The 128,671-nt window shown below is 34.7% G+C and overlaps 4 protein-coding genes across 9 annotated transcripts; 2 read left to right on the forward strand and 2 right to left on the reverse strand.

Annotated features, from left to right (window-relative positions):
* Nucleotides 1-2,858: 2,858 nt before the first annotated feature.
* On the reverse strand, nucleotides 2,859-4,751 carry LOC131159480 (adenine/guanine permease AZG2). The gene has a single exon (XM_058114428.1). The coding sequence runs from the start codon at nucleotides 4,732-4,734 to the stop codon at nucleotides 3,112-3,114; it is 1,623 nt and encodes a 540-aa protein (XP_057970411.1). The 5' UTR covers nucleotides 4,735-4,751; the 3' UTR covers nucleotides 2,859-3,111.
* Nucleotides 4,752-47,847: 43,096 nt separating this feature from the next.
* LOC131159489 (sphingolipid delta(4)-desaturase DES1-like) lies at nucleotides 47,848-50,610 on the forward strand. The gene is made up of 2 exons (XM_058114441.1): nucleotides 47,848-48,160; nucleotides 49,525-50,610. Exons 1-2 carry the CDS (start codon nucleotides 48,005-48,007, stop codon nucleotides 50,353-50,355), a joined length of 987 nt encoding a protein of 328 aa, XP_057970424.1. The 5' UTR covers nucleotides 47,848-48,004; the 3' UTR covers nucleotides 50,356-50,610.
* An 8,279-nt stretch (nucleotides 50,611-58,889) lies between these two features.
* LOC131159487 (uncharacterized) lies at nucleotides 58,890-67,586 on the forward strand. Of its 5 annotated transcripts, none has more exons than XR_009137806.1 (11): nucleotides 58,890-59,040; nucleotides 59,432-59,549; nucleotides 59,668-59,853; nucleotides 61,076-61,205; nucleotides 61,361-61,441; nucleotides 61,568-61,767; nucleotides 62,341-62,436; nucleotides 62,565-62,658; nucleotides 62,821-62,937; nucleotides 66,886-67,162; nucleotides 67,268-67,586. XR_009137806.1 is itself a non-coding variant. In XM_058114436.1 (10 exons), the coding sequence occupies exons 2-10, from the start codon at nucleotides 59,436-59,438 to the stop codon at nucleotides 66,987-66,989; spliced, it is 1,122 nt and encodes a 373-aa protein (XP_057970419.1). In that variant the 5' UTR covers nucleotides 58,890-59,040; nucleotides 59,432-59,435; the 3' UTR covers nucleotides 66,990-67,586. The 5 variants fall into 5 exon arrangements, 3 of the variants coding, with proteins under 3 accessions (XP_057970419.1, XP_057970420.1, XP_057970421.1); XR_009137807.1 differs by having other exon boundaries at nucleotides 58,890-59,036; XM_058114436.1 differs by having other exon boundaries at nucleotides 66,886-67,586.
* Nucleotides 67,587-71,191: 3,605 nt separating this feature from the next.
* Nucleotides 71,192-120,380, reverse strand: LOC131159477 (uncharacterized). 2 transcript variants are annotated; one of them, XM_058114415.1, is made up of 20 exons: nucleotides 120,215-120,380; nucleotides 112,781-112,867; nucleotides 112,599-112,667; nucleotides 112,364-112,496; nucleotides 112,197-112,243; nucleotides 112,012-112,098; nucleotides 111,355-111,416; nucleotides 109,743-109,785; nucleotides 109,557-109,637; nucleotides 102,623-102,745; nucleotides 89,825-89,930; nucleotides 80,941-81,004; nucleotides 80,563-80,605; nucleotides 79,700-79,966; nucleotides 79,459-79,620; nucleotides 78,443-78,574; nucleotides 78,081-78,230; nucleotides 77,760-77,846; nucleotides 71,626-71,694; nucleotides 71,192-71,533 (listed from the first exon to the last, which is right to left on the reverse strand). In XM_058114415.1, the coding sequence occupies exons 1-20, from the start codon at nucleotides 120,344-120,346 to the stop codon at nucleotides 71,429-71,431; spliced, it is 2,049 nt and encodes a 682-aa protein (XP_057970398.1). In that variant the 5' UTR covers nucleotides 120,347-120,380; the 3' UTR covers nucleotides 71,192-71,428. The 2 variants fall into 2 exon arrangements, with proteins under 2 accessions (XP_057970398.1, XP_057970399.1); XM_058114416.1 differs by lacking the exon at nucleotides 111,355-111,416 and having other exon boundaries at nucleotides 112,028-112,098; nucleotides 120,215-120,373.
* Nucleotides 120,381-128,671: the final 8,291 nt, after the last annotated feature.

Raw genomic sequence — 128,671 nt, forward strand, 5'->3', positions numbered from 1 at the left:
AATCATGATAGGGAAGACATATGATTGAAGATATAAGCCATACTTCATGTCATATAGAAGAGAATATACATTAGCTATGGCAGGTTCAATCACTAGTCTTTAGCATAAACTATCAATAAGAACCCATAGCCCACTGAATGCAAACTTAATCTTTACTGCCCCACAGACTGCAGTCTGATATTAAAAACTCAAAATGTGCAATCACAATACTTAAAAAACTCAAAATTTCCTCCTGCATCACAAAGTATATGTTGCATTGAAATAAAAAATAATAATGTTAATTTCTCAACTCAAGATTGGATATTGTCATCTATTAATAGCATACTATATGCCAAAATTGCAACAAATGTTACTTAGAAGACACTCAACAATTTTGTAAGCGCCAAAAAATACATGTTGCATTGAAAATCTAACATTCTTACCTTCTCAACTGCTTTGAAAATGCCTTTGAAGTCCTGCTTTGGGTGGTTAAGGGCATTATATAGAGTCAAGAAGGGCAATGCATCCTAAAAGTGCTCCTGAAATAGTCACATGAGCAGCTAAATGAACACCTATTCGTCAGAAAACAAATGGACTGCCTAGGAAAAGTTCCAAAGTGTGACCTACTTAAAATTTAGTGTTTTTTTTCTTCTCCATTTTTCATATGATAGTGGTAGAGTGTCATTGAGCTAAAGTTTAGAATGTTTTTGTGTAATTTGTGTTTCTCCTGATCATTAATTTTGGGAGGGTTGTGTGTACATGGAAAATGTTTAAAATATCTTTTAAAAAATTTAAACTAAAAAAAAAAAAAGGAAAACCACAATGGCTCCATTTTAGGAGGTATTTCAGATTACTAATATTACTGATTTGGCTTTTTACTCGAGCATATTACTTGTTCTTATTTGAGTTATTATGAAAATGCCAGTTATTTGAGTTGTAAGTCGCATTAGTCATGAACGAAGTCATCCCAAACATTCCTTTAAACTTTAGATGGCTTGTTTAGCTTTTTCTTGATTCATTTGGGAACTTTCAATGTAGATGTAGATTAGGTCTAGGCTTTAGATGGCTTCCATTGTGTGGTTATGTCCATTGAAATTATTGAATTCGTAAGGGAATTTGTGCATTGTTTGATGCATTTTTGAAAGAGTTACTTTTCTTTTCTTTTTTGCCCTTTTTGATATAAAAGGTAAGCTTTATTAAGCTAAATGGAAGTCTTTAAAACATTATGGGCACAAGCTATTGACATCCCAATATACAAAAGGAAATACCATTTAAGGTTGGCATGGTTTGGTTAACCAAACTAAACTCCCGAAACATTAATCAAACCGGTTAACCGGTTTTAGACCAATATTCAATGGCTAACCGAACCGAACTATTGGATTTAATTTAAAAATTTTAGAGCACTACAAATTAATATTTTTTTTATAATAATCAACACGTAATTTTAATATATTCACAAAATCATCATTAAAATTTAAGCATTGATCTTAGAGCAATGCAATTGTTTTTTTTAATTTAAATTGTTAAAATTGCATAGAAGATTATACATAATATGTATTATTATATATTTATAATATATTGATTTGGTTTATATAACCATTGTTATTGAATGGGCTAAACCGAAACCAAACCGATAATTGAAAAATTTTAAAAATTTCAAATTGAAATCGAGTTAAAAAAATGGTTTATTGATTTTTTTTTCTTTTTCTTTTTTCTTGCCAACTGTTATGTTATGTCATTACATAACGGTTTTTTGGGCTCTTGATACCGTTACACACCACGAAATCAGTGGGAAGAAAAATAACTATCGTAGCGGTCGTTACGGACCACGACCGTTATTTAAAGGCCACTACGGCCGTTATGTAACCGCTGCTAGATTGATACGCCAAAAAAAATTATTAATTTCTCACTTTTTCTTCTTACTTTTATCCCCCCTCCACCCTTTCATAAATCATTCTCAATCTACTAAGTGGTGAAAGGGGAAAAAGATTATAATGAGGATGATAATGATACAAAAAGCATTAATTAACAATTTGAAAATACTAATTTGTAAAGAAAATATTTTATTTTGATAATATTAGAAATTTGATATTTATGTTCTATATTTTTCAACGTCAACCTTCTTTTCTTTTCTATTTATTGTATATTTTTATTATTCATATGTCTTACATGTCTAATAAATTAATGAAGTGTATGATGTATTTTGTTTTATTAATTAATTTAGCACACATAAGAATTTATCGCGCATAAAAACAATGAGAAAGTACAAATATACACATACGTAATTTGTCTATCAATGGTGGTTTAAAACAAATGTTTAACTTCTTACCTTTATCAAACAACTTTAGTTCAATCCAAAATACACAAACTCTTTTTTAAGAAGGATTAAAAACTTGAAAGATGCAAATATACTAATATGCATAAGATTGTGTTAATTTGAAAAAAATTTGCGGCCATTATACCTACTTCCCATTATATAATATCCGCTATTCTCGTTTCCCATTACACCCCTTACCGTTACATTATACTACCCCTACCACGATTTAAAACACAATTCCACATGACAAATTTTCCCTCCCCCGTTTGACTTACTGATGGTTTGACAGCATTTCAAGGTAAATTTTCCTCGTGGAGGAACACCCATACCCCACATTCCACAAACTCTTCCAAACCAGTGGACCCCATATGAGTTTCTGAGGACTTACCTCTCACATTACCTACTGCACATGTTAGGTATGAGTATGACAGCAATGGCTGATGATGACATCCCTGCTTTTAGATCAACTATAAGGACATCAAAGTTGTTATGCTTTGTTAATTTCTGAGAAACTGTTTTGAACTTTGCCTTATTTTGCACAGTTTCAAGTTCAAAGCCCCAATTCTGCATAACGAAATCTAGCATAAGCTATTAAACAATGCACTCAATACCCAACTTGGAGCTGATGAGATCATAAACATAGGTCTATCTATGTCTATATCTAATATCCATAATATTTCCTGACATAAAATCTACAAACAAAAGCATCACCTACCCAGAAAAAAAAGGGAAAAAAAAAATCAGCCATCATATTAAAAGGCTTTCAAAATCACATACTATATATTACATTTAGCTACTACGCTAGGCCACTATTATTATATTAATTCAGTGGCTGTGTCTGCACCAGAGGTAGCAGACACTTGGTTTTGTTCCTTGATGACCATCCTTCTCATCTCAATCGACCACCTTATCCTCTCCTTAATGAAGTCATACAAGCTAAGAGCAATGTACAGCCCTATCCCACCAATAATCCCATTTGTTATAGAATAGGTGAGTGGCATAAGAAGTATGGTCACAAAAGCAGGGACTGCTGCCTTCATATTTTCCCACTCTATGTCCTTCACCACCTTCATCATCAACACCCCCACCATGACCAGTGATGGGCCTGTGGCCCATGGCGGAACACTGGCCAACAGGGGAACTATAAACAAGGACAAGAAGAAGTACACCCCAACAATCACGGCAGTCAACCCTGTTCGACCCCCCTCCCTGATCCCGGCTGAGGACTCGACGTACGTTGCGATCGGGGACACCCCTAGGGCGGCTCCCACCACCGTGGCCCCGGCATCAACCATGTACGCCGTGTATTCCCCCTCAAAACTCCCCTGATCATCTAGGAACCCTCCCATCTCGGCCATGGTGTACAACGTTCCTGTGGTGGCAAGCACATCAACATACAGTAGGGTCACCAGGGCAACCCAAACCTCACTCCTGTTGAAATGGGTGAAGCTGATTGCACCAGCTGTGGACTTGATGTGGTGGAAATCTACCACTTTCTTGAAGTAATTGTAATTTTCATCACCAAGTGGGGTGTTGGGAAAATATGTAACAGAAGTGTTCCTAATCCAAGAAATCAGTGTCACGAATAGAATACCATAAATCATGCTTCCCTTGACGTTCTTCATCAGCCCATAAGACATTACTAGGAAGCCGACAAAGCCCAACCAGAATGTCGGGCTCCTCATTTTCCCGCTGGTACACGCGCCGGTCACCGGGTCAGTTTTGGTACACGCAGCGAGTGTCAGCAGCGTGGACGTGTCGGGGCCCACTAGGCCAACACCCTGGTGGGCCTGAAGGCCCACAAACGCAATGAAGAGCCCAATTCCTGCTGCGCAAGCAAGCCGAACCGGGCCGGGGATGAGCCGAGCAAGCTTTGCTCGAAGTCCAAAAGCTGCTATTAGGAGAAACGCACAGCCCTCGATCAGGACCACGGCGAGGGCGGTTTGGTACGACATGGGACCGGTTCCGTGGAAGCCCACCAAGTCGTAGGCCAGGTAAGCGTTGGAGCCCATTCCGGGAGCCAGGCCCAAAGGAAGGTTGGCCAAAATTCCCATGGCAAAAGACCCGATCATGGAGGACAAAGCTGTGGCTACAATGAGGTCACTCTTGGTCTTATCTAAGCACTTTTGGTAGCCGGGGTTGGGCTTGAGCACGCAGTCCGGGCTGCCAGGAGGGGAGCAGTCGGAGGCAGAGCACGTGCCGCCGGAATCGGTGAGGATGGTGGCGTTGACGGTGATTATGTAAGCCATGGTGAGGAAGGTGGCGGTGCCGGCCCGGAGTTCCTTTGTGAAGCAGCTCTTTCGGGCTTCTAGCTTGAAGAACTTGCCCACCACGCTTTTGGACACGGCGTCATTTATGGCCTTCTCCATCCTGGCCCATGTCCCTGCTAGTTTTGTGCAACACCCAGTTCCAACTCTTGCACAGAACTCACCCCCCATCTCTCTCTCTCTCTCTCTCTCAGAGTTTTGGGGGCATCTTCTGGGATTTATAGGGACAAACGTGAGTGTTTTCCACGCGGGATAGGTGAATACTAAATTGAAGAATAAAATAAAAAGTGTCTCTTTTGGAAAATGTCTGTATAAATATGAATATGTGTATATGGGCAAGTCTGCTTTTTCCTTTTTCTTTTCTTTTTTTAAAAAAAAAAAAAATTAAGAGAGACCCTACAGTTACTTGCTGGTGACTCACCTTCGTACACTTGGCGATGGCAAAGGATGCAAGTGTTTTTGAATAGTGAGGAAAAAATTAAAATTTTTAATAACAAAGGAAATAGAACTTGAAAGACAATACCATCACCCACTGTTTAAGATAGACTGTTAATGTTTTGATAGTAGCTAGCTAGGTAATAGCTTTTAAATAGAAAACAAGGGAGATAATTGTTTTCGTTTTCTAAAATATAGCTCTATCATTAGGGACCATTTGTTAGTTGCAAATTTGTAATTTTGTTCTTTTTATTTTACTATTTATTAATTATTTATGTCCCTTAAATTAAGGAATGGAAGTAGTCGAACAAATTTACTAAGAATCCCAAAAATAGGGTCTTGGTCATTTTCCAACCAAACACAAGTGCAGGTCTCATGTGAGTAGAGTCTATCCTACTCCTACATGCTTGAGGATTTTGTGTTCGACATCCTATCATTTCTTTTACATAAATACAAGTGTAAACATAAATATAAGTGTATATACACACACACACTTGTATATATATATGTATATGTGTATAATATATACACACACATATCTGAGTTTGACTCTTCATAATACATGACTAAGCAATAGCTAGATAACAGCTGGCTTAGAAATGAAGGTCATCTTCATCACTCAGTACTCATATGCTGATTGTATTTAAGCACCCATTAAATGCTTGCATTTAAATAAATATTAATCTGGTTGAATATATCAAATGTTAATATGGATTCGATTTTGATTGTGTATTAAATGTTGCTTATATTAAATGTTAGTATATATTAAATAGTATTTATATTTAATGTTGCTTGTGGTTTAGGTTATAGTATTAATTTTATTTTTAGAATAATTTTTCTTTTCACGTATTTATTTTATTGAGTGTCATTTTCCATTTTAATTCTTATTTTTTATAAAAAATTTCCATGCTACTATATGATAAAATTTAAATAGTTATTGTCATGTTCGATCCCATATGTAATGTTAATGTTATTTATATTGTATATATTATACAAATTTTATTTACATGGCTAAGTGTCAAAAAGCAACAAAAGTATTTCTATATAATAAGAACCTTCATGATAATGTTCATTAAAAATGAATAAAATTCACTCATTACAAGGGTTTGCAACTAATAGTTAGTTAAAGTTTTTAAGCCCCTTCCGTCTCTAATAAGATCATGCTAGTTGGTTTGGGCTAGTACCATTGTTCTCGAATTGATTTTATTATTTTGACCACATCTGCATGTGGTGAATTTCTTCTTAACTAGAACTAGGCTTAAAAGTACCTAAGAAACTTTACCTAAACTGCCTCTAAATTTTAGTTACTTTTGTCGTTTCTCCCTCTCCTTCCCACATGAGACGTCGGGGAGTGCAATAATAAAAATAAAGTACTAATGTAATTGTTAAAGTTGTAAATATAATTTCATCCTAGTTTGTTTATCTGCCTTAGTATCTCACATAATGTCTGATGAAAAACTAGTTGATACTCTTGATACTAATCAGTTGATACCAAGTGATACTGGTCAATACCGAAAAACGCCATAGTTATAAATTCTTTCTTATTTATTTGTATTTTTGAAACTTTAAAATGAAAACGATAATCTGATATGGTACACATAAATAAAAAATTGGAGTGTATGCTGATAAGATATTTAATATCATGAGAAATACATATATGCTCTTCCCCAAAAACAGGGTGTTTATTCTTTTTTTGTTTTTTTCTGCTTTGTTTTGTTTTTGTTTCAGTGTTTGTTTTGCTTTGTTTTTCTTTTTTAATTTTAATTTTTAATGTTTGAATGGGTTGGCATCCCTTCGTTGTCTGTGGAGCTTGGACTCCCTAAATGACGGGAATGAATCATGATGACAGACTGTGTCTTAGATCCTCACCATCCAAACATTAAAAAAAACCAAATCTGCATATTCAGTGTGCTTGGACTGTGTATGCAGAAAATCCTCATTCCTCACATTCTTGAACTCAATTTTACCAAAAGATTTAAACCCCACCTTATGAAAAATAAGGGGGGAAATGGAGAATACAGGTTATAGGTGTATTCAACGATATGGGTTTGGCTTTTCCTGCAAAATATAAATATGGTGAGAAATCTATACCCGAATCTTTGAATGATTTACATTTTCTTTTTTGTTCATGTGCTGCTCTGGATTATTCACGGGTTGAAATGAATCTACCTGAGTGGGTGAGGGAATTAAGCATGTTCATGAATCATGACATTGGTTGAATTTATACGTGGTGGGTGGGTCCTTATGAAATATAAACCCACAAAGTTTAAGTTAGTGTACCTCATGGTGTACTAATTACCGAAAAAGAAAAAAAAAAGCTCTCTCTCTCTCTCTCTCTCTCTCTCTCTCTCTCTCAAACCTTTTGATTTCAATGAGTGCACTCAAATTTCCCATGAGTTGACATAGCATCTATGATTTTTCTTCTAGTTTAGGTGACATTATTTGTTTCCTGTTTTGGTTTTGACATTTTGATAATTATGTCATTTTATCATATTTTCAGTTTATTCGATCGTGGCATGTGTGAACACTAGTTTAAGTCAATAATTCAATTAATGCTTTTATTTGTATTATAATAACGATTCCAAAATCAAATGCCTAGCAAGATATGATCAGTTTAATTTTTGGAAAATATGACGAGCATAGCTACTATATCTGATTGAACAATGTGGTTATTGAAATGAAAATTGCTCGAGAAGCATATCAAGTGTAAATGATCCTCTCTCTCTTAAATATATATATATATATATATATATATATATATAAACCTTTTTTTTTTTTTTCTGTGAATTTGGATACAAATCTGAAAGCTCTCAATCCCTCTTCTTCCTGTTATTTTCGATCTTTCACCACGTTCCTTGATCACATACGGGTGAAGCGGCCAAGGTTGTTGATTCCCAGCAAAACACCATCACCATATACCAACCACCACTATTAGTTTCTAGCTGCTACTGCAGTCTGTACTGTGCTTCCTTTGAATTCTTAACCTAACCAGGCTTTCTTTATTCTAACCTAGAGACAAATTACAGTGTATTGGAGAATTCTACATTGCCCAATCTATGAAGTGAGATTTTTTTGACACCTTAAAATGGACACCTAAGGCATGTACCTGGCTATGCTGGGCTAGGTTGTACTCTACACAGAGGTACACTTCAAGCGTACCATTGTTGGTTGGGGTACTCAAACAATGTTAGTGCTCCCATATCTATAGACAAGCTTGGTGTATTGATTAAGCATGCTTCTTCTTTATTTACACCTATTCCTTTATTTATTTATTTATTTTTGTCCATTAAAAGTCCACATCGGATCTGGACTATACAAAGGGAGATGACCTAACTCCTATTTCATATCTCTTTCAACTCGTTTCAGAATTCAAAGTTGAGACTTTCAAGAAATCCTAAGAAATAACTCATTCCCTATCTCAAAATTCTTTTTCTTCTACTTTTAGACTTGAATTCAAAACTTTTAATTATAGAACTTTCTCATATTTACACAACTAGCCTAGGAGAGCCTCATGTGCTTGTATGTAATTTTCTTTTCCTCCTCACTTTCATTTGAAGTCTTTTAATTTGAGTTTTGATTCATAGACCCTTTTGACCTTGATGAGTAACCGGAAGATTTTTCATGAAGGGCAAGTCGCCGAGGCTCAAAGGGCAGCGCACTTAAGGGATTTGAGGGGGCAAAGCTCTCCTGCAATACGGTATGGAATCTCGAACCACAACATAGCGTGTTCATTATATCATTATATGAGGGTATTTTAAAATTTCACATGAAAACGATATAAGCATATGTTTATAACAAAGGGCTGAAATCCTAAAATAATTTTTGTTGTCATGATAATGCAGACTTCACTAAGTTTTATGACTACAGCATATCGTCGAATCAGATAAAATATTATATATTTTTTTAGGTGCACATCACAATTTTTACTAAAATTTCTGGCATAATCCATTGGATTCTTTCTAGACAAACATAAAAAGTCATAGTACATACTACATAGGGTGAATGCATACTGGCACAAGCAGCAGAAAATAGATTAGGGGAATCAGTATACATTTTTTAAAAAATTTCCCTAAATAATACCTTTTTTTTTTGTTTTGTTTTGGGTGCGCATTTATTGGGCCTTGAGCTTGGTATATTCCCTAGCTTTTTATGAGCTTGAGGTGGATTGGACTTAGTAATTATTCGTTTTATTTATTTATTTATTTATTTTTCTGTACATTTTTTTAAAAAAAATGAAAAAAAAAAATAAAGCTTTTACTTTTTTGTTATTTATTTATTTAGCTTTAGCAGAACAGAAGGAATGTTTCAGCCAGCTTTTTTCTTTTTGGTCCCAAACATGGTCTTATTCTTGCCTGATTTCCAAATTCCAATGTGCCGCAGCCACTTGCTTTGGTGTGATTGTACGGATAAAGCAATTATATTTTATATTTTATATATATATACATATATATATATATATAAAGTTATGAACACACATTATATGTATTTTATAGAATTAATTTTTTAAAAATTTGTAGAAATTATGTAAATAATGAGTTATGGACATATGGGTAAGTTTAAAAATATATATATATTAATTTACCCAAGCATTCATTGTTCGATAATTTTATTTTAAATTTAATAAAAAAATTTATGGAAAAAAAACATTCATGGGCATGTGAAAAAATAAATTGAAAAATGTCATGATTTTTTTTAAAAAATTAACAATATAAATATTGGAGCAATTCTTAATTTATAAATTGAGTTGAATGCAAAAGATTAATAAACCCGGCTAAAATCCTTAATTTGCGAGGTTTATCCTAAAATACATGTCAATATATTCTTTTTCCCACTTTAAACAAGAGAGGATTAACCCTAACCCATGGACATCGACATGGAATTTTGAAAATTCAAATGAAAAAGATGATTAATTAAACTATATATTCTCCTTCCGATTGAATCCTGAGGTGTTAAAGACTGGATAATTAATTACAGAAATGATATTCATGCAGTCCCACTTTGATTCGTTCAATAACTTTGGTTCTTTCTCGTTACTTGTAAGATCCTCATGTCTCAATAGATTAGAAATTAGGGTCGGCAGTTTATGAAATTGTAAATTAATTAATTTTTGAATTCCTTTTCATTGTCTGGATTATAATAAATTAAATTAAAGGATATATTATTTAAGATATATATATATATATAGAGAGAGAGAGAGAGAGAGAGAGAGAGAGAGAGAGATAGAGAGATAGAGAGAGAGAGAGAGCTGCAGTCACGCGTGCTGGGAGGATAACTTGCAATTGGGTTATAAATTGGGGTGTGTTGCATGCATGGTATGCCTTTATGGGGACATTTACCCACGTAATCGTAGGAAGAAATATTATTTATTAAGTATGATATACTATTTATTTTGTACTCAAATAATTGGTATAGGCATGTACCAATATTCAATTGCTGAATAAAATAAAAATTTAGGCAGGCTAATACGAGTAGAATCTCTTTGATGTGATGTTCAAATGGTGCTTTGGAGAGAGAAGCTACAAGAGAAAATCATGTCATATTAGGATTTTGACGATCATTCTTTGATGCATGGGTCCATAGAAGATCTTAAGAATCAATAATGTTGAGAGAGTTAGAATTTGAAAGAGAATCTGTGAAAGGAAATTATATTGGATTTAGGGTTTTGGTGATGGCTTTAATTGTCTAGTTTAGTAGAAGATTGTAGGAATTATAAATGCTGAGATAGTTAGAATTAGAGAGAGAACCTGCAAAAGAAAATCATAGTGGATTAAGGTTTTGGCGCTAGGTCAATCGAAGATCTTAAGAATTATAAATACTGAGACAATTAGAACTTGGGAGAGAGTCTACCAAAGAAAATTATACTTGCTTTGGGTTTTGGTGATGACTCTTTAATGCCTTTGATAGACTTTCATCCCTTTTTTGTTTGATGTTCATTGCACTTTTTTTTATATAGGATTGTCTTCGGAGCCTACTCCTTTAGAATTCTTCATTTAGATAAATAAAGCATCTCAGATTCAACTCCTTTACTATGCACAAATGCATTATGTATAATATTGGTTAATTCTACGGTCATGGTTCCTCTTCTATTTTTTACCTTTTTCCCTTTTTTCTCTCAAAATCATTGATCCAAAAAAGGCCCAAGGGGTAGGTTCTGAATTTTGTGCTCTCACCCCACTAAAACAAAAATCATTTCATCCCCTTAGGAAAAATAATTTCATCAATTAGTCGATACCTAAAACAAGCTAGTTAATATTGTTCGAGAGGTCTTGTGCAATTATTAAATGAAGATTGTGTGTGCATGGCACTGATTCAAGCAACTATATGCCTTTCACACACAATTCAGAGTGAGCGATCATGTTCAAAGGATGAAAATATTGTTGTAACTGGAAACAGGAGACACAGTTGGAGACTGAGCTGGCATTTTTTGCAAGCTGTGCAAGCAGCCATTTATTTCCATTATCTCAATGATTGTAACCTTCAAAATTTCTAATTTATTGTATTAAATTGTGTTTAATTATCAGCTCTATAAATAGAGCTCTATGGAGAATTGTAAGATGTACAAGAGAGGTAGTAAGAGAGGCATAGAAAGCAGAGAGAAGAAAGAGAGGAGGAAGAGAGTGAGAGAGTTGTATTTTTCCAACGAATAGTGAATTTGTGGTGTGCTCCATGGACGTAGGTCGATATTGATCAAACCACGTTAAATTTCTGGTGTCATATTTTTCTCACAATGAGGCCACCATCACATGTACCTCGTTGAGACAAAGAGAACCGTGCAAACTGGGGCTAGAAAGGAGCTCAGATGAAGCCTCATGCACCACCATGCACCTCGCTAGGGCAGGACGCTTCGCCACGCACCAGTCACGTGCCAGTGACCTGCTGCTCATGCGCCCCATGCGTTGCCATGCGTCTTCCTCGCTCGGACCACCTCAACCCGACCCGGGAAAAACCCGACTTAGACCGGATCAACTCGAGAACCGGTCCCCGATCTAGACCCGAGCACCACACATAGTAGTTAGAGGCGTGAGGCGAGCCGAGGCGCAAAGGGTCTATGAAGTCGAGGCGCGAGGCGAAGGTGCGCGCCTCATGAAGGTGAGGCGCACAATTATTAAAATGGTGTAAAATGTCTATTTGGGGTAATTGATATATGAACATATGAATATCTAGTAATATTAGAATTTAAAATGCCAAAAAATTCAATTACAAAATTGAAAATTTAGCCCAAAAGCATCAACAATTCAACATAGTTCAACATCAAAAGAAAAGAGTACAAATCAAAAAATAGTAGCTAAATTTCAATAAAATAAATAAATATTATGTATTAATTATAATTTATAAACTCACATTAATTAAACTAAATATTACAAATTAAGAAATAGTAGCTAAATTTCAGCAAAAAAGAATAAATATTATGTATTAGTTATAATTTATAAACTTGCATTAATTAAACTAAATATTTAATTATTAATTACATATAAAGAAGAAGAGGAAAAAGAGTAGCCAAATTTCAATAAAAAGAATAAATATTATGTATTAGTTATAATTTATAAACTTACATTAATTAAACTTAATATAACAAATTTAAAAACAGTAGGTAAATTTCAGTAAAAAAAATAAATATTATGTATTAGTTATAATTTATAAGCTTAGATTAATTAAAGAAAATATTTAATTTATAAGCTTACATATAAAGAAGAAGAAAAAAAGAAGCAACAGGCAGCAGGCAGCAATCAGTAGGAAGAAGAAGAAGAAGAAGAACTCGCGAGGGCTCCTGCTAGTTGGAAACGAAGTCGCGAAGGGTCGTGCTCTTTCAAAATGTCGAAGACGAACTCACGATCCTGGTTCGAAGCTCGAAGACGAAGTAGCGAAGGCTTCTGGCTGGTTCAAAGGCTCGCAGATGAGCTTACGTTGCTAGTTCGACGGATCACGAAGGCTCCTGCTGGTTCGAATGTGCAAAACGAACTCACGAAGGGCTTCGAAGGGCTGAGAGGGGTTAGGGCTATGTTCGTTTGAGTCGAATAAGGGCTACGGGTCTGGCTGTGGCTATTTCTTTACTTTAAATGACTAAAAATTCACAAGGCGTGACTCACTGCACCTATCGCCCCAGTGCGGCTCGTCTCGCCTAGCGTCACCTCTTGCAGGTTGCCTCGCCTCACCTGGTTTGAGGCGCAAGCCTCTTCACTTCACTGCGCCTTACGCCTACGGGCGTGCTTTTAACTACTATGGCGCCATGTAATTCAGCCACGTTAGCGGCACTAAGTCAGCCGCCACATCAGCAAGTGGACCCCGCACTGCCACGACATGCAAGTGGACTCCACTGCCACATTAGCGTGCCACGTCAGCTTAGTTGACCAAGTTTGACTTGAACTTTGACTAAGCTTTTTGAAGTCGTTTTGGGTTCATTTTTCGAGCGACTTGAATCATTTCTAAGGTTTTCGATTGTTTTGGATCCAATCGTGCTATCCATTTGAGCTAATTCTATCTTTAGATTATCAAATTTAGATGTCAAACAAAAAGAACTCAAAAATCAAAATGTTCAATGACAACAATTTTGGTTTCTGGAAGATGCAGATAAAAGATTATTTGTTTGGAAAGGAATTACACTTACCATTGAAGGGTAAGCCAGTATCTATGAACAAGGACGAGTGGGAGTTGCTTGATCGAAAAGCTTTTAGAGCTATCAGAATGACGTTGTCAAAGTCTGTGGCATTCAATATCAAGCATATATCATTCAACAAGTCTCTGATGAATGCGCTCTCTAATGTGTACGAGCAGCCTTCAGCCACAAATAAGGTACATTTCATGAAAGGATTATTTACTATGAGCATGTCTGCAAGTGAAAGTTTGAGCAGACATTTGAATAATTTCAACGAGTTGTTGGATTAACTTGCCTCAGTTGGGATTCCATAATGAGATTCGTGCCCTACTGATTCTCAGTCAGTTGTCCGAAAGTTGGAATGGTGTTGTTACTGCAATCAATAGCTCCGCAAGAAAATCGAAGCTTGTATACGATGAGGTCGTCGACATGATTTTGACCAAGGAAATCAGAATGCAGTCAAACCATGACTTCACTTTGAGTTCATCCTTGAACATGGAAAGTCGAGGCAGAGGAAACAGGCATGGACGATCAAACAATCGCGGCAGATCTAGACTCAGGTGGTCTAAATCCAGAAATTCCAGAGGTTCTCAGGACACAGGTTCCTAGAGCACAAAAGTTATTGAGTGCTGGAACTGTGGAAAAACTGGTCATTACAAGAACCAGTGCAGAAGTTAGAAGAAAGAATATGAAACGAGGGCAAAGACAGAAGTCAATGTTGCTTCAGAAAATGATGATTTGTTGGTCTGCTCTTTGGAGAGCAAAAGAGAGTCTTAGGTGTTAGACTCTAGAGTTTCATTCCATGCCACTTGCAGTAGAGATTGCCTATAGGAGTATACATCAAGTAATTTCGATAAAGTATATCTGGACATTGTTCAACCTTGCGACATTGCCGGTAAAGGGACAGTGAAGATCAAAATGAATGGGTCAATATGAAAACTAAGAGATGTTAGGTACATTCCAGACCTAAGGAAGAATTTGATCTCAATCAATCAATTGGCAGATGAAAGGTATAACACATCTTTCATTGGTGATGAATGAAAGATTTCGAAGGGTGCATTGACAATTGCTCGAGGTAAGAAAAGTGGTACTCTTTATGTAACTCTTGATGCATGCATGTCTATTATAGTTGCTACAGGAAATGATGATAGCAACTTATGGCATCAACGACTCGGACACCTGAGTGAGAAGGGACTCAGGGTAATGCACTCAAATGGTAAGTTGAGTGATTTACAGTCGGTGAAGATTGACACATGTGAGGATTGCATATTTTGGAAACAGAAGAGAGTCAGTTTCCAGACAAACATCACCTTGAAGAAGGAGAGACTTGAATTAGTCCATTCAGATGTATGGGGACCAACAACCATTTCGTCCATAGGTGGAAAGCATTATTTCGTCACGTTTATCAATGATCATTCACGGAATGTATGGGTTTACTTCCTGAAGTATAAAGCTGATGTTTTTTATGATTTTAAAATTTGGAAAGCGATGGTAGAAAACGAAACTGGTTTGAAAATCAAAAAGTTGAGAACAGATAACAGTGGAGATTATGTTAACACTGAGTTATGGAAATTCTGCTATAAGCATGGTATCAGAATGGAAAGAATTGCGCCAGGTACGCTTCAACACAACGGCGTAGCCGAGCGGATGAACAAAACGTTGATAGAAAAAGTCAGAAGCATGCGTGGTCAGGCTTGCCAAAGATGTTTTGGGCAGAAGCAGTCAACACAGTAGCTTATTTGATTAATAGAAGTCCATCAGTACCATTGGACTATAGTCTACCAGAAGAAGTTTGGAGTAACGAAGAGGTAAGACTTTCACATTTAAAAGTTTTTGGTTGTGTTGTATATGTACATACCAATGATTATGTCAAGAATAAGCTAGATCCGAAATCCTGGAAATGCACTTTCATTGGTTATGGTGGAGATGAATATGGATATCACATTTGGGATGATAAAAACAAAAAAGTAATCAGGAGCAGAGATGTGATTTTTGATAAAAATGTGATGTACAAAGATAGACACACAACAGAATCTACAGAGTTTGAAACGACCTTTGTAGATGTGGATAATGTTTTAGAAGGTGTAAGGACACGTCAGCAGAACACCGAGAATCCTCAAGCAGAGGAACATGTGGAGCAGATTGTTACACCACCACCTCCTACTCTAGCACTGGAGCTTAGGAGATCTTCTCGGTAGCACGTACCAAACAAGAGGTATGTAAACCATTTACTTCTTATAGATGAAGGAGAATTTGAATGCTATGTTGAAGCATGTCAGACAGGAGATGCGAGCAAGTGGGAACTTGCAATGAAAGACGAGATGAAGTCTCTTAACTCCAACAAAACATGGGAACTAGCTGAGTTGCCCAATGGTAAGAAGGTTCTTCACAACAAGTGGGTGTATAGAATCAAAGAGGAGCATGATGGCTCCAGGAGGCACAAGGCTCGGTTGGTAGTTAAAGGCTTTGAGCAGAAGGAAAGAATTGACTACACCGACATCTTTGCACCAGTTGTGAAGTTGACAACCATTAGATCTGTTATGAGTATTGTTGCCTTAGAGGGCTTACATCTTGAGCAGTTGGACGTGAAGACGGCTTTTCTTCACGGTGATCTTGATGAGGAAATTTATATGCAACATCCAGAAGGTTTCTCAGTAAAAGGTAAAGAGAATCTTGTATGCAAATTGAAAAAGAGTTTGTATGGTCTCAAACAAGCTCTTAGACAGTGGTACAAGAAATTCAACAACTGTATGTAGAGGAATAATTTTCAGAAGTTGAATGTCGACCATTGCTGCTACTTCAAAAGGTATCGTGCTAGTTATATTATTCTACTGTTATATGTTGATGATATGCTAGTCGTAGGATCAGATATAGAAAAGATTAGAAAATTGAAACAACAATTGTCAGAGGAATTTGATATGAAAGACTTGGGTCCTGCAAAATAGATTCTTAGGATGCGAATCTCTAGAGAGAAGTAACAAGGAACGTTGCAGTTATCTCAATTAGATTACATCAGCCGTGTTTTACAGAAGTTCAACATGAGCAGTGCCAATGCTGTAAATACACTATTGGCAGGTCATTTCCGTCTTTCAAAGGATCAGTTGCCCTAGACAGATGAAGAGAGGGATTTCATGGCTAAGGTTCCATACGCCTCAGTCGTTAGAAGTCTAATGTATGCTATGGTTAATACCAGACCAGATATTGGCCAAGTGGTGGGAGCTGTCAGCAGGTATATGTCAAATCCAGGGAAGACACACTGGGAAACAGTGAAGTGGATTTTGAGATATTTACGTGACACTATTGATGTAACACCCTGACCCCGAGGGGCCTGGGATATTAACTTTTTACTACTAATTTACAGCGGAAACAAAATAAACTCAATTATTATTAAACCAGAGCACTAATTATCCATATTACAATCATTTATTTCGAAAGAAGAAAAATTACACAAACATAAATATCTGAAACCATACTAATATTTCTAATCAATCTTTATTTTTCTAATCCCCACTTGCATGCTTGCTAAGCCTGATTTCCGACATGTCCTTTAGAGTTATCTGAAATAAAATATGATTGGGGTAAGACAATGCTCAGTAAGTAAATAAGATTATTATAAGTGTGTGGCCAAAATGAACTTTTAAAGAATTTCGTAAAATAATATTTAATACTATAACTTTAAGACTGCTTTTACAATAAATATAAATTTAAAAATTTCTGCATAAAACTTTTGTCATCAATTTCAATAGTAAAATTTTATAATCATATACTATAACTGTTAAATTAAACTTTTAACTTTAAAACTATAAAAATATTTAATGATAAACATACATATACTTTTCCTTATACATTTTCTTTAAATCGTCATTTAAGTACCAGAATGATCCTTTTCACGTAAACTTACACTTTTCCTTTAAATCATCAGTAACTTTGTACACGTAATTAAATATGTATAAACATATATTATAAAAACCACCCTTAGGCCCATTTGCCGTAAGTCATGTTTACTCCCATGATTGGGTCGTGTGGTCCGAAAACTGGACTTAGCTGGCTGGCCGACCAAACTAAATAAACGTACATAAACTTTAAGTAAGATTTTCCTTATTAAGTCCTGATCCGGAACCAGGTGTACACTTAGGAGAAATCCACTAACATAAATAACCATTCTGTAAACAGTGTGGGTGCACTCTGATCCGTATAAACTTTAAGCTGCGGTACCAAGTATCTGTAACTTTGAACTTTCATTGCCATGAGGGGTTTTAAAATCATCTTATTATAATTTATGCAATTTAAAATAATATCGTAAAAATATCATCTTTACTCATATTTTCATAAAAAATGCAACGTAAAAATAAACTCATGCCACACAATTTTTGTGTTAAAAATATATAAAATTTTTTTTTGAATAGAAAGAAATACTGAAAATTTATCCGAGAGGATTAGAACATTTCTTAACCCAAAAATATATGTAAATATATTAAAGATAGAACTTGTATAATTAAATATGCGTAAAAATAAACTCATGGAAATTTTGTGGAACTAATTAACATAATTGAAATTTACTTAAAAAATAACCTCGGGTATAAATTTTAAATAAAAAAAAAAAACTAACATAATCAAAATTTACTTACCTTCTTTCTTACGAACACTGTAACCATCTCTAAGAAATGAGATCGGAAAGAGTGGGTGATTAAGAATTTATTCAAAAATTCTCTCTCCACCACAAATTCTTTCACTCACTAATCCTTCTCTTCCTTGAAAAATTGTTGTGAAAAATGAAGGTTGAGAGCTCCCTATTTATAGAAAAATTTTAGGGAAGAAATGAAATTTATAAAAGTGTGGGGAGATGAGTGAAATTATAATTTTTTTAAAATTAAAGAATGGGCAAGGGATGAGCAAGGTATGAGTTGAGTATGAGATGGGAATGGTGGCATGTGGGAGTGCTTGCCATCATTCCCATTAAATAAATTTTTAATTAATCACTTACCTAATTAATTAGTCAATTAGTTAATTAATTATTTTATTATTTTATTATTTTTCTTAATCATTATTATCATTATTATTATCATTGTTTTTACTTTTAAACTATTTTTAGTATTTATTTATTTTATTATTTATTTTTGAACAAAAATTAAATTTGAATTTTGAAAACTCATGTGGACCCCACATGGTCTTGTGGGCCCCACACAACTTCGAGACCCGAATGGATACTACGTAATTCGAATAACCCTCATACAATTTTATGCGTCCTACATAACTTTGAGACTCGTGTAAACCTCTACATGACTTCGGGACTCATGTGGGCCCCACACAGTCTTGTGGGCCCCGCATATGATACTTATATTATTATTATTTTATTATATATTTCTACAAATTATATCAGTCAAAACATTATTTTATGTACTTATTTACGTATATAAACAGTGTCTTATGGTTCCGGGACTCATGTGAACCCCACATAGTCTTATGGGTCCCACATATGATACCTATATAATTATCATCTTATTATGTATTTTTACAAATTATGTCTGTCAAAATACTATTTTATGTATATATACTTATTTACGTGTACAAACAGTGTCTATCCTGTTTATCCTATGAAATTCCATTTTGACTAGGCCGACCTCCAAAGAGCGATTAAGCCGCAATGGTCTCTGAGCATTTGCTTAGAAAAGGTCTTTGTTAGGCATCAAATATGGAATCAAGGATCCTATAGAAAAACACTTTAGTATTGATATTAAATCAATGACCATTTTTATTATTTTATTATTATTGTGCTTTAATCATATATATATATATATATATATATATATATATATATATATATATTTTTGGGTCATCACAATTGATAAGTGCCTATGTTTCGGCAAAAGTGATCAGAAAATCCGAGGATTTGTATATGCTAATTTTGCAGGTGAAATTGATCATCGCAGAAGCATCACCGGGTACATATTCACTGTTGGTACAACAACTGTTAGTTGGATGTCACAGATACAGAAGATTATTGTTTTATCCACTACAGAAGCTGAATATGTAGCAGTGACAGATACCAGTAAAGAGATGATTTGACTTCAAGGTTTGTTAACGGAGTTTGGATTAAAGCAAGAGAGGAATGTTTTGTATAGTGACAGTTAGAGTGTGATTCATCTGGCAAATAACTCAGCATTTCATTCAAGAACTAAGCATATTAGATTGCGTTACCACTTCGTCAGATCTCTGATAGAGGACGGTGTGTTGATACTTGAAAAAATCTAAGGTAGCAGAAATTCGGCAAATATGTTAACTAAAATGGTGACTACAAAGAAGCCGAAGTTGTGTTCAACTTCAGTTGGCCTTCATGCCTGAAGACATATTTTGAGCACATCATTTATTCATGATACTGGTTGTCTCCATCTCCAAGTGGGAGATTGTTGTAGCTGGAGACAGGAAACACAGCTGGAGCATAAGCTAGAAACGCGTTTTTTGCAAGCTGTGCAAGCTGCCATTTATCTCCATGATTGTAACCTTCCAAATTTCTAATTTATTGTATTAAATTGTGTTTAATTATCAGCTCTATAAATAGAGAGCTATGGAGAATTGTAAGATGTACAAGAGAGGCACAGAGAGCAGAGAGAAGAAGGAGAGGAGGAAAAGAGTGAGAGAATTGTATTTTTCCGGCGAATAGTGAATTTGTGGTGTGCTCCGTGGACGTAGGTCAATATTGACCGAACTACATTAAATTTCTGGTGTCAAATTTTTCTAGTTGTTCACAGGATCCTAACAAATATTAGTCACGAGTACTTGTGATTATGGTTAAATTCTCCAATTATAAGTAAGATTAGAAGAAAAGAGGATTATAAAGTTCGTTGCAATTTTTATCGCAATTATCAAATTTAGACTAACCCATTCTTACACATTATACATGTCTCACTTGCATTTATCAAATTAACATGGAACAAATTTTATTGTCCTTAAAATTCTTACATCAAATTGAAATACTATCTATGAAATAGCATGCTTTTTTAATTTTTTTTCTTTTACTTTGCTAATATTTTGCCATTATGATCATGGGGTGGAGTACATAGAGCCCAATTAGTGATATTGTCTCTAATGTGCTTCTTCAAAAAAGTGTTTAGACGTTAATAATTTGTAAAAATTTTATAAATTTGCCCCAACTTAAATAATAGATGTGATGGTCAATGCTAAATCATGGGAGGAAAAAAAACCGTTGCATAAATGATTGAAGAAAAAGTAAATTCACACGCACGCGTGCATACAGACACACACATAGACAGATTATTTTAGTTGAATTTTACGCTATTGTAGTTTGATCTTTACACTAATAAAGTATTACAAATCATGAATGACAAGATCTTAAGAATAATTATACTGTCACTTTTCATTCACAAATCATTTAATTATATCGTTTATAGTTCACACTAATGTAGCATCAAAAGTCACAAGTTAAAAGGTCTTAAGACTTTTTATATGCACACATTTCTTTCACGAATCATTTTTATCTTTTATATCTTTATATCTCGTGAATCACGAGATCTTAAGACTAGTTTTATGCGCACATCCTTCTCATGAATCATTCATATCTCTCATATTATTTAATTTTATACTCTTATCGTAGGTCATGAATCACAATATCTTAAGACTAGCTATGCTTACATCATTTTCACGAATCATTTTTATCTTTTATATCTAATTTGATTTGCCACTCTGATGTAGTCTTGTAAATGATAAGATCTTAAGACTAGCTATATGTGCACTTATATATATATATATATATATATATATATATATATATATATATATATATATTTAGTCTGGTGAATCACAAGATCTCTAGGCTGCCTGTGTGCACACTTTCCTTTCACAAATCATTTATATCTTTTGTATCTAGTATATACTTTTATCACAAGATCTTAAGATCACTAGCAATATGCAGACTTTCATTCCTTTCATCAACCAGTCATATCTATTCTAATTTACACTAATCTAGTTTTCCTTTGCTATAATTCTAGTTTTTAACTTTTTACCTTGATCAATAGTAGGAAAAACGAGATTTAGAAACAAGAAGGTTCAAAATAGATTGAAGTAATTGAAATTTTAAGGGAAAAAAGTGCTAAAAGGGTGTATGCAAGTGTGTTCATAAGTTGATTCATTTTTGATAGATTTTTTTTAATTATAAAAACACTAAGTTAGTTTTAACTTTATTAATATTTTCTGTTTTTGTAAATAATTAGATATTTTGAGCAATTGAAAATTTTAACTATAATCTTATACAATAAATTGCAAAAGCTATAATTAATATTTGCTTATAATTATTCATCACCTCAAACTTCAATGCTTGGTTGTTGTTAAATTATAGGATCTACTTCCAACAACCAACTCCTTTAAATTTGTTAGGGTAGGCTCGGTGATAACAGCAGATAAATACTGAAAGAGGTCTTGAGTTTGATTTCTCTTTGAGTTTCCTCGACTTGTTCGAGGGCCGACTTCTGCGGGTGTGGTTAGTTCTCCATAGGTTTGGTAAGGAAATAAGAGTCTTGACGACCTCTGCCACCGTAGGGTTCCAATGGTTTCTCCCTAAAATTTCGTTAAAAAATGTTAACATTCGAACCCACACAATTAACCATTTAATGTTATTCAATTTCAAAAAAGATATCTTGTAACTAAGTATATCAAATCAATCATTGACTAAGGTGAGGAAAAAAACATACAACATAATTTTTTCAATAAATAATTTTAAAACTTATTCTCACTACCTCCACACCATTTTTTGGCTTGTATAGTACAATAAACCCAATCCAAACTTTAAGTCCCATGATAACATGAATTTTTTCATGCCAATTTACATGACCATAAATATTTTCTTTCGACAAATTTAGGCATTTTTTTACTTTTACATTAGCAAATTTTAATTAATTTTAATATTAATTTAAAACTATCTATTAGAGTTACCTTCTCTAATACTAAAATTATATATATATATATATATATATATATAGATATACACTACACATCCAATAATTATTAAATCCCTATACTTCTTGATTCACACACACATAGAACACTCACATAGACAATTTTGTCACACTTAAAATATTTTAGAGTAAAGAATATATTATTACTTATTTGAGACCATTCATGTGCAATGCATTTGAAAAAAAATGATATAAGGTTTGGTTCATTCCCATAATTGGTTATACCTTAACTTAATTAGCTCCCAAGATTTTGACAACCTCTATAATTCACTAACTATAAGAAATGAAATCAATTAAGCATTAACATTGTGGCAGCTGGTAAGAGTTTATTTGCAACAAAGTAAAATAGTTTGTGTGAAAAACTATATTGCATTTAAATATTTTTAAGCTTATGGATCAAACTAATTGAATGTTAGAATTGTGGTGGGAAAATATTTAGACTTAATTTAGTCAAAAATTTATTAATTACTATAAGAAATCAAATTAACAAAACATCATAAATGTGACTTGAGCTTATTCACAATTATAAATCATTTTTATTCTCTCCATTAAGTTATATAAAAATTGAAAGTGATTATTGAGTCCACTAACATTTAAAAAAAAAATGTCATTCAAGTATAATTAAATTATTTCCATATAAAGGTAATTTTTATTATTTGTATTTCTATATAAAGTACAACTATAAATAGACCTTGACCGCCTTCTTTGTTTTTTGATTACGTTGGGTTCCGGCGGACTATCCCCTTCGGTTAAGAGGAATGTTAATTCGGTTAACCGAAATAACTGATTTAATAATTAATTAAAATTTAAATATAAATTAGTATATGTTAATTTGTTAATATGTTAATTAGTATATGCTAATTTGTTTATATGTTAATTTGTTAATATATTAATTAGTATATGTTAATTTGTTAATATGTTAATTAGTATTTAGTAAAAAAAATCTACAATTATATTTTATTTTTATTAATTAATTTCAAATTAATTCGGTTAAATTCGGTTAACCGAACTACTCGAAAAGGTAATTCAGTCGGGTTTGGTTTGGTGAAGCCCCACTATTCGGTCGGTTAGGTTAACAGTTCTCATTAACCGAAAATTTCGATTAATTAACCAAATTTGGTCGAACCGACCATTTGTTCACCCCTATAATTGTGTATGAATTATGCTTAAATACATATTTTCATGATATAAATTTAAATAAATAATTAAATTACCTCGATGTTTGTCATCTAAAAGGAAAAACATAGCTAAATACATATTTTTATACTAATTAATTAACATTGTCTTTTCATGTTCTATTCTCATTTTTAAAAAACTTGTTGTATTGTCGTGTCGGTGTCGTGTGTATCCAGATCTCGTGTTTGTATTGGTGTGGGTTTTCAAGCATGATTTTTTCCTTTAAAAATGGCATAGCTCGCTTCTACAACTTTGCTCTTGTGGGTTCTAATTTCCCTCATTGATTTTAAGGGAACCCAAATTGTATACTTTACATGTAAATATTTAAAAAAAAAATAAAATAAAATGCTTACACCTCCTACAGTGTACCTTATTTTAGCAACAACGCCCTCTTAAAAGGACACTTTAAATCATTGAATTATTTTCTTATTTATAGAATTTTTTTTGTTATCAACCAATCATTATATTTAACGGACTTAGTCATGAGTATTGCAAACTAATAAATTTGTTTGCATAAAATTACTCTTATATGTTGAAGAAATAACGTGGTAAGTGAGTATCTATTGTCTTGGATCAATTTCACACGAAGACTAATCCTTGATTTGTCGTGAGGGAGCTATAGGGAAAATCACATCTTCCCTTGATTTGGCGCTAACTGAGGCATTCAAAGGACTCAACCAAATTATTGAGTCCACTAACATTTTAAAAAAAAATGTCATTCGAGTATAATAAAATTATTTCCATATAAAGGTAATTTTTATTATTCATATTTCTATATAAAGTACAACTATAAATAGACCTTGACCGCCCTTTTACTATGTATTGATGCATGGTTGGATTAAGATTTTACCACATAATATATTAAAAATATATATCATTTTAAATAATTATGTGCTACTTTATTCATATTAATATTTTGGTATTATGTGATAAATATTTTAAAATGTAATAATATTGATAAGCTCGACAGAATTGTGTAGCTCTAATTTTTTTTTTTAAGGGTTTTGATTTTTTTTTTCCCACGGCCACATATATGAAAGAAATTTTTTTTTTGGATTTTCAAAAAAAAAAAAAAAAAAAAGCAAGAAAAAGATAGCCAAAAAGCATATCAATAAATAAATTTACTTGTCATTGACTTTTGATTTTTCATATAGCTCTTTTTTTTTTAAGGGTTTTGATTTTTTTTTTTTCCCCACAGCCACATATATGAATGAAGTTTTTTGTTGGATTTTCAAAAAAAAAAAAACGAGAAAAAGATAGCTAAAAAGCATATCAGTAAATAATTTTTTTTTACTTGTCATTGACTTTTGATTTTTCATATTTTTAATCGTATGCTTCAATAATATTTTCCTTAATAATATTTTATGAATAGAGAAAAATACAATAGAATTTATTTTCTTTTCATTCTTCATTTCGTTTTCTCGCAAATTTTCTAGATCCAAACAATGCCCTAAGACCAAAAAATCATTTTATCAATTTTTTTAACTTTTCATTGACTTGATTTTTCATATTTTTAATCGTACGCTTCAATAATTTTTTCCTTTATAATATTTTATGAATAGAGAAAAATACAATAGAATTTATTTTCTTTACATTTCTTCATTTTGTTTTCTCACAAATTTTCTAGATCCAAACAATGCCCGAAGACCAAAAAATCATTTAATCCATTGTTTGATTTGTCAAAACCTAGAACAAGCTAGTATTAATCATTAGAGAAATTCATGTCACTTGCAGTTATAAAATGTGGATTGTGTGTGCATAGTAGCCATTCACACGCTACAATATTCAGAATAGGTGGTCACATACAAAGAATGAAACAATTAGTTGCGTGTGCACTAAATTAGGCAAGGACTTCTTGTTTTATTTAGGATATTGATATTTGGTGCTTTCTCTGATCTTTTCATTCATTTCGAACTCTACTCAATAGCTACTTGTGATTAGGGTTAGATTCTCCAATCGAAGGGAAGAAATTAAAAGGGATATTAAAAGTCAATTGCAATGCTAACTTGTAGCAATTAATTATCAAATTTAGACTAGACATATATGTATGATAAGTTACTTTCATGCATATGGCGCATCTCACTTGCGTAGGTCAAATTCACACTCGCAATAAATGTGACTATTCTTTCTTATACCAAATCAAAACACTAGGGTATAGGCATGCGTAATTCTTTTTGAAAATTAAAAAAGGAAAGGAAAAAAGCTTCAATATTTTTTGCCACAGCCCCATTAGGGCTATTGCCTCCAATGATCTCCCCCAAAAGGTTTAGATATTAATAAATAACAAATGGGTTTATAGATTTTCCCCAACTTAAATAATGTATATAGATGTGACAGTCAACGCAAATTATAGAGAAACAAACTCATATGGATTGGTCACATAAAGGATTAAAGGAAATTTGCACGCATGTAGAGAGAGATTCACAAGTCATGGATTACATTAATTGTAAAGACCCAAACCTAGGAAATAATTGAAAGGGAAGGAAAAGCAAGAAAAAGAATAGAGATGGTTTGGTTTAGTACCAAATAGACGACAGTTTGAAGTCATCTAGAAAACCATCGACGGTTACAACAACCGAGAGCATTTTAAGTGTCAAATCGTCGACCGTTTCATCAAGTTCAGGAAAACCGTCAACGGTTTCCCGCGGGCCAGCTTCTCTATAAATAAGAAGCGAGCTTTTTTTTTTTACGAAAATATATTTCCTCTCTCTCTCTCTCTCTCTCTCTCTCTCAGAGCTAGGGCTCCAGCTCTCTCTTTCTCTCTCATCCCTCATGTGACTCTCTCTCTCTCTCTCTCCCCCCTGAGCTTACCCGAAGCCTCTCTCGCTCTCCGATCATCTTTTTCTCCTCTCTCGGCTTGCCGAATCAGTTCCCACGGCGGTTTCAAAAAGCTAAGGTTTCCATCTTCCGAACGTTTTAGACGTATTTTCATAAACAGGTAAGGGGAATAAATTATGTCAGTTTTTTTATTAAATTTAAACCGATTAAACTAGAGTTTATGAAACTAGAAACGTTATACTAGTTGTATTTTAAAATCCAACCGATTAAAGTTGAGTATGGGTATGAGGATTATATTATATCAGTTTAATTTCGAAATTTAACCATTTAAAATTGAGTATGTGGATACAGGAACATCATATGGTATTTTCTAAATGTAATATACGTATGAAATCGATGGTTTTGGTGGTTATATCCATATTTTGGGAAAACTAAGGTGAGTAGGGCTGATCATCTCCGTTTTCCTGTAAACTATATATTTTAAGTTAAATTAAAATGGTAAAGGTGATCATACTCTGGGTTTCATTAAAGTATACTGAGTATTATATGATATATGTTCTCCGGTTAAATTATTAGGGTATGATATAACATTCAATCGTGTGGCATGAGATTAATTCTTCATAATAAACTGATTGTGATTATTGTGGTAGATAAACTTATATGTTTGGGTGATTTGTTTTGTATGGTTATTCGTGTATTTCACAATATAACGTTAGTAGGCTTAAGGAGTTCGTTATATTGTCATTGATATAAATCGCAATATAATGTTGGCAAGATATGAGGAGTTCATTATATTGTCATTTGTATAAAGGGGATAAAACGTTGGCAGTGAATGAGGAGGTCGTTTTACTGATTTACTATAAATAGATCATTGTGAAAGTGTAACAACTGTCTGTTATGAAGTACGTGTTGGGAATGTTGAGGAGGGATGTTCAGTACGTAGAGGGAATGATGGGGAGGAATGCCCTGAGAACCATGGGAAGTGAAGTATTTGTGCATTATCCTTTATGTGTGTGAGTACTTGTATGTGAATTAAATGTATTGTAATTGTGGATGTGATGTGGTATTACGTATTGTCATGCCTCGAACTCGGCAATGGAACCCAGGGTGTGATAATGTAGTGAACCGAAGAATAATGACATTTTTAATAATAAGAGGGAGAGAAAATAGATACAGAAACAGAAGGAGGTCTGCATTCGTCGACGACATTACATTTTGGGAGATAATATTAAATAATTATAATTTCAAGGAAATTGCCAGCTTCGTCGATGAACACAGGGTTTAGTCGACAAAGACCTTAAGGATTTCGTCGACGAACATAGGGCCTCGTCGACAAGAAAGTACCGAGAGGGATTTTGGGATAGCCTGAATTTCGTCGACGAACACAGGGCTTCGTTGACGAATTTAATGAAGAACTCATCGACGAGGTGACGTGTCTCATCGACGAGCCTGGCTGTATAAATAGTGGAAAGACGGGATTTTATTCATTTCTCTCACCGCTCTCTCTCTCTTTCCTATGACTCTCTCTCCCTTCTCTCTTCATTTTCCGCCCCACCAGTCGCCAGATTGACGATCCGAAGCTACCACAATGTTCCTGGCTGAGTTCTCTACGCATCTACCTGAGCGGATCGTCGAAAAATTGGAGTTGGAAATCATCCCAAATTCAGGGTAGGGTATTTTAGTCTCCTTTTGGCCTTGTGGTAGTTATAAGAAATGATACAGGCAGAAAAATACTGATGTTTAGTTCTGACAAATATTGGTTTCAGGGTATTTTGTAGGAGGCCCTGCGAGTATCAGGCTAGAGTACAGTAAGGACTTTTCAGAGATAAGGTAAGGGATATATGTTATGTTAGGAAATTTCTAAATATTATGCAATGTATTTATTTACGAAAATTATGTATTACAATATGGTGTGGCTTGAGTATATGTATGTAATATGAGAGTATGTTTTATGAACTATAGTTTCATGATTTTATGTATTTCAGTGCTATGATTATGTGAATTACAGTACCATGATTTTACGGATTTTATTACCATGATTATACGAATTACGGATACAGTATTATAATTATGTAATTCTAGTACTATGATTTATAGAGTTTGAAGCATGTCATGTTTTCTATTACCATAACATACAGAGTATACAAACAGAGCATTTACAGAGTATATATATAGACAGTTATACAGAGGTAGCATCGAGATGCTACAGTTACAGTATTTACAGTACAGAAAGAAAGCGTTATGGTAATTTTGAAAACATGATGAAAACAATGAAAGAGTATATATGAATATGTATATAATATCAGACCTTGTTGGACCATACAGTTTACAGAACACGGTACCGTAGCTACATGCAGTATACAGTTTACAGAATGCAACTGCCTATTCAGATAATAGGTTGTAGGTCGATCGTGTAGTGCCCTTGACGTGGACAGACTCCCCATCAGATATGGGTAGAGGTGGGCAGATCGACCGAGGGATTATAGTGATTTACCTGGTCAGCCAGCCAGTGTAGATCCCGTCTATGGGCCGCACAATCCTGTCATGAGGGGTTAAATCATGACATACAGATATCCACAGGGGAAAGTTTACAGTTATTATTATGTATATTCTAATTTACAGAGACAAGGGAATTACTTATGTATGTTAGAAGTATTTTGAATAGTAACTTAAATACAGATGTGTTAAATGACATGAAAATGGTAATGAATATTATGATTTGAACTGTATTTATAGATCTAGATATACATGATTATATGGAAACCGATTTTTTTATGATATGATAACTCATTTGCCACACACTAGTAATAGCATATATCGTCTTACTGAGTGTTGGCTCATCTCAGTGTTGAAACTTTTTTCAGGTGATCCAGGTAGGTGAGCAGATCAGGCTCGCAAGTAGAGGGGCGTTTGTAGTGCCCTAACAGCAAAGTGAGTACAGTGGAGGGTTTTTGTATTTGCCCTAGCTAGTTGAGGGCAATTTTAGGGATTTAGTAACACATGTATATATTCTTTTGGGGAACATGATAGCACTCTGGTATTGTATAGTATGGTATATCATTATGTATGGAAATGTTTATTTGTATTATTCTTCTTGCTGCTTAGGATTATGTTATGATATCAGAGTATGATAATTATTACAGTGGAAAAAAAAATCATGTTAATTAAGCAGGTCGTTACAGATATAGTAACCTAACTTGTCATTGTATCATACAAAACACAAATGATACAATAATGAATGAGGGTTCGATCCCGTGGGGTTCTCGTACATTCTATACACATTCACATACACGACATATACGCAGTGGAAAAGTTCATTTTATACATACATAGTACCATACCAGAGTCTATATAAATAGAGTCTAAGCTCCATAATACAAAACATAACCCAGAGTGTCAGCAAATACCCAAAATGACAACTCTGTTATAGTCCAAGTACTTACACTAGTACCCTACGCAGTAAACCGACCACCACGCTCTCCACACAAGGACGCTAGTTTCGGTTACTTGAAGGACTTGAAAACACGTACGTACGATAAGGGTGAGGCACCTCTCAGTAAGGAAGAATCAGGTTATATCAGTGCGTGGCATATGAGTGTTATCATGACATATAATAATATACACAGTTCAGTTCCAGTATTTCCACAAAACTGTTCCCAACACACACATGATCAAGTAACCCGATGTCGTCACACCCTTCGGCATGAAGCCAACCCGCATTACAAGGAGTTCCCGACACATGGCATAGCCCCAGGCTCCCGTGGCATCGTACCGGTACATCTGGTGGATCCACACCCTTTGGTGATTAGCTGGTAAGAGGCGATATTTCACGCCCTCGGATATAGAGTCGGACACTCTTTCACAACCTGGAACAATTCGGAACTCACGTTCATATATCTCATTTTAGCAAATCACAACTCAATGTATGTTCATATAACCGTTCATTCCACACTCATTTAGTAATCTCAAAATCATGATTTTCAAAATACAGTTTAAAACAAGTCAAGGCACGACCATCTCCATAACACAATATATATGTCACGACCTGCTCATTTTCCTCATTTGTTTAAATAATATTAATATTAATATCAACGTCATACATCCCAACTCAGCAGGTCACCATCCACCTGGACCCATGGGTACTAGGGATTTAACAGAATATATAGCAAAAGTCTAAGCAGCAAAAAGCATATAATCATATACATCTCACCATAACATGCATTACAATATACCAGAGTCACTATACCACTGTATTTCTTTATATATACACCCCAAAAATCATATCTAGGGACATTTCCCACAAAATCTAACTGTCCCTACAAAAACTTACCCTTTGTAGAGGGCAGATAAACAACACTAGCTCAGCGGGGCTTTTCCCGCTCTCCTATCTGGGGCTCCTGAAAAGTTTATAAGATTTAGTGGTGAGACACCTCTCAGTAAGGGAAATAAACTAATACCAGTGTGTGACAACATGAGTATTCTATGTTCTACATATATCATATATAACATATTCAGTACTGTTTATCAAATCTGGGAAAACATATGTATATCAAAACATAGCAGAACATACTGCATTTCATAAGCATATCTCATCTCATATAATAATAATAATAATAACATAAGAACCATCCTGGTAGGTTAGCTGGCTGTTGTCAAGTATTACCCTCACATGACTGGGTTGTGTGGCCCGAAGGCGGGACCTGACAATGGTTGGCCGACCACTGTCAAGTCAAACAGTAGTCTGTAGGTCCGATGGGTTTGCTAGACCTGGTCCGTACATCAGGGGCGATCACAGCACACTTCTTTAATAACCACATCGACCATCCAATCTCACACCACTCCATACAGCGGTGTTAACACAAATATCATGATCACGAAGACCATGGACACATAACAACGGTACCGTGCAAGTGCTAATCTAGACCAAGCCAACCAGGTTCTGATATCATATAACATATACTAAAACTGTGATACATAGATATTTCATATCATTTATTCTCACATAAATCATATCATTTTGCGTATATACGTGTATCATGAAAATCATTGGCCCATACGCCGGTATTACGCATTTTATCATAGTTCAGCTCGTACGTCGGCAAAACATAGCACAGCCTGTAACGACCTGCTCCTTTTTCACATATATTTTTTTTTAAAATAAATTATCATCACATTATACATCCCAGCTCAGCAGGTCACAATCCACCTGGGCCCGTGGGCACCAGGGATATAACAAAACATACAGCAGAAGCCTACGCAGCAGAAAGTATAAAATCATATACATCTCATCATATTGTGCATAACACATACCAGAGTCACTACAATTACTATCTCACAGTATATACATCTCAAAAATGAAATCTAGGGACAACCTCCCACAAAACCTAACTGTCCCTACCAAAAACTTACCCTTCCAAAGATGGCAAACAACTGATCTAGATCAGCGGGGCTTTTCCCGCTCTCCTATCAGGGGCTCCTGAAAAATGTATAAGATTTAGGGGTGAGACACCTCTCAGTAAGGGAAATAAACTAATACCAGTGTGTGGCAACATGAGTATTCTGTGTTCTACATATACCATACATAACATATTCAATACTGTTTATCAAATATGGGAAAACATATGCATATCAACACATAGTAGAATATACTGCATTTTCATAAACATATTTCATCTCATACATTAATAATAACATAAAACAATCCTGGTAGGTTAGCTGGCTGTTGTCATGTATTACCCCCACATGACTGGGTTGTGTGGCCCGAAGGCGGGACCTGACAATGGTTGGCCGACCACTGCCAAGTCAAACAGTAGTCTGTAGGTCCGATGGGTCTACCCAGACTGGTCCGTACACCAGGGGCGATAACAGCACACTTCTTGAAAATAACCACATCGACCATCCAATCTCACACCACTCCGTACAGCGGCGTTAACACAGATATCATGATCACGAAAACCATGGACACATAGCAACGGTACCGTGCAAGTGCTAGCCTAGACCAAGCCAACTAGGTTCTGATATCATATACATATACTAAAACCGTGATACATAAATATCTCATATCATTTATTTTCACATCAATCATATCATTTTACATATATACGCGTATCATGAAAATCATCGGCCCGTACGCCGGTATTACACATTTTAACATAGCACGGCCCATACGCCGGCAAATCACATAGCACAGCCCGTACGCTGGCAAACCACATAGCACGGCCCGTACGCCAGCAAATCACATAGCACAGCCCGTACGCTGGCAAATCACATAGCACGGCCCATACGCCGGCAAATCTCATCCACATAGCACGGTCCATACGCCGGCAAATCACATATACATATAAAAATATCTCGGCCCGTACGCCGGTTTTCCATCATAGAAATCCATATCGTTCCCATTCCCAAAAAAAAAACAGTATTTCACAACATTTTTATACTCATGCCACACTAAACAAATTTTCTACGTATTCAACATATAATCATTTAAACAGTATTTTCCAAATATAAATCATATATATAAATATATTTATTTTTCCTGAAACCAGATGCTATATATATATATACATACATTATCTCAAAACAAAACTAGTTTAGTTTATCCCCTTACCTGATTCCTGAAAAGCCCCTAAGAAAATCTTTCCCGTACCCACAAGGTTCTCAACTCAATACCCTGAAAATGAAAACTCGCAGAATTAAAGTTTAGTATTTTCGTACGTACAACATTTTCTATAACTACCACTAAGTCAAATTCGACTTAAAAAGTCTTACCTCAACTTAGGGATGATTCCCAACGTTCCCAATCAACACCTTGGAATTGAAAATTTCCAGTATTAAAGTTTAGTATTTTTACGCGTATATCACTTTCTTCAACGGTCAAAAATCCAAATATTGAATATAAAGCCTTACCATGGATTTGGGATGAAATCCAACTTCGTTTTTCTGACGATCCGCTCCGGCAGACTTGTAGAGAACTTCGCCAGGAGCGTCGTGGTGGCTTCGGTTTGTCGATCCGGCGTAAAACTAGCCCGGAATCGAAGAGAGAGAGAGAGTCGTAGGAGAGAGAGAGAGAGAGAGAGAGAGAGAGAGAGAGAGAGAGAGAGAGAGAGAGAGAGAGAGAGAGCACTTCCAAAAAAAAATATCAAAGTAAGCTTCTTGAAGAAGCTTTCCATTTCCTATATATAATAATAAACCTTAAATAAAGTAAAGCTTCTTTAAGAAGCTTTCATACTTTATATATATATATATATATATATTTGTTCTTTATCATACTATTCATTTTACTTGTTAATTTAATTAATTAATTTTATTTTATTATTATTTTTTTTTTAATTTTATTTTTTTTTTCGGTTACTACATAGCCCGTACGCTGGCAAATCACAGTCACATAGCACGACCCGTACGCCGACAAACATAGCACAGCCCGTACGCTGGCAAATCACAATCACATAGCACAGACCGTACGCCAGCAAACATATAAAAAACCTCGGCCCGTACGTCGATTTTCCATCATAAAAATTTGTATCATTCACATTTCTAGAAAACAGTCTTTCCAATGTTTTACACTCATGCCACACTAAACATACTTTCCACGTAATCAACATAACATTATTTAAACAGTATTTTTCCCAAATATAACTCATATATATATATATATATATATATATATATATATAAACATATTTACTTTCCAGAATCAAATACTATATATATACATACATTTTCTCAAAAAGAACTAGTTTAGTTTATCCCCTTACCTGATTCTTGGAAAGCCCCTAATAAAACTGCTCCGCACCCGCAAGGTTCCTAACTCAACACCCTGAAAATGAAAACTCTCAGTATTAAAGTTCAGTATTTTCTTACGTACAACATTTTATATAACTACCACTAAGTCAAATTCGGCTTAAGAGTCTTACCTCAACTTAGGGATGATTTCCTACGTTCCTAATTCAACACTCCTGGAAATGAAAACTCTCAGTATTAAAATTCAGTATTTCTAAGCATATAACACTTTTCTCAATTGTTACAAATCCAAATATTGAGTAAAAGGCCTTATCCTGGATTTGGGATGGTTTCCAACTTACTTTCACCAACGATCCGCTCTAGCAGATTTCGAGAGAACTTCCTCAGGAGCATCGTGCTGACTTCGGATTGTCGATCCGGCGAAGATCTGACCCGAAATAGAAGAAAGAAAGAGGGAGAACCGAAGAGGAGAGAGAGAGAGAGAGAGAGAGAGAGAGAGAGAGAGAGAGAGAGTTAGCTTCTTAAAGAAGCTTAAAAAATCCGGATTTCCATATTTATAAAACAGGGGATTTCGTCAACGAGCCACGTCATTCGTCGACGAATCTTTCATTAATTTTGTCGACGAAATTCAATCGGCTCAAAACCCCCCTCTCGGTATTTCTTCGTTGACGAATCCCTGTATTCGTCGACGAATTTTCTTAAGCCTTCATCGATGAATACAGGGGATTCGTCCATGAAGCCTTGATGATCCCCTTTTTGTTTTTCCTTCCAAAATACAATTTCGTCGACGAAATCGACTGCCTCCTTCTGTTCTCGGTTTCTATTCCCTTTCTTTATTATTTAAATACCATTTTATATTCGGGTCGTTACAATATAACACAATATATCCATGGTTTTCCAACAAACCAGAGATGCAACTCAATGCCCACTTTTTCCCAAATTGTAACATGAAAATTTCATAATTTTACCCGTTAGATTTTCCCAAATAAGTAGTCAAAACACACATAGGATCGTGAACCACAGTTCTATCGAATCCGATTTTAAAAATAACCGATATAAACAGAATCCCCTTACCTTTCCCCGAAAATCCAACCCGAACTCTACGGATCCAAAATAGCGAACCAAGTTCCCAAAACCTATAAACCACAGTACAATAATTACTCACAATCTTACTCCCTATAGCTCTACTGAAATGGAAATGAAAATCGAACCCTACCTCGATTTTTGGGTCAAAACTCAAAGACCTCAAAATGAAGATCCATTCCATAGAACACGTAGAGATTTCTTCCCTGATCCTTGCAGTAACGTTGGTTTTTCGATTCTAATAATGAACAACGAAGAAATCTAGAGAGAGAGTGTGGCTTCGAGTTCCAGAGAAAGAGAGAGAGATAGAGAGAGAAAACCTTGATAACTTAGCTTCGAAGCAAAGAAATGGATATTTATAGTACCTTTTACTTGGCCAACTTTGTCGATAAGGCGGCGTCTTCATCGACGAGCCAGAGAAGGAAATTCGTCAACGTAGCGGTAGTCTCGTCGACGAGCCTGAGATTTCAGAATTTCTCAAAACCTCTCGACTTCTCCTCGTCGACGAACCTCTGAATTTCGTCGACGAACCTCTGAATTTCATCGCCGAACAATAGAAGGGCCTTCATTGACAAAACTTTGGCTTCGTCGACGAAGCCTACTTAATTTACCGTTTTACCATTTTCTTATTTATTTATTCCATATCTCACGGGTCGAGTTCTTACACGTACAATACGTGTATGCAGTTTTCTATGCTATGGTTGATGATATAGGCGTGAGTTACAGTTTATAAATGTAGTTTCTTCGAGTTAAAGTAATGGTTATATTTTATATACACTAAAAGTCATGTTAGCCACACACTGGTAATAATTTTTTCTGCCTTACTGAGAAGTGTCTCACCCCAGCAAATTATTAACTTTTCAAGTCCTTCTAGAGATCGTGCTTAGAGTGAGTGGTTGTAAGATATGAAACTTTATATTTTTATTCTAAATCCTTGGACTGTAATAATGCTATTTAGAGATGCTTATATTGGTGATAGTATAGAATTCTGGTATTTTATTTGAGAATGTTTAATTATTTTCCGCTGCTTTGATGATATTTTTTGGTATCAAAGATCTATGAATAGAACACATAACACCCCGGGCCCCACTTTCGAGGTTCGGGGCATTACATTAAAAGTTTATATGGGCATTTTGCTTTACAAACTATGTCTTTTATATCTAATTTGAGACCTTATACTAAAGTAGTAGTTATTTTTTGTTATAATTCTAGAATTCAACTTTTTAACTTTATTACTAGTTGGAAGTAATGAGATATGTAGAGAAACAAAAAAGGATCAAAATAGAAGTAGATAGAAGGGAAAGGGTGTAATACTTTTGTCTTCAACTAATTGCAAGAATTATAAGTTTTTTTTATTTATTTTGTTGATTGAAAGTAATGAACTCTGAGTCATAATTTAATGGTCATCCCATCATGTTAAGTACTTCTTTGCTCATAAACTATAGGATCTAATTAGTTTTTTGAACTACCAACTCCCTTGCAAGTAAATAAGAAATATATTTTTGTCTTATTGTCGAACTTATTGAATAATGTCATGTCTATGCCAAAGTTTGATATATATAGCTTTCAATCGACATCGGTAGCTTTTGGTCAAATCAATGTTATTATTACGTCTCTTAAAAATTATATATATATATATATAGCTTTTGATCAATATCGGTAGCTTTTGATCAAATTAGTGATATTATTACGTCTCTTAAAAATAATTATTCTTACTAAAGTCTTAAATTTGTAGCATTTTTTGTACTATCCTTCCATATATAAGTTTTCTTTTTCTTAAAAAAAAAATGATATTACCTTTTTCAACTAGTCTATTTTCAATACCTAATTAAACATACTCAAAAACTATAGTGGGCAATGTGAAAATTTGTTAATCTTGAATATTTAAATAAGAAAAAATGATTTCAATATATGAATTAAAATATCAGGCAATTAAAAAGTATGTATTCAAAAATTAAAAATTACTAAAACAAGAATGGTAAAGTGAGTGAATACTGGAATGACATTAAAAGATAAATTAAGAAATAAATATATACATGACCACATCCCTAAAAGATATAATAAGGGAGGAGTATTTAAGATAAGTTAGGCACTAGGTTAAGTAATACACTTAAGAACAGGCTAATTACTATTATATTGTATTTGAGAGCATGAATTTTGATTTTTTTTTTTTATTACATATGATCTTCAGCCACCAACAAGTCCTTTGAACCTCCTAGTGCAGCATCAAACTTACAGATCAGTGTCCTCTCCCTAGGTCTCGCTGATTAGGTAAAGTCTAGAATGCGGACAGGGCTTCCGTGCATCAGTTGAACGTTCGGCCAACCCAACTTCCAAGACACATCTTCATTACCATTCACGATCCCCACTGGTTCACAGAAAACTCTCACCATTCATGGTCACCGCTGGCTCACAGAGTAAATTCTCGCCATCCACAGACTCTGTTGGCTCCATGAGTTTATCAATCTGGAATTGAAGCATGAATTTAGAATCTTAAATTTAAATTAAGTGGGTTTGTACAAAATTTAATACAATTTTGCTTTACGTCTTTTTTATGTTCATAGTTAAATTCAACATCTAGAATTAGTGGAAATAGAAAAGAACTGAAAGATAAGGGTAGATTGAAATAACTTGAAATGAGATTTGGTAGACGATTTTGTCCAAGTTCAGACACAGAAAAATTCTTATATCCGAGAATTTTGTTGGGCTTAAGACTTGGTTTAATGTTGATATTGTGCTCTTACCAATTATTAGTGTAAAATATTCTATTCATAATATTAAATGACTTAATTATTATTACTATAAAATATTTTATTTTCTAATATTAAAAAAAAATTGCTTAAGGGAAACGCTAACGAAGACGTGCAGCACTTAAATTTCCCAGAGTTAGCTGCAGCAACATTGATTGAATACTCAATTAATTAAAGATTTAATTAATTATCATCAATAATTAATGAATTAAATAATTTTCAATTAATGTTACCGCTCCCAAGACTTTGACAGCATATAATTAATTAATCAATTGCCTATTTGGTAATTTACTTGTTCATTTGTTTATTTAATTATTTGCTGGCAACTCCTATTACCCCGATATTTAATTAAATAATTAAATAAAAGTTTGGCATGAGATAAGTTTTTTATCCTATAATCAAAAATATTTTTTTACGACTTAGACCTTTTTGTCAACAAGTTCACTAATTTCAAAGAATGTTTTTTTTTTTTGGTAAGTAATTTCTAAGGATGATTGGATGCAAATATAATGGGTTTCTTGGGCATCTATTGTAATGTAATAATTTATATTTGTAACATTAAAAGATAATATTTAGACTTCGATTTCACGTAATTTGGTCTTTTTCTAATAATTGATAGTGTTTAATGTTCAAATCGGGTTTTGGGTTTCAACTAGTCTACAAAGGGAAAGTCTCCTCTTAATTTTCTCTCTTTTCAAGTAACTATGTGCTAGAGTCAAATGTCTCATTAGTAATATTAAATTTATTTACCCTATGTTCGAGGAAACTTTGGATTTGAAGTTGTATTAGGTTTAGATAAGATGTAAGATAAAATTGTATTAAAAATTGTCTGAATTCAAATATAAGATTTGAAATTCATACTTCCAAACACTACCTTAATTGACTTATTAGATTATAATAAAATAACAGTAACAGCTAGGCGGGCATTCAAATCCTATTAGTTAAGTAAATATGGTAAATGAATCTCGACATCAGTTCTATGGTTCATTTCTCTAGATCTCGAATTTGGCGGGGTGATTTTAAAGATGAGGGGCTTGGGTAAAAAGGATTATAGTAAAAACTTATATTTCTATTTAGTATTATTTTTATTTTTATTTTCTATTTTTAGTTATGTAAAATGAAGAAATATAATATGAAAGTTTTTTTTTTAATGTTAATAGTTTCCTATGATTTTTAGATATTTTTGAAAAAAAAATTTATTTTAGCAACCTGTTATTAAAATATAAACAAGTTTTTGATATCAAGAATTAATTTTAGTTGGTTAAATTAAATTTTGTATCTATTGAATTTTTTATTAAAATTGAAATTAAATATACCAATAAAATTTTAAATTTTAAAAAATATGTTTTAAAATTATTTTTACTATTTTTCAAATGTAATATATTAATAATATTGTTTCTGTAGCACTGAATGAGTTGTTTTTAATTAAGTAAAATAATTATAATAATTATTTATGTCTGTACTATAATATTTTTTTCAAACTTTTTAATTATGTTTAAATTTTTATTTGATCCAAAGACGAAAAAATGAACATTTGTTTGGTCAAAAACTTTATATTTTTTAGTTTTGAGAAAATTGTTTATTTTTATTTTTTGATTTTTCTTTCATATTACCAAACTGTCATTAATTGTCTCTTTAAGAGCACTCACTAGCCAATCTTTGGGGCCTGAGGGGTTAAAACAAAAAAGAAGGTAAATATAACTAACAAGGGCCTGCATATAGGCCCACTGCGATGCGATGGATGTACTGACCAAAGCCCAACCTGAGTTGTGTGAAGTGGTTAGGCTTAAGGGAAGCCCAACATCAAGGTGTAGTTGGCAGTTGCATCCAAAGGTGGCCCAGGCCCATATAGAAGTTGATGAATTTGGGCTAGGCTTGGGAGGACCCATAGTTTATGGGCATAATCTGAAGTAAGGTGACAAAACGGTTTAACGGGTCGGATTTGGGCAGGTCACAAATGATGGAGGTTAAATACGTTTAGAATAAACATAGGTGAATAATATCTAAATCCAAACACGTCCATTGAATAAACATATCATATATAGGTATGTATTAAGTACTCGTTTAAAAATATAATTTGTTTATTTAAAATATTTTTCTTTAACATGTCATCAAAATTGTTTTAATTTTTTTCTTAAAAAAAACAGCACTTAAAATTTAAAAATAAAAATAAATAATAAAAAACCTAAAAGCAGGCATCCCAAAGGCCAAAGAGCACGATAGCGAAAAACAAAAAAAAACAATTAAAATGTAAATGGGTCACCCGATGGGTAGCCAACCCAAACCTACCCAACTCGTTAATCAACTCGTTTATAAATGAGTCACCTCCTTCCAAACTCAAATTTGGTCTAAATGGGCAGGTGAGGTGACGAATCATTTGTCAGGTTTTGACCTGTTTTGTCATCCCTAATCAACAATAAATGTATATGGCATGCACATATAATTATTTTATTTCATTTTGACTAATGTTATGAGTCATGGATCATAGGCTCATGTGACAACAACAAATTTTGAGAATGTACATAGAGAGCCCATAATTTCCTCTTATTTGTCAATGACTTTGACCCTATTTTTGGGAATGTGAATTTTAGATCCTAAATTTGAATTTGTGTAGATTTTAATAAGATTTAGTAAAAAGAATTGTATTGAATTTCTTTCAAATTCACTCAAATTTAAATTCAAGCCCTAAAGTCTATGCTGTCAAACACTATCTGACTATTTTATTTTTAATTTAAAGAACAATAATTTTTTTATATACAAAAAATTTTAATTTTAGATGAATTATAGGCTTTAAAAATGAGTCAATTCCATTTAATTTGGTGCCTAATTAACCAAATTGAAGTGAACAATTACGGCATTACCAATAATGACTAATCATTCCTTCTTTAAATAAACCAATAGGACTAAAGTAGTAAAAAAAATATGTAAATTTTTGTAAGTTAAAAAGTTATAAAAAAAAAAATACTAGTTGTTAGAATTAAATAAAAGTAACAAAAATGGGTAATGATAAATTTCTGATTTAGAGAAATTAAAACAAGTTTATAGGTTTGGTTGTATTAAAATACGAAGCGGAAAATTAAATGATTTTTTTGGTTGTATTAAAATACAAAGCAGAAAATTAAATGATTTTTTTCTACTTACTTCGACAGCAAGAATAATAATAATAATAATAATAATAATAATAATAATAATAATTTCATGTCAAACGAATAATGGTCTTTTCCTATTTAAAAAAAAAAGCTTAAAATTCAACTACTTATTAAAAACTAATGCCAAAAATTTGGTAGTCCTAAAAGTAATAAAATTGTATTTCCCAAAACACCCATGACTAATCATTATTATTCCTAAATTAGCCTCACTCTATATTTTATCTTAACTTCTCTTATTCTTTCATATTCTCCAATTCCTATTTTTTTGCACTCTTTCATTTCTCAACCTCTTCATATCTCTTCGCCATTTGTCTCTCAGTCTCTCTCACACTATTTCCTTTTCACTTCTTTGATCCTTCTTCATCGAATCACTGTGTGAGAATTCAATGTCAAGTAATTTTGAGTAATTCAGAATTTTGCAAATGTGGTGCTCAGAATCGAGGATTCGAATTTTTAATTATTAGTGAATGTTGTGATGAGTTAGTTGTAATATATTTGAAGATTTCCAAGTTACTTCCATATTTTTTTCCCTTGCAAATCTTTGTCAACATTTTTTTTTTATTTAATTTTGTTTTCGTTGTGTTTGAGAGAGAAAGGAATAAGCTTATGACTCGTCTTTGTCTCCATATCCATCTCAGAAGTCAAAATGACTCCCTAGGATATGGATTTTGAAGAACGAAGAACTTTATTGAAGTCATCATTTTATGTGAAACTTTCACTAAGTAGTCTACTAATGCTTACTCTCAAGCCTGTTGATTGTCCTCCCTATCTTAATTTTTTATTGATCTCGAAAGATCTATTGAGGAGGCAAATACAAGACTAGCGCTGCCTTATAATATGAGAAACGAAGGATCCTATTCTTGCACAATGATAAAAGAGATCGGAAAGGCTTTCGACAAAAGATTTTGAAAGGAGAGCCTCAAAGTGAAAAAAGTGATTCGCCATAATGTTGATATACAAGAAACTAAAAGAGTTTTTACACCCGGTAATTGAGCTAGATGCAATCTACCCGACAAAATTTGGGGCCATAACCAACATTAGTAATGTTTTAGACTATTTATAGCCTCTCACTGAATTTTTTTAGGCATATCTAATGCTAAAAATATGCATATCCATTTTTTTATTTTTTTTTATTATTTTTTGGTTGAAGAACCAGTTGCCCTATTTGTAAAATTATTTATGGAAGTTCCAAAATAATTCTACATAATATTTTAAGATAATATAAGTTGGTTACAAGACTTCTTGACGGTAGGAGGTCTAGATTGATTTGATTAAGCACTAAAGCCAATTCTTGATTTACTAGGAGGTCATTGTGGGTCAGTCACATTTTTTCCCGATATGGTTTCACTTTGGAGGAGTTGAAAGATTCGTCCAAGTTGGAGTTTTGAGTCAAAAAAAAAAAAAAAAATTGTTTCAAGTTAGGATCCTACTAAAAAATTTTCTTCATATGTTCTTAATCATATTATTTTTTGACTCTTTTTCACCATTATTATGATGTTTTTATTCATGGTTATAATTGGTTTTTTTTTTTTTAAATCATATTAATAGAATAGATAATTAGTAAAAATTAAATGAAAATTATAATAAGTATAAATATACTAAGAGTTTGTTTGGCACAAGGATTTTTCTTTGAAAGAAAAATAAGAAGAAACCTGATTTTTTATTATATTTTTCTTTATATTAAACTATTTTAAATATATAAGTTTGCTTTAATTTGATAGTATAAGCAAAAAAAAAATGTTACTAAAAGTAAAATTTTGTTTGATACGATAATATTTTTTATTTTCTTTTGTACTTTCCTCATTAACGAAATGTAAAAAAAAAATGTTTATCCTTTTTTTTATCACCTTCGTTCTTTAATCCAATCCTCTATATGTAATTAAGGAAAGTTTAATAAATTATAAATCATATTAATTAATAAATTGTGTATGAGGTTATTTTAATTTTGCATTTTTAATTCCTATGTTACTATATGAGATTTGTATTAATTATTATTTTAGCAGTTTCAATTTAATGCAATTTTCAAAAATAAAATAAAAGTTTATTTGTAGTTCAAAAATAGAAGAATGCGGAAAAGAAATACATATTTCTAAGAATTTAACATATAATTAATATAAAAAAAAATTTATCCTATTGCAAGTGAATTAAAAATAATTAGGGTTGTGCCAACCATTTTCGATTATCTTACAATAAATAAATATTTGCAAGAAAAAAATTTGGATTAATCATTTCTAATTTACAATTGAATTTATTTGACACTAAGCATATGCTTAATTAGTAGCACGGATTTTATGTTTGGGACTTTGAATTGTGTGAATTCAAACAAAATCTAATAATATTAATTTTTTTTTCTAAATTCATACAAAATTTAATTACTTCAAAAATTGTATTTGTTGAATATAAAAAAAAATATCTTCTTTAATTTATGTACATTTACAAAAACCATGTAATCCTAGTAAGTATATTTCTATGGAAATCTTTTTCAATTTGAGTACATTTATGGGCACTAAAGGTTTTGTAAGGTTTTAATAACTTAAAATAGAAATATTTTCATACGGAAAATGGGAAAATGCATAGCTAAGTATGGTATTCAACAATAATGGAAATATTTTCATAATAATAATAATAATAAGTATGAATTTCAAATCTAAGTCTATATAAATCCTGAGACAACAAAGCTAATGCTCATGTGCAATTTGTTTGAAGGAGTGAAAAGTAAGAAAATGATTCTCACTGCAGCATTAAAGTTCCTGTCATCAATGATGGATGGCTCGCTTATTTTAGGAAATTTCAACTACAAAGAGTTTTGCTGAAAGTTAAAGGATGAGAAGAAGGTCTTTGCTTGTGGCAAGTCGCTGAAGCTCTCATAGAATATTCAGTCATCAATATTATCAATATTTGTACTATGCAATCATCTTACCTATCTCTCTCTCTCTCTCCCCTAAATAATCACGAGATTTTTGTACAAGTGACGTGAGTTCTCATAATTAGTTGAGCTTTTTACACAACTAATACTGACAAACTACAAGATGCTTGTAAAAAATTATTATGACAGTTATAGAGATACTCTCTTGAATGTCGTCTTTGTAATTATCTTAATTTTTTTAACATTGCTCACACTAAAGAGACTTCTTTTTTTTCCTAACATCTTTATTGGAAAAGGATATAGCAAAATATCACTTCCAAGCTTCAATCTAAGAATCCTTTTGCTTCTTAGATCAAGTTAACTTGTAAAAAGAAAATTCCACATCTATAATTTAAATTCCACATTTGAGCAATTAACCAATTTTGGTACACAAGAATGGAATAAAACAGAATGAAATCAAATTTTTATGATTCTACATATTTACCACATAATTTTTCATTTCATTCCATTCTCATTCTTTCATTACAATATATCAAATACTATATTTTGGTATTTGAGGTCAATCAAAGGATTTTACTCATTCTGTGTTAGGACCCTGTGAGCAACTAGAAAAATTTGGAACACCATAAATTTACATGGTTCGGTCAAGATCGACCTACGTCCACGGAGCACACCACAATTCACTAAAATTCCGCCGGAAAGAAATACAACTCTCTCAGCTTCTCCCTTCCTCACACTCTCTTCTTCCTCTCCTTTTTCTCTGTATCTTCTTTGTGCATCTTTCAACTTTCCACAACTCCTCTATTTTTCCTGGGGTGACAATTTCTGGAAAACTGTGGATACTATCACTGGGTCTTGTTTCTGAGTGATAAGACTAAATATTAAATGGAGATTAAAGATGTGAAGATAAATGGTTGTAGAAGAATAATTTATGAATTATAGCAGTGTATTGGTTGTGTGATAGTAATTGTATGATGAAACTAGTTACTCCCTTTGCAGGATAGATCCTAAGAACAGTAATACAAGTGCGAGAGGTGATGGAGTAGGACCTTCCATATGGGTGGCGGAGACCCTTACGCAGTATTGCATAGCGTCACCCAGTAGGTGATGGCTGAGATGACTAAGAGCTTGGGGGAGCGAGGCTGCATGATCGAGTAGTTCACACGTATGCGACCCCCATCTTTTGTTGGAGGAGCAGACCCACTAGTAGTTGAGAACTGGGTCAAGGACATAGAGGACATACTGGTAGTCCTCTCATGTATAAACGAGCAAAGAGTGTTATTTGCCATATTTAAATTGACTGGGGAAGTAAAGCGCTAGTGGAAGTTAGTGAGATTACTGGAAGAGCAAAGGCCTGACCTTATAGCGATGACGTGGAGTCGCTTCAGGGAGATTTTATTCGAGCAGTACTTTCCCGCTACGGTCAAGAGTGCAAAGGCATTAGAGTTTTTGTATCTGACACAGGAGCCTTTGACGGTGCAGTAGTATGCAGTGAGATTCATTGAGCTATCCCGATTCGCCCCGTATCTGGTGCTAGATGAGGAGAAGAAGACGAGGAAGTTTGAGGAGGGCTTGAGACAGAACCTGTATAAGCAGGTGGTAGGTTTTCGGGCTCAGACCTTCTCAGAAATAGTAGACAAGGCTACAATGATTGAGAGCAGCCTATAGAGAAGTGCAGCAGCACGAAGCCAGAGGAAAGGCCCCTGCCTCCTAATTTTCAAGCAGGTTCTAGTCGAGGGCCGTGGAGGAGATATGATAGCAGAGGAAGACGACTACAGGGAGGAGGAGATCAAGTAGTATATGGTAGACATATGCCCTCTCCTCATCTCAGATGTTTTAGGAGACACTCGAGAGAGTGCCGAATAAGGGAGGTTGTCTTTTATCAGTGCCACCAGTTTGAAAATATCATGAGAAATTGTCAAAATTGAGTATAGGATATTTTCATGTAAATCATGGTTTTGTCTTTGAAAAATTCTTAATTATGAAACTTATGCTTTAGTGATATCTTATATACTCTATGTACTAGTATGCATATACAATTGCTCAACTCTTACTCAATAAACATGCGTGAAACAATACTGCAAACAGTCCCCATTATACATATGTTTCTACATGTTCTTCACACAATAAACACTGCCTCAAACACTCCCCATTATACATATGTTTCTACATGTTCTTCAATGGATGTGCTTGAGTTCATTTGAGTGGTTTTACACTTTGATCTTTCCTTCTTGAATGTTCACTCAATCTTTGTCTATGAGAATGTTCGCTTGATATTTGCACTAAAACACGTATGTGTGTGATTTCGCCACTTATATCTGTCACAAATTAGTATGCAAAGATTTGTTTTACTTAAAATCACTAATGGATTGTTATCATCAAAATACGACAATTTGGATCATGCAAAACCGCTCAAGCTAACACATTTCGTTCTTATTTTCCTTTCCTTTTTTTTTCCTTTCCTTTTCTTTTCTCATAGAAAGTCCACCAAGTACCCTTAGCTAACAATATAGGGAGAAATAAAATGTAAATAAATATTCTTTAGTTATTTATTAGTATTTTAACTAAAAGAAAATTTTGAAAAACAAAAGTTCTAAATTAATGCATGTTTCAAATAATTCATTGTACTTATTATTCGCTAAAATGCCAAAACATTGAAGTTTTTTTTCCTTAATTGCTAGTTTGGAACTTGAAAACATGTTGAAAAGAAAAATGAAGGAAAATAAGAGGCATTTTATCATTTCATGTTTGGTTATTAAGAAAAGTAAAAAGAAAATTTTCAATAATACCAGATCAATTAGTATAGATTATTTGCCTTTTATTTTCTTAATTATATTAAAATAATTTTTTATTTTAATAGTATATAATGCAGAGAGAAAATATAATGAGGAATGAGTTTTTTTTTTCTTATTTTCTTTTAAAAAAGAAAATCCTTAATTTAAAATGGACCCTAACTTCACATTCGGTAGCATGAAATTCAAACACAAGATTCAAAATTATATGGATTTGGATAATAAATAGTACAAAATTATATTAAACTTCTTTCAAATTTACATAAATCCAAATTCAAATCTCACAACTTATGCTTTCAAACACTATTTAAGTATTTTTAACCCGGCATTACAAAATATTGTCTTGATTAATTGTTAATTCCCATAAGTTAGTTTTTTTATTTTTTAAGACATGCATTTAAAAGTCTTTGGATCCGTCATAATTAATTCTTAAAAGAAGATTTTCAAAATCAAAATTTTTTTAAAAAAATTAGCCCTAAATTTAATTAAAAAAATTTCTATCCAAAATTTACTATAAAGAAAAATGACTGGCGAGATTTAATTTTGTAATTTCTAAAAAATATAGTTCATTGACCAAATCATGCTATCCAGTAGATTACTAAAACATTAGATATCATGGAAAATGAATCGGGTAGCCCAATAGTTAATTGTTTTCTGTTGTAGTCTCCCATAGATTTGTTTCGTTAATTAAGATGATTAAATATAAGATTATGAATCTCCTCCCATAAATAAAAAAAAAATTGCCAAAATTTATGAAATAAATATAACTTATAAAATTTTGGATTTTATTTTTATTTAAAATTTATTTTTATAAATTAAATAAAAATAAAAATTACTGAGTGCACGATTTGAGTGGGGAGAGATGGGGACGAACCGAGAAGGTGGGCCACAGGAAATGGGCTTCTATTTTTGGGAATTTGGCCCATTTTAGCTCCACAGCTATTTTCTCGGACGATTTGAATGGTGGACTGTTGAGGCCAGCGGAGGGAGAAACGAAAAAGAAAAGGAGAGAAAGTGCAGAGAGAGCAAAGGAGACACAGAAAGGAGTCAGATTGACTAGAGAGGGAGAAAGGCGCAGAGAGGAGGGAGGAGCGAGAGAGAGAGAGAGAGATGGGAGGGGATGAGAGAGAGAAAGAAGGAGTAATGGCGACGGACTTCTTCTGGTCGTACACCGACGAACCGCACGCTTCTCGCCGGCGTCAGATCCTCTCTCAGTACCCTCAAATCAAAGAGCTCTTCGGCCCTGATCCTTGGGCTTTTTTCAAGGTTCGTTTTGTCTTATTCATTCGCTAACATTGCTCTGTTTTTTTTTTTTAAAATAGATTTCAGCATTGGCGTCTGCTTTCAGTTTTAGATTTTGCAAAATTGTTTTGCTTTTCGTGTTTTTGTTTGGCTCATTTTCTTTCCCGTTCATCTTTTTGGATTAAAGGTTTCCGAGTCTTAATTCTTGCATACCGTATCATATTTATCTTCAAATCTTTTGTGAATTCTGATATGTTTGGTATCATCGTTTTCAAATTGGATTTCTTTGGTATTAGAAATAGAATTGTTTCGTTAGACATGTTCAAATGTAAAGCATAATTTGCTTCATTAAATGTTAGACATTAATATGTCTGTGTGGACTGTAAAACTAAACGAAAATCGTGTACGAGATTATTAAACAGGTAGAGAACAAAATTCTTACGGGTCTTTATAATAATCCATTTTATTTTGCAAGCTATAAATCTATGAAAAAATAAAACGATACTTTGATTACAGAAAGGAGATAATGAATTTTAATAAATTTATCTTGCCACTATGAGTTATCATGTAAAAAAAGTTATAAAAATTGACTACTAAAATTGACTAATAAATTTTCTTTGTATTGAATTATAAAAAGAGAAAATATAGAAGGCTTTTATAAATATAACCCTTTTATCTCACCAAGTTTTGGATGATTATTTGATCTGCAAAGCAGTTTTCCTGTTGTAAATATTTTGAACTCTTCATGTGTTATTATTTTTATTCATAATCTGTGTTCATTTCTAGATGTATGCCCCCCCCCCCCCCCCCCCGGGGGCCTCTGCTTTGGGTGAATTTTCTTTAAATTCAATTCTATGAAGTTTGGAGTTTCCATATCTTATTATTTGGGTTTTAATCAATTAATCCTTGTTCACATCTATGTTTCAATTAACATTTTGAACAAATATACTACAACAGCAATATAACAAGCCGTAGGTTTGACAATTTTTGTTCTACCACATTCTATATTTGATGGCAACTTTATTACTTATTTATTTATTGGTAACTTTATTTATTTATTTATTGATAACTTGATGGCAACTTTGATTTAATGGTGCTTATTATTTTTTCCTTTTAAAGATTCTGAAAAGCCAAATAATTGGTTTCTCTTCTCTTTTGCAATTTGTAATTTTCAACTAGCAAGGTATTAGTTCTGCCCAAATAAGCACTATATTTTAATAGCTTTGTCAATCATCTTTTTTCTGGGGGGATATAAATGTTTTCTTTCTTAGGTTGTCTTTGTATGCAAAAAATAAGTACTTTGGTCGACCTTCTTATGTCATTTGTAACTCCAAACTTCATTCATTTTTTCATTTCTGGTTTCTGTCCTCTAATACCTGGCGTTGCAGATTACTGTGGTTGTATCGCTTCAGCTGTCGGCTGCCACTTTACTTTACAATGCTGGTTGGCTGAAGATCACGGCAGTGGCATACTTTTTTGGTTCATTTCTCAATCACAACCTTTTCTTGGCCATTCATGAGCTCAGCCACAATCTCGCCTTCTCAACTCCAGTTTACAACCGTTGGCTTGGGATTTTCGCTAACCTACCCATTGGTGTACCCATGTCTGTAACCTTCCAAAAGTATCACCTTGAGCACCATCGCTTCCAAGGAGTCGATGGTATTGACATGGATCTCCCAAGCTACACCGAGGCCAATCTTGTGACAAATGTCGTAACAAAATCCATTTGGGTCATATTGCAGCTCTTCTTTTATGCTCTGCGGCCATTATTTCTCAAGCCAAAACCACCTGGTTTGTGGGAGTTCACCAATTTGATCATCCAACTGGCACTTGATGCTGCCATGGTTTACTTCTGGGGCTGGAAGTCTTTTGCTTATTTGATCCTTTCTACATTCGTTGGGGGCGGAATGCACCCGATGGCTGGTCACTTCATCTCAGAGCATTATGTCTTCAAGACAGAACAAGAGACATACTCATATTACGGCCCCCTGAATCTTCTTACATGGGACGTGGGATACCACAATGAGCACCATGATTTCCCCAGGATTCCTGGGTGCAAGCTCTACAAGGTGAAGGAGATTGCACCGGAGTATTATGAGGGTTTAGATTCATATAAATCTTGGAGCCAGGTTATTTACATGTATATTATGGACCGGACAGTTGGGCCTTTTAGCCGGATGAAGAGAAAGGTATCAAAGACTGCGAAGAAATCAGAATAGAATATAGATGCTCCCATATGCTTATTTTTTCCTTCTTCCTCTTTCATTTTTCTCTCTGGGTTATTGTAAAATTTTGAATTTTTTTGTCTCCTGTTGCTTGTAATATTCTTGAGAGTTCATTGTTTTCTGTTGTAGTTTTAGACTTAAAAAAGTGAGTGAGCATTCATCAAGCAGTCATTGGCTGAGCATTCACAGATGAACTTTTGTAAGAAGTTGAATATATGTGCATTCTTTGTCCATCTTGCACCTATTCATTTATTCTCGATGTATTGGATGTCGTGCAGGTGCTGTGCTTTTGGATGGAAGTCCCTTTTTTATTTTTATTTTCTTATTAGAACATACTCATGAAAATACCAAACAACATATAATGTGTTTGTGAAGTTCTTCAAATTCTCTTTGAATGGAATCAGTTTAAAATCAGTGGCCACGAAAACTCATTTCTCCTATATGGGGTTTAAATCCCAGTCATGCAATCTTCAAGACATGGAAATTATATATATGCAGATTGAGATACCTCTCTGAGACTATCACAAAGCCAATCCCATGGAAGATTTTGAAGTTTTGACTTCACAAAATCTTAAAAATCTTTGATCCTCAGGCAAGTCCTCGAAAGAATGCCAAGAAGTTAAGAATAGAAACATCATAGTAATGGATGTTTGATCAATCCCACTAGTGGCTAGAAAAGTATGTATAAACTTGCATTTGTAAATACTGAAAAGTAGTCTATGGAAACCCTTTTTTATACATAATGAACCTAAAATTATGAGGACTAGAAAATATTAAAGAAAAATCAATGAACAAAATTTTGATTTTATCCATTATTAATATTTGATTATTTTCACTTCTCATCATATTAATTTTGGAAAATCTAAAAAGCTCAAGCTCCTTTTGGTTTATAGGTTGGACTGTTGATCTTCCTAGAAAGCAGCATAACACATGAAGCACAAAAATACAAAATTTTCTTTTCCTCTAAAATTCTCTTCATCAGTTTCCTCGACAATAACCAAAACCAAAGCTTGGAGTCATTCTTCTGAAAATAAAGAGGAACAGCATGTGCAAAGCAGCATACATGTGACTGGATAAATGTGAAGATGTGAAGGGTGGTCGGAAGTTTCAAAGAAACTGTCTTGTGTGTTTTTATTTATCGAACTCCAAAGCCTAGCCCCACACCATGTGTTGTCCTCAAGTGGAAAGGTTCATGACCACAAGTAAAGAAAACAAGTTGTGTTTGATGGATTTCAAATGGTTCCTTCTAATCTTATATTTGGGTGAGTACTTGTATTTAGATTTGTATAAATATAAAATTATATTGAATTTTATTCAAATCTATGTTTGGTTTCCCGCCTTGTGCGGTCCCATGCATTAAATGTGGGTTAATTTTTTCATTGGTGTTTTGGCTTCACAAGAAGCATGCCCAGCTGTTCCTCGACTTCTCCCAGGCGGCACATCATGCGCAAAACAAAAGCAGAAAGTGGTCGCCCCTCCCAATCTTTTTTCTCTATATGGATTTTCGGCCATTAGTAGCAAGCCGCTCTAGAGTTTCACAACTTTATTCTCATTTTCCACTCACAGAAGCGCCTCACCAAGCTCATTACGCCTGCGCCGGTTGTTTTCTCTAGCTGGCGGTCATCTTATGCTGCAGCAATCTGCTACTCGGCTGCGTATTATTATCAGCATTTTGGGAGCTTGTGGACCTGTGGTTGTGCTCTTTTGGTTGGTTATTTTTGGGAGCTTTGTACACAATATTGGTGAGGTCTTTTCATCTTGCTATATTTTGTTATACACTTTTGTGTATTTGTAAGGCTTGTGTCTTTTGTATCCACTTCGTACAATTTTGGTGATAGTGGATTTGGACCATTGTGCCCCGTAGATGTATCTCAACATTAGAGGGAACCACGTTAAATTTTGTGTGTCTCATATTTATTTATTGTGTGCATTATTCTATTGATTTACTTGTGAGAATCGTTCATATATAATTTTTCCTAACAAGTGGTATTAGAGTCGTGTTATTTGGACTCTTTAGATTTGTGTAAATCATGGATGGTAATGTTGATTGTATGATTAGATTCAATGGAAGCAATTGGGTTACTTGAAAAATAAAAAAGTAAGGTCTTTTATTTTGCAAAGATTTGTATGAACCTATTGAGGGTGATAGCCGAAAGCCTAAAGACATGAGTAATGATGAGTGTAATAGGCTTAATAGGAAATCCGTTGGTGTTATCCGGTAATGGATTGATGATAGTATTTTTCATCATGTTTCTACCGACACTTCGGCACATGAATTGTGGAAAAAATTAGAGAGTCTTTATGATAGAAACTCGACTACAAATAAACATTTTCTTTTTCGAAAATTAGTGAGCTTGAAATATAAAGATGATGATCTTATTACTGAGCATTTGAATGAGATGAAAAAACTTATCAATTAGCTTGCTGGTATGAAAATAGTTTTTGATGATGAGTTGTAAGCCCTATTGCTTCTTAGCTCTTTGCTAGAAAGTTGGGAGATTTTGGTTGTGACAGTTAGTAATTCGACTCCCGATGAAATTGTTATTATGAACCAAGTAACTAGCAGCTTGTTGAATGAAGAAATTAGAAGAAAATCAGTTATCTCTTCTCATTCAGAGGCACTTGTGATAGAAAATCGAGGGAGAGGCAGAAGCAGAAGTAGATTTTCTCACTGAAATGATAAATCAAGAGACCGGTCCAGCTCAATTTCGAAAAAAGATATTGAGTGCTACTATTGTCATAAGAAAGGACATACGAAGCGGGAGTGTAAAAAATTGGAATTCAACGAGCAAAACAAAGAGAAAAATTCTGAGAAAAAACATGAAAACACGACTTCAGTTGCATCTGATGGTGATATTATGGTTGTTCGTGATGAAAGTTGCATTAATTTGACAAGTCAAGAAATTGATTGGGTTATTGATTCCGGTACGTCATTCCATGTCACTTCTCAGGAAGATTTATTCACATCCTATTCCAAAGGAAGTTATGGAGTTGTTCAGATGGGAAATGAAGGTTGTCAAAAATTGTTGCCATAAGAAATGTTTGCTTAAAAACAAATCTTGGATGCAAGTTGACGCTCAAAGATGAGAGACATGTACTTGATATTCAGCTAAATTTGATATCTACCAGAAAGCTTGATGATGAAGGGCTTGACAACCATTTTGGTGATGGAAAATGAAAGCTCACAAATGGCAACTTGGTGGTGGCTAAAGGCAAGAAGACTAGTACGCTATACATGATGTAAGGTAAAATTGGTAATGGTGTTGTGAATATAATTGAGAGTCACTTTTCCACCGATTTGTGGCATAAGCAGCTTGGGCATATGAATGAAAAAGGAATGCAATTTTTGTTAAAAAAGAAGCTTCTACTTGGAATGGAAGGTACTCCTCTTAAAGCTTGTGTTCATTGTTTGGTCGGTAAGTAACATAGAACCCCTTTTTGTACAAAGTTTGTTACTAAAAAATCTAATGTTCTATATTTGATGTATTCCAATGTATGTGGTCTTTTGAAAGTTAAATCTCATGGTGGTACACTTTATGTTCTTACTTTTATTGACGATTGTTCAAGAAAAGTTTTGACTTACACTTTGAAATCTAAAGATCAAGCTTTAGATGTGTTTAAACATTTTCAGGTCAAAGTTGAAAGGGAAATCAAAAAGAAGGTGAAATGTATGCGCTTAGATAATGGTGGAGAGTGCTTTGGTCCATTTGATGCATATTGTTATAGTCAAGGCATTAGACATCAAAAGAACGTCAAGAAAACTCCTTAACAAAATGAAATTTCCTAAAGGATGAACCGCAACATACTGGAGAGAATGAGATGTATGCTCTCTCATGCGAAGTTGCCAAAATCATTTTGGGGTGAAGCAATGAGGACGGCGGTGGACTTAATTAATTTGTCTCCTTCAACTCTTTTACTTGGTGAAGTTTTCAAAAAAAAATTGGAAAGGTAAGGATGTCACTTATGATCATTTGAAAGTGTTTGGTTGTCGTACATTTGTTCACATTCCAAAAGATGAAAGATCCAAACTTGATGATAAGACAATGCAATGTATTTTTCTTGACTATGGATATGATGTTGAGAATTCCACTAATGAGCTTGTCCCACATTGGAAAATTAAAATAGATAATGGGTGCTTATATACGTGGATGGACCCAAGACCCAATTAGCATGAACTTTTGGGTCAAGTTGGTGTTCACCCATCTGTATCAAGCCCACCCATGGGCTCCTCCGATCCTAATAAGTGGTATCAGAGCTGACGGTTCGTAACTCTAGGTGAGCGACATCGTAAAAGTCAAGACGAGAAGTTAATTCTCCTTACATGCTAACAGTTGGAGGATCAAGTGTGTGGCTGAGGCCAATAAAGATCATCTAGGCTACGGATGGATCCGAATAGGGTCAAGATGTGGGAGGTAGGATTGGTTTGGAGGCACATGGAATGCAATCTGAGGCACGTAAGACGCCAGTGGTAAGGCCCACTTGAACAACTATTGAAAAATTGTCCCAGAAGGGAGATGGTTTCAGTTTAAGGGGGAGCAAGAACTCACAAGTGAAGGGGTGATTTTTGAGAATTCCACTTGTGAGCTTGTCCCATATTGGAAAATTAAAGTGGGTAATGGGTGCTTATATACATGGATGGACCCAAGACCCAATTAGCTTGAGCTTTTGGGTCAAGTTGGTGTTCATCCGTGTATATCAAGCCCACCCATGGGCTCCTTTGGTCCTAACATATGATGAATTTGGATATAGATTGTGGGATCCGGTTGACAAGAAAGTTGTTAGAATTTGGGATGTTGTATTTTTTGAAGATCAAACAATTGAAGATTTTGGCACGATTGAGCAACCACAATCTAATGAGAATGATTTTGTTGACTTAGAGTCATCTTCTCCACCTTTGGCATATGACGAAAATATGGAAGATGTTCATCTACCTTTTAAAAATGTTGGAAATGATGAAATTCCTAGTGATGTTGAAGATGAAAATGAGGGGGAGCAACAAGTTCAAAAGCAAGCTCCATTGAGAAAGTCTTCAAGAGAGTTAAAACCTTCAACTAAATATCCATCAAGTGATTATATTACTCTAATGAATCAAGGGGACCCCGAAAGCTATTAAGAAGCCATGAACTAGGAAAATAAAGCTAAATGGATGGAGGCTATGCAAGAGGAAATGAAGTTCATAGTTGACAATCATACTTATGATTTGGTTAAACTTCCTCTTTGAAAGAAAGCTTTGAAAAACAAATGGATATTTAGGTTGAAAAATGATGGAAAGAATCTTTCGTACAAGGCTAGGCTTGTGGTAAAAGGCATTGGTCAGAAAAAGGGAATTGACATTGATGAGATATTCTCACCGATTGTGAAAATGTCATCTATTTGGGTTGTTCTTGGCATGGTAGCAAATTTGAATTTAGAAGTTGAGCAACTAGATGTGAAAACTGTTTTCTTACATGGTGACTTGGAAAAGGAAATTTACATGGAATAACTGGAAGATTTCAAACAAAAAGGGAAGGAGAATTTAGTGAGCATTTTAAAGAAAAATTTGTATGAGTTGAAGCAAGCACCATGGAGATGGTACAAGAAATTTGATTCTTTCATAATTGATCATGGTTACTCAAAAACCTCTTCGAATGATTGTGGTTTTGTGAAAAAATTTACGGATGGTACTTATATTATCCTCTTACTTTATGTTGATGATATGCTCATTGTAGGACAAGACTCCTCCAAGATTGACAAGTTGAAGTTGGAGTTGAACAAGTTCTTTGTTATAAAAGACTTGGGACCGGCAAAGCAAATTCTTGGCATGAGAATTGTTCGTGATTGTGAAAAATGGCAAATTTGGTTGCCTTAAGAAAGGTACATTGAAAAAGTGCTTGAGAGGTTCAATATGGATAAAGCAAAACCTGTTAGCTGTCCACTTGCTAGTTACTTCAAGCTTAGTATAAAATGAAGTCCTACAAGTGAGAAAGACAAGGAAGAGATGAAAAAAATTCCTTATGCTTCGGCTATTGGCTCTTTAATGTATGCAATGGTTTGCACAAGACCAGATTTAGCTCATGTCGTTGGAGTTGTTAGTTGATTTCTCTCTAATTTGGGAAAATGAGCATTGATTAGCGGTAAAACGGATTCTTCGATACCTTAGAGGTACCTCAAAGGTGTGTTTGTGTTTTGGAAATGGTAAATTTGTGCTCTATGGATTTATGGATGCCGACATGGCCAATGATGTTGATTTTAGAAAATCTACTTCGGATTATTTGATGACTTTTGCAGGGGGAGCTGTGACATGACAATTAAAATTACAGAAATGTATTACTCTATCCACTATGGAAGTAGAGTTTATTACCATTACCGAAACTTGTAAAGAATTGCTTTGATTGAAAAAATTCTTGAAAGAGTTAGGCATGGGACAAGAAAGGTATGTTCTTTATTATGATAGTTAAAGTGCAATTCATTTGAACAAGAATTCTATCTTTCATTTAAAGTCAAAAAATATTGATGTTAGATATCATTGGATTTAGGATGTGTTGGATAAAAAATTGTTGTAACTTGACAAAATTCACACCGATGATAATGGTTCGGATATAATGACAAAAGTATTGTCTAGAGACAAGCATGTGAAGTGTCGAGTTTTGGTCGGATTTGTGGCATTGTCCCTATAAGTCGGGAGGGGTAGATTTGTTGGATTTCCCTCCTTTGGGGCCCTATGCATTAAATGTGGGTCAATTTTTCGTTGGTGTTTTGGCTTCTCAAGAAGCATGCCCAGCTGTTCCTTGACTTCTCCCAGGCGGCACATCATGCGCACAACAAAAGCAGAAAGTGGCCGCCCTTCCCAATCTTTTTTTCTCTATTCGGATTTTCGGCCATTAGTAGCAAGCGGCTCCAGAGTTTCACAACTCTATTATTTCCACTCACAGAAGCACCTCACCTAGCTCCTAATGCCTGCATCAGTTGTCTTCTATTGCTGCTGGTCATCTTCTACTGCAGCAATTTGCTACTCAGCTGCATATTATTATCAGCATTTTGGAGCTTCTGGTTGTGCTTTTTGGTTGGTTATTTTTGGGAGCTTTGTACGCAATATTGGTGAGGTCGTTTCATCTTACTATATTTTGTTATATACTTTTGTGTATTTGTAAGACTTGTGCATTTTGTACCAACTTCGTACAATTTTGGTAATAGTAGATTTGAACCGTTGTACTCCATGGACATACCTCAACATTCGAGGAAATCACATTAAATTTTGTGTGTCTCATTTTTTATTTATTATTTGCATCACTCTATTGATTTATTTATAGGAATCGTTCATATATAATTTTTTTTCCCAACAATCTACACTCCAAATCCATGCTCCAAAGTAGTGTAAGTACTTTTTGAATTACAAAAAGGATTGAGCATTTGGGAACAAATGACAGAAGTGATAGATTGGTGATGTAATTGACAAATTTAAATTATTTGCAGGATATCTTTTTTTAAGAATTGAACCATCTAACCAAAAAAAAAAAAAAAGTAATATCATTATAAAGTAATGGGTAAAAGATACTCATTTTTCCTGAGATTTGAAAAAAAAAAAAAAAAAAACACTCATCTCTTGTGAAATTTCAAAAATCTCAAAAACCTTTCCTAAAATTTCAAAAATCTTAAAAAACTCTTCATATTTCAAAAATCTAATACCATTTGATATTTTATACTTACGTATCTTTAAAGGTTTGTCTTTTTATGAAATATAAGAAGAGGTTTGTGCCGTTTTAGTAAATTTTAGAGAAATTCTTGAAACCTCAGCAATATTCTTTGAGATTTTTAAAATCGTTAGGGAGGTAAGTGTCTTTTGATCAAATCTTAGAAAAAATAAATATTTTTGTTCTAAAACAAAAGACAATACAAAAAAAAAATGTTAATATATAACATGAAATAAAAATAAATATTTCCAAATTTTACGATGAAAGTATTTATCTGTATCATATTTTATGTTGAATAAAATAACATACGTTTTTTAAATAGGTAGTCTTGTTATCTAAATTACGATATTCATACTTACTTTTGTGTTCTATTTCTAGATATAAATATTTTACAAGTTATGTTTCTTCACAATATAAAAATAGAAAGAAAACCTCATAAAGTCTTTTGCCACCAATAGGATATGTTCAATTTAAATTTGATTGATATAAGATAATCGAATTTAACTCAACTCAAATATATTATCGAGAATGCATCGTTAAAGGCGTAAGACATGAAGCATTAAAAATTACCCGACATTCAAGTTAATTGTTAACTCAAAACTCAACTCAAACTCAATTAATTACAAATTTATCATACTTAAACTTAATTAAACTCAATTTGATAATGTAATAATAGAAGATAATATAATATATACAATATTAAATATATTAGTGATATATGTATATGTGGATGACTTATATAATATAAAATTATAAAATTTATATTAAACTTACCAATAATATTATAAAATTTAAATTCAACTTGTTAAATTATTTTAACTCAAATTTAAGCATAATTGAATAAAGCCGAGTTTGAACCGTGTGAATTAGCAAAGAAAAATAAATAAACAAATAAAGGAAGAGGGAAACGTTTCTCAGCTAAAACCCTACACCAGGCGGGAAGAACAATAAACCCTACCTTCGTTTTCTGTCTGCGTGCATCTTTGCTGCTGGGAATTATCCTGAGTAGGTATCACATCTTTTTATCTTTGTGAATTACTTCATTCGTTTGAACTTTGTGTTGTTAATGGCATGCTTTGATTATTCATTATTTAACACTCGGCTTTAGGTAGATTTTTCTGATTTCTTCAAATTTCTTATCTTTTTTGTTGTTTGGAATTCAATCTTGTTCTTAGGGCTCGGTCATATTTTGCACTGATTTTGATTTCATGCATGCATTTTCTTCCGCCCGGGGGGGGGGGGGGGGGGGGGGTTTGGGTTCGGCTCTTTCAATAGTGGACTGAAGAGTGTTTGGGTAGTTGTATCAGGAACAATTGAGTGGAGGTCTTTTTTTTGGTTAACTGTGAAAGTCTTTATTCAAAATTTTGATTTCTGTTCTCTTCATTTTTTTTTCTCGGAAGCCAAATGCATAAAAAGGTTTCAGCTTTGGACATGCCTGATGTGCCGAAAGGCCAGCTTCCTCCACATCTCGAGCTTCAGAGGACTCGCGTTCTCTGTAATGCTGATGCTCCTGTGCACGTATGGTCCCTTTCATCCTCGCCTATTTTTCAATTCTTGCTGCAAATTTACTGTAGTAGGGTTTTATATTTTCTGGGGTATCTCCATTTTTATGACATTTTGGGATTTGCATATGAAGACAGAGACCATACAATACTCAGGAGCATATGCGTCAATGGGAATTGATAACAGTGTACAGTTGGACCAATTTTGCAAGAATTTTAGAGTTGAAGTGATTCGGCTTACAGAGGATGACATGGAGTTTGACATGATTGGTATCGATCCTTCCCTTGCTAATGCATTTCGAAGAATCCTTATAGCAGAGGTAGGTTCCTTCATGACAATGATATTCCTAAATTCTTAGAATTTCCACATAATACTTTTTCGTTTTTACTTTTGAATTTGTAACTTTATGTTTGCATTGTTATTTTTAGTTCCATCTATTCCATTGAAGCTGTGATTTTTCATAGTGGACATGGCTGGTTGGTAGTGGTTCATATGGTTAATTTGCTTTGTCATTGGCTCTTCTTGTTGCCTTGTGATTTGTCACTTTTAGAAACATTTTATGGAATGTTAGAACTACCTTATTTTGCCAGGCTTGATGCTAGAAAAACTGTCCATCTATCTTAGCTCTGAGATTGTTTTTAGAAGCTTAGAATGGAACCATTTGTTAACCAATAGCAGGTAATGCATAATTTTGGAGTTCTTGTACATTTGCTTTGTGAAGTGGTTGGTTTAAATAAATTGGCATGCTGACCTTGTAATTTAATAAGATCATCTGACTGCATAATATTGCAGAATTACCATGTAACATTTCCTGGTAGCATTCATTTCACAATGCCGTGTTATTATAAGAAAAGTATTTTGAAAATATGTTATCGCAGCAGTTCTAGGATTCAGTAAATATTTCTTTAGTTTGTCAGCATGCTTCTCCATGTGCAATCTTGTTATAAGCTTGTTCAGAACTTCAGGTATTTTCTGGAATCTGGATGGAAATCTTCAAATCTTATTTATTGAACTGTTTAGAGAATAATAATGACTTCGGAATGCTGTTGGGAATCCCTTCTTGTTCGAGTTTATTAATTGCGTTTTTTTCCTCATTTTTAAAGGAAATATGCAAAAGTCCATATTCATGAATGTGGTCATTATTTCATCTCTCTGACGACCGTGATGAATGATGGCGTTCGTGCTAATAGATGCTTGCAAGTTCCTTTTGTCTTCATTTTAATTGTCGCTATAATCTTTAGCATGTGCTGTATGGTATCATCTTCCATTTTGTCACCATTTCCCCCCTTTTTGTTTATGTAAATTAAGCAATGAAAGATATTCAATCTGCCCTGAACCTTGCTCTTTTCATTGTTCTTATGAATGCATTTGTATATTATATGAATAGTTTTTGTTTTATCTCCTATCATGTTTATTTTAAAATTTTTTTTATTTTCTAGCATGCATGGTGAGATTGGTTATGCATTTGGCATGAATTCTATGGGCAGGTTAACTGACTATTTGTTAATGTGGTGAATTATGTGCACTCGTTCTGCATTCAGGTTCCAACTATGGCTATTGAAAAGGTTCTCATAGCAAACAATACATCAGTCATCCAGGATGAAGTGCTTGCTCACAGGTTGGGTCTTATTCCAATCAGGGTAGACCCAAGATTGTTTGATTACATGTCAGGTAAATCTCAATATTTTTCAATAATACTTTTTGTTAGTATAGTATTCTGTGTCTCTCCTCCATCCCATGACTCCCCACGACTCCCCTGGCCTCCCCAAAAGAAGGGAAACAAACCACATTTTTTTGAATAATAAGTTGCACTTTTCCTCTTGCAGAAAATGATACACCTAATGAAAAGAACACCATTGTTTTCAAACTCCATGTTAGTTGTGAACGACGTGGTCCTCGTCTCAGTGGTACGCTTTTGCTTAATATGCATGGCTTCTAAAGCTGATTTTCTAGTTTGTCTTCAAGTAGATTATTCTATCTTTCAACTGTTGTTTTTTCATCTTATAATGGTGACATTTGTATGGATATTCCAGTAAAATCAGATAAACTGGAGTGGTTACCTATTGGAAGTGAGTTTCCGTTGGCCGTTGAAAATCCAACTTCAAGTTCAACCTCAAGACCAAAAACCTATACTTCATTCCGCTGCCGCCAAGACTCCCTGCCAGAATTTGCCAACAATCCTATTTGTCCTAAGAATCCTGATATTATTATTGCTAAACTTGGCCCAGGCCAGGTAACATTCGTATCTACCCATCGTTCTTTCTTTCCCTTCTTCAATCAGGGATTTTGGTTGGGGGGGAGGGGCAGATTTTTAAAACAATTTTTCAAAATAATTTCCTTAATTATTTTATGAGTCTGTTTTATAGCAGGCTTAGTTAATTCACCATTAATACTTTATTTGAACTTGTTTTTCCTAATCAATATTTTAGGCATCTTACAAACTACTTGTTTTCAAATTCTTAACTAGATTTAATGGTCTGTCACATTCTTTTATAAAAGCTACAATAATTCATTTGAAGTTGTGCGGTTTAACTTGGATACCTGTGTGTCTGTAAATTCTACATGCTTGCTTGTCCTCAAAACTTTGCTACATATTCAGAATGATTATGTTACCATTTGGGAGCATATTTGTGCTTGTGTTTCCTCTTACTTCCGTTCCTTTGAGTGGAGAATTTTAGTACCTCCCTGAAAATTCCAGTTCTTTTACTCATCACTGCTGAAATTGCTCTCTTCAGTCTAATAGTCTAAGGGCTTTGTATTGGTTAAAGTTCTCTTTAAACATCATTAAATACTTCTTCTTTTGCAGGAAATTGAGCTAGAAGCCCTTGCTGTTAAAGGTTTGGGTAAAACACATGCGAAATGGTCCCCAGTGGCCACTGCTTGGTATAGGATGCTTCCTGAGGTAATAAAAAAATGTTGTTTTTTCACCGACCACATCTGAACTGGAACTTCAAAATCACCCCTCCCCCCTCCTGAAAGTTGAAATATATACCAAGTTACCAACTCTGAAGAAGTAAAAACCCCTTGTAGGTTGTCTTATTGCAAGAAGTTGAAGATGAGAAGGCTGAAGAACTAAAAGAGAAATGTCCAGTCAATGTATTTGACATTGAAGATATTGGCAGGGGTAACATCATTTGTTTCACTTCTATAATTATTTTCTATGTGTTGGATTGAGAAACTGATGGTGGATGCTTGCTTTTCTATTGTTCTGCAACCTGCTATATGTTGGACATATTCTGGTACTTTAGCTTGGATTTTCCTAATGGGTCAGTTGGCTGCTAAGCAGGTAAGAAGAGGGCAACTGTAGCAAGACCACGTGCTTGCACACTCTGTAGGGAATGCATCAGAGGGGATGAATGGAAAGATTATGTGGCATTACGACGTGTTAAAGATCATTTCATATGTAAGTATTAACCTGCTGTGTATTATGAAATCAACTATAGAGAATGTTAGACTGCCACTTTACCTAAAATCTTAAGCTATTAGGTTGTGGACCAACAATGCATATCAATTCTTAACACTCCCCCACATGTGCAGCCCAACAGCATGTGGAGAGATAAACAAACAATGACTAGCACCCATATTGAGGGAGCATTAAATTTTTTTTTAACAAACTTACATTAAATGTGGGCAGCAAGACTAGAACTGATGACCTCATTGGTAATTAGCTCTGATACCATGTTAAATTACCACTTTATCTAAAAGCTTAAGCTATTAGGTTATGGGCCAACAATGTATATCTAGTCTAACAGAAAGGATGTCAATTACATTAACAATTACCTTTGAGTGGTATAGCTGAATTGTCTTAATTGGAAGCTCATCTCATACACACATTGTTAAAGTTGAAAAAAATAAAAATAAAGCTAAATGGTCAATTCATATGTGGATTATGTAGGTTAATAAAATGTGCATTTTGGGATAATTACATTGCAGACAAACTAATCACCTAGTGAACCAATTTAATGCCAAGAAAGAAAAAAATGAAATTTGTTTGATGCTTGAATGATCTGCGGATTAGTACTTTTTACCCTTTGGAAACTCCTATTACTGTTTCTGTTAGGGATCAAGCTACACTGGAGTTACCTAAAAGTTGCATTTTGCTTGTCGTCAAGGCAATATTTCCAAATTATATTTTCTGATGGAAAGCAATATCCAGGCTCCCCAGCTACCTGAGAGCAACTGATTTTACCATTACAGTCCATAAATATGTGATGTGCGTGTGAAATAGAGGCTAGGTACTATGTTTTCTTCTATTCCTTATTCAAACTAGTTTTGAGTCTTTTGACAACCTTTCAAGTGTAAACTTTCAGTTAGCTCTGGAAATTCTCTCTCTCCACCCCCTTCCCTCCAAACAGGTACTGTGGAAAAAAAAATATCCATGACCATGACTAGAACAATAATGCCTGTCACAAGAAACAAGGATCAAGAACACCCACATTGTTCTGAAACAACCTCAATGCATCACCGAGGCTATACAATGATGTCCAATTATCCCAACTGTACAATTTGAATAAATTTCAAACTCATTAACTTCGAACACTGTGCCAAATACCTAGAAATGCCTGACAATTTTCATCCCTTAGAAAATTTTTTAAAAATTATTATCAGTGAATATATTTATTTTACTTTAAGACACCAAGGCGGAGTCGCCCGTGTAGAGGTTACAAACACTTTAAAGCCTTTAGAAACCTCCTCTTAGCCATAAGCACAAGATTGAGACCCAGGAGCATTTGAGGCTTTCCTCTATTCTTTAATGAATCCTGATATTTCTTTCTTTATAAACCAACCAAGAAACCATTGAAGGGACAGCATCCCAAATGTCTTCAGCCTTTTCTCTACAGACTGATCCTCTCCAGGTAGTTGTTTCTTTTTCAATATATTCAGCAATCACCCAGCAAGCATATTCCCAGAGACATAAATCATGGTCCAAAGAGTTCTCACCCATTTGCAGCAAGGTAGAAGGTGAGTATATGGATCTTTCTTTACAGAGGTGGCCTGTGGCAACTGTGATTCACCTCTTCTTTAACTTATTCAAAGTGAGAATTTTGTCTCATGTTCTGTTGCTTCCCAAGCAAAAAAGGAGATTTGGGGAGGGTTGTCTTCTGGTATTGATCACTCTGTGTCCTAAAATCCTTCTGAATGTCTGATTCTGGCCCAAGAAATTTCCAGCATTCCTTTAATATTTGCTGATGAATTTGTCTTTCTCTGTTGATAGCCTAAGGGGTCATTTGGTATCATTGTAAAAAATGATACAAATGGGAGCTAGAAATGAAAACCAAAAACCAGCAACCTATTTGGTTATCATTTATAAAATTAAAATTAATTAAAAATGCTCATTTTCGTCTTTAAATCAAATAATATTATAAAAATAAAAATAAAAATTATTTTAATTATTTTAATTAACTGTTATACTTTCAAATTTTACTTTACAATAAAAACTTTATTAGACATGACAATTGAAAAGTAGTAAAAGTATGTTGTAATGGACTTTGTTATTATTTTTTGAATTGTATGTTTTTATTTTGATTATATTTAAATTCATATGATCATTTTATTTTTATTTTAATTTAAAGGTGTATAAATTGGTTTATTTTATCCAAGAGAACTGTTTCTAGATATGAAAATTTCTGGCAATAGGTTGTCAAAACCACTGAAAACCGTAAAATTTAGTTTTTAGTTTTTTTGCAAACAGCTGAAAACCGAAAGTGGAAACAGAAAACTAGCAACATAAACAAATGGATTTTTATAATCTGTTTCTTCATTGTGCAAAAAGACAAAATAGAAAACAGAAAACAACAACAATACCAAACAGGTCCTAAACAGCTCATAAGATTGAAGTATTAGTGTTGTCTTATCATTTCAGACATCGTTAAAAAATCATTCCTTCAAGAAGGTTTTTCCACTCCGTACTAATGATTTTTTCAACAGCCCTACCCTACAATTAAATAAGAGAGAGGGATTGAGAGTTTGTGTAGAGAAACAGTGAGGGGGGAGAGATTTTTTTAAAATTTTTAAATAATTGATGCTTTGACCATGTGAAAACAAAGGGAGTAAAGCAAAAAAACAGAGGGAGCAATACCGATCGTTGATATATTTTTGAAAAATTGAATGTTTTTTTGGGAAACTAACTCAGACATCCACTTGGCTTAGTTTTTGTCATAGGGTTTTGCTTTGGTTTGTTCCCTCTCTGAGTTGTTTTTATTTTTACTTTTAGATAACACCTCCTTGAGTTATTTTTATAACAATGTAATTTATTTAAATAAAAATGGAGCCATTTTTTTCACATAATAGTGAATGTTACCATTAAAGAATTGCACTTTAATTTGATGAAAGGGAAAATATTTCCAACAGTTTAATTGAACAATGATGATAGTGATTTAGGCTATGAACAGTTTGTACACTAGAAAAATCTTAAGTAATGAATTTTGGAAAAACTCTTTATTTGTTCATTGTTAGTTTACATCAAGCCCTAATATAGATCACCTAATACTAAATAAGGAAACAATCTCTAGGAGATAATATCAAATCCATAAAACTTAGAACCACACAAATGTAAAGTCTTTAAAAATGATTACATAATTTTAAAAACCCTACATTATGTCTTATGTCTGTGGTAGACATGAAGGTGGTCTTCCTGAGTGTGATCTCCATCAGAACTTTTCAACAAGGTTAGTCTTCCTTCTCTAGACAGTAGTTTGGCAAGGCATTCCAACCTGCAAGTTATTTCAAATTTTTTAACAATTGGGTCCAAATTTGCCTATCGATAAACTTGGCTCTAAAGGCAGCCCTATGTGTGTAATGAGCAAAAAAAACCAGGCCACATCCTAGGATCTCGACCAACCTTTGACTATTTACAATATAAGCAAAGAATTCTTGTGCGGCACCAACAATTCTGAGAAGCCCTTTAATGGCACATTATTGGAACCTGTTAGACATTCAAAGATTTGATTGGCCAGTAGCCTGGTCGATTTGTGTGTATGGATCTTGGACACTTAGTGATAGGGTTCAAATGAGGTTCAAATAGAATTTGTTCATTGTCAACATTTAGAGACTCCTATATTAGTCATCGTTATCTCATTTTTATGGCCGGATATGTTGCTTCTGATTGGTTTAATAATGCAAATATAATTCGAATGCTTGTTAGAGATGTTGCTTTTGGTATGATATAATGAGGGCCGAGTTTATGTTTTCTGAATCTAGACTGTTGGGATTGGAAACTGCAAATAACGATGATACCACTGTATTTGGTCTTCAGTTTTAGTTTCTAAGTTTTCCAATTTCCTAAATGACTAGTAGGATGACATTGGGAAGATGAGGTTTAATGTGATTGCAATTTTTTTTCTTGGTCTAGTTACCATCGAATCAACTGGAGCATTACCTCCTGAAGTGCTGTTCACTGAAGCTGTGAAGATCTTGGAAGACAAGTGCGAACGCGTCATTACTGAACTCTCTTGATGCTTTGATCTTTGTGAAGATAATGCTGGACTCTTGAAGGAGATGCAGGGGCCAAAGCTGTAAAGAAAGGGGTTTATTGTTTTATATGTGACTGTTCTCTGTTTCCCCTCATGTCAGACTCTGACTTATTTTTTCTTCACTAGTTTCAGGATGTGGAAGATCTTCCTAGTTAGGTCAGCTACAATGGGGGCTAAACCTTTGTGGTATTTAAAGATGCAGTCAGATCTTATATTAAATTTGATTTTTGACCAAAAAACATGTTGCTGATTTTTGCCCAGGTTGCACTGTTCAAATATACCTTGAAAATCGTAAATAGAATCTTGCGGTTCCTGGGGTTGCAAATGAGCTACTGAGCATTTGGTTGTTCCCGGCTTAAACTGGGTTGGGCCTGAGCGGAGCTTGGGGACGAAGATGCACTCTTAAGTTGTTTAAGCTTAGTTTCATTTATACTTACTGCTCAAGCTTGTTATTTAGTTTAATTCAACATGCACTTTTGTGTCAAATTCTGGGAATTTAACATTAGCTAACGCTACTTAACAATCATAGTTAGACATTTTTGTTAAAAATTTTGAAATAATATCGGTTAATGCTTATAAATTATAGTTCAATTCTGTTATCTGATTGGCATTTTAGCATATTTCCACTCATTATTGTCCTTTGCTGGGAAAGTTTCCACCAGTGGATTGTGATGGTATAATAATATGTTACATGTTCCACTATTCACAAGCCAAGGCAGACTTGGTATCAAATTCAAGTTGTTAGGCTGCTGAAGTTGTAAAGTGAGCTGGGCCTTGCTTAGTTTGTACCCAAATTTGACCCTTCTTAGGCAAGCCAAGAGGGAGCTGTTAATTGACTGTTTGGTTCATTAGTTGGGCATTGTGGTTGGATTGTAAGATGGGCATTGCTACTGTCGTGGATCATTTTGTTGTAGTACTGATCATAGTTCCATAGTATTGCTTACTCTTTTGGCTGAAACCATATTGTTTTCCTGTGAACAGTACTAATCCCTGTGTCACCCTGTTCCTCACAGTAGTTCCTCCTATTACTTTGGCACCTTGTTGCTAATCATTAATCATAGCTATGCATGACCTTGGTTTGGTTTGTGTGAGGTATTAGCTGTTTTTTGAATCAAGTACTTATTTGAGTTCTTTTTAATAAATACTTATTTTTAGGACATTTCAAACGGGAAACGGTAGCCCTTGAGCGCCATGGTTGAGTAAGGTATATGGCCTGCAGCTTCACAAATAGCACACAATTGTAAATCTAATCTTTCTGAACTCTTATGAGCTACTTAAAGATAATTTTATGTTCTATTATATCACTGAACTCTCTATCCTTACTACAATTTTCAGATTGTTTAGCAACTGCTAAAACTAATAGAGACTTGTGTCATATGCAAGATATTTTAGTATTTAAATTGTAAATATAATCTTTCTGCCCTCTTAATCTGAACATCTCAAGAGTCATTCAATTTAATTTAACTAATTAGTCTCATTTGATGAATTTGTTTACTTTTTAAGAGAACAATAAATACATATTTTGAATCACTTGGGCCATTACAATTTACAATATTTTCTTTTGATTTGCTATTATAATTTTGTTTTATTTTTGAGCCCAAAATCACTGAAAATTATGGCTTGCACTTTGGAGGAAGACTTCTGCTTTTATAAATTTATTTCTTGCTCTTATGATAGTTTTACTTTGCAACCAAAAAGTCGCATGAAGTAAATTTGATGCACTCTCAAGCCTGCCGCTGTTCGTGGATGTCTAGCTTAAATTCTCTTATGTTGTGTTTGGGAGGTTCTTGGATTTGAATTTAGACAAAATTTAATATAATTTTATGTTATATTCTTTTAAATCTAAATAAATGCAAATTCAAAATCTCTCAACACAGTTTTGTCATGCTTAATTTGGTTGAGACTACTTTTGAGCAACATCATTTTGCTTTCTCCACAATCATTTTCCATACTTACCTAAGTTGAATTTAATTTTGAACTGCATTAATTTGGGCTACCTGCCATAGCAAATATATATATATATATATATATATATTATGATTTATTTGGTACGAAAGAATGTAATGGAATTGGTCTTTATAAATTTTTCTTCGGCTACCCAAAAATATTTAGCTGACCATTTTTCAATAATTTTCTATTTGGGTATTGGTATTTTTTTTTCCCAAGTTGGACCTCATAATTTTAGAGCCCATTTAATTGTGAAAAATATTTTTCATTTTTTTTTATTTTTCAAAATGTGTATTAAAAAGATAGAAAGTAAAGAGCTTGTTTAGTTGTGTGAAATAATTTTTTAAAAAATTTTTGTTCTTAGATTTCAAAATAATTATAAAAAGAACACTATTTTTAAATTTTCTAAAAAATGACATAATATTTGAGATCTTGAATTTGGAAGAAACTCAATAAAATTTTATTTTATATTTTATTAGAATCTATACAAATTTAAATTCAAGATGCAAATTCAATGTTCCCAGATATAGGGTAAGAACTTTATAAACTCTGAAAACAACAAAAATGTTCTTCAACTTTTCTACACATTTTGAAAACAATATGACATTTATGTAATTATTCCAAAACTTAAAAAAAAAAAATAAAACTATTTCCATAAGTAAATAGTAACTAATTTTTATTTTATTTTATTTAATTTTTGAATATAAATGTTGTACAACTAGAAAAGTAGTTCAATTTTTAATATATTTTTTAAAAAATAAGATAAAAATAAAAATAAAAATTATTTTCCCCAACCCAACTAAAAAACCCCCCCCCCCACCCCCCCCCCCCCCCCCCGCGCCCGCCCTGCGGCCGTCATATCAAAATCTTGCCCACTTACCCCCGGGCACTGGCTCGGGTGGCAAGGGCGACCCGGCTGAGCCTGTGACCCAGGTTAGCTGCTCGGGATCGATTCCTGCTGCCTTGAGCAAATCCCGATTTACCTCCCTGCAAGATCTTGGGGTGGGTTCTGTGGGGCTTGGGGATTAGTCTCGCTGTGATGCATCCCAGGGTAATTTAGTAGATGCCAACTGGGGACACTCGGACGATATCCAAAAAAAAAAAAAAAAGCTTGCCCACTTAGAAATGGAATCAAGAGTACAATTTCAACTTTACAAGTCACTAACATTTAATTTTCTGTTATATTAAAATAAATCAATATTTTTAACAATATTTAATATAAATACAAGCAAACGAAAATATAAATCCCATTTGTTGTTTTTTTTTCTCAAATAAAATCCTTAGTTTAAATAAATCCTTACTGTGAATGAAATTGGATGAAAAATAGAATCAAATCTATAATTCAATTTCTCCATTAATCTTTTTATATTTTTATTATATTTTATGCTGATTCAATTCCATTTTATAATATAAAACAACCATCACGCCCAATATGGACCTTCCCTGAAAAGAGAGCAGATGATAGATCCCAGTTTCCAAAGCTGGATTTATATTTTTTTTGGAATTTAGGAATGGAAAAAAGTAGTACAAATTGTACGCTCCTATAGGTTTTTCCCTTCAATCAATTAATTAATAATACCATTTATCCATATTTACACTTGACATAGAAAATGAAAACAACTTAAAAAAAAAAAAGCCTGAGGCATTCACAGTAACCCTCATCTATCAGCATTTCATGAACGAATGGTAAATTCTTATTCAGAACACTATGTTGTCACATGGTTTAATCATTGTTTTTAAGAGCACATTTGAATTTAGGATTTCATTCTAAAAAGGGCAGAAATCCATTTGTATTGCCTTCTTTCTTTATCTCAGATAATATTAAAAATGAAAAAAAAATTTATCTTAATATGATTAAACTTTTAAAGAATAAATGTTAGCAATGTGCAAAAATCAAATTTAATCAAAATTTTCTATCATTTGATACTTTTTTTTTTCTTGATAATTGAACATGAAAGATGTAAAAAATTCTTTATCTTTTTCTTTCCTTTTTCTAATATTAGCGAAGTTTCAAAGGGGGCAAAACAAAATGGTAAGAAAAATCGCACATCAAGAGAGTAACTTGAAAACAATGCTCATGAAAATATTAAGACCTTTTAATAACTTTGAAATAAGTAGAAAACAAGGTGTTCTGTTTTGTTATTTTTTGACAAACTGAAAAAAAATAAAATTTGAGAAGGGTTCAGAAATGAGTCCTAAAAGCATTATTTTTTAGTAATGACATTTAATGCTGATACGAAATGAAATTCACAAATAAGTCAATTTAGCGACCCATGAACTATGTCCAGAACAAGAATGTTATATTCAAGCCTTAACCTGACACAGAAGATCAAAAAAATTGGTCTCCATTAAATCCCACCAATAAACTTAGGGAAGAAAAATAAATAAATAAATAAACCTCAGCCTAGATGTAATGTAATTTTAATACAACAACAAAAGCATCCAAATAATTTCAAAAATATGGAAAGCTCAAAACTAGCGTAAAGCCAAGGCCTTGTTTTTCTTATTTCCTCTCTTTCTCGAACTAGTTTCAGGCCCTTCTTCCTCTTCAGCCTTCTGCTCTGCCTCCAATACGGCCAACTGCAAGAGAACAAAAAAAAATTGACCTTAAATATGTCTAATTTCTGTGCGGCTGTCACTGTAATTCTTTTGACACAGGGTGGTAAGTTTACCTCGTCAAGGATTGGCTTAAGCTCCCTGTATCGAGCTTCTGCAAGATCAAAACCATCTTTTCGGAGTTCCTGTAATGCCAAAGCAACTACATAACATACTCTATTACATTCACATTGAAAAGTACATGAGAGAAATAGATATAGAGATGGAGATTTTTCTCCCCTTTTGGGTGGTTCTTATTTCTTTTGAATTGATCTCTTCTTCCTGTAGAGGGGAACGAACACTCTGCAGGTGAAACTTAAAACATTCCAATTAAGATCTAGGGGTGGAACAATTCAGCAATCCGTGGTTAACCCAAGAAATTTGACCAAACTATGATCTCATGCAGCTTGGGTAGTTAGAAGGCAAATCCTCAATCTCTTCTTTGGAAGATGTGGGTTAAACCATAAGATCATAGCTTGTTTGGTTTGCGGAATAACTATTCCTTGGAATAAGGAATATAGGTGAAAATTTTGGGAATATAGGTGAAACTTCTGGGAATGTAGGTAATAACTATTCCTTGTATGTTTTTATTTCATTCAACATGTAATATGAAAGGAATAGACATTCCCATAGTGAAATTTGAAAATAGTTATTCTTCTATTTCTTGTTATGGACCCACAAAAAATTCACATTGTTATTTGCCTTATGGTGTCAACATAATTTTTTGTATAACTAATTGTAACTAACCTATTATAACTAATCTATTCTTAGGAACAAATATTTCTGTGAACCAAACGTAGGGTTAGCTGTTAAAGATATAGAGGCACACTAAGGCACATAGGCCACTCAGATCCCAAGTGTGAGGCATGAGGTGAAGGTTGTATAGAAATCCCTATATAATGGATTCTCAATTCATAAGCACATAGCACTGATTACTTGAACTCAAAAATGCTAAAAAAATTCAATACTAGAAGAAGAGGAAAGTAAGGCCAGATCCTGAAAGAAGAAGAGTCTTTGCAATCTATAATCTGCATATGGACTCTTATGAGGATTCCATAACATCAGAATCCTTCCAGCACCATGACAATCGAAGTTGTTAAACTGTTTCCAATTCAGCAGCTTTTTATTCATAAGGTTTTCCAGCTTGTCCACTGATAATTTGGTTTCAAGTACACCAAACACATCAATTTTATGCTTTCTAATGGAGTTAATCACTCCATTTTGTTTAAGGGGTTTGTTCAGACCCCTTATGTTCCAGGTAGCTATCTTCATGATCTGGTATGGGGTACTGTACCCCCCTTCCCAGCTGGTTGTTTGGTTTGGTTGTTCTTCTTGAACTTCTTTTTGTTTTTAACTGGAATAAACTCATCCTCATGGGTTTTACCTTCGTCCTTCAGAGCTTTGATATCAGGGCATGAGCCCTTTCCTTTGTCTATCAGTAGGTCAGTCCCCTTCTCTGCAAGACCTGCTGAAGAAGCTTGAGTATTACCCTTCACTGTTACTGCCTCTCTGGACTGCTTTGATGAATTTACCTTTGTAGGCTTGAGTGGAGCAACAACACTCACCATTGTCCTCTATGTTCTCAGATGTTTCTGGTTCCAAGTGCTTGTCCAGACAACTACCAGATGGGTTATCTGCAGTAGGCTTTGCTACAATAGTGTCACAAGCCTTCTCACTTTCAGTAACTCCGGTTTTTATAAGCACCACAGCCTTCTTGGCCGGCACCTGTTGTTTACCCTTCATTCCACCAGCTGTGCAATTCCCCTTCGAGTGCCCCAGTTTCTTGCAGCCACTGCAGAACCTTGGTATATTTTCACAGCAGATTTCTTGGGAAATTTCAATCCCATTTGGCAGCCAGACTTTGATATCTTTTTTAACTTCTTTGGCTACATCAATCTCAACAAGTACCCTTGCATAAGTAAACCTCTCTCTATTTGTAGTGAGCTTATCAGCATATAAGAGTTTGCCCAGCTCAGAGCAGATCTTGCCAATAGCTTTAAGGGACCATAACTTTAGAGGAAGGTTCTTCAATTGTACCCAAACATCAAATTGAAACATGTCTGGCATGATTCTAAGCATAAGAGGCCTACCATAAGCTAGATAAGGGCCACCTTGTATGACATGAGTCATGTCATCTTTGCATCTGAATTTGAAAATAGTCCATCCATTTCCATGTTGCAAACACTTCATGCTTCTTCAAAAAAGTATGGGGTATTATTGGTGCTGATTTTACTTATGCAGTTAAAGAATTCTTCAGGAAAGGTAAGATGTTAAAGCAGATTAATCACTCTGTCATAGCTTTTATTGCAAAATCCAGTCATGCTAACACAGTTACTGACTTTAGACCCATAGCCTGTTGTAATGTTATCTACAAGGTTATCTCAAAAATTATTGTCAACAGAATTAAACCATGCTTGGACACACTGGTCTGCCCAGCTCAAACAGCATTCATCAGCCAAAGAAGCATAGTTGAGAAAATCTATATGGTGCAAGAGATTGTAAGAAAATATGCTAGGAAAAGAACTTCACCCAAGTGCATGATCAAAGTGGACTTGAAAAAGGCATATGATTCTATTTCGTGGGGGTTTTCTTAGAGGCATGCTTGAAAATTTGAAGTTTCCAGGCGTCATGATTAATTGGATTATGGAATGTGTTTGTTGTACTACAGCATACTCTATTTCCTTTAATGGCAGAATTCATGGGTTCTTCAAAGGAAGGAGAGGGCATAGACAAGGGGACCCCCTGTCTCCTATACTCTTTGTCATTTGCCTTGAGTATTTATCAAGATTGCTCAAGAACCTGGAAGGTAATTCTGAGTTCAACTTCCACCCCAAATGTGGAAGACTTAAGATTACACGTATGGCTTTTGCTGATGATTTAATTTTATTTGCTAGAGGTGATCTCCCATCCATTGAGCTTCTCATTGGGTGCCTTAATAGCTTTTCAGCTTGTTTTGGATTAGTGGCTAATAAAATGAAATCAAACCTGTACACAGCAGGAATCAAGGGTCATGACCTTGAGGAAATCAAAAGAGTGACTGGGTTTTCAGAGGGGGAATTTCCCTTCAGATATTTAGGTATTCCCCTTGCCTCAACAAGACTCAACTCAGTGCATTATGTGCCTTTGATTAACAAAATTGCAGGACTCTTTGGGAGATGGCCTGGCCATACCATATCCTTTGCAGGTAAGCTAGAACTTATCAATTCTGTCATTCAAGGCATTGAGTGTTTTTGATTGTCCATTCTCCCCATCCCCAAGGCTGTGTTAAGACATGTTGTGAAATTATGTTGGACCTTTCTTTGGGGAGGAAGGAAAAGGCCTCGGGTTGCCTGGAAGGAGGTGTGCTTGCCAAAAACTGAAGGTGGGTTAGGAGTGTTTGATCTGGCAGCTTGGAACAGGGCTCTCCTTACTAGGGCTCTTTGGAACATTCATGCTAAAAAGAACTCCTTATCGACTAAATGGGTGAATCAGGTGTACCTCAACAACCTTAATATTTGGGATCCTACTCCCAAATGTGATGACTCTCCTTTATTGAAAAAAATTCTGGAAATTAAGAATCTAATCCTACAGGACTGTAGGGATCAAAATGCTGCAGACTCTATGATGAAACAGTGGATGCATGAAGAAAAGTTCAGCTGTTCCCTATGCTATAATTTCTGGAGAAACAAAGGGCCAAAGGTTATTTGGTGTAAGGAGGTGTGGAAGAGTGGTTGAACTCCAAAACACTAATTTACTCTATGGCTGGGTATTAAAGGCAAGCTGTTCACAAATGATAAGTTGCAGGGGGAAGGGGTTGACCAATACTGTGAGATGTGCAGATCTGAAAAGGAATCTGTTGAACACCTCCTCTTTAAATGCAGCTTATCTAAGGGACTTTGGGACCTTGTTCGTTAATGGATGGGGATGACTAGATGGATGACTTCTCTGAAAGCTGCTCTTAAATGGATGCACAAATAAGCAAAAGGCACAGGTGTTCAGTCCGTGGCTAAGAAAATCTGTCTAGCAGCTACGGTGTATCACATTTGGTGTTTCTGACATAAAAAGAAATTTGAAAAAAAGATCATCTTATCTAAAGCTGTGTTCAAAGTGATACAGGTTCACATATATAGAACAGTGTATGACAAATTTCCTCATTTTTCTACTGGTTGGGGGACTAGTCACACTGAAGATTGTCTGTAAGGTACTGTTTCCTGCAGTGCTGATTGAGCTGATTTGGGGTGATGAGCAGTACATCCTGCCTAAAGTACTGTGCTCTGATTGCTGGGTTACAGTGGGGATTATGCTGTTTGAGTAGTGTGTTGTAGGGCTGTGTTTGTCTGATATTCTGGGAATATAGACTATGTTTTATTTCTGGTTATGCAGTTCTGATTGTCTGCAATGTTGTGCTTTGGATGCTGGTTACAGAGTTGACTTCCTGCAGCTTCAGATTCTGTATTTCTGAATTTGCAGCCTCAGGTTTTGGGTTGGTTTTTGGAGTCTGTTGGACTCTGCTGTCTTGGCCTTCCTGCTGATACATTTCTGCAGGTCCTGGTACTGCAGCTTTGATTTTGGTGCTGATTGTGCTGTTTGGGGTGAAGTTCAGTACCTGTTATCAAATGGTGGCTTCAGCTGATTTGAAGATACAGTTCTGATTGTGCTGTAAGCCATTTGCTGCTCTGATTTTTCTGTTTCTGCGGCTTCCTTGATGGTTTTCCTTTATCAACATGGATCTCTTTCTGAAGGTGGCTTGAGCAGTTTTGATGGTACCTCTTTGTGCCTTTTAAGTGTTACTTAATTTTGATGTCTTCGACTGTTAGATTAGTTTTTGAAGGCCTTTGTGCCCCTGGGGATGCCCAGGATGAGTGTAATTGTTTTTTTGTGATGTTTGGGAGCCTTTGCTTCCCTTCTCTTGGGTATGCCCAGAATTTCTGTACATATCCATTTTTTATCAATATATTTTACATTTACGGATCAGAAAAAAAAAGGGGGGGGGGGGGGGAAACAGGAAGCAATGAGGCAAAGGAGAGCAGAATTCAAAGTTTCAAACTGGTTATTATCGACGTATTGATGCTGGGAGGGAGAGAGAGATTTCAAAACCCAGGAGTGAGGCACTGACCTAGGCAGGGAAAAAACAATCTGATTGTCAGAGAAAAAGAATATGAAGAAGAAGACACAAAAAAAAGGCAAGGGGGGCATCGAGGGAAAGAAGAGTTTAACCAGGTTATGATAGAAACAAATAATGGGGAAAAGAGAAGCAAAGCATAAAACACAATGCAAGCAGGAGAAAAAACGGAGTTTATATGGTTGTAGGAGGGAGGGAAAAGTTCACACCTCAAACCCTAGGCAGCAGCAGAAGGATTTCAACCAAAAATATTTACGAGGCATGCTCACTTTGTGCCTACACACTTGAGGCTTGCACCATGTTGCACCCATGAAGGTGGTTTGGTCCCAGGTGACCTCAGGCACTAGCTTCTGCATCTCACGCTTAGGCATACCCTCAAGTTCACCTTTTAACAACCATGCCAGACAGAGGGCTTGTTAATTATTTATTTGTTAAATTTTTCCATTCTTTTCTCCAATCCATGGAGAGTTACTACAAGCACTCGCAAATTTTTGCACCAGCCTTAAATGACTGATTTGACTACAAAGCAATAACAAATGGAGAAAGAAAAATCACAAGATAATTTCATCATATGACAAAATAGAAATAGAACACCATCAGGTGCAAATCTGGGAATTATGCACTACACAGATTCAACACAATCTTGTTTGAGATCCAAAGTAGACTACATTGACATGCGAGCATCTATTGAAAAAGCGAAACTCCAAATTGGCGAGAAAGCCACCCAAGATAAACAAGTTTGTGTAAGCAGCTTTAAAAATGATCCAGTTAGCCAAACTGAACAAACTGATCGCCAGATCTAAATTACAAGAACTACTTCTTATAGTTCACTACTAATTTTGACACAGCTTAGGGGAGAGCCTTGTTTAAATAAGGTTGATTTGAATTTACCATTTCTACCTCTATAGTTTTTTGGTAAAATGTGAACATTCTAATAGAATATATGGGAGTTGGTTTTGGCTTCAAAACATAATGGCCAGGTCGCAACTCTTCAGCATGGAAGCCAAAACCAACGGAACTCAGAAGACAATGAAGAAAAAAATGAGGAAAGATTAACTAATGGCTGAAGGAGAAATCGACTTGAAAAAAAAAAGAAGAAAAAGAACAGACCTTTCCAGTATGTTGAGTATGTTCATGTGCTGCCATTTGCCAGTACAAATTCGTACGCTTGTAGAATTCTCTCAAGGATTCTCCAGGCTTCACCGAAAAAGATACGACACATGAAAAGAAAGGGGAAAATTGATTAGAGCATCAGTTTATAAAACTGGCAGTACAAGCCTAGAGCTGCAATTAAGTGCACAATGCAAATCTAAACAGAAATCATTGCTCTTCCAAATTCCAATAGATGCTCGTGGTGTCAAACATTCTTAAATAAGAATCTAGGATTCTCCCAGAAAACATATCTATGGAACGACTAGTATAAAAAGGTACCATTGGCGTCCTCTGTGAATCTGAAAGGCCAAGATTAGCTCTGATCTGCTCTATTCGGGCCCGTTTCTCCTTTCTTCTTAGTGTCTTTCCCTCACCCCTTATTATGGCAACAGCATCTCCCGTTTCAATTGGTTTAGCACCATTTGTAGCCTTTAGTTGAAGACAAGTAGGAGAAACAAATCAAATTGACAGAAATGATGTGATTTTTCTTTAAAAATCATGTCTCTTTTGCGGCAGAACATCTCCAGTCTCTTCAAAATATATTTTTCCTTTTGTTTTCCGGCACGAAGAAGCAAATTCTGTAGAACAACAAGAACCCTTGCACTTCAGCACAAGGGTGAACATGGAAGTAAGAATCAAACCTCTGCTGCTGCATCTTCATCATCAGTCTCATCACTGTTGCTTCCACTATTGCATTCCTCATTTTCACTATCATCTTCGTCCTCATCCTCATCTTCCTCCTCTGAAGCTTCTACCCATTCAGATTCAGATGCCTGGGTTAAAGAAGGAAAACAGTCAATCAATCTGTAAAGCAGACAACACTCTACCATGTATATCCAATAAAAATGATTGCATTGTTTCAATATCATTAAACAATTTAGAGTCGAAATTTCAAAGGCCTAATTTATCATGCAGAAAGCATGAACTTTTTCCTTTTTTTTTTTTTCTAACATATTTATGATTGAAAGATATAATCAATATATAATAATTTACAATATCAAACCTTTTTTTACCTATGAGATTTTTTCTTTCAAATAGAATTGATTTTGATAGAGAAGAGATGTAATTCACTCTTGAAATCAATATGTAATTCAGTTTTAAAATTAATTTCCATCTTTTTTATAGTGTATAATACAAGGAAGATTTGTCTATCAACCGAAAGAACATCAGGAGTCATATTTCCCAATTCCCACCTTTCACCAACCACACACACACCCCTTTATCACATGTATATGCTAAGCCCCGTGTTCCTTAGTGGAGAACAATGTAAAATGGTGAATTCTACATTAATTCTAAAATACAACAAAAAACTCAAATGATTTTCCTAAAAAAACTGACATTTTTAAGCCAAAATGGCAGATCCCAACAAAACATCCTTTCAGAAGTTCCAAAGCACAGTTACACATCTCCTATAACATAAAAGAGAGTCTTGCCAATTTTCTACCACTCTCTTTTACACAGTCCCAGGGGCTTGAGAAAAGGAAGTGGAAGAGAATGGTGGATCAAAAAATAGGACAGGAAGTTAAAGCTCCAAATAAGCGCAGCAGAAGGTAAATGGACGGCATTTTAAGGCACATGAAGACTTCTCTTTCTAAAGCCCCGCTAAACCACAAGAAATATGAAATGTGAGCATTACTAAGGAAAAAATGTTACAAACCGGTATGATGCACTTCCACTCGTCAAGTTTGCTGAGATTAAGAGTATACAAATCATCGAGTGTAATTTCTTGATCTTTAACCTCCATCATGCCACCATAGATGTATAATGTATCTCTTCCAACAGCCACGCAAGAATTAATACGCCCGCAAGGCTTCACTATCTGTAAGTTGCAACAAATTTAGAAAACAATTATTTGAGAAGAATAAATGCGCAAGAAAAATCTCCTTCATTATATAAACCTCTGGAAGATTGGAATTTTGCACATCAATTTTCACACTAGATTCAGAAATCTTTCCATCGAATCTGGTGGGCAACTTATCGTCATCTACAGTCATGTTTGTTGCCATATGATGAGAGACGTCATCTATGTTGCTTTCCATGTCAGCTGCATCTTCATGGTACTCAAAATTTTCATCCATATCATTTGCCCCACACTCTCTTAGTTCAATTGGACTTATCCTTCTGTCAGTCACGGCATTAGGTTTTTGGTCTGAACTCTTTTTTGACTGCAAAACAAATCCAATAACCAACAAGATGGTATCAAATAACACTGATGTTGAACAAGCAGCTTCCAAATAATGCCTTCATAAAGACAAGAAAAAAATAGTGATAAAAACAAACAAAAAATAAAAAAATTTCAATGAGAAATTATCTCTACTATTAAAACTTGATAAACATTGTTGGCCCACAACCTAAAAAAGTGGTATTCTGAGATCTACTCTTGATAAAGAGAAAGGTAGAAGAATATTTCCATTTGCATATTTTGTCAGTTCATTATACATCAATCCACCAGCAGGAACTATATTTAAAATTGATACAATTTTCAAAAAAAATGCTAGGGTAGCAATTTTACATTAGAATTTAATAAAATTTAAAATTACTTATACGTGCCCTCTTTCTTCAATGCTCTATACTACCTTCAACACTTCTCTTGAATCCTTAAAGTAACCACCACCATTTTTTAATGATTACCTGCCCTTTTAATTTATGCAGAGAGTGTGCCCTAAGCAGGGACTTGGAAGAGAAAGGAGGCAGTGGGGAAAGCAATCATAGGGGCAGTTGTTGCAACAGCAGCAGTACAATATTATGGGGAACACACTACCTTATCTTTGGTTGACTTCTCCTTTCGCAGCTCCAGAGGGTACCTACAATAAGAACAATATTTTCATCAGGCACATAGCACAAATATCACATATTTAACTGTTCTTCATCATAGCACCGTCAAACTTCATTTGCATAATAACCAAATATAGAAAAACAATCTAACATCATTGCTTAATAATGGCTGAACTGAGAAAGCACTGATCTCTTCTTCATTTATAGAGAAAATTACAAGCCTGTAGATTGTAAATTGTGTACAAAGGCTTAAATTTTGATTCCAATAGAAAATGTCAAATCAAGGGAATAAATAAAAGACTAAAAAGTAGTTAAGCTAGACCACTTTTAATTGAGAAAGAAAAAAATTGCCATTAGGACTTACCAGCGATGACAATCTAACTGGAAGCCGTAAAGTTCATTCAAGAACAAGCTCATTATTACATCACCTGCACAGATGATCATGTCAGCAAATAGGAAAGTTAAGGGGCTGTTTGGTATTACGGTCAAAAACTACAGAAACGAAAAACCAAAAACAAAAACCAAAAACCAGAATCATAAACAAAAAATCAAAAACCAGTAACATGTTTGGTTAATATTTATAAAATTAAAATAAATTTAATACTTAATTAAAAGATGCTCATTTTCTTTTTTAAATCAAATAATATTATAAATATATGATTAAAATTATAAAATTGCAAAATGATACACATTAAAAAATAGTAAAATACAATATTAAAAAAAAATTATTATAATTTTTTACTTAATTGTTATGCTTTCAAAATTTAATTTACAATAAAAATTTTATGGGACATAAAAATTGAAATAGTAAAAATACTTTGTAATTGACTTTGTTTAGTTCAAAAGAACTATTTCTAAATATTAAAATTTCTGTCAACAAGTTGCCAAAACAACTGAAAACCATAAAATCTAGTTTTCAGTTTTCTTGCAAGCAGCTGAAAACTGACATCAAAAACACAAAACCGATCACATAAACAAATGCGTTTTTATAATCTATTTCTTCATTGTGAAATAAACAGAAATAGAAAAAAAAAAATTAAGAATAATATCAAGCAGGCCCAACAACCGCATTGAAGATGAAACATTCTATAGATAGCACGAATCCAATATAAAGAGCTCAATCCAACTCAGAAAATTCCTCCGAAGTCTGAACTACTCGAGAATAGTGACCTAAATCCGACTTTATGGTTCTTGATCTAGGAGTATTATCCAATTACATGTAGGTGCAAAAAAAATATTTTCTCAATACCTAAGCTCAACCCTCAATCTGCCTCACCTCATCCTTTCAGAACCTTGATCCAAGACCCTATAGCTTCTCACCAATGCAAAATCATTCATCTTCTTTAGCCATGGCCAACAACACTAGCCAAGTCTTCTCTAATTGTTGCTATCATACTTTAAAATATATTTCATTTCTAATTCTATTCCACGTTACATCTCTATCATCCCTCTAGAGATCATCGATTCAGGTATGCACACTATACAAGCATGCTATTTTAGAACTACCCAACATTTGTACCATAAAGCACACCTGGTCTAAGTTCTAACATGCATTGATGACAACACTACACAAGCAATCCTCCTTTCATGATCAAGTCATGATGACTGATTTTCAACACACATTCAATAAAATGTATAAGACAGAAGTGCTCACAAAGAACTAGAAATTTTCGGACTCTAATTCCAGCTTATGCTTCAATGTCTTATCAGTATAAATCGGGAAAAAAAGTACCAAGGATAAAAAATTTAATGATATACCCTTCAAAAAAATATGACTGTCAAACACAAACACGAGCACTTATAACTTGTATGTTGTTGTATTTTACTTAAAACATAAACAAGCATATACACATGAACACCTATGCATTTTTTTTTTTCAGTAATTCCTATGCGTATTATTATTATAATATACAAACATCAAGAAATGCATAGTGTGGAAAAAGTTAGGAAAAGAAAGAGAGATAATGGAGAAGGCATAATGGCAACCTAAGTAAGGGACCACCATGTCCCTATGAACAAATCATACATAAATTCTCATAGATTCTCTACTCATAAAACAGTAACTAAGTATTTATAGGACTAACAATTTAGACGGAAGGAAAAATCATAGACATTACAACAACAACAAGAATAAGCTAAAGTCCCACTAGGTAGAGTCAGCTACATGAATCCTCCTCTTGCCACTCTACACCATAGAGTGCATAACCTATGACAAATGGAGGGCAGTAATTGCTACTCAACCCAACCTTCCCTTAGCTTATCTTCTATGGGTGCTATGCCTAACTTCCTACTAATGTTTTCATCCTTCAATTTACCTTTCAGAGTCGTATTCCTTTCCAAAATTAAGAGGCCTAAATATTTTAGAAATAATTTTCCTATAGATTTGATATCCCCTAAAATATTTACGAAAATAATAAAACATATATAATTACAACAATCCACAAAAATAGGGGAAAAAAGGCAAAAACAAAACAATTTTTTTTTAATATTCCTAAAATTGGGCACTCAACTATAATCTGCATCCTCCATCATTCCCTCCTACTGGGTGTCCATTCATCAATCCCTCACACATCTTCACGCTTTAAAGGTGTTGATTGTGAATCCATCATAATTCAATCAACCTTTATATTCTTATCTCAGTTCAATAAAAATAAAAAACAAATAAATAAATAAATAAAGGGCAGCCCGGTGCACAAAATCGCTTTGGGAAATGGAAGGTGATTAGGAATGGAAGTTGGTGACCGTTGAGTCAAACAGTAAAGGCTGATAAATGTGAAGTTGGGTAATGATGTGCTAAAACCAAACTGGAATGCCGTGGCTGACTTACAAATTTCCTCCAAATGGGGCAGCATATGTGTACTTGCGAATAGCAAATAAAAATATAAAAATACCTAAAACATAAATTCTCTTAGCTAATTTACCAAAAAATTGAACTTGAGAGCTCTACAACGGAAGACCCATACATGTCAAATCACTAGGCCATCCTAAAGAAAAAATTTTGAATCACTTTCCCACAGCAGTCTATTTAACAAATAATGTTCACTTTGGATTGATTTAGCTAGTATAATCTCATCATTTTATAAAGTGGGGATCAATAATATTTTTAAATTATATAAAATTCTATAGTTTAATTGATAATGTATAGTTTTTCAAAATGTCAGTGGGGACAAGTGTCCACACTGTTTTAAACATTAGACCTGTTGGGAAGGGATCAAGTAATAAGGCAGACATGGGTTAAACTTGGAATAATTGGGATAAAAGGAGGAAAAAATGAATTACATCCTTGGGGAAGGATTTCAGTAAGGATGCAACCAAAGTTTGGTTTATATAGCACAATACCCTTTTTCACTGGTTGGGTATGGGTTAGGAAGAATTTGCCAAACAAGTATGGATAGGGATTTATTGGTATCATAAATCATGAATTCATTGAAGTGAATTGCTTGGTTTTGTTATAACAAGAAACTTAAAGACAGACCAGGTTAGGTGCCTGGATTACTTGGATTAAATGAAATTATTATGCAGAGTTGGATTTAAAAGATTCGATCACCAGTAAATGACTTGCGATAAGTTGTGTTCCTGAAAAAAAAAAAAAAGCTGAGTGGAATTTAATCCAGATTGATGTACTTTCTGTCAACATTTAAGGCTGATTCACGGGACTGGACTTGCAAAAGCTTCATTGACTGCAACAAAAGCCTCTTCTCCGGAGATTGCGTTGCTTACAACTGGTGAGCTGTACGTGAAGACTGGGACTCTTGGTGCTTGAGAAGGCCTGGCTCGCAGCACATTGTAGAGGAAGTTTGGATGCAGAGGCAAGAGATTTCTATTAATTTAAGATTTGATATTTATGAACTGCTTTTTCTTTATTTGGGGGTTCTGGGGAAGGTGATGAGAAGGAAAGGAGGATCCCTGCTCTGATGCCATGTTGACGAGAACAAAGGGAGGAGATAGGAGGAGAGAAAGAGAAGGGAGAATGGCAAAGGGCTATTCTCCCAAAGATCACCTGGTCCGCACAGATCAGACTTATTTATCAAATATAACACCCCAACTGAAATCAATAACAACTTAGTACTTGTAGGATTAATACTCGAGGCTCATGCAACAGCTCTATTACTACTTTCCAAAATTAAAAGGAAGGAGTAATGAGCAGCATATTCTTAAAGATCTGACAACCATACAGTTCCTAAAAAAAATATACATCATAATACATAAATCTACACTAATTTCCTACACAAATAGAAAATGATAGAAGTCTTCTAAAATTCCAAAATTTTAATTTTGGCTTGAACTTGCATCTTCCATCGAGTTATTCAACATGGTGATCCATTTTTTCAATTCAATATCTAATACGGGATAGCCTAAGATGTTATAAGATTACGAGTTTTTAGTTTAACTTTTCCTACTCTTGCACCTAGGAATAGGAATGCATAACCTGAAAAAAAAAATGGGCAGCACAGTGCACAAAAGCAAAAGTCCATACCCCATAAAGAAGCTAACTACTGAATCCTTCCCCAAAGCAAAAAACCAGAACTAATCTTCCATGAAGGACCTTTCTTTTCTTTTTCTCAAAACCCCTAAAATGAAGGAAGCAAAGTCTATCCAAAGAAAACAGAAAAACTCAGCTCTCCCCGAAAACACTAACTGGTAATTACACAAACTCCACAAAAATGAACAATGAAAAAAGGGATGAGAAGAAGTCCCCACTCTAATAACACAGCCTACAAACACATCGGGAAAAGGTCAATAAGCATTCCAAGGAAAAGCATTTATCATTTAGGAAAGTACAGCAAGTAAAAGAGTGAAAGGGACAGGGACAATTGTTTGGAACCTGAGTCAAACAAGCGTAAAAAGATGTGCAATAGAAGCAGAAGCACCCAACACCTAACCACTTTAAACCCTCCCCAAAGAAAAGAGCACAGCAAATTCAGCAAAAGGATTAAATCACTCGTACCCTCCTTGTTCAAATACCTTGAAATGAAAATTCCATGATACGAAACTCCTCATTTAAAAAGAAGTTAGAGATCATAGCAATTAGCATTATAAAGACTAGATAACCAAAAAAGGAGGGGGATAAACTCAAAACAAAGGACCCTAACCCAAAGGAAACCACACACTTCCACCCCCCAAAATAAAAAGTGAATTCTTTCTGTTTAAACCCATACTATGGATCACCTTATGTCGAGGGAGTATTATTTTTAAAAAACTTAAATTTATTTAAAAAAAATTACCAGTCATTTTCCGTTAAGAAAAATGTTTTTGGACACCAAATTAACCAACCTAAACCTCCCTCTTTTTAGGCCTACCAACCAAATCCCAAGTCCCAACTCACAAGATCATATCCACCCATATCCCAGCTCCTGACCATAAAAAGCCCTCCCTCAACCCCTCCAAATTACGAGCTACCCCTACAAGAATCCTAAAAAGGGACAATAGTACAAGAAAACAAAAATTAAGGCATGCCTAAATGAGTGAGTGAGTTACTGTGGCGGGCAGTAAAAGGGTAAGGGTAGACTTAAAATAACTTGGGAGGAGATAGTGAGTAAGGATTTAATATCCCTGAATTTGTCAAAAGAAATGGTCCATGATCGCATAAATTGGCAAAAAAGAATTCATATATCCGACCCCACCTAGTGAGACTTAAGGCTTGGTTTTGTTGTTTGTTGTTAGGTCTTAGAAAAAGGAAGGCCTTAGGTAATATCCAATGCATAAAAAATGAGGTGATGGTGTTTGGGTTATAGAAGGCAGCAAAAAGAAAGATGGAGAAGTTTCTCTAATAAGCCATTTAATGAAAATACCAAGTAGAAGGCTCAAACTTAAAATTGAAAAATGAGGTAACAGCTAAAAATTTGAGATTATCCAAAAAGTTAAGAGTTAATGAAGTTAAGTTGGTATTAAAAAAAAGGGAAAAGCTATAGACCATATGACATCCCAATTGAAGTTTGGAAATGCCTAGATGATAACATAATTATTTGGTAAACAAATTTATTTAACACAATTATAAGAACTAAGAAAAAAAACGTGAAATGAATTGTGGAAAAACACTTTAATACCAATATATAAAAATAAAGGAGATACTCAATATTGTAATAACTAATAACTATCATGGAACTCATGAGTCATACCATAAAAATTGAGAAAGGGTAATTGAACAAAAATTAGGTTAGAAACGAGGGTTTTAGAAAATCAGTTTAGTATTATGCCCTGAGACCAAAACTATACATCTAATGACAAAATTAATGTAAAAATTTAGAGAAAGGAAAGGCGACTTGCACATGGTTTTTATTAGGGTACCTAGGGAAGTTCTATGATGGTAGCTATACTGATGTCATTAGGGATATGTATGATAGGGTAATGACTAGTATTAGGACTAAGGTTGGTCTAGGAAGTTTCCAATCACAATAGGTGCACATCAAGGGTCCGCTTTGAGTCTTAATATTTTATCATTAATAATGGATAAAGTTACTAGGAGTATCCAAAATGAGGTTCCATATGATAGCCTTGATTGATGAAAATAGAGGAGAAGAATTTAAGTTAAAATTATGGAAAGAAATTCTAGAATCTAGAGCCTACAGGTTTTAAGATAAGTATAAAAAAAATAAAATATATGATATGCAATTTTAGACATTATAGGGGCCTAGGAGGAATACAGGATAAAATATTAAACTTGATGGTCAAGAAATTAATAGCATTTATATTTTTTGATACCTTGGATCTATTATGCAAGTTGAAGTGAAATTGAAGACGCAATAAATAGTGATTTAGGTGTGTTATGTGATTGTAGGATACCCTAAAAATTAAAAAGGAAATTCATATGACCATAAGTCCAGCATCATTGGGCAACTAAAAAACAACATATCCAAAAAGTAATAGTTGTGAAATGAAAATGTTAAGCTAAATGAGTGGTGTAACTGAAAAAGATAAATCAAAGAATGAATATATTTGTGGTAAGCTAGGCATAAGAACTTGTAGATGATAAGGGAGGGCTGCGCTGAGATGGTTTGGGCACCTACAACATAGGTCAAATAATGCACTAGTGACGAGTAAACTAGTTAATATTAGTGGCAACAGAAGGGTTAGGGATACACCTATAATGACTTTGAATGTGATATTAAGTAGGTATTTTACAGACCCTCTATTTGTTACAGGATATTTGTGATATTAAGTAGGTATTTTACAGACCCTCTATTTGTTACAGGATATTACCCAAGATCAGGCATATTGGCGGAAAGGATTCATGTGGGAGACACCTCCTAGGGAGAGTTAAGTCTTGGTTGTTGCGGTTGTCGTTATTGTAAAGGGTCTCAGGAAGTCAAGAGGGCAACTCCAAAGTCCAAACACCATGTCAGCCACCGTGGCATGCTAAGAAAGATCACTAAACTCCACATTAATGCCCACTAATCTACTCCTGGACAAATTGACCCTCAAACCTGACACTCAAAATTTTGCAAGATAATTAACACATTTAAGAAACTACCTATGGCATCTGCAAGAAAATGATGAACATTTTTGAAACGTCAGATTTTGTAAATGTCTTAGAAACCCTGAAATAGGGGCTTTATCGTTCTCTGACTCAAAAAGCAACCTTTCTCACTTTTTCCTCCTCAAAAGGCCTCTTTAACCAAGCAGCTCTGTCTTCAGGGATTGGGCACCACTCCAGCCATCCAATCATAGCCCCACCTGCATCTACCACCAAATAAAGAATCTTGAAAAATGTTGTATCTTAACCCTGCAATGTGCTCTGGGTTCTTAATCACCTCGCCTGCATCATTCTCCAATTCTTAAAGAAAACTCTTGACTTCCAATCACTATGAGATAGACACTCTGAAAGAGCTTAGTGTTACAATTCCCCTCCTCAACCCAACTCATCCTGGACTTCTGTCTCCAACCAATCTCTCCTCATAAGAATGTCCTCAAACTCGTTTAACTAAAATACTCTCAACTGTTTAAATCCTCCAAGAGAGTACCCTCTTCCTCCAACCTATCTAAAGCACATTCCTACTGTAAAAGCTTTCTTTTCCTAACCAAACAATCACCAAACACCTCAACATTCCACGTTTTGAGCTTCTCCTTCCATGTTATAACTTCATGAAATGGAAAACTCTCCCAACCCCCACCACTCTATAACACGCTCACCCTACCTAACCTTAACCATGTCAAAGGTGGAATAATGATCTATAAATAAAATAATAGTTTAACTCAAACATAGTTATGATTTGATAAATAAAACCCCACAATCCTCACTTTCATTATATGGTGCATGTGTGCTCCACACATTTGAAAACTCATTGCAGAAAACCCCACTATACATTTAAATTGATAATCTCAGTATACATTTAGAGAAAACAAAAGGCCTTGAGTTTTGAAGTGTTGTGGTATAAAAACTGTCAATTATCGAACTTGTATCCATAAGAATTAGTGTTGAAACTTACCTTGATGCAACCTTTGTGCCTCACCTTCTTGAACTACCCATTTGTAAGAGCATATGCAATAGATCTTATTGTGGCCTCCATCTCATCAAAATATGCTCTGCAGTAAGCTTGGAAAGAAAAAAGGGAGTCGAAGGGACCAAGGTTCAAATCTTGATGTTTTATGGAACTGATAAGATAGCGCAGATTAAAAATAAAATAAAATAACTTGAAAATGAAGGATCATGGAGTAAGTACATATGTGGATGTTTAGGGCTTCTAAAGGAATCAGACAGTTAAATATTCCAGAACAGTGAATAGAATCAGTACCTTGACTGGTCATAGTGATATTATAGTCCAATGGTTTTCTGGGCACTATAAAAACAGTTGAAATTACAAGTGATGGTTGGAAGTTTCAAAGTCAAAGGAAGGCTCTAAGAGCAATTGATGCAGAAGAAAGATGAGGGAGAAGGTTAGAGAACAAGAGGATGAACAAGAGAAAGAGAAAGAGGCTAACAAGAAATCAGCATGATAAAACAATTCTAGGGCTCAGTTCTTCAATAACTCACCAAAAGAACCAAATTAGGATTGCAATAATAATTTTCCTCCTTACTATTCTGAACGTAAAAAAGAAAAGGAAGATGGAAAAAAACCTGTACATTTTTTTATTTTACATCCCAAAAAACCATGAAAGCTAAAAAAAACATACAGATAACACGCAGCTAAAATAAAAAAACTGACAAATGAGTGAAACAAGGGTTATTTGAAAAAGTGGGTCATACGCAAGCAAATTCAGCCAAGCGGCAGCCTTTGCATGCATGCACTCACTAGTAAGGAGAAACTAACCTTCAACTTCCATATCCACTACACCACCGAATAGCAGAGCCCTCTTTTTATGGACACACATAGAAAAACCAGCACGAGGCCCAGGAGGCATTCCACTTTTCTTTACCTATTACAAAAGAATACAAGAAGAGTGAGACACACCAACAGCAAACAAATTTCAAAAACAAAAAAAAGAAGCAAATTATATGTCATGAAGACACAGAATTTAATATTGGACGTGCATGTTCTCTTTTGCAAATGCTCTAAAAGATTCTACTGATCTAATTATGTGGCTGTCATTTTGTACTAATAATTCAATACAACATGTAAAGCTATGACATGTCTGATTTGAAAATTAATACTATTTATTATGTATTGTACAACACATTTAAAACACTTTATACATAAAACACAGAGTACATAAAATAATCATTATGTCGTTCAAAAGGTATTTATAGATTATTAGACTGCATTTAGATGCCTCTTGCTTTCTTATAGTCCCAGTACAGTAGAAACTCTAATGCAGGTCCAATCCAACAACTTTAATTCTCAATTCCAGTGTGAATAAATTAATAAAACTAATACATAAGTCCTTTCATAGATTTACAATGCTTGGAAGACAAGGAAACAATTTTTTGAAAACCTAAATAAGCTAAAACAAAATTTCACTCAATTAATATCCTAAAATTATAATGATATGGTCCTAATAAAATACCATAAATCAGTGTTTTAAAAGGCGTTCTTGAGGCGCGCCTTGATGTGTTTTCAGCCGCCCTAAGGCATAACAGGAAGGCGTAAAGCCTAAAATGTGTACACATTAGGGGAAAGGGCATACGCCACAGGAAGAAAAACGCGCATTTCACACCTCAATTGGGAAGGTGTACGCATTTCTGGAGCGTCAAAACCCCTCGACAAAGCTTCTTTCCTCCCTCTCTCAACAAAACTTCCATAGCTCTCTCACGATTCCTCCAGCTCCTTCTCCCTCTCCAACAAGTCGATGAAGCGTTCGTAGCTTTCCTCCAGCTCCTTCTCCCTCTCCGATGACTCGATGAAGCTTCCGTAGCTTTCCTCCAGCTCCTTCTCCCTCTCCGACAACTCGACAAAGCTTTCGTAGCTTTCCTCCAGCTCCTTCTCCCTCTCTGACAACTCGACGAAGCTTCATAGCTTTCCTCCAGCTCCCTCTCTGACGATTCCTCCAAGCTTCTCGTCTCTCTCCGACGAGTCATGGATCCCTTCCAATTTGATCTGCCTCTGAACTTTGGTCATTTAGTTTTATATTCTTAGAAATTAGTGGAGGATGCTTTAACTTGGTTTTTCTCTTCTTTTAGTAGTGTGGCTCATGCTTATTTTTTAACATGAATTATTTGTGTTTATTATGTAAAATTGGCTTATATGATATTTAAAAAATATATTTTATTTTTTTACCCATTATTCTAATTTTTTCTCATTTTTTTACTATATATTAATTGATTTTATTTATTAATTATTTTTAAAAAATACAGTCCCAAAACGCTTAAGCCTCAACACCTTGAGGCTTACGCCTCGCCTCAAGGAGGGTAAAATGCCTCGCTTTACGCCTTCGCCTTTTAAAACACTGCCATAAATAAACATAAATGAAAACAGAATTAAAATGTAAAATCACCTCCATGCCAGCAGCATCACTTTCTCTATACAACGTTCACAGACTACCAAACTTATCAACTTTTTTATTCTTTTCAAATATGCAGGGATGAAAAAGAGGGGCAAACATTCAGCTAAACTCCCTCATCCTTATTAGGGCAAGGACAAGTAACCCAGATTTGGAATATGGTGGGGATGGTATCATATCATCAACCAGAAACAGGGAATAATGGGAGCAAGATTTGAACTGCAACAGATGAGTTTTAATCAACATAAGCAACAGGGGTATATTATAATAACATGGTTGTTAGAATCTTATGGTTCGCGCTTCAGATCATACGATTTTGCATCAATTCCACACCAAATTGATTCAAATCATACTAGAAAATCAAAAAATAACCAACTTGATGTCGAATTCATCACTTCAACCCCCAAAATTTAACGAATTGATGTGAATCAATCGAATCGCATGATGCTGAACCTATTAGATCAAGTCAGTCCCAATTAATTAAAAATATCAAAAACAACATTTCTATTCTTACTGCCTTCTTTGCACAATTGCAATCCGTTCCTTGTCTATGTCAGTTCTGAGCTTAAAAAAATTAAAAAATTAAAAATTAAAAACAGAAACATAATTTTAGATCTTCTCGTTATAGTATTCTGCCATAGGGGTGATCACTTACATCTCACTGTATTGTTAATATTCAAAGGTCTGTTTCCTAGTAGTTTGTTTGTTATTAGCTTGGCTTTAAAACTCAGACCAGATCAGCCAATCTGACCAGGTTGGACCACAAAGTCACGAGGTCGGTCCAACCAGGTTTTCCAGGAACCAGTTAGTTGGCTTGTCCAGTTACAACCTAAAAATCAGATTTGGAATGAAAAAGAATTGATCCGGACAGAACAGGCCTGAACCAGACTGGACAGGGTCAGTGGTGGGTCAATTTGCTCCCTGCTTTGTGGCCCGGGGACGTTTTTTTATTTTTTTAGTAAACCAATAAAACTGAGTTACCAATCAACCAACTTGCTTTGACATCTTATCTACCATGTAGGTGGTACACATTTGTAATATGTAATGCTCCTAAGCACCAACCAAAATGCATTTTTAATGAAATCGGACTCCTCTCTTGCCTTTGGATATTTTAATCCTCAATAATTTCAATGATATAATAATAAATTTCAAGAGTATAGAAAATTAAACAGTAGAAATTTTATCTAATCTATTGCTCGAAACTATTTTCATTATAATTAGCTAATAGGTGATTATGATCACGTATGTGTAATAATCTAAGCATAATATTATCATTGTAATATATGTATGTATGTATTTGTGTATTTGTGTGCAAATATGTGTCTACAATGACATGCTGAAGTCACCAGCTCAACCACTCATACCCACTGGTCAAACTAACACAGTAGTTTTACCAAGTGGGTCTCAGTGCGGGTTTTAAAACCATGTCTATCAATTATTAGAATGACAAAGAGAAGTTACAATGAAAAGGGGCAAGAAGTCCACCCAACAAATAAATAAATACAAACATAAATTAACCAAGGAATCCCTCTTTAATCCTTTTCCATCAAAATTCACCAAACATTTTAAGTTGGCCAACTCCCTATGATCCTTCTTCGCTCCATTTTTGGCCCATGTCACAGCACACTTCATTTCCTCCACAATCACACAACTTTAAATTCAATTGGTCCATAAGATCCTGAGCTTCTAAATCCTTCCTTGGAATCTCCTCTGCTGGTGCAAGTAGAATTTAGTCCTTGCATTGCACTTCACTACCAATCCACCGTCTTCAAAAATACAAACCCCCTCCAATCATTCCAACAAGGATGGATGTACATACTACATATGATAAATCCCCTAGAACATCACAGGAATCTTAAACGTATCCATATTGTTCCCTGATCTCATTAAACCCCCATAACCATCAAACTCACTACGATGACCCTTTCATTATTTGATAGATCCCCCCATTTCATTACCTCCTTTCCATTCTATCCCCGTCACAAGAAGTCTTCTTCGCATATATATATATATATATGTGTGTGTGTGTGTGTGTGCGCGCGCGTGTGCGTGTGTCTTTTATCAGTTTTGTTTTAGTTACATTTTTTGCTTTTCAATCAATGGCTGATGACTCTCTGGGGTAAGCATTGCACCTTGTTGTTCTTGTACTGCACACTACTCAGTGTTATTTCAAGTCAATTCAAGGTCAACAAACCCTTGAGAGCAGAACAGTTCAAAATCTTCAAACCCTTTCATTTGATGTCCAGGTTGTGCACAAGCACATAAATCCTGATCCTTTCCACATTATATATCTAGGTTGTGCATGAGCATGTAAATCCTACCTTTTTTCTTCACATCTCAAACCCAGGCTGTGCATGAGCATGTAAGTCCTAATCCTTTCCACATTTGGGTTCATGCACGAGCACGTAAATCATTTATGTCTTTAATCATTTGGGCCACACACAAACACACAAATCATTCATTTAAATCACATTGTGTTCATCCTTGTTTTTGAAACCATCCAAGGCAAGGCAAATTCAAAATCCTTACAAATGATCCAATCTTTGTTTTTGAATCCATCTAAGGTAGGGTAAGTACGAAATCCCAACGGATGACCTAGTCTTTATTTTTTGAATCATTCGAGGTAGTGTAAATACAAAATTTTTATAGATGATTCAGCCTTTGTTTTTGGAACCATGCAAAGTAGGGTAAATACGAAATCCCTATAGATGATCCAGTCTTTATTTTTGGAACCATCGAAGTTAGAGAAAGCATATGCATGAAATATTTATAATTGTTGATAAACACCAACATTTCAGATTTTTTTCTTTTCTTGATTCCATGCCTCATACAGCATAAGGTTCTGCATTTTTAACATGATCTAAAAACCAACCTGGTGAAGCTATTAGTCGGTCAAGCCAGTGGGTCAACCCAGATGGTTGAGCTGATGATGTCACCACAGTCATTTTTGTTATCAGCAGAGTCATATATAGGATTATATATTCATATATGATTAATTATACATATATAATAATACGCTTGTAAACGCAACCATGGTCTCCTGGTCTCTCGCAACGACAACTCCCCTCACCATCACCCTCCTGCAAAATTGCAACCATGGCAGATTCCCTCTTTTCAACAAACCTAAACCTGAAACTCCCTCCGACCCCCCTCCCTCTCCTCTTTCTCCTTTCGCTGTCTCCCCTCTTTGCTGTAAACCCTAAAACTCCCTCCTCTCTTTCTTTATTAAGCCTCACTCCCTTCACCCCCCTCTCTATCTCTCACTCCTCTCACCGAAGTCCTTCGACCTGATCATCAAAGGTGAGAGCACTGACATCATCAGTCTCACAGAAGACCGCAGAGGCAGATGAATCTCTATTTTTCTAGAGCTCGAGGAATTTGCCTGGTTTCTTCTTGCCTGGGAGGACTTCTGGGTGACGACAAGAGATAATCTCAATAACTCTGTGATTTTACAGGAGGAGCAATGATAAGTCATTAATGCTGCAACTGAAATCAAATAAGCATGGCAGATTTCTGACTTCCGGAAACCAATTGCAGAGGATGGAGAAATCTGGGTTTTCCAGAGGGTCACAATTCTAAGGAGAGGATGAAAATTTTTGCTGTGGAGCTTATCTGGGCAACCAAGTGCTTCCACCCTCTAAATGTAAGCTCAAGGCCACTGCACCCACAGAATCATCCCTGTACCTGGAGAAAATACCAGCCTCAACTGAATCTCCTATGCCTCTGATAAAGTCAGTTTCAGTCTGTTCTCACCTCACATTGCAGTAAGTCCATATAGCCGATTTCTTGTAGGGTTGGAGAAGTTAACTGGAGCTGTGCGCTCTTTCCCAAGTGTGGTCGGTAAGAGTACCAGATCATCTGATTTTGTTTTTCCTAGTTCTAAGACCACCAAGCCCAAACACTTCTCCTCTGCTGATTTTGGATGGACCTGAGCAACTAGAAGTAGGAGACTTTTCCCTTTGGCCTCCTTGCTCCTAAGACTTCCACATCATTACAGCCCAACTCCCTCAGGTCCTTCAAACTCCATGAAGGTCCAGCCAAGACAGCAGAGAAGGTGGTCTGTTTTTGGGGAGACTACCTCTTCACAGAACCCTTCCCCACAGTTACCAGCAAATACTGAGGTAGACGACAACATGGATACAGAGCCTCCCAATTTCCAGGCTACTGTCAACAATCTTGCATTAGTTCCAGCCCCCACAAATAAACAATGAAGCTTTGCATTTCAATCAAAAACCAGCTGTTGTTGGAGGATAATCATAACATAGAAACGCTGAGTGGTATGGACCCAGATAACAACCACTTTAAGGAGGGAATTATTCTTCCAACTCTTCTTCTAATCGCCTCGGGGACTTATCCTATGTGCTGCCACCTCCACCAGAAGGATTGGAGGGAAATAGTATTTAGAAGATGAGGATTTAGTTAATGAGCAAAAGATTAGTGATGGAATACTCCCCATTCCCCCCCCCCCCCCCGGGGCGGGGTTCAAGAGATTTCTGGGAAGGACCTTCAAGCCTGGAGTTTGTTGGATAATTTGGGCATCCAACTGTCTGATGATGGAGGAAGTGAAGTTCGGCTTGATGGAGGTAAATCTAAGGTGAAGAAGGGTTAAATGGAATTATCTGATTTAAAATGTTCGGTGAATAATGATGGGAAAGGCTCAAAGAGGGATTTTCTTGGCTAATTTTAGTTTTTTATATATTTTTACTCTTTTATTTTCAATTTCATTTTGTTTTTTTGCTTTTGTTTCTGTTTTGAATATATGAAATGTAATTTTAGTAATGATAGGAGGAATATTGGAGACAAAGTTAAACTTGATGACAAAAAAATAAATAGCACTTGTAGATTTCGATACCTTGGATCTATTATGCAAGCTGAAGGAGAAATTGAAGATGATGTAATGCATAGAGTTAAAGCAGGTTGGGTAAAATGGAGAAATGCTTCAAGTGTTCTATGTGATCGTAGAATACCCTTAAAATTGAAAGGGAAGTTTTATAGGACAGCTATAAGACCAGCTATGCTATATGGATCAGAATGTTGGATGAAGAAGAAACATAATATCCAAAAAGTAAAAGTTGCCGAGATGAGAATGCTTAGATGAATGAGTGGTATAATATTGAAAGATAAATTAAGGAATGAACATATTCGTGGTAAGTTAGGTGTAGCTCCTATAGAAGATAAGATAAGGGAGGGACGACTCAAATGGTATGGACACTTGCAACGTAGGCATTATAGTGCACCTGTGAGGAAGAGTGACTTAGTTACTGTGGGGGGCAGTAGAAGGGGTAGGGGTAGACCTAAAATAAACTTGGGAGGAGATAGTGAGTAAGGATTTAATATCCTTGAATCTATCAAAAGAAATGGTCCATGATCGCATAAATTGGCGGAAAAAGGATTCATATAACCGACCCCACTTAGTGGGACTAAGGCTTGGTTTTGCTGTTGTGTTGTTGTGTTTTTGTTTTCTTTTTGAGGATATCATATCCTTGCACTGATTGTATATTCTCCCTCTCTTAATATATCTTCTTTTTCTATCAAAAATACATCCAAATTACTCATTAATATTTTATATATAATTTTGTTTTTATTTTTATAGCCAACCTTTTTTGATGAAAAAGGAACGTTATTTAAACGCAGAAGGAGAAAAAGATATATAAATGGGAGAACAAGGAGTCCTCTTATCAAAAGAAAATAACCAGCACTCCAATCAGATATCTTGAAAACAGCACCCTTAAAATAGCCAGCACTATAAGCCCAAAGAGAATGGCGAGATGCCACCAACATTAAAGTTAAAAAAAGAATGATCCCCATCTCCCTATCTAAAAATTTTAAATAAAGATATATCTGCTGAATGTGTTAAATACTTTGGAGGGAATAAGTAGGGGTGGACAAGAGAAACCAAAGAACAGAACCAAACTGCAAAACCAAATCAAAAAAATCAGTCAACTATTCTTCAGTTAATGGTTTCAGTTCGGAATTCTTTCTATAAACACCTTTCCCCAGCTGAGCGCAGCACTAACTTCTCTTGGAAGCTGATTTGGAAAACGACAGCCCCTTCAAAGTTTGCCTTTTTCACATGGGAAGCTACTCTTGGAAAAATTCTTACTATAGACGATCTTCAGAAAAAAGGTATCTCTAGTCAATATCGCTTCTTAGGTCTGGAGCCAGTGGAATCGATTGATCACATCCTTCTGCATTGTTCATGAACAAGAATTGTGGAAACTTAGCCATCTCCATTGTAAATCAGAGATGGGTCACTGCAGCTACAGTGGGTGATGCACCGTGGGTTTAGAAAGGGACCAGATCAAATAAGGAACGAAGAAGATCTCTCTCCCTCATTCCCCTTGCTATTTTTTGGGTGGTTGGGAGAGAAAGGAACAGAAGAGCCTTTAAAGGAATTATTTCTCCTAGTCAGGCCGTCATGGACCACTGGATTGCTATGATCTCTACTTGGCATTCTGGGCTGGTTGAAATAGAGCCCCTTTGTAACCCTTGATTTTCTTGATACTTTTCAACAAGGGATGTTTCTCTCTCGTCTTTTCCTTTGTACTTGAGTGGCATCCCCTTGATGTCTCTTTTGATATAATCTCTTTGCTGAGAAAAATAACATATATATGTTATTTTTCTAGAATTAGAAACTTAGATTATGATTTTTTGTATGTTCAATTGGTGGATGTTTATAATCTAGTGTGGATGCTAATTTAAAGTTTATAAACTATATGAATTCCTATTGATGCTTGAATTTTAATGTTTGTTTCTTAAAATTTATTTGTCGATTATAATGGGAGAAAAATATTAATTTATAGTGACTTTAAAATTTTAAATTGGATTCAACAGGTTTGTTCAGTTCACCACTGGATATTGGCCTAAAAACTGGTCAACTGAATTTCGTTTAACCATTTGAAACAGTACAGTTTTGGTTTGCATTTTTGGGCGAATTGAAACTTCAATTTGGTTAGCAGTTCAAGGGGTATGGTTTGGTTAACCTAACCATGTGCTAGGAATAGGTGGAAAGTGGGATTTTCCAGCATAATATTCAGCTCTCTCCAAGGTCAAATATCCCATTTCACTTTTGAGAACAACCATACAGCAAGGTGGAGGAAGGCAGTGATTCAGTAAAAGAGTGGACTAGCACAAGCCACACGATGTCTCTCTCATCCGCCCCTCTTCCTTTCTCTCTCTAAAATTTTCATCTTTCTTTTGAATTTTTTGGAAAAATGGTTGTGGGCGGTGGAGAATCAATCCAGTGATGCGTCTATCTTTTCTTTGTTCTGGGGACGCAGGGGGTGGGGGGCGGCAGGCCGCAATGGGTCAACCTAGATCTGAACCCAATTTGCACCAGGTCTCGTAGTTTTCTACTGGGTTGCACCATTGCCAAGTTTTAGGTCACCTGGAACATACAGGCAATCAATCTGTCCTCCAAAAGAGCAAAAGGGAACGATGAGAAAAATTAAAATAGCGCTATCTGCCAATCCCTAACAAGATCAAGTAGCAGCAAACCCCTAAACAACCCAAAGGAATGAGAGGCCAAGAACGCTGCTGTATCCCGCAACAAACAATGAAAGGCTGTGTGATCATTAAATGGTCTTGCATTCCACTTGATCCATAAGGTCCAAAAAGGTAGCAAAAACCATGTTACACCAAAAAACATCTCAGTTCCTGCTCTACTGAATCCCAATATTTGCCAGCAAAAACTCGCCAACCACCCAAGGTGGCACCCAAGCTTCATGAAAACAAGAAAAGGGGGCTCTCCAGAAATGGATTGCAACTATGCAATGCAAAAAGAGGCGAACATTTGTTTCATTGGACTTGCGACACATCACACATAGATCAGGACTGAGAGCCTTGTAGAGACTTCTAATCTGAAGCAAATCATGCGTATCCTATTGAATACTACTGTTGAAATAGAAGTATAAACCTTGAAGGGAACCTTTGCCTTCCAAAGGATGCAGTCCAAGGGAAGAAACTCTGTGAATGAGATTTGTAGAGCTGAAGGAAGAAAATTCAATGGGAAAGACCCCGTAACAAATCGCTATCCTACACCCTCTGACGTCCCCCATTTTTTTATCAGTAAAAATATATATATATATTAAAAGGGCATCAAGGGGATACCAAACTGTGGTACAAGAAATCGAGCACCCTGTAGGGTGTCACAAAAATCAAAAATTACACAAAACTCATTTGCTACAAGCCCGCTATGCCAACTAGGAAATGCAACAAACCACTGCTCTTTGCTGAACTGAAGCGTTGAGATTGAACTTTTGCAAACCCCTCCATGGAGGAATGAGAGACAAAGCCTTCCTCTTTTCCTTAGATGCCCGTCCCTCTCCAGCCCCAGGCTCCCCTCCCACAAGTCTAGTGGTAACCCACCCTTGTTGGATAAGAGTTAAAGCCACATCCCAAAGATTTCTAGTCCAGGGGCAATGGAGAAGGGTATGGTCAACTGATTCAGCCTCAGCCATCCAAAGGGACATCTGTTGGCAACAGAGAACCCCTTTCTCTGCAAGCTGTCCATAGTCAAGATCTTAACATAAGTTGCTTCCCAGGTGAAAAAAAGCAACCTATTTCAGGCAGCTGTCTTCCATAATTAAAACCAAAGCGAGTGAATGTTGATTGATTTCCAAATAAAAAATTTCTTGTAGAGAGATCTGACAATGAAGACCCCATTGGAGAGAACAAACTGATTCAGAGCACTACATAGTAAGCTCGTCAACTTCTCTTTCTTTGAGATTCATTAAAAAATAGAAATCCCAAGAAAGAAAGCCCCCTCAAAAGAAGAAAAGACACTAAAAGGTGCATTGTGAAGAGTAGAAAGTTTAAACAAGGCATGATCAACTCCAATGATCCATAACCCAAGCCTCACAAAATCATATTTTGTTGCCATTACCCACTGAAATAGATAAGGAGGAAGAAAAGACTAGCAACCTAGCATGAGAAAGAAAACCACTTCTTGTACTTTTAATGACCTCGTACCAAAAGGATTTACCTCTAAGGCTGTACCAAAAGGATGTACCACTAAGAGCAACATCCACAGCCATTTTTCAATCAGGGAAAATTCTTTGGTAACCACATTTCCACATCCCAGCCCCCCTCCCGACTAACAAGGTGATCTCTCTTATTCTCCCCACAACCCAACCATAAAAAGTCACTCATCATCCTCCCACGAGTCCTAGCTACACTCTTGGGCACTCAAAAGAGATAGGAAGTATATAAGGATGTTAGAGAAGGCAACACTAATGAGGGTGATGCAGCACCCTAAGGAAGAGTATCCCCTTTTCCACCACTCCAGCCTCTCCCAAAAAGCCATTGAATTAGGGTTGCCTCCAAAGTGGCCATTCCACAATAGCACAAACACCAAGGACTTAAACCCCTCGAAATTCTTGCTCCACATTAATGTCTGTCATCCCACTCTTGAATAAGTTGATCTTTAATACTGAAATCTTCATGAAAACTTCTAACAAAATAATTGCCTTCCAAAATTTAACAACAATGTCCTTAACAAAGCATATTTTCATTGGCAAAGTATAGAGGTGACAACTCCACCTCCTCCCTGGCAACAAACAAACCCCTAATAACCACCAAGCCCTGTGTGTATGCGAACATCCCACTCAAGAGATCTGCCACCAGGGTAAACAAAAACAAAGATGGTGGATCCCCTTGCCTAAGCCCCCGAACAGCTCTGAACCACTCTAAAGGCCACTCTTGGTCGAGCTCACACCCTTTAATCCACTTCCTCCACACAACCATAAAGCCTTTCCTACACATCATATCATCCAAAAACCCCTAGTTCACCCTATCATAACTCATAAGCCTTCTCAAAAAAGTCCAGCTTAAAGATTAGCACCCCCATAGTCACCCTCCTCACATCCTGTACCACTTCATTGGCCACCAAAACAACACTTGAGATGTGTCTATCTTTAATGACGGCATGGTCACCGTTCGCTAAAACCTCTCTCAGCCTCTTGTGTATAACTTTAGACAAAATCTTGTAAGAGCTAGTGATCAGGCAAATAGGCCTAAAATCCCCCACCCTCATAGATCTCCCCTTATTTGGGGTAAGCATTTTAAGTAGTTTGCACTACTTTTATAGTTAAAAACCAAGGTTTTTATAATTATGTTTTTTTTTTTACTCCTTCCTTTACATTTTATTGTTTAGAGAAAGAATATGTATATAGAGCTGTATTTTTTGGTTTTCTGTTATGTGGGATGCAATTGTAATTAATTGAAAAAAAAAAAGGAATGGAATCATTATTAAACCTTGTAGCTTGCTTCAACCAAGGTGGGAGAACTATGATATGCCCAAAGAATCCGACCAATTCCCCCCACCACTAACATCTTTAACTACATACCCTGCGTTTGCCATTTCTCCCTTTCCCCAACATAAAAACAAAACAAGAAAAATTTTTCTGAGAAATCAACTTGCTTAGCAGAACACCAAAATAAGAAAAGAAGAGTTCCAGACTCCTAGTTAGAAACTCAGAAGAAAAAGAGAAGTTTTATATAAATATACGAAAATACTTAATTGCCAAGCATGTGTAAGGAAAAGAAATGCACAAGAAAAGTAAGTGGAACATGTAACAAGTCCACTATATGAGTTTAAAATAGATTAAAAGTTCTTTTCTATTCTTTTAAAGGCATTCAACAGGTCTCTGCACCACCCATTTCTTCTACCACTGCACATTGCACATTTTCCCAATCCATCTCAGGATTGTGTCAATTACAAGAAGGAACTTTAATTTTGCAGATGGTCATAGGCTGCCCCCACTTAAAAGAGTCACATTTATTTCCATAAGCACAACTAAACATCATAAATATTCCAATCTACAGTCAAACAATACATGTATATAGTTGAAGCCTTGAAGAAGTGAAATGGTACAACACATTTCCCACGAGTGGGATTGGAAAAATTTTAGTTGTCAGCAATTTGAAAGTTTTGTTTCCACTTTGGTCCACCAATATAATCAACATATCCATTTTGAAAATGCATCATAATCAAAACAAAATGTCTATCTGATATGAAGAAATAATTATTTGACACTTAATATCTTATAGTGATGAACGATTTCCATAGGCATGCAAAACTTGAAATTATAAAAACCATGTACCTATTCCATTTAATGACATGTATATCTGCTTACTAGAACTAGAAGTAGGAAAGAAAAACAATTGCAAACCTTGTTCCATTCCCAAGTTCTAGGATCAAGCAACCACATATCTGAATGAACAATTCCTTTCTCAGAGTTCTTTTTATCAGATGAAAGTGAAACTTCTTTCGAATAGCCACCATATAAAAATATCTGCAATTTGAAAGGTGACAAGCAAAACTTATGGTTAAATTTTTATCCGGACTTCAATTTAGTGACTGTAAAGGCCACATTAAAGTCATAGATAAATTACAAAAAAGTTCGTATATGAAAAGTAACATCAATTTTATTTTTTAGTCAAATAAAAAATATTTTTTTATCAGAGAAGAAAAGAAATTGATTAAAGAAAGATCAGGAAAAAAATATATGAGTTGAAGAACAAGACATAATCCTAACAACTAAGTTACATTACAGAAGGGAAGCCCTCCAATCACTTTGAAAATAAAACAAAGAAATCCCCCAAAACAAACCCCCTCCCCCCGCCTCCACCCCCAAAAGCTATCAGTCAAAAAGGCAGCTAGAAAAAAAGCCCCATCCCATAACAAATAAGAAGATGAAATCATCAACTGCTTGTGCCAGTCACTCACATGAAGTCATCTACATCCTGTGGGGGTCAAGCCCACTCACTAAACAAGGAAAAGACTGTTATCCAAAGATGTCTAGCCACCTGGCAATGCATTACACATCATGCAGATATTAATCCTGCAGTAAGACATTAGTTCAAATCCTGCTAAGAGTCAAAAGTGTAAGTAAAAACCTTGATCTTAAAAGGGATGTTACCCTTCCGTACTACATTTTTCAGTGGAAAAAATGAGAAGTTGAAGATTTTTAATAAGACGAGGAAAAAATTTTGGAAGAGAAGAAACTTATCCCCTAACCAAATATGCAACTCACACATCAAGCAAGGGGTGAAAGGCTGCATCCAAAGAATAGAAAGAAGTAATTCGAGCATTATGTAAAAGGATGCCTAAATAGCGAGGCCCCAAGGCTGTTAAGAAGTCTCACCTACCCACAAGTGCTCCCATAACTGAACATTATTAATGTTACAAACCACAAAATGAGTAAGAGGAGAAAACATATGGGAAATCTAAGAGACAGACGTCCAAAGGCTCGCAGGAAGCAAGGCTTACCTCTGGCATCCCATCCATTACAATAAACACCATACTTTCTATAACCTAGTGCCATACGATGTAAACTTCTAAGGGAAATCTTCATAACCATTTCCCCCTTGGAGAGATGTTATGAACAACAAAATTCCAAGTCCTACATCCCCTCTCCCTTCTAATTTAGGTTTCCTAACCAAATACCAACTGAAAAGATGATTCCTCTCACCATCACCCACACTAGACCATAAGAAATCTCTCAAAATCCTCTCCAATCTCTCAGCAACACTTTTGAGATTCTAGAAAGAGACAAAAAACAAATGAAAAGATATTCAAAAGACAAGAAATAATAAGAGTAAGGGCAAAACACACTAAACTCCCTTAAAGTTTGTAAAAAAGAAACAATCTCCCTGAGGTTTCAAAAAAATCCCACGGTCCTCGCCTCACATTTGATTTTCGAGACACTTATACCACTCAAAAGGCTTGTCTTTTCTTACAAAATAGAAGGTCTATGTCTTTTTGGCAAACCTCAGGAGAAGCCAATGAAATTTTTGAAATTTGAAGGGAGGTCCCTGAAATTTTTGAAAAGACACAAGGAGGTCTGTGTCATTTCATCAAACCTCAGGGGAAGTTAATGCCTTTTACCCTAAGAGTAATGCAATCCCTAAGGACATGTAAGCCCTTTTCCAATCCTCTAATCTCCAACCCACTCTCTCAATCATTCGAACCAACAAGTCACAGCTTAAAGATCACCCCCAAAAGAAAACCAAAATAAGAAAAAAGTCAAGACAAAATACTACAATCAGCTAAAGGCATAAGATCCTATCTAACTCATGCTAATACCACTCTTAGCTACACAAATTCACATGTTCAATCATCAATATTGAAAATTATTTTTAAAAAAATCTTAACAAAACAAATGTGTTGAGGAATATATTAACATTATCCTCCAAAAAGAAAATGACACCATCTTCAATTGAAGATGGAACACTTCAACTACACTTCAACTGCAGCCCTACCTATCAAAGCCCTATAATTACCCATAGCCCCTGAGCATATGAGAAATCATTCAACTCAACCACTAAAGAAAACATTAAAAAAGAAAGAGATTCCTTGTCTCAACCTTCCATAGTCACTATAACAATGCCCTAGGTGCAGCCTATTCACAATCACAAACATATTCATAGAGAGGCACCTCTTGTCTAACCAATGCCAAACTCTTCATCTCTAATACTCTATTGAAAAGGGGGGGAAAAAAACACAAACACACATACATACACACAATGAACCCTATTGTAGGCTTTCTCAACATCCAATTTTAAAGATAACATCCATCGTACCTCCTCTCAACATTCTCAACCACCTCATTAGCTGCCAGGCTGCCAGCCCAGCATCTAGGATCAACATATCCTTTACTAAAATACTCTGCATCAAAGTCACTATGTCTCCTAAAAACTTTCGAATCCTCCAATAAACATTTTTTTCAAAATCCTATAAAGACTGCTTACCAAGCTGGTAGGAGGAGCATTCCTTTCTAGGAATAGGTGGGATAAAAGTAGAATTAAACTCCTCCAACAAACTCATTACCATAAAACTCAAGAAAAAAACAGGATAATATCATCCTTAAGCACCTCCCAACTATCCCAGAAAAGATATGATGTAAAACCATTTGGCTAGGGTCTCATCTCTCTAATATATCAAACCCTACCTACTTAACCTACTCAACCTCAAAAGTTTTCCACCTTAATGAGACGCCAATTAACCCCTTCAATCATCGTCCAAACTTGAATCTCCTTACAAGTTTCAATAAAATCTGCAATCATCTCTCCTATGATCTCTCCTTGTAAAACCACAATCTAAATCATGATCTTTAATAAAAACTCTTCTGCCTTCCATTCACCCCACGATGAAACTATCTAGAACCACAATCCCCCTCCTCAACCCATTTTAACGACCTTTCTCTCAACTAATGTCGATCATTAGAATCTCCTCCAAATTTGGAACCTTCCTAGCCCTAACCCAATACCCTTTCGACTAGTTGTCAACAATACTCCTAAAACAAATATTCACAATTGTCCTAAATTTCAAGAATTAGTTGTCTCGTCTCCATGTTCATCTTGTATGGTACTCATGTTCCCATGCCAATGTACGTGTATCCCTAACATTTACACATGAATAGCACTGATGCTATACATTAGTTTGTCTTTCAAAATTCTATTATATATTATGCCTCCCAAATGCTTATGTAGACAACAACACCTTTCATTATTTTGGCAACTACGAAAACTTCTATATGTGTGTGTTGGTATCATATTTCATCCAATAAAGCATGCATCAAGGCCAGGGGTGGCTTTAAGGTAGGGGCAGGTGCCCAAGTTCACCCCTTGGCTACTAAATAAAGAATCATTTAGCAAAATTTCTTCAATAATAATAAGAAATTGAGCTATGGCATTCCTCTCTCATGCGAAACGACTTCCCCTCTCTTGTGCAAATCTCCATATGGCTTCAAATGTAGCAGGTGATGTCAAAGTTCACACTTCAAATCAAAGGGAAGACCTTCAATTTGAGTTTGGACAAGGGGAGAGATATTCAGGTTTTGTTCGTGCTCAAGAAAAAAATCCTGCTCAGAATAGATGGATTAAACTTCTGAAAGAGGCAGTTCTCTGGTATGCTAATGGTCTTCCAGTTTTTGTTCAGTTGGTTAAGGGTTCTCCAAAGGTCTGAATGGGGAATATGCTGTTTTGTTTGTCGATTAAGTGGACTAGGGTGGGGAATTTTTTGAAGTTAGGGTTGAGTTGGAATGGTAAGATGTTCTTTGTGTTTATTCCTGGGGGAGCAAAAAGGGGTTGGTTGGTACAATTTTGCAAGCAAGTTCAGCAAATCAGCCAAAGAGTTTGGGTTTCAATCGCTAGGCGCAGGTGTGGGTAGGTCTTGATCTTCAGAGCCCAGATCGTGGAGTCAAGTGGTGATGGAAGGGAAGGAAGGTGAAGAAAGCCGTGAAAGCAAGTTCCAAGAAGGTAAACAGGATGTTGCAAATGAGATAGATGATATGTGCATTCGAGAGGGCTGAGCTCAAGCTGAAGATTGCAGGGGAACCGACACTAGAAGATTTCCAGCTAAAGGTGCATGTTCATATTGCTCAGGCAGCAGGGCGTGCTGATACTGCAATGGCGGCTAGGGTGTTGGACAATGGTTCAGCTCCAGTTGAAGTGACCAGGGTTACAGTAGGGGAAGAGGAAGATAAAAAATATGGACTGGGCCAATTGGTTATTGTATTGGACCTAGAGAAGTTAATGGAAAAAGGAGGGCTTCATTTTCATATAAAATAGGCTTATTAATCGATCAGGCCCATAATTTGCAGGACCCTATCTCAGATGGCCAGTTTAACGGAAAGGACGATTGAGCCATTCATAAGGGGTAAGCCCAAGATTTTCAGGGCCCTTTTTGGATAGCCAGCCTAAGGGAAAGGAGGATTGGGCCAATCATAATGGGGAGGCCCAAGATGCCCCATTTTCAAGCCCCAATACACAATTGGAGAATATAGGGAAGAAGGATTGTCACCCATCTGTAAATGAAGGGCAAAATCTCTCTCCAATTGTGGAACAGATCATATCATGGAGCAATTACAGGAAACCAGCAGCTCGATTCGGAAAAGTTTCACAAAAATAAGGAAATAATTAAAATTGTTAAAATGGTTGAGGATTCTGGTTTTGCACAGGAGCAAGAGGATGCTGCAGCAAAGGTTTATGATGGTAATGGTGTTTTGTGTAGGTTATCTGATGCCTCAGCCATTATGGCAAAGGGATTTCAGGGTCCCAAGGTTTATACTCGTCGGAAGTTTGCATAGATGGGCGTGGAAATGAAAAAATTGTTCCAAGATAAGAGAAACCACTCTTCTAAGGTTGTGCCGAAGATTATAATGAGGAATTTAGGAGAGTTAGGTATTGTGGAAGACATAAATCCTAAGAAAAAGACAAGAAATTCTTGTGATAGGGTTAGCAAAGGAATGAGGTAAAGAAATGGAGGGATTTATCAGATAATGAAAGCAATGGACTTAGTGAGTCGATTGTGGTGGGGGTGTACTATTGGATGAAATTAGCGAACAATGTGTGTTTCTGATCCCTGTGAAATTTTAGGGGACTTATCATATGTACATCCATCCCCTTTGGAAGGATTGGGGGGGGGGGGTCTCTATATTTGAAAATGATGATTTGGTTAATGAGATGGAACACAAGGATGGTATTTTACCAACACCAGTGAAGGAGATTTCAAGGAAGGGTTTAGAGGTTCAAGATCTCATGGATAAATTGGATTTACAGCTTTGTGATCCTAGGGGAAATGAAGTGCGTTTTGATGGGTGTAAAAATAGAGCTAAAAGGGGTCAAAAGGAGTTAGCTAACTTGAAGTGTCTAGTGAATTATGAAGGAAAAGGATTGGAGAGGGGGTACTTTGTTTAATTAATAATTTTTTATTTTTTACTTTATTTTATTTTTTTCATTTTATTTTTTCTTTGTTTTATTTTGTTTTTATGGGGTGGACTTCTTGTCCTCTTTTGTTGTAATTTCTCTTTCTATATCTAATATACTTTCTTTTATTATCAATAAATAAATAAATAACATTTCCTCCAATAATGTGATGTTTTAACTGTCAGCATAATTACTCATTTAATGTCATATTCTAACCTTAATTCCTATTACCTTATTTAAACTAGACTATATTTGACTGTATACTTGTTTTAAATTTAATAAGCATACTCCTAGTAATACATTTTTACTAATTCCTGCTTATATAATAAATTTTTAATTTAAAATTTAATGGCTGTTATGGCCAAAATATTTTCTTTACGAAGCAGAAATTTGAATTTATTACTTATAAAAAAGATTCATCTGCACAATGTAGGAGTATATTCTTGTTTCATAGACAGTGAGACACTTCCTAGATAGTAGCGTCTAACCTATGCTAGTCTACATCTTGATCCCTAAAACCTCATTACAATCCTACATCTGCATCATGTGACTATGGCTAGATAGAACTAATGTCCACTTTAAGTAACAATGACCCTTAATAATTCACAAAGGCAACACTTTTAAAGCTATTTTGGTTCCACCACAGGTACCATGTCAATGTTGTATTTTCTGTGAAATGGTTGTGTGATCTTAGCATCCTTCGGTTCTGAGTAATCTAAAAGGGCAGCCCGGTGCACAAAGCTCCCGAGTATGTGGGGTCCGGGGAAGGGGCAGACCACAATGGGTCTATGGTAATCTGAAATTCAAATTTTCCATATTCAAGAGTATCCTAGCAGTTTTTAATAGATTAGAGTCATTTTGTGCCACAATGAGAAGTTGTTTACGGTTTTATTCTTATTCTCGGCTTAATTTTTATCTTGTTCACTCACAAGAAAGTCTTTTACTTTTCTCTGGTTGAAATTTGTAGAAAGCGTTTTCCTCATTTAAGTAGGATCTTTAATGTTAGTTTGAGATAGGATAAACTAAACAGTGTGGCCTTTTCAACAAGAAAACTTGTAGCGAGCATATCTGAATATTTTCCAATCTTTACAGTAAGAATCCATTAGTTTACTCTAAATGGAAAATAAGAAGCTAGAGATATTGCCATTAACTATTCTATTAACTCAACCAATAATTACAAAAACACCTTTTTCCTTCTATAAATCTTTAAAACCAAAACTAATCCATAGCCATCAGCCATGCCTGGATTTCGCAACAAATATTGTAAATGAGCAACAACTAAAGTAGCAAGCAAAGAATATTTCCAAGCAAAGTAGAAAATGAGCACAATCCAAACAAAGAATAAAAGAATATTTCCACATCTACCCTAGTATGGTGCACTTCTATTAAACTAACCTCATCTTGGTAAACAAAAAGTTGAAAACCACTTCGAGCACTTGGCCACATAGATCCAGGTCTAGGTTTTATTTCTTGCCACTGAAATGCAATATTGCACTAATTTAAGCAAAAGAAAATTTTGAAGCTTAACAGATAATATATGTATCACTATAGCCAACTAGAGTCAGAGCCACATATAATCACCTTGAATTGATCCAGGTCAAATACATGCAGATCATTGAAATACCTGCAAAAATTGAAATAAAGAATAGTAAGACCAACTGTCAATGGCAAAGAGATAAGCCATTACAAGAAATAAAACAATTGATTCTTTGATGTTAGACCACATTCAACACTCCATTCTATTTGATAAATTCAAATTTGAAGGGAAATGTCAAGTTTTAATATATTTTAAGCAACATAAATTGATTTTTTATTAAAAAAAATGGAGAGAGAAAAAAGAGTGTAACAAGAAAATTGATTATGCCATTGCATAAAATTTGGACCATTTGGTATCACCGTAAAAAATTATGGAAAAATAAAACTAGAAAAGAAAACTAAAAATAAGAAAAAAGATAATAGCCAAAAATCAGCAACCTGTTCCAATTAATAGTAATAAAACTAGGACAAAATTTAAAAAAAAATTTAATTCTCAATATTAACATATTTGTACCAACATGTTGCAAGAAAAACTAAAAATCATAAAATCTAGTCCTCAATTTTTTCCAAAAGCAATGGAAAATCAATAGCAAACTAGCAATATAAACAAACTTGTTCTCATAATTTGTTTCTTCATTATACAAAAATGATAAAACAGAAAACATAAATAAGAAATGATACCAAACAGCCCCTAATTAGATAGGGGGCTCTTGAATCTTATCTAAATGGATTGCATGCCCTTTCCTCAATACTTATTGGGTGTACATAATTAAACTATCATCCAAATAGTTATGATTATTTGTGCATATGCTATTGCCCTGAAAGCATTGAAACAGCAAAACAAATTACACAATCCTGAATTTTTATTTTTATTTTCATACTAAACAACTCTGCATAAAATTTATAGACTCACAAATTAATCAAACAACTCAATGCAGTGCGGCAATTGATTTCTTTCAAATAATAAATGATATAACTTGTTAAAAGGGAGAAGAGATCCAAAATGTTCCTGCCTAAAATAAGGGGAAATTTTTAATTCATAAACATTGATACAGGGACTTTTATTGCTTCTATAGTCATATAACTCCAATTGTGTCAAATGTTGTTAACCTCTATAACTAATAAGAGCAGCTGGTAAACAAAGCTCCCGCATGCAGAGGGGTGTACCATGATGGGTCTATAGTAAATGATACTAAATTACTCCCACAAGAAGGTCTAAAACAAAATCAAACAAATTCACACAAGGCTAATTAAGGTAAATCGATTCCAACCCAACAAACCACTACAATAATAATTCTAAATGGCACCATTCATTCCTTCAAAACAAAATAACTAACCACTAGGAAGAACCATGTGTGCCCCTAAAGAGTTAAAAATAAGGGTTATAACATTTCAAATTCAATTTGTTTCAATTCAAAAGAGTGGGGTCCCAACAAACTAATGCCAAGCAGTTAAAAGGAAAACTGGGTGTATAAACATTTCAAAAATAGCATATATGCAACAATATATGGTAAAATAAAAGGAACTAACAAACCCTCACCCCCATATTAAACTAGGATAAGGAAGTTACATGCAAAAGCTATAAATAATCAACACAAGAACAAGGTTAATGATTATGAAACCTTTAACATTGTTTGATAAAGACACAAACAACAACCTCACTTCTCTAAGGGTGTCATAGAAGCCACCAAAAACAATAATCTTGTGCTTGTATAAAACCTGTAACACATTTGAAGGGAAAAAGAGAAAAATAACATATAAGATGAGCACTAAATGGTGTTTCTATCTAAATGTGCCATAACCTTCATAGTAGCGCGTACACCAATGCTGAGAATTAAATAAAACTGGAAGAAAGTCTTAGATAAGAAAGTTGGACACAACAACATTCAAAAATTGACGAGACATAAAAACAAAAAAAATGCATTTCAGTAACAGATGATTACAAACATCCCTAGGTGTTTACAAGCACACACATGCACGTGCTAGAGCATAATGGCAAACTTTTATGGTTTCAAAAATAGAACCATAAACTCCAACAAAAAAAACACAAAGGTAAAAATAATGATTTCTCATACACACAAAGAGGAGAAACCAGTACAAGGATAAATGGTAGCTCAACATTGTATCAATACTCACACTGTTTTGTTTTCCATTTCCAGTCTAACAGTCTGTGTTTCCAAGGACATAAGTGTAAACAGGTTGGGGAGGGAGGGGGAAGAAACTAAATGAAAAGAAAGATCTCCTTATGGTTGGGGTTTCATATGCCAACAATGCTCACTAAAGAACCTCCAAATTGAAAGAAAATTGAATTTACCATCCGATGACCTGACCGTGGACTTGGACATCCCTTTAGATTTAGCTGTTCCCACTGATTTGTTTTCAGGTCCAAGACCCAAAAGTCCTGAGATCAGAAGATTCATAAGACAATGCTAATGTCAAGAACAGATATGCTCAAAAATATTACACTATGCTACTTAAGAAAAAAAAGCACTATCGCACCTTGTAATGATGGAACCGCTCTTGATTTGGGGATGTAAACTCTCCACCTAAAGGTAAATAAAAGCAATCCTATTATTAGGGACTTAAAGCAAAACCAGCCCTATCCATAAATATATTAAAGTTAAGCACGTGTATATTAGGAATTGAAGATAAATGTGCCAGTCTACCAAATATGTACAGATAATTCTTCCAGGCCACTGCTTGATGAGCACTTCGTGGTGGTGGACTATTTGGACTTGATATCAATTTCCACTCCTTCTTTTCAACATCACATCGATAAAGATCACCGTACACAAATGTCTGCATCAACCCAGCTCCACAAGGTCTACATGAGTAAATATAACATTCCCAAAGCCTTTCTCATACAGCAAACCTCCAATTAATGATCACAGAAAACCTAACCTTGGTACCATTGTAAAATTCACCCCCATAGAGGATCAATTCTGTCTCTTTCAATGGATTAATGTTGAGCTACAGAATTTTAAACACAGCCACCAAATAAACTATCAAGTATCAGAAATTGCACTATGGTCACCAGCTCATTAACAGAAAATTGATCAAAATACAACCGTTAGTGACAATACCGAACAGTTTGATCGAGGAGATGGCGCAGGGACATTTTCCTCAACATGAACCTCCTTCTTCTTAGCTTCCTCTTTTTGTATGCTCAACTGTGGAATCAAACACATCATCGTGCTTTTAAATTTCCAACAATAAATAAATAAAGTAAGAAAATCATCACTATATTACAATGTACACTTTGAAAGAATAACAAACAGAATAACATGTTAAAAAACATGAGCAGCGGAAAAATTTGTAGCTCCATCCATTGTGCTTGACTTGTAAATATACTACGAAGAGCTACTTCAACCTCTAGAAAAGAGAACTATAATTTTATGAAGTGTCTTCTAGTCTTTACATTAGACTTGATGGGATAGATTGATGGAATACACAGGCCCTTTTATAGGCAAGACTAGGGACCCTTCACATAACTCTTATGACTTTTGAGCTCCCTCATTAGTTCCATCCATCAAGGAACAAATATGAAGAGTTTGTAACTTTATCACTAATAAGACTATTAATTCATGCACTCATTGGATAAATAACCACCAAGTGCACTTAATGTGGAACGTAAACAATCACAACTATCACTTAATGTGGTTATTGGAACCATAAAATAAAGGTGAAATGTGAATCACTTTAAGGGAATATTTATAAAATAATATAAATATTTCTTACAATCTCCCACCTGGTTCACATAACACAGATTCTTTATCTAAATGAGTCATGATATAACTTTAATTGCATGCACATAATCTTTATAGTGATTGCTCCCACTCACTTAAGTCATACTACACAAGGAACCATAGCGGTAGCGCTTTATTTATCAAGCATTCTCTTTTATGTGTTACAATGCATAATACTCCCTAAGTACTTTAGAAAAAACTTTATGAATGTTCAACGACATTCAGGTCCAACCTTAATATCCCGATGGATATGATGAATTTATCTTTATACGCGTAATATTGAATCATTCATCAAAATAACTCTCTGTGTGACAAAATGTCAACAAATACAAGAAAAGAAAAAAACTAAATGCCACAAAGGCCCATATTATCCACATGACCCTTAAACTGCATAAACGATAAACCTTTGATCATTGGATCCGCAATCATCAAGTCTGTAGTGGTGTGTTCAATTGTAACTAATTTTTTCTTGTTATACTTTCTCACACTGCTTGCTTCTACTTCCACTTTTATTGTTTTTAGAAAAGAACACTGTAGGCTGTAGCAGAATTATCACAAAGAATCTTTATCGGTCTTTCTATAGAATCAACAATTTTGAGACCATTGATAAAAATCTTTAACCATAAGGCCTGTGTTGATGCTTCATTGCAGGCTATAAATTCTGCCTCCATAGTAGACGTAGCAATAATTTTCTATTTCACACTCCTCTAGGATATAGCTCCTTTAGCAAGAAGAAAGATACATCCAGAGGTTGACTTTTTGCTGTCTACACAACCGGCAAAATTTGAATCTAAAAACCCGATTACTTCCAAAAAATCAGTGTGTCTGTAAGTCAACATGTAATCCTTGGTTCCTTGCAAATATTGCATCACCTTCTTTGCAACTACCCAATGTTGGAATCCTAGGTTACTCTGGTAGCGACCCAACAATTCAACGACAAAGCTTATGTTAGGTCTAGTGCAAACCTAAGCATACATTAAACTTCCCACAGCAGATGCATAAGGAATGTCTTTCATCTGCTCCATTTCCAATGCATGTTGGGGTGACTGGTCTTTTCGAAGTTTAACACCTTTGACTATAGGAGCTACTGAGGACTTGCAGTTTTTCATACCAAACCTCTCTAAAACCTTTTCAATGTAAACCTTTTAAGACAAACCCAAAATTCTTTATTGTCTATCTCTGTGAATCTCTATGCCAATGAAATAAGAGGCTTCACCCAAATCCTTCATTTCAAAATTTCGAGAGAGAAACAACTTAGTCTCATATAGCAAACCCAAATCATTACTCACAAGTAGAATGTCATCTACATACAGGACCAAGAAAACTAACTTACTCCCACTCTCCTTAAGGTATATACATTGATCCACAATGTTCTCATCAAAACCACATGAGATGATAACCTCTTGAAACTTTAAATACCATTGGCGGGAAACCTGTTTCAAACCATAGATTGACTTCTTTAGCTTGCAAACTTTATGACTATCATCACTAAAACCCTCAGGCTGCCTCATGTATACTTCTTCATCAAGATCCCCATTAAAGAATGTTGTTTTCACATCCATTTGGTGTAACTCTAAATCAAAATTAGCTACCAAAGCCATGATTATCCTAAATGAATCCTTCTGCAAGACCAGAGAGAAGGTTTCATGATAATCAATGTCTTCCTTTTGAGTGAAACCCTTAGCAACCAATCTAACCTTATATCGTTCGGCATTACCAGAAGCATCGCGCTTGGTCTTAAAGACCCATTTACAGCCGATAGTTGCCTTCCCATCTGGTAATTCGACAAGATCCCAAACTTGGTTCTTATGCATGGATTCCAACTCTTCTTTCATGGCATCTAGTCACAGTGTAGATTTATCTGCACTCATGGCTTGTGAAAACGTGATTGGATCTTTTTAGGTCCAACATCAAAATCAAACTCCATCAAGTATACAACATAATCATCTGAAATTGCAGGTTTCCTAATTCTTGAGGATTTCCTAACTACTACTTCCTCATTAGGTAATAATCCAGTAGAATCTGATTGTAACAATTTACTTGTTATGGGTTGAACCTCTTATACGTGAACATTATGTACTGGTAATGGTTGTTCTTGATGACCTTGCGGTCGATTTTGACTCAATTCAACCAAATGACCCCCAACAGCGTGTTCACGTGTCTCTCCAAACTTAATAGTTCGAGAAAGATCACTTTCACTAGGTTCACAATCCTCAAAAAGCCTTGCATTTCTTGCTTTAACAACTCTTGGACTCTGAGATGGACAATAAAACCTAAAACCTTTAGAGTTTAGCACATACCCAATGAAAAACCCACTAATTATCCTAGGATCAAGTTTCTTTATATGAGGATTATAAATCCTTGCCTCAACAGGACAACCTCATATGTGTGTATGATTCAAACTAGGTTTCCATCCATACCAATTTTCAAAAGTTTTCTTGGGAACAGCCTTGGATGGAACACGATTTAATATATACACAGCAGTTTTTAGCGCTTTACTCCACAAGGTTAGTGGTAAACTGGAATGAGCAATCATACTCCTTACCATGTCCATAAGGGTGCGATTCCTTCTTTCAAATACACCATTTTGTTGAGGTGTGCCTGGCATACTGTATTGAGCAACGATACCTTCTTGCTCAAGGAATTGCGCAAATAGACTATTGGCCTAACAAGGTTTACAACTCTTATTTTGATGATAATAAATCAAGGTAATTTGATATGCTTTCAAGTTGATATATTTTAGGAATCAAAACTTAGATAGCTCAATGGAAATATGCAAACAAGTGGCTCAAGCTAAATGGATGTTAAAGCTCAAAGATTGACATATTTTATAAAAGCTTGAAGGATTGAAGCTTAAAGTTTGTTTAAAACTCAAAGAAAGGACTCAAAGCAAAAGAAAAGTATGAAGATTCCAAGAGCTGAAAGATTTAGAGTCATTAAGAGAGTCTTGATGTAAGTACTTCAAATAAGACTCGATATAAAATGGTTGAAGCTCTTTAGGACAAATCAAAATCAAAGAAACCATTTTTTAAAGACCTTGAAATATGTTTTCTAAAGTTATAAATTATAAAAGTATCGCTTGGAGAGGTGATTACTCTAACCTATTGAAGGAGTGCCTAAGCGTAGGGTATCGCTTGGAAAAGTATCTCTACCCGAAAAAGAGGGATTTGTAAATGGTTTTGTTCCGCCCAGAAAGGAACAGGTATAGTGGAATCCTTAGGTGGTTTGCCTAAGGCGAGGACGTAGGCTAGGGATAAGCTGAACCTCGTAAAAACCTTGGTCTCCTTTTCTTTCCCTTACTCTCTTTTATATTTCAGCAAATACATTAACTGCGTGGATGATTTAAATTTCCTAATCATAAGAACTACGTGGTTTGGATTTTAAATAAGCTGAAATTTAATTTGTTTTTGGGACTTACGGAAACCAAAAGGGAGTACGTTGGTTGATCAATAATTTGCAGAAACCATAAGGGAATACGTTGATTGGTCAACACTCCAAAACCTATTAACTGAAGGTTTATTTGAAATATGAAATTTGGAAAGAGTGTGAATGTTATATTGTTTATCATATAGAAAGACCAAATTCATTCTTCATAGGGCTACATACAACCAAGCTGAGAATTTCCAAAGGAATTATATAGTATATCTTGATTGAACACATTGTGGTTGTTTGATCGGTTAATTAAGTTTTTGTTTAATTGTGTGGTTGTGGATTGAATAAAAATAACTAAGTTTTTGTGTGATTGCTAAATCAACAAAAAGTTAAGAATTCATTGAAAGAATTAAAAGAGTTTAAGAATTCATAAAAAGATTTAAAAGAAATTTTTAAACCCAATTCACCCCCCTCTTGGAACTACACCTTAGTTATCATATACCAATCATTTGTCCATTTTCTATGTACCTACCATAATATTCTCCTCCCCTGTCAGATCTTACAACCTTGATTTGCTTTTCCCTTTGTTTCTCTACTTTTGTCTTATAAGTCTTGAAAGCATCTAGTGCTTCAGATTTTTCATTCAAAAGATAGAGATACATAAACCTAAAATAGTCATCAATAAACAAAATAAAAAATCTCTGACCATTTAGGCAAGGAGTGGAGAATGGTCCACAGACATCCGTATGTATGAGTTCAAGAATGTCTAAGCTCCTTCTTGAACCTTTAGATATCTTGTTGGTCTACTTGCCCTTTATGCAGTTCACACAAGTCTCATAATCAGTAAAATCAAGAGTTTTTAGGATTCCTTCATTTACTAATCTCTTAATCCTCTCTAAAAAGATATATCCCAATCTCTTATGCCATAATAAAGAGGAACTTTCATCTAAAAGGTTCCTTTTAATCCCAACAGTAACATTCAAAAATAAATAATTTTGCTCAAAATTAGGATCTAAGTCAAGCTTGAAAAGATTTTCAACTAAAATACCAGTACCAATAGGAAATTTATTTTTAAGTATAGTAACAAAATTTTCAAATAAGAAACCATAACCCATTACAGCCAACCTCGAAACAAAAATCAAGTTTCGTGAAAAATTCTGGTATATAAAATACATTATTTAAATCTAAAGCAAATCACTATCGCAAAATTATTCTAAATTTCCCAACACCCACGACCAAGGATTGTCCTTTATTTCCTTAATAGACAAATCGCTCATTTTCCGTTGGCTTCATTAGGTTGAGAAATCCCTGCAGGGTATTAACAATATGGATTGTAGAACCAAAATCAATCCACCAAGAATTTTTAGGAGCTTCTACAAAAAAAAGATTCATGACATACTAGAGATAAGAGTTTACCTTTCTTTTCTAACCATTTCTTGTATTTCAGGCAATCCTTCTTCATATGACCCTTCTTGTGACAAAAGAAACATTTAAATGCCTTATCGACATTTTTCTTTATTGACAAATTTTGTTTCTTATTTCCTTGGTCAAATTTGCCCTTTTTGGTTTTTGACTTTGCATGAACCACCAAGTGAACACTTTCTGGTTTGTCATGCTTCAACCTCTCTTCCTTTTTGAACACACATGGTCATGAGTCCCGTTATTGTCCAATTTTCTTTATGAGTGTTGTATGAAATTTTGAAATGTCCATACTCTGGTGGAAGCGAGTTCAAAATGAAGTGAACCAAAAATGGTTCTTCAATCTCTATCTTTAAGAATTTTAATCCAACCGCTACGTGCCTCATCTTCATGATGTGATCACGAACACTTTTAGAGTTGTTAAAAGTTTTGCTAGTGAATTTCTTCATTAGGGTACTAGCAAGAGCTTTGTCAGAACTGACAAACTAATCTTCGATTGCCTTAAAAAAAATTTAACATGTTCATGCTCACCAATCGCATTTCTAAAACTCTTTCCCATACGGGACTTTATGAGCATTAGACAACGATTGATTTGCTCCCACCATGCATGCTTATCAAATACTTCTTGTGTGTCACTATCCTTAGGGATAGGTGGTTTCACTTCCCGAAGTGCATAATCAAGATCCATGTACCCAAGAGTAACTATAAGGGAATCCTTACAGTCAAAAAAATTATTATCTTCAAGCATTGGAACATGTTGTGCACTATTAACTAAAGAAAAAACCGCAAAACCAAAAAATGACTTTAATGCTATGAAATAAAATATTAAAACTTTATATAGTAAACTTCACCTTCCTATGGGCCAAGGTTGCAAAAAGCATGAATTTACTAGTAAGACAAATAAATTTAATTGACAAAGAGTTACCTATTATCCTAAGGGCATTAGGGCAACCTCATCACATTGATAAATTTACTTTCTCATGATAAATAAATTATAAAATCAACAACTTCCCTATAGGGCCGAGTCGCTGACTTCATAACTTAATTACAATTTTTAATATCAATAACCATATTGTGGCAGTAACTTTTAAATTGATTTACTTTATTGGGATGCTACGACTACTCCCGAAATTTTAAATCAAGTCACATAACATTTATATTGACTTCCATGATTGATTAGGAATTCTTGGGTGAAAAAAAAAAACTTTAGGCCCAAAACAACTCCAAATAGAATCAATATTACAAATCAAGCATAGGCTAAGAGGCTTGGCTCTGATACCAAATAAAAGAATATCAAACAGAATAACATGTTAAAAAACATGAGCAGCGAAAAAATTTATACCTCCATCCATTATGCTTGACTTGTAAATATACTACTAAGAGTTACTTCAATCTCTAAAAAAAAGAACTCTAATTTTATGAAATGTCTTCTAATCTTTACCTTAGACTTGATGGGATACACAGACCCTTTTATAGACAAGACTAGAGACCTTTCACATAACTCTTATGACTTTTGAGCTCCCTCATTAGTTTCATGAACAAATATGAAGAGTTTATAACTTTTTTACTAATAAGACTATTAATTCATGCACTCATTTGATAAATAATCATTAAATTCACTTAATGTGGAATATAAACAATCACAACTATCACTTAATGTGGTTATTGAAATCATAAAATAAAGGTGAAATGTGAATCAGGAATATTTATAAAATAATATAAATATTTCTTACACACTTAACTAAAAATGCTCGATTCATTCCAGTTCCAGGGAACGAGCATTGAATTGACAAACAAAAATTAATGTGATAAATGAAGAATCTTTCTTTTTGTCTAATCAACGCGTCGTTCAAGAGATGATTACGGTACTTAAACAATAGTACTACCCAAAAATGATCGCATGCTATTGGAAAAATCTCACTATAAACAAAAGGCTCTGAGGCGAGTATCAAGCTTGAAATGAGTGAGTGAACGGATTACCAAAATAGCGTCGATATCGTCTTCTTCGGATATCTTCTTGGTTTCCCTACGAGCTCGCTTTTCCTCTGCTTTAGCTGTTTTTCTCTCTGTTTTCTCTTTGCCTCTCCCGGGCTTCTTCGTTTTCTTCCCCATTGAGAGAGAGAGAGAGCCGTCGGAGCAAACTCGGGAAAGCGAACAGGGACTGGCATTATAAAAACGTAGGTATTGGCGTATTGCTCCATTATACGGCGTCGTTTGGATTTAGAAGTCGCCATTTTAAATTGAAAAAAAAAAATATTTTATCTCAGATTTTTACTCTTTATTTTAATATAAAAAATTATTGTAAATTGTTGATTAGAAAATAATAATTTTTTTATTGATTTAAATTTTTTGCAAGATGTTTTAAAAATGTTAAAAAATAGGTACTGAAAAATAACTAAAAATATATGCATTAGTCATGAGTAGATATATGTATTAATCATGAATAACTTTTTGTGAATATCGTGATGAACACACTATATGTATCATGAGTAATTTTTTAATTTTTTTAGTTATTGGAACAATTTTGGTTGATCTATTCAATGAACATTGTTAATTGGACTAAAATGACATTTAATAAATATATAATATATTATACAAATACACATTATATATATTTAAAATATATATATGTTGTATTGAAGAGGTTATGGGAAACTCACTATGGGGTAATTTATCCTAACTTCATTACTAAATGCGTTTTCCTTGTGCACATTTTCAGAAGTAATGGTGATCATTCAACTAAGATAGTCGTCTAAAAAATTAAAGTCATTTAGGTAAGGTGAAGCACATGTCACTCAATTACTAAAGTGATTAAGTGGAGAACCACATAGAAAATATCTAAGCTAAACACTGCAAACGAGGGACAAATCGCTTAAGAGATCGAATTACTTATCACCTAGGAGACAAAAATTTATAAAAAAAACTACTTAGACAATAGAAAATGCTAATGTTTTTAAAGATGAAGGCGTAAGAAGAGACGCTCTAACCCTTAAGAGGCAAGGCATAAGTCTAAAGGTATTGGGGCATAAGCTTTTTGAGATTTTATTTTTAAATTAAAATACATAAATAAATTACATATTTTTAAAATAAAGAAAAAAACAAGAAAATCACAAATATAGTGGGGAAAAAACCAAATATAATTTGCAAACTACTTGTTGGTGATTCAAAAAAATTGCTAAGTTAAATTCATTATGCAAAGCATGACAAGAGATAGTTATAGTAATACAAAGTTCAAATTATAGTTATAGTAATACAAAGTTCAAATTATTTTTCAAGATAAAAAATACAACTAAATTGCTTTGGAAAGGTTGAGGTTCATGAGTTTTAGAAATCAACTCATATCATAACACTCCTTGTTAATGTTATATAGACATGGAGTTAATATTTTCAAACCAAATCTTACTTGAGAAATACATACACAAAATGTGTAAGCCTCAAGTAACAAGGCGCAAAAGGCGTGCCTTTTGTACAAATGCATAAGCCTCGGTGTGTAATGTATTAGCCTTTTTGGAATTCGGTGTTTTAGATTAAGCCTCGAAGCATTTTAGACATGTCTTGCCTTGAAGCTCGATTAAGCCTTTTAAAACATTGGAGAACACGTATTCTTCATCACCTAATTCATCAGGTAAAGTTCGGCCAATAGCAAGTAACGATGTGAATAAGCAGTGGACAAGCATGTAAATTATAATAAATTTGACCTTTAATGTTATAAAAAATTCATAGATTATGGTTAAACTTTAAATATTTTACAAATGTCCTTGGTTATCAGGGTCTATTAATACTTATAATCGTAAATTTAGTATAGGTTTAACCTGAAAATAGTATAAATACATGTAATAGTTATTGTAAAGGGATCTCTAACTCAATTCAACAAACATCATGCTATAACTTTGCGTTAAACAAGTCCTAGTAGATTTGTAACGACCTGCTATTTAACTTGGGATTTTTTTTTTTTTTTATATACTATAACATTTATAATGCTCTGATACCAAATTAGATTAAACTCAACCATCAACCTAAGCAGCGAGAAGTGAAAATTAAATAAACATAACCATATATAATTATATACAATACCAGAGTACTAAAATGTTTCCTAAAAATATACATATATGACTGTTATCCAAAAATACCCTCAACTGGCTAGGACTACACAAAAATACTCCCAAAATACTCACTCTACTGTCAGGACAATACTGAGCCCCCCCTATCTGCGAGTTTGATTTGCTCACCTACTTGGATCACTTGAAAAATGTTAAAGTAACGGGACGAGTCAACGCTCAGTAAGACGAAATATGCTATTACTAGTGTGTGGTAATTGAGTTACAATACTGTGAAAATCTATTACTATATAATCATGTATCACTAAATCTGTAACTACAATATCAATAATATAAACCATCTCCTTTTCCCTGTTGCTTAACATATCTGTACTTTAGGTTTCTACTCAAAATACTTCTATAATATATATATATATTTGTCTCTGTAAATCTATATAAACATAGTAATAACTGAAAACTTCCCTGTGGATAACTATGTGTCATGATTTAATCCCTCATGACAGGGTTGTGCGGCTCGTAGGCGGGATCTACCCTAACTGGCCGACCAGGATAAACCACTATACTCCATCAGTCTGATCAGCCCTCCTCAACCCATATCTGATGGGGAGCCTATCCACTCGTGGGCTCTATACGATCGACTGTTATACCATGTATTATCTGAATAGGTGGTTGCACTCTATATACTGTATGTAGCAACGGTATCGTGCTCTGTAAATTGTAATGGTCCAACAAGGTTTGATACTATATAATACATTTTTGTATATAACTATATGTTTTTCCATGATTTTGTAATAACTGTATAAATCATGACGCCGTGATAAATTGTATCTGTATCAACTGTATTTTCTGAAATAAACTGTAAAACTGTATGTCATGGTACTGTAAACTATATCTGTATCAACTATATAATCATGGTATTCTGTAATTACTATAAAACATATCCACTGTCTGTATATTCTGTAAAACATAATTCAGAAAAATACTGTAAAACATGTCTGTACTATATCTATATTCTCAAGCCATAAAGTAATTTAAAACATATTATACATAATGGATAAATTGTATTAATTTCTACTGTGAATAATAATCTGGTAAAATATACATTTCATACTGAAAATTACTCTAAAACTGTCTAGCATAGCATATTTCCCTTACTTGATTTCTGCTAAAGTCTCCTTACTGTAACGAGTCCTACACCCGCAGGGTTCTCCACTCAACACCCTAAAAACAACATTCGCCAAAACAGAATATCAATATTTCTCTGTCTATATCATTTCCTATAACTGCTACTAAACCAAATTTTACTTAACCTTACCCTGAATTTGGGATGAAATTCAACTTCGTCTCATTGACGATCCGCTCCAGCAGACTTGGAGAGAACTTCCCTAGGAGCGTCGTGGTGGCCTCAGATCATCGATTCGGTGAACGATGGGGCTGAAATCGAAGAAAGATGGAGGTGGAGTCGTGGGAGAGAGAGAGAGAGAGGAGGGTTTCGGTGAGATTTTTGCGCAAGAAAATGAGTTTAACACTATTTACACTGCGGCCTTTGTCAACGAGGCACATCATCTCGTCGGCGAGTCCTGAAGAAAGTTCATCGACGAACCTGCACCCTCGTCGATGAATTTCAGACTTCCAAAAATCCTTTCTCGGTATCTTCTTGTCGACGAAACTTGCCTTTGTCGACGAGACCCTCTTGTACCCTCGTCGACGAATCCTCTGTGTTCGTCGATGAGGCCATGAGAAAATTCCCTAGTTATTATATTCAAAATGCAATATTGTCGACGAACGCTTCGACTGCCTCCTTCTGTTACTGTTTCCATTTTTCTCCCCCTTTATTATTTAAACACCATTATTCTTCGGATCGTTACAATATTTTATCCCCCTTATTTCTTTATTCCTTTCCCTTCTCCCTTTTCTATGATTTTTACTATCATTATCCTTACACTTTTGGTAGAAATTAACAAAACAAGCTCATTTATAACAAATTCACCATCTGTCAATCTAAATTCATATCATCCCTTAAAAAGAACTTGATTTTTTATCAAACATTCTCATATTGTAAGATGAATTGGTCATAAAGCTAGTTAAGCCTTGTTATTTGTGTTATTTTGTAAGGTTTTTTTGGTTTGAACTCGTTGACCATTGGATATTGGTCATAACAAGACAAGCATTGAGACATTACAGATAAAAAACATTAAATGTCTCCCAAAAACAATATCAACAACCAACCAAAACCAGACTACAAAACCAAACAAAACTAAATAAGAAACAAATCTAAACATGCATATCAAAAACAAGGATAATAAAATAAACTAAAATCAAAAAATCTAAACCATACTTATCTTCAACACTTTAAATATTTGCAATTATTCACTTATGCTACATTAATTGGCCCATTTAGCATTCATACTTTGAACTTTTGTGTTTTACTTATCAAATATAGTAGTTTTTGAAAATACACATACTAAGCCAAAAAACACTATTCCCCCCTCTAGTGCAAGACCATCACCACATTTTCAATGCCAAATTCTTAAAAATACAAGTTAAATTCTATTTTGTAATTTGGTAGTTGTATCAACTGATCACGGGAGGAGGGAGGGAGTGATTTGTTGAATGCATAATGCAAACACATTTTTGTTTTCTTTGATCGTGATCAATTGCACAATAAAATATTATTGTATTCCATAATCAAACATTAATTGTTTGTTTTCTTGACAATTATTCCCACAAATTTTGCAAGAGTTGCACCCTACACACGCATGCCCGAATTGTTCACAAGGCGTGTGTCAAATCTTTCAATCAATCTCAAATCCTAGGATTTGGCTCAATGAACTCAAATTGGACTTGTATAGGGTGATCCAACCTCTTTAACTCTTTCTTACGAAGCTCAAGTGTCATCGACGATACTTGACTTGGCTAACCTATTGCTAACCTATTCGTTAATTAGATTGTTTTCTCCCTTTGATAGAGGCCTCATGGACAATTATAACCCTCTTTATTGGTTAATGTCATTGTTACTACCTAGTGTTATTAACACCCCAATTTTTATCCCACGAGGGAGGTTTCTAATCAAACATTTTCTTCTTCTACTTCAAAATTTTTCTTTTTAAAGCTACCTTATTCTTACATGATCATCTCATTACTTGATACTTGATCTTTGAATTACCTAGTAATATTTTGTATGTAATATTGCCTCTCTTCTACATCTAAGAATTCGTATCTACACATGACTTCTAAAAATAATTGTTTAATTTTTTTATGAGCAAAAGAATTTTATTTTATACCAAAATGCAAATGTTTACAATTCAAAAATTTGAAACAGACCTTCTAATTCATGAGACACATTAACATAAAAGGTGGTGCATTATACACTTGTACAAATTGTAAGACATTGTAATGCAATGGTCCATCTAAATCTAATCAATCTTTAGTTACAAATTGAGTGATTCAATGTTTAGATCCTAAAAGACCCCAATACAATTAAAGTGGTTTGTTCACTTGATTAGAATAGTAGAATTACATAATTGTTTTTTAGAAAAAACTAAATCAAACATATTTACAAAATAAAATTTCATAGGAAGTGCATAAAATTCTTTAGTATGCAACGTTACCTTTGCAACAACTCTACCATTGCACCAAAACTCCCTTTAAAATTCTTAAGTATGCAACGTTACCTTGGCGACAACTCTTCCATTGCACCAAAGTTCCCTTTTACAAAATAAAACTTCATCTTTTAATTAATATCATCTTTTTACTTTTTTTCAAGAAAAGAGTTATTTCCACTAAATCAACACAACATTATGAAACAATTATAAAGCAACATATTACAATTTCTTTAATTTGTTTAAACCCAATGTTGGAAACCAACTTCTCATATGCTGTAAACATTTTTAGTGGCACAAATTTTACACCAAAAAAAATGGAAAATGTAGCGTCCTCAATTTTTAAATAAGAAATATAACATAATAAATGGAAAAGTCAACCCGAACCCGTGGGTAACGGGGACACCTATCAATCACAGCGGAAACCTAAGCAACAGTAAAATAAAATCTCAATCATTCAACCATGAAACATAATACCAGAGTTATTTATATTCCCAAAATACTGTATTTATTTACAATTTTCTAAAAAGTCAAAATAACACTAGGATCGTACAACAAAAATCTCCTAATCCTAGTTCAACACTTACCTTTATAGTAGAGAAGCTAAACCCACTTAACGGCGGCCCTGACCCGCCGGTCCCTCTGGGTTTCCTGAAAATCATTTAATATTCGAGGGTGAGACACTTCTCAATAAGGGAAAATAAACTAAATACAGTTATATGACAATATGAATATTTAAGGCACTTATACGTATACAGTACATTTCATAACTCTGTAAACATTCATCATATCATATTGGATAATCATATAATTTCATATTTGTTAATAAATCATAACATACATAAGACATATGTTAAAACTGTAATACTGAAAATATTCCCAAGATGAATAGCTAGCTGGTGTCATATATTACCCCCCACGACGGGTTGTGCAGCCCGAAGGCGGGACCCGACAATGGTTGGCCAACCACTGCCTAGTCAAATATGTCTGTAAGTACGATGGGCCCGCCACACCCTAATACGGACTGCCAGGTGGACGTCCACACTCTACTGAAAGCCACATCAACTATCAATCTCTCACCCCCTCGTGGGGTGGTTAGTACTAATCTAATCATAAACATCTAATCTATAAGCTACGGTACCGAGCTCTTGAACTGAACTAAAATAACATCTGGGTTCTAATAACATATATACATGATTATATATAATATCGTTACGGCCTCTTGCCGAACATAACATAATTACAGCCTCGTGCTGACATAACATCATTACGGCCTTGTGCCGACATAACATAATTACATGGCCTTACGCCAGAATCATTTCAGGTATATACATTCTAAAAATAAATCAATTATCATGTATTCGTCAAAATCATCATAACATAACATATCTTTTCATAATACCTGAAAACGTACTTTAATCTTAAGATCTTTCATATCATAATACATTCACGTAAAATATTATTCATGCCACATATGCGGTGTGTAAAATCATACTTCTTATTATCCTAAAATCATAATTCTCTGGCATCTCATATATACATATACATTTCAACATAACAGCAGTATTTCCCAAACGTACATTTCATCCATATTATATAAATATAACATATGTTTTTCTGAAAATAAATTTACTCATAATTAATAATAATTTACATGAAAAGTAACTGCTTTAGTTTATTCCCTTACCTGGCTACTGAGAAAGCCCCTAAAATATCCTAGCCTGACTCCCGTAAGATTCCCTGATCAATACCCTGAAACTTAAAACTCTCAGTATTAAACTTTAGTATTTTCATGCGCACATCATTTCCTATAACTATCGCAAGACCAAATTTGATTTAGAAAGTCTTAACTCAACTCAGGGATGATTTCCAACTTTGTTTCCCTAACGATCCGCCCCTGCAAACTCGTAGAGAACTTCGTCAGGAGCATCGTGGTAACCTCAAATCTTCGATCCGGCGACTGGCGGGGCCAAAATTGAAGAGAGAAGTGTGAGAGAGACGTAGGAGAGAGAGAGGAGCGATAAAAGTGAATAAAAATCAGATTTTTAACTATTTATAGGGTTAGATTCATCGACGAGACACGTCACCTCGTCGACAAGTCCTTCATTAAATTTGTCAACGAGACCCTATATTCGTCAACGAAATTCAGAGTAGCCAAAATGTAACGACTTGCTCCTTTTTCACATATATTTTTTTTTTATAAATAAATTATCATCACATCATACATTCCAGCTCAGCAGGTCATAATCCACCTGGGCCCGTGGGCACCAGGGATATAACAAAACATACAACAGAAACTTACGCAGCAGAAAGTATAAAATCATATACATCTCATCATAATGTGCATAACATTTACCAGAGTCATTACAATTACTATCTCATAGTATATACATCTCAAAAATGAAATCTAGGGACCATCCCTATAAAACCTAACTGTCCCTACCAAAAACTTACCCTTCCAAAGAGGGCAAACAACTAATCTAGATCAGCGGGGCTTTTCCCGCTCTCCTATCAAGGGCTCCTAAAAAATGTATAAGATTTAGGGGTGAGACACCTCTCAGTAAGGGAAATAAACTAATACCAGTGTGTGGCAACATGAGTATTCTGTGTTCTATATATACCATACATAATATATTCAATACTGTTTATCAAATCTGGGAAAACATATGCATATCAAAACATGGCAGAACATACTGTATTTTCATAAACATTTCTCATCTCATATCATAATAATAATAACATAAAAACAATCCTGGTAGATTAGCTAGCTGTTGTCA

Source organism: Malania oleifera, chromosome 7 (assembly GCF_029873635.1).
Source record: "Malania oleifera isolate guangnan ecotype guangnan chromosome 7, ASM2987363v1, whole genome shotgun sequence".
In the NCBI taxonomy this organism is placed as follows: Eukaryota; Viridiplantae; Streptophyta; class Magnoliopsida; order Santalales; family Ximeniaceae; genus Malania; species Malania oleifera.

Bases quoted from the DNA above. Each gene is read 5' to 3' on its own strand.
- LOC131159487 (XM_058114436.1), top strand. From the start codon at position 59,436: ATGCATAAAAAGGTTTCAGCTTTGGACATGCCTGATGTGCCGAAAGGC. The intron at 59,550-59,667 runs GTATGGTCCCTT...TTGCATATGAAG, and splicing joins ATGCTGATGCTCCTGTGCAC to ACAGAGACCATACAATACTC. The intron at 59,854-61,075 runs GTAGGTTCCTTC...TTCTGCATTCAG, and splicing joins GAAGAATCCTTATAGCAGAG to GTTCCAACTATGGCTATTGA.
- LOC131159480 (XM_058114428.1), bottom strand. From the start codon at position 4,734: ATGGGGGGTGAGTTCTGTGCAAGAGTTGGAACTGGGTGTTGCACAAAA.
- LOC131159477 (XM_058114415.1), bottom strand. From the start codon at position 120,346: ATGGGGAAGAAAACGAAGAAGCCCGGGAGAGGCAAAGAGAAAACAGAG. The intron at 89,931-102,622 runs GTTTGCAATTGT...CTTTTGTAATAG, and splicing joins GAACTTGGGAATGGAACAAG to GTAAAGAAAAGTGGAATGCC. The intron at 79,967-80,562 runs GTAGTGTGTTCC...TTTGTTTTGCAG, and splicing joins AGAAGTCAACCAAAGATAAG to TCAAAAAAGAGTTCAGACCA.
- LOC131159489 (XM_058114441.1), top strand. From the start codon at position 48,005: ATGGGAGGGGATGAGAGAGAGAAAGAAGGAGTAATGGCGACGGACTTC. The intron at 48,161-49,524 runs GTTCGTTTTGTC...CTGGCGTTGCAG, and splicing joins ATCCTTGGGCTTTTTTCAAG to ATTACTGTGGTTGTATCGCT.